Here is a 141,092-nt window from a genome sequence, read left to right as displayed (position 1 = left end):
GAATATTTTGGGGGATTTTTGTGACTTCCTTTTTGTTAAATTATTATTTTCCTATAATGGGCCGTATATTTTTGTGTGGGCAAGCTACTTCTTTACTCAAAAGCCCTTTGCACTTTTGATTATACATCAAATCTAACCGAAGGCAGTGGTCGCAATTTTTACCCAACTGCATGCAGGCAAACAGCTAAAAACATTTAAAACAACACTTAAGGTGTGCTCGCACTTCAAGCGACTAAAGCGCCATCACATTAGCTCTCGGGATGTTCTTCGTCATGCGTGGCAGCACCACAGCTGGAACAGCGACATGTCTGGGCAAACTGTCTCACCGTGCGCTCTGTAGTTATGCAAGACCTCGCATGGGAGCAACACTGATGGCAAATGCTTCTGTAAATGTGCAATCTATTATTTTTATGTCCATCCGCGAACCAAACAAATACACCATGCTTTGTTTTCGGGAAAGGGCGTCTCACGCTGTCACGTTGTGCGCTCACACAAACCCGCAGGCTCCGAGAGATTACGCAACACCCTTCCGTCTGCTGATTAAAAAAAAGAGTGCAGGCTGTTTATGGGGCAGTGGTACAAAGAAATGCGTGCCATCATGGATGCGGTGCACAGGCGGTTCATTTGAATTCGCAGAATCAGCGGTGCAGAAAATGTAGGTCAGCTGTTTCCATTTGAGGGTGTGTCTCTATGTGCTGTGTAATCAGCTGCGAGGTTTGTGCCTTATCACAGCAAGCTTACCTTCCTTGTGTCCTCTTGATCTTTATTTTACAAAGGGTCCTGGGTGGAGCTGGAGCTAAATGGGAATACAGGGGCCCAGGGGAGGCAGACCAACCTGCTAACACCACCTGCTGCAGACCAAATAAACGCAAATACTGGTATGAGTCAAACTCTGCAGACCTTGGAAGTGGTGCCTGAAAGTGATGAGACCCTAATTGGAGGACTAGAGCATGTGCCATCGTCCTCCTCTATCCACAACGGGGACATGGAAAAGATCCTCCTGGATGCACAACACGAATCCAGCCCAAGTAACTCCTCCTGCGATAGGTAGGAAGAAAAGTCATTTTTTTGGTCTTCAAGGCCTTATATGTGTGTTTGTTATTGAGAAGTTTTTTTTCTTACTCCAAACATGTTGATTAAGCCCTCACAGGCCACCAAGTCCAGAGCAGGATGAGGGTCAGATTACATTTGATGTGGAAATGTCCAGCCCAAGAGGTAGTCAGGTAAAGCTATGTATTCAGCTCTAAAGTTTAAGACCCTTTAAAGTCTTTTTCATTGATCTAATCGCTTCATCTTTTATATTTGCAGTCAGAGGAAGATTGTGCAGAGAAGGACAGAGAGGAAGACATTTTGATGAACAAAGAAGTAGACTGGGTTGCTGACTGGTCGAGCAGACCTGAAAACATTCCACCAAAGTAACCAGGCTTTCAGAGCTACTTACTGATATGTCAGGAGACTGTCTTTAGCTGTGTTTTTCTTCTTTTCTTTTTTTTAATAACCTGTCATTTAATTTTTCCTATCAGAGAGTTCCACTTTAGGCACCCCCGACGTTCCGTTTCTCTAAGTATGAGAAAGAGTGGAGTCATGAAGAAAGGCGGCATCTTCTCTGCCGAGTTTCTCAAAGTCTTTATCCCTTCCTTACTCATCTCACACATCCTGGCTCTTGGGCTTGGGTAAGTCAAAAGTCACGCATCTCTACCATTGCTGAGCTTTTTGTTACACCAGCTGGAGTTTTCTCAAGTTGCCCTAATTATATGTTTGTCTGCAACAATCATATCTAGAAGTTATAGCCGTTCAAAGAGACAGCTTCCATGTTATGTTTATAAAGTGTATACCTTAATTTTAATCTATCACTTGTTATAAATGAGCATCATCATTTATCTAGTACTGTTGCAAAATATTATTGTTCTTTTCCTTTTTTCCAAACTGACTCAGTTTTGTTCCTTTTTTTTCCTTTTTCCTCTTTCCCAGAGTGTACATTGGGAAGAGAATTGCAACAGCCGCCACCAGCTCCTACTGAGTAGAAAATGAAGCAGTGCCTAGATGTTCTCCCTTCTCCAAGTCACTCAGCCATCCTCGTGTGGTCAAGCTCTCTCTCTGCATCTGTTGTACACCCGCACTTCCCTTCCGATCACCATTAAAAATTATATTGCATCGTAGATGTAGTCGTACACATGATGTAACCGTGGTTGCGCTCCATCAGATTTTGACCGAGGACAACACTGTACACACAGTTGTCACAAATTTGCATATATGCAGTAGGTAACAAAGTCTGTTCCACCTGAAAAGTATTCGTCGTCTGTTCGACTAAAAAATACGAGACAAGAGGATTTCAGATGAAGTTGCTTCAGGGTTTTAGTTTCTTTACTTGCCTTGTTGTTAAGTTACAAGAAATTGGACTGCGTCTGTCCTCTGTTGCCTTCGTAATTAATATCTGCAAGAAACGAATTAATCGGCTCTGGGAACAAAAGGGACTTGAATCGCCTTAACTTATTGAGCTTAACATTAGAGGTGCAGTGAAAGCGTGGTTGTAGTAGGGGGACGGGGTACTGCACTGTGGGATCAGTTTTTAAATTCCACACATTTTTAATAATAGAAGTTATATCTTTTTGACCGCAGAGGGTTTAAAAGCTTTTTTGTTCTGAAGGTTGGAAAGCGTAAACATTTATCTTGTATGTAGCTCCAGAATTTTACAGAAATAGTTGGAATATGCTATAATAGTGGCAACCTAAAGGCTGGAACGCAGTATACCAGGCCATATGCTATTTTTATTTGTTTTGTTGCCTACATATCTTCTTCTTTAACACATAATATAGCATCAGTGGCAAAGTGCCAAATTTGTATGCTTCACCACTGCACATCGGTGATTTATCTTGAGACTTTTTTTTTTTTTTTTACATTTTCTTATATGTTTAGGTATTTAAAGATGTAGATGTGAAAAATTAATTTAAGCTGTGATCTGCCCCTTGTAATAGATACTTTCCGACATTGTATAATCTGTTTATACAGTGATACTAATGCGTATTATATCTCATGCATCGTGGCAGTGTAAGTAATGTGTTTTTGCTGTCGTTTAATTGAAGCTTCAGTGGCAGAAAGGATCGCCACGGAGGAGGAAGAAGGGGTTTCTAGGGGTTCTCGTTTAAAAGTGTTATCAGATTTTAATCTGGATTTCACTGTACAGTAATTTCATCTAGCGTACAGTGTCTGTGTACCTTTTAAAGAAATTATTTTCTGGAGAAAATGCATGCATTTCTGTATATTGATGCTGATATGCTGACTGGATTATTCTGTCAGTGTCTGTAAATGGATCAGACCATAACAATATGGAAAAATTGGCTATAACTTACAGTATTGGCTGTTGGCTGTGTTGGTTTGGAAGCACTCGTACTAATTCCTAAACTGTGCATGTGAAAACAGATTTATGTACAGTTGATAAGTGTGCAATACTTGGAATTTTTGGAATATAAAGTTTGTACTGTATACAGTGGCTGATGTGAAAAAAAAATACAAAGGAAGTAAATAGAGATCCATAGAATTGAATTCATTTTTCAAGTATAAAAGGCACATATCATCATAATGGGCTTTCTGCACAGCTGAATAGTGAGCAGTGTGTTAAAACTTGAATGGACTTTGTACTGAATACAGAGGCTGAAACAAATGCAGCTGCTGTCTTTGGAAGTCATTTACATTTCATCACCATTAAACAAAGCACTCAGCGTAATAAGGATGAAAGTGAATGTGTGTGAATCCAAAATAAAATGTCTGTTGCTTCCTCATTTGTTGTTAGTAGTTCATTTAAAGAGGTTTCAGATTATCTTCATGAATGTGGACGTTTTAATTTTTATAAAAGATAGGGTTATAGTTGTGCTTTTTATTAGCATTTCTACTCTTTAGTGCACTGTTAATAACAGCGGTGAAGAAACACACTGTCAGATAGTTTGGAAGATGTCATACAGTATAAGGTCTGTAGATTTACTGTAAAGATGATAATTATTTTAATCCTTCCTGAATTTGTAAGTTTGCTCACTTACATAGAAATGGAAGGAACAAGGTAGTCGTCCAAGACGGTATGGTACATGGCCCCAGTGGCCCTTCAATGAGATGAAGTAATCCTGTACTGTCAGCAGAAACACAGCCCCAAACCATAATGTTCCCACCCCTGTACTTGACTGTGGGGTTGGTGTTCATTGGATCATACTCTGCTTCCTCAACCATGCCAAAATGCTGAATTTTGGTTTCATCTGACCACAGCGCTTTCTCCCAAATTTTCGCTGACAAACTGGAGAACTTCAGACGAGTCTGTACATGAGCCATGGGACATAAGGAGGGGGACATAAAAATGAGATACTCTTCATATTTGTTGCAAGTAAACAAACTTACAAACATAGCAAGGGATCAAATAATTATTTCCCCCACTGTAGCTCTACTGGTTATAGTTATCAAAAGTTTATCCATACAACAATCAATGCATGGTATGTCACAAACTGTAAATCCAGTGCCAAAATGCTGTTGTGAGAAGAGTAGCCTTTCATATGAGCAGTTGTATAAACTGTTCAACTTCTAGATCAGGAGATTAATCTTTTTGTTAAAGTACTCCTTTTATCCCCTGACGTGTCCGTCTGATCTAACAGGTTGTGCAAAACATATTTCGCCTCCAAACTGCATGTATCACATCAGGACAGAAACATGGAGCTAAAGCAGAGCAGGGCGGGGCAGTGCGCATGCGCCGTTCCTCATTGTGGCCCTCCTCTCCTTCGAGCTCGTCTGGGTTTCAGGGACCCGTTATAGGAGTGAATCAAGGTCTACGAGTGCGAGACAGAGGTACAACTTGTCGTTTTAGGCTGCTGTTTTTAGGCCGCACGCTGCGAACTTGACTTCATATATAGAGACATTTTCAGACAGAGGCATTGTTCTCTCAGGGCGTCGACTGGCCAACAAGCGGAGCATCCATTCATCCTTTCATTGGTAGCTGAGGTTTTCCAGTCTCGCTAGCTAGCGTTAGCCAAGAGGCAGGGGGCACCCGTGTCGGAGAGAGCTTCAAAATGTCGGGGTACCAAGGAAAGAAGAACATCCCACGAATTACAGTGAGTTTTGTTTCATTTTATCATATCTGTCCTGCAGTGGAGGTGTATAAAGGGTGTATAAAGGGTACGGTGAGCTTCACAGTTTAGACCAAAAGCTAGCCAGCGCTTATCCATCCATTTACACTGACGCTGTCAACAGCAGCAGCAGCAGCCCAGCTCCACATACCGACAGCCTGGGATGGTAACCAGCTAGTGTGCAAGCCTTTTAACAATTCCTCATTTGAAATCTGGGTCTTACAATTTTTTCTCTGTAATGAATACTCAGATCAGGTCATTTAGCTGCCATTATTAGCCCTTATTCTCTCAGAGCATCCTCAGCCTGAAGGGTGTAGTTAACAGGTTTAGACACAGATTCCCTCACTGTGTCGTTTTTCATCTTCCACCTTCTATCCTCCAGCATCCACCATGCCTGCCCTCTTCAGTGGACTATGTGTTTTTTTGTTGTCTTTCTTTCTTGTTTATGGATTAAAAAAAATCCTGATTCATATTCAGTCAAATATTGCTACAGATCCTGATTTGCTAATATACATTAATTTTGCTTTGATTTATGGTGCAGCTCTTCACCCAGACCACACATAATCATTAGGGGGAATGCAGCAGGCTTGCTGTGATAGTTAAAAGAAGTAAAACCTCACTCGCAAAGTAGGTCATTGCACAGCTCCCATCCAAACCCTATGCTTTCATCATGCAGCAAGAGGGCTGATTCTGCAGCATATAGACTCAGCAGCTTTATGTTTGATCACTTAATCACATCAAAATCTTTTATGTACTGGCTGTGTTTCATACAGATGGTTGTCAGGTCCTTCGCAGGTCGATCCAGGGTCATAAACACACGAGTCTGACATCCCAGACACGCCATGCAGACAGCAGCAACTCTACAGCCAGCCTTTCCCAGGCTTTCACACTCAGTACAACACCACCTATTAGTCTGGAGTGAATGAACTAGATAGTTTCACTCTGCAAAGCTTTAAACAAAATGCCAAGGTTAGTCTGAAAAGCACTAGCTGAATTTGTTCAAAGCACACTAAAGCAGGAATAATAGCAGTCCTTTGAAGAATGTGCCTTAAGAGTTTCACAGCAACTTAACCTCTGCTAGCACCATATTGAGGTGCAGTTGTTTGTCGCACAGCTTGATTTTGATTGAGGCTGTGTGTTCTTTTATAGAGTTTGGCTCTTGTATAGGTCTTTTTTAATTTTTCTTTGTAATCTCTAACTGTGTCATATCCATCAATATCCAGAATTTGTCTGTTAATAGTTGATTCATGGTTATTACACAGTAATATTAAAAGAGACATGCCAACGGCTTTTGTCTTTAATTAAAAAACAAAACACAAAACTAAGATTAGGGTCAAACAAATGCTTTTTATTTAAAACAATGACTTAAAGTTATGGTATATCCTCTGATATAGTTTTCCTTTCAGACACACCAAGGTGAAACAGAGTACCCTTTTTGTGCATTTTAAGGATGCGTTGCCAGGAGGGAAGTTCCTTAGCGCCATCTGTTGGACAAACTATGCAAACAAATAATTGAAGGGTGTTTCTTTCATCTTCTCTTTGCTTTTTAACTTTAACATATCCGTGATTCTAAATGCTGAAACGATGGATCAGCAAATAGCTAATATTTCCGATAGTTTCGATTCTGGCTACCCAATATATTTGTGTGGTAATTGTCTGATAATTGATGCATAAAAGATGAAGATGTTGCTTTTTCTTATTTTGGAGTTTATGGTAATGATCAGCATCTGATATATGATTTAGATGTTGGCACATTCATTTTGGAAGTTGAGGACTACATTTGATATTGTATGTGTATACCGCAAGCTCAGTACACTAGCTGCTGACCACTCGGGCACAGAAAGGACACAGGTTAAATGACCCACTTATGTCAGCGCAGTGGTTTGTGAGATCATGTCAGCCATGCCCTGTACACTTAATGCTTCCTGCAGTCTGTAAAGCTGGACACACTGAGTGTTTCCTGCTGTGAGTTTTGCTGCAAAACGTTTTTTTATATCTTCGGAGACCCCAGAAAGCTTTTAGGAGAAGTAGGCCAGCCTGTTATGCTTTCCTTTCATCTCATTCAGGTGGAGGTAATTGTGTCACTCAAGAGCCTGCGCTAAGAATCTTTCCCTCTCTTCAAATGATGTGTCTGTTATGCATGAATAAGTCTACTAAATTAATCCTAGTCATCATGTAGACAGGTTGAGGATTGGTATGGATCAAGCCATGCTTTGCATGAGACTTTGAGCAATCTGGGAAATATTCACAGCTTTAGCTTCGGTCACTCTTCTTTTCTAAAACTGTGTTTGTGGGTAAAAGATTTTCTGTTGAGTCATGGATCAAACTGCTGGCTGCTGGAAGTTAAAATAAAATATTTATTGCTTGGTTTAGCTAATGCTGAGAAAATGCTGTCTCATCCTTTCAGAGTGACCGCCTTCTGATCAAAGGGGCGAAGATAGTGAACGATGATCAGTCGTTTTTGGCTGATATCTACATGGAAGATGGAGTCATCAAGTAAGTCCTTCTTTTTCTGCTTTTGCTTTTTGTAACTTCATTCACTTCTTTATGCCTGATTTTTTTCTTTTTGTTTGTCTCATTGAGGCAAATTGGAGACAACCTTATTGTTCCTGGTGGAGTTAAAATCATTGAGGCTCATGGAAGAATGGTGATGCCCGGGGGTATTGACGTGCACACCCGATTCCAGATGCCTGACCGAGGCATGGTGGCTGCGGATGATTTCTACCAGGGTACCAGGGCGGCCCTGGCTGGGGGGACAACCATGATCAGTATGTGACACATCAGACAGACTTGCTCGTGTATTTTCAGCCAGTTTACACATACAGCGATGTTGTTTTGGGGATTATGACATTGCAGATGTGAATGCCATCAAGCGTATGATTTAATTTAACAGTTTGCTTGTGCACATGAAATCAGACCTGCTTGTTTGTATTCTATAGTTGACCATGTGGTGCCGGAGCCTGGCGTCAGCCTGGTTGCTGCCTTCACACAGTGGAGAGAGTGGGCTGACAGCAAGTCTTGCTGTGACTATTCTCTGCATGTGGACATCACAGAGTGGAACAAAGGCAACCAGGAAGAGATGGAGACTTTAGTGAAGGACCATGGTATGTAGTCGGAGTTGTACTCAGCTCATGTCTCCCACGTACGGCTCAAAATCTTAGACTTATCTGACTTTTTACTGGGGTGGTGAAATGTTGCCATTTCCCTGTTGTAAAAAGTGGTTCTCTGACTGCGTAGGAAAGAAAATCAACCTGCAATAACCTAAAATTTTTGCTGTGCAATTTTTTTTTTATCCTTTTGGTTTTTTTACTTCCTCCCTTCGCTTTGGGTTTTTCCCTCTTTTGCTCTCTTTATTCCACCTTTTGGCTGTTTTCTCATAAGTTTTCTTCCTTCAGGTGTCAACTCTTTCCTGGTCTATTTGGCTTATAAGGATGTTTTCCAACTTTCTGACTCTCAGGTATGCTTGGCTGCTGGGATCTCTGCTGAGTCGTCTGTCACAGCACATGTTTTGTAGGCTTTTAGATGTCTTTGGTATAAATGACCCCCACCCCCCCCAATGAGCTCGACCACTTTTCTCCATGTTCTTGTAGATCTACGAGGTGTTCAGTGTCATCAGAGATCTCGGAGCCATCGCCCAGGTTCATGCTGAGAATGGAGACATCATTGCAGAGGTAACGTAGCCCCTTATAAAGTCAGTGATGTCAAACCAGATACTTCAGTATTTGATAATAATGTTTTTGTGGATGTTTTAGGAGCAGAGACGTATTCTAGAGCTGGGGATCACAGGACCTGAAGGTCACGTGCTCAGCCGCCCCGAGGAGGTAAGACTGATGATGTCTAAGAGTGACAAGCGACAGCCTGGATATAGTGTGGAACAGAAGAATCACCTGTGTCTCACCTCATTATCCGCAGGTAGAGGCCGAGGCGGTCAATCGTGCTGTCACCATCGCCAATCAGACCAACTGTCCCCTCTACATCACCAAGGTGATGAGCAAGAGTGCTGCTGATGTCATTGCTCTGGCTAGAAAAAGGGGTAAGAAGAGAAACTTATAAAAATACTTTCTCTTTTTTTACTCTGCTTGTATTCCTGACACGTAGCGTTGACATCATCCTGTCTGCTCCTGCAGGTGCTGTGGTTTACGGAGAGCCCATCTCTGCTAGCTTGGGCACAGATGGTACTCATTACTGGAGTAAGAACTGGGCCAAGGCAGCAGCCTTTGTCACTTCTCCACCACTTAGTCCTGATCCAACCACCCCCGACTACCTCAACTCCCTGCTGTCATGGTAGGTGCTTTAAGCTAGGACATAAACAGCTGTAACGCAGTGATTTGACAGATGTTACAGCTGTGTGCTGCATTTGAATTTTCAGCTGTATCTGTAATCACATTTATTATCGAACACCTGATGACAGCAGATAATCATAACATTTCCATGAGCAGCCTTAATAAAAATGTTACATTTCAAACATTTTCGGATGAATTAATCTAAAATGGCACATTACACATCACACACATGAAGGATATCTCGCTTTGTTTCTTATGTAGCGGGGACTTGCAGGTGACCGGAAGTGCTCACTGTACTTTCCAAACTTCTCAGCGTGCGGTAGGCAAAGATAACTTCTCCCTCATCCCAGAGGGAACCAACGGCACCGAGGAGAGGATGTCCCTAATCTGGGACAAATGTGTGGTGAGCTTAATGTGACCCACTTTTCACGCATTCCAGAAAATTTGGAACATAAAGCAAAATCCCCGGCAAACCTCGCCGCATGTTTACACTCACTGAAATTAAGCGATCTGTTGTCGTGTCACTAAAGGTGACCGGAAAGATGGATGAAAACCAGTTTGTGGCAGTGACCAGCACTAACGCGGCCAAGATCTTCAACCTGTACCCCCGCAAAGGCCGCATCGCCGTGGGGTCCGATGCCGACCTTGTGTTGTGGGACCCAGACGTCACTAAGATCATCTCAGCTAAGAGCCACAACCTGGTCAGATATTTACATAGCTTGTTACGACTCTTGATTCCCAATATATTTAGTCATTTGTGTGTCTTATACATAATGTGACCTAATTCTTAAGCTCAAATGCTCTTTGCATGCTGAGCCTGGTCTGTGTTAGCAAGTGAGGTACTAATATGGTATTAACAGGCAGGAGTGACAAAAGATAGAGAATAACAAGGAATCTGAGTGAAAAATAAGCTTCAAATATATCCTCTGTTTTATTATGCAAATTTTAAATTTAAAAAATGACTTGTTGCACTGTTCACTATACTAAATGGCATCTTGTTAACTGTTTACCCCTTGAAGCCAACTTGACTTAAAGCTCTCAGCTGAGGGGTTTCTGTCATATTTCAGTTGTGCTTATAGACTGGGTGTACATCAGAAGTAACTCTTGGAAAAACCCGGAAACCACATTTTTATTGATATATACTAAAACTGTGGCAAGGACTCCAGACCATTACAGACTACAGGACCACCAAACCCTCCCCCGCATCCTCTGATGTCTCCTTCCTCAACGAGCTCAACAACTTTTATGCTCGTTTTGAGCGAGGGAACCCCACAACCACAACCAAAGCAGACGTGACGCCAGACCACCAACCTCTGACTCTCTCCCCCACCGATGTAGGAGCGGTGCTGAGCAGGATCAATGTCCACAAGGCTGCAGGTCCCGATGGCATCCCCGGGCGTGTTCTCAGAGCGTGTTCTGAGGAGCTTGCAGGAGTGCTGACAGACATATTCAACCTCTCCTTGGCCCACGCTGTGGTACCGGCCTGCTTCAAATCCACCTCCATCGTCCCGATACCCAAAAACTCCAACCCATCTTGCCTCAATGACTACCGCCCAGTAGCACTCACCCCCATCATCACTAAGTGCTTAGAGCGACTGGTCCTAGCACACTTCAAATCCTGTCTCCCCCCCACCCTGGACCCCCACCAATTCGCATACCGCCAGAACAGGAGCACAGAGGATGCAGTCTCCATCGCACTGCACTCTGTCCTCTCACACCTGGACAACAACAACACCTACGCCAGAATGCTGTTTATAGACTTCAGTTCAGCATTCAATACAATCCACCCCTCACAACTCATCAGGAAACTGACAGACCTGGGTATCAGTTCCCTCATCTGCAAATGGTTACTGGACTTCCTGACCAACCGCCCCCAACATGTCCGGCTGGATAACCGCTGCTCATCTACCATCACAATGAACACCGGTGTACCACAAGGCTGTGTGATGAGCCCTTTCCTCTACTCCCTCTTCACCCACGACTGCAGACCTGCTGATGGTTCCAACACCATCATTAAGTTTGCAGATGACACCACGGTGATTGGCCTCATCAGTGACAACGAGGAGGCCGCCTACAGGGAGGAGGTGGATCGTCTGGCTGAGTGGTGCGACACAAACAACCTGCTGCTTAACACCGAGAAGACCAAGGAGCTCATCGTGGACTACAGGAGGAATGCTGACCCACATCCACCCATCCACATTAAGGGGACGGCTGTGGAGCGTGTGAGCAGCTTCAAGTTCCTGGGAGTCCACATCTCCGAGGATCTCACCTGGACGACCAACTGCTCCAAGCTGGTCAAGAAGGCTCACCAGCGCCTCTTCTTCTTGAGGACTCTGAGGAAGAACCACCTGTCCTCAGACATCCTGGTGAACTTCTATCGCTGCACCATCGAGAGCATCCTGACCAACTGTATAACAGTCTGGTACGGGAACTGCTCTGCCTCGGACCGGAAGGCGTTGCAGAGGGTCGTGAAAACTGCCCAGCGCATCGCCGGAGCACCACTTCCTGCCATAAAAGACATCTACAGGAAGCGGTGTCTGAAAAGGGCTGGGAAAATCATCAGAGACCCCAGTCACCCATCACATGGACTCTTCACCCTCCTGCCCTCTGGGAGGCGCTACAGGAGCCTCCGGACTAAGACCACCAGGTACCGGAACAGCTTCTTCCCCACAGCTGTCAGACTCCTGAACTCTGCCTCCTGACATCTGACCCACGTTAACTCATGGACTGAACATACACACACACACACAATGGACAACTGTACCCTCAAACACACAATAATAACATGGACTGAACCACCACTCACAACCACTAGCACTTTATATAGCCTCTGTAGAAATTATCCACACCCTCACTTACCTTAACTGCACTACTGTATAGCCCTGTGTAAACAATCATTCTGTACATACGATAATTTTTAACCCTACAACTGTTTACAACTTGCATAGTTCCCATTTCTGTATAGCTGTATATCTCAGATTCCTGTAAAGTTATTTATTTCATATTCTGTATAGTTTTTCATATTTATATCCTGTCCATATCCTGTACATAGCTTGTACTCACTACAGCCTGTACATACTTATAGTTATAGAATATTCACAACATACTTCATACCGTGTACATTATAACATAATAGACCCATTTCTGTAATATACTTACATATCTATATTATTGCTAATATATATTGTAATATATCTATATCACTAAGCACTTCTGGATGGATGCAAACTGCATTTCGTTGCCCTGTACCTGTGCATGTGCAATGACAATAAAGTTGAATTCTATTCTATTCTATTCTAACTCATCATTAAGGTACAGAGGAGGTCGTCAAATGGTCGCCTTTTTGAGGGAAAGGATTAAAGCAGGCAAAAAAAAAAAAAAATCGATATGATGCAATATAAGATATCAGGGAAATTTACTTTTGCTTCTGTACCTCAGATATTTATTTAGGACTTTTAAGAGATTTCTGCTAATCTTGTAAAACCATAAAACTTCTTCGTGTTCCAGGCTGTGGAGTACAACATCTTCGAGGGGACAGAAGTGCGTGGAGGTCCTCTGGTGGTGATCAGCCAGGGCAAGATTGTGTTGGAGGAGGGCAGCCTTCACACCACGGAGGGCTGTGGGCGCTACATCAGCCGTAAACCCTTCCCGGACCACGTTTACAAGAGGATAAAAGCTCGCAGCAGGGTGAGTCCTGTGCGTGTATCTAAGGAGCAGCCACAGCTGCGGAGACCTCATTCTTATAATACGAATGACCGTGTTATTATGTTTAGCTCACAGAGCTGCGAGGAGTCCCGAGGGGTCTGTACGACGGGCCAGTTTGTGAGGTGACTGTGACTCCCAAGGTGATGTCCACAGTTTCCTCGGTGAAGACTTCCCCTGCCAAGCAGCAGCAGCAACAACAGCAGTTTACTCACCAGCCTGTGCGCAACCTTCACCAGTCTGGCTTCAGTCTGTCTGGTGAGTCAGAACACCTGCCAGTTTGCCTTTTTTCACAGCTGGCCATTTAGATTGTCTAATATTTTATTCGAAAATATTTTTAGGCGCCCAAATTGATGACAACGTTCCTCGTCGCACCACTCAACGCATCGTGGCTCCTCCCGGTGGAAAAGCTAACATCACCAGCCTCGGCTAAGCACTTTTTCTCCACATAGCCAGGGAGGGGGGTCGCAGGGCCACACGGGACCAGAGGCTGCTCTTACAAATGTCACATCACGTCCCTTTGCTGATCACCTCCGACTCCCCTATGCAGCCCACACCATTTATTAATATTCACACATACCACCACGTCACCTCATGCAAAGAAAAAAGAAAGCACTATTCCATTTCGCTTCACCGTCTCGAGATAGTTAAATACCGAGGAAGGATCAAGTGAATTGAAGCAGCTCTTTTTTTAATGCTGTTTTCACGGCCAGTTTGATTATTGATGAAATTAATTTGTTTCCATTTTTTTGTATATTTTCAGCTGCATGTGATTGTTTATTTGCCCTCTTGGCTCAATAAGCTGACCCAAAAGTCACCCCAAGGAATATTTTAGCAACAGGAACCTTTGGCGGTTGTTCTTCTTGCGCTGTTCGTTTTCCACGTATTAGAATGTTTTGGTGGTTCTCAGACATCAGCCATCTTTAGCTGAAAGCAGAGCCTCTGTTGCCACCGTTAACAATGCTGTTTCTACTGTTATGAGACTGTTTGTTCAGAAATGAGAAATTAGATAGTAGAATATTGTTTTTCAATAACACCTCAAGTCTGCAGTATTTGAATTTATGCTTGGTTTTAAGTTTAAGCCATGTATTGAGCTGAGCAATTCACCTATGTCTTCCTTTAGTGATATAGTTGCACTCTGTTTCCATTTTTTTTTTAAATATTGTCTTTTTGATGTTTTATGTTTTAACATTTTTAAGTCATTTTGGAAAACGCTGACTGCACTGAAAGGAAAAGAAAAGGGTATTTTTAGGGTTAAACCACTCATTTAGCTTCACCCCGGGGGAGAAATTGCTAGTGTTCTGCCTGAGAAACACACTCTTCCCTCATTTCTTCCTCGCGTTTTTTCCCCTCATGTTGGTTGATAGGTTGTCTGGGCGAAAAGCTTCCAATAATAGCAACACTGGATGTGGTTAAGGATATAGTCAGTCGAAGAAGCTCGATTGGAAGGTTCGCCCACAACCTCTCTGCACCTGGTGCTATAAATATATATATAAAAATATATATGACCATTGCTGTATATGTGCAGATGATGTCACAGCAGTCGTGTAAGCTTTGTAATAACAGCAGCCGGAGTCGAGTCACCAGTTACCCAGTTTTAACAGAACACGTTTTGCACCTGTAACAATCCAAATGGTTGAAACTGTATGTGAGCTTGCAACTTTTTATTTGTAACAGATTTGTCTGTATGTTTTAGGATATGTGTTGAAATACTTGCCTGCCTGTTCTGTAAAGATATTGATAGCACACTGTATCTATGAAGGCTCTTTAAAGATGTGAAACGATGAGTTGTTTTTTGAGACCTGATGAAAAAAAGAAATGCTTCTGTATGTACATGAAACCCCCCACACAGTGTGCTGATGATGTGTCCACTGTTCTCGGTGTTAGTGTTGTGAATGAATTACCGGGTATATCGTTTTCCTTTCTCTCTATCTATCTGCCTGACGTTGTCAACACCAGATTCACTCAAGCTAGTAACCGTATCGGTCACACAGCGTTGTGCAGCCATACTGTAAACACTGGATTTTTCCCCCCTCCTCATTGCCTTGTCAAAGTGTAGGTTTTGTATGCCAAGCTATAATGTGAAGTGATTTACATTTGGGAAACTTTCTTGATAATGGTCATTGGGTTGTAATGTTGAGCACTGTTGTTTGCCCTTCTCCACCTAGTGTGATACTACTGCTCATGTATGTTTTGTAGGATACCAGAGTTTGGGAGGAAATCATCGATCCTGTCAGCATTTGGTTGTGTTGACTTCAGTGGATTAAAATAATAAAAATAAAACCTGTGGTACTGACTTCTTTCTTTTTTCTAATAAATAAAAGATGTTTTGACACCAGGAAAATACAAAACACACTGTTGTGTAGACCAAGTCCTTGGGACCCTCATGGTTCAAAAAGTGTTTTGATCATAGTTACAGTCTTGGATAATTATCCAAGAATTATTTGAGATTCTTGAGTTCAGACATTTAATTCCACTCTCCCAGTGATTTAAAGAATATGAGCTTTCAATATTCATTCAGATGTTTTCTAGAATGGGGTTAATTTTCTTCTGTCATTAGACAGTTTTTCTTATGTACATTTTCAACATGTTCAGCTAGTTTGTTCTTCTGTGTGAATTTCAGTTCTGCACTTTGGCTGTCAGTGTCATGCGCCGTGGTGCGCGGGCACGAAAGGATCCAGGCGCAGACTCCGAGCTAACAAAAAGACACTTTATTAAAACAACGAAAGGCGACCCGGGGAAAGTAGAGAGCAAAACAGAAACTAAAAATCCGGGGAAACAATGACACGAGGAAGCCGGGATCGGGACGGCGGGGGGCTGCAATAGAAAGGGGAGATGATTACTAGGGAGCCAGGAAGCGGGGAGAACATATCAGGACTGAGTTAGAGTAGGGGCTTACGATAGAACGGAACCGTGGGAGCTCGGGAGGGAAGTGTGGCAGTCCGTGGGGGCAGGAAGTCCGTGGAATGGCGAGTGGGCCAGGTGAGCGCCGCGAGATCCAGTTGAGCCGGAGGACAGGCAGGTAGCAGACGCCGAGTAGAAATCTGGACAGAAGTAGGCAGGTTAAACAAAGTTCCAAGCAGAAGAGAATGCACACTTTTCGTGGAAGTCTGGTTACCACTGTGGGGATGACTACGGACTGGCGTGGAGCATCCGTCAGCGCCGGATTAAGTGGATCTCCGTGTAATCACCGGGATGGAGAGCAGGTGTGCTAGTGATGGCCCAGCCCGGGGGTGTGGCTACCCGAGCATCACGCATTCCACAGACCATGACAGTCAGGTGAATGACTCGGTGTATTTCACATCATTAAACATTGTTTTCCAAAGATTCAGCAATTATAAAAATTCAGCTCAAACCATTCAGCTATTAGCATTTACACTGCATTTTCTACAGGAAATGCATTCTCTAGTGTTATTTACCAGTTTCACTTACTGTTGTTGACATGTTAAGAGTTAAGTTGAAATTCTATTATAAATATTAACATCAGTATGTTATGTTAACAACACTTGTGAAGGTATTTAGAGAACCGTAAGAGACTCTTATAAACATCTGAAAGAAAATCATCTTTAATCATAGATGGAGACTTGTGCAAAAAATATTATTTTTAATTAATTATATTTTTTAATTTGATTTCAGTTTCTCTGTCAGTCAGTTTCTTTCGGTCTGACACAGCAACTGCACAGAATTTTTAATTTTTGGAAGAAGCCTTTTTTTGTCTTCTGTTTGATTTTAAGGTCTTCAGACTCCTCTGTCTCAGCTGTCTCAGACATGGATGCAGTTTCAGCAGAAAGTTCCTCACAGGGAACATTAGGCACTGGCAAACTTTCAGAAAGGAGTTCCTCACTGGGAAGAACATTCAACACTGGCACATTTTCAGAGGGAAGTTTATCAACTGGTGGAACATCGGGCGTTGAAGGACTGTCTGAAGGAGGTTCTTCATTTGGAAGACCATCAAACATTGGAAGACTTGAAGGGGGCTTAAAGATATTGGATACGTGATTCTTTGCTACACCAGCAATCGTCTTGAGCAGCACTGGTGCAAAGTTTGCAATGTTGTTAAGTAGAACTTCCTGGTTCTTGTCTTTAAGAATTTAAACGGAATCGTTCATCATGCTGAGGAGTTTAAGTGTTCTGTAGAATAAGGCTATTTAAATATCTTTTAAACATATTTAAAGCACCACAGAAATATTTCAAGACTGTAGCTGGACTGTTAATTGTATGTCAGATGTGACCCACTGAAATTAAGGAGGTATAGCCTCTGGAAATTTAAGGAGCATCCGGGCTATGTCCCTTATTTTATTAATATTGTTCACTGCCCATACCTGAAACAGAAAACACATTTACAGTGCAGTTTTGTTCAGAGGTTATGTAAAAAAAGAAATCTCCAAATTACTTGTGAGTGTTCTAGACTTACCAGTTTCAGAAGAGGTTTGGCGTCGTCTCCTTCAAAGTCTTTTAATTCAAACTCCCAAAGCCTTCAAAAGAAAACAAAAAAGAGGTTTTCTGTCAGCATTTACGCTTCATCGCAAACAGACTTTCAGGTTTCACAGTAACTTAATCTCCTGTTTTAATTTTTATGTTTTTTCCCGACTATAAAATTACACCATGTGTTTAAAAAAAAAGCATAAATAAAACCTGGCTGCTCGTTTGATCACCGAGGACTCCAGCTGTGTGGCTCAAGTACACTCAAAAAAATGAAACGTTGACTTTAATTAAAATTATTTTGTCAACAGGTTCCACGAAATTGAATTATGTTAGTTTAAAGCAAAAATCTTTAGTTCATCTAATTTAAAAAAACTACTTAAGATTAACAAGACATATTTAAGACTAACTAAATCAAGTTATGTTGTATGAACATAGATGATATATTTTCAGGTTAGATAGTTTAGATTAGTTACTTCAACACATTTCTTATTTGTGGCAGTAAAATGTTAAATTTAAGTTAGATTAATTCAAATATTATATTTTCAGCCACCTTGTGCTTTATTAATTAGTTTTACATAAATCTATTTTGTCAACAGGTTCCACACAAATGAATTAAGTACATCCAACTTATTTTTTAAAATTTATTTTATTGCCAACACATTCAGTGAGCATTTGTGTAAACCCAGTCCAAAATAAAACACAACAGCTCATTAGGGTTAGTAATTAACAGTATGTAGACAGATGCAACATCAAGACTTTAAATTAAATGTCTGTATCTACCAGAAATAGAAGAAAAAAAAAAAACGCATTGAAGATCACATAACACATTGATAAGATGACACTTGAGTTATGCACATGTGATGCTAGTAAGGTCTGTGAGTGTTTTTTTCTTTTAGTGTCTAAAATGGATAGCAAAGTTGCTATTTGCAATGATTGCTTAGGGTCAGTCCAGTAACACAATGCCAATGAAGTGCTTTCCTTTAACAATGCAAAGTGAAGTGTCCACCTCAACAGCCACAATTTAAAAAAAAAAAAAAAAAAAAAGTAACAACAACAACAACAACAACAACAATAATAATAATAATAATAATAATAATAAATAGTCCACTGATATTAGCAATCAAAGAAAATTACATCACCATCCCAAATAAAACTTTAACAAAACATGCCAACATTATGGTCTAACAATAAAACAGCTTGTCAGCGTTCAGTTTTTTTGCAACAGCACAGCAGTAACCATTTAACACTCGCCACTGTCAACATTTATTTTACCAGTGTTTGGGCAAAAAACTTCAGATGTAAACATTTTAACATGGAAACAATTGTTCGTCTTTAAAAGTCCACAAAATATACATTCATCCTGCATTCCCAACTTGGATGATCTGATATCCTCGTGTTGGTGTTGTTCCCAGACCATCATGAAAATGTTGTTCCAGGTTCAACATTGCAAGTGACCAATCACATTGTTGTGACGTTATTCTATTCCAAGCCATTCGTGCATTTATGAAATTCCAATGTTGCAAGGACAATATCAATTCTGCTTACTGTTTATTAAAGGGTTACGGTTAGGGTTAGGGTCAGTTGATCGGCGGACAGAGGCGGTTTCACGCAGCTTAAGTACAGTTTTTTGTTTTACGCCGGTTTTTCCCGAAGTCGCAAAAGTATGACGTCACAACATTCTGATTGGTCACTTGCAATGTTGAACCTGGAACAACATTTAGTATGATGATCTGGGAACAACACCAACACGAGGATATCAGATCAACCTCCTAACTTACCCTTAATTTTAGTATGTATTGCAATTACCTTTACAATGCACACAATGTAACACAAACTGAATATGAACATATTTCCACCTCATAACAATATGCCTTGAACGCTAATATACACACCACCCTTCAACATTTCTGGTGCAGTATCATCTCTCAATTAAATCCTTTAAATCTCAATACTTTTGATTGTCTCTTAGCTTTCAGTCTTGAGGTTAACTGAGATTCAGTGCATATATCCCACCCATTAAGAGTGCACATGCAGAGGCCAGGTCTTCCAGGTCATGCAGGACACAGTAGATGGTTATACCCACTGTAGGGTAATTTCCAATAAACCAAGTTCAAAAAAGAAGAGTCTATGGCTGACGCGTGTTCCTGGTTTCCAAAAGAAATGCTTCCAGTTGCATTATGATTTGAAGACTGTTTATTTATTACAAACGGAAGATGTAACAATGAACTCCTTCCTAAAAAGCATGAAAGTTCCAAAAAATAGCAGTTATCCAGAACTAGCTGTGCACACAGTCAGAAAACCGTGAGACTCCTAACCTCTCTGTCCATGCTCCTCCCCTTCCCTCTCACACAGGGTTTCATGCTACTATTGCACTTACATAATTAAAGTGAGAGGTACCCCCTTTTAGGTTCCAATCCCAAAACAGTGACTTAAAATTACTTTATGTAAACACATATATTTTCACATTTATTAATCCTGAAAAGATGACTTATGTAATGAATCTATGAATTATAAAACAAACATGAACTCAATCGTAAATAAAAATATAAAGCAGACGTCTGGCGCTTACACCCACATCGGCTGGAGGAGTGCTGGCATCAGCTCTTTCGATGGTAAAGATAGCAAGGGTAATTTGTTCCAGCTCCCTCTGAACAGCTGTAGCTTAGACACAAAAACATAGAAAAATGGCATCCAGTTTTAAAAAAAGAAAGAAAAAGGGCCAAAGCTACCCTTTAATGACGTAAACACAATATTAGGAACATGCACCCCAGTGCGCCACTATTTTAGACTACAGATTCAACGATAAATATAAATAGTTTGGGTATACAAGAAGATTTCCCAAAACATTTAAACAGGTTCCATGCAAATTACAACAACAACAACATTACAACATGCAACAACATTAGTTATTCAAAATTTGGTTTAATACAGATAAAAAACTAAACTAAAATTACCAACCAATTATTCTTTGAAGAGGATGCTTGGGTCTTCATTCAGGTAAAAAGGTAGTGCCCTGAGGACACACTCCCTCCCCTTTTCAATGGTTTCCTTCTGTAGAGAGTGGCAGAGATACAGGAAGAGAAAACAGATATACTTTAGGATGACAGAAACTCACATTATACGCAAAATGAATGACATATCCACTGCACAGATAGACATGTACACAAGACCAACTAATCATCACATGGACATGAATAGTTAACCTGTTGGGCAGGGTTTCCACCACATTAGATATGTCCATAATGGAGGTAAAGACAAACTAATACATCATCTTTTTTGCATTCAAAACATAACATAAAAACATTCACTTCTGGTTTAACCTAAATCAAGGGATCAGATTTTACATATGTTTAGGTAATTTAAATTTTCCAACGTTTTGAGTACCAAACTTTGTCTTGCTTAATATAAATGTAAGTGCACTGTGCAGCTACCATACACTAGCTGTTTAAATTTGAAAATGATCTTATTAGCCATAATATTTTGCTACCAACAGAATAACGCACCTGTGTGGCTGGGGCCAAAGTTTGTCTAATTTTCTTCCCTGCAACGCCTCCTTTTTTCTTGAAGACTTTTATGAGCTGGTCAGTGTATTGGTCAAGTTGTGTAAAAAGCCTTGGAACATGTGCAGCAGTAGTAATCCTCACATATTCTGCTTCCACCTGAAAATATGTCAACAAACACAACATACTGTACTGTAAATATACATACTATATGTACACATATACAAACTAAAACTAATGTAGTAAGACCTCATTAAAGCTATAATTTTAACACAAACATTTACACAAAATGCTAATGGAGCCATTACAGCTTTTATTGTTATTTATCAAGTTCCAAAAAATATTGATCACAGCTGATCTGAAAAGAATTTCATGCCTCAGGCCCTTGAACTGCAACCTTTACCATGGTTCAGATGTGGAGAAGAAATAACAGGGGCATGGGATGGGTCACAAAAGAAAACTTAACTTATAAAACAGTTTTGTTTTTAAAAGTATAACAGTTCACATACCACATACAAGCTCAGCAATACCACATACACCACATCAGTATAGGAGGGAGCAGGTAAAGGCAGGATCTGAGATTTATAAAGAAAAAAAAAATTAATTCCTTAATTTCAAGAAGCAAATTATTGTTTGAATTACAACTAAATAAAATACTACTCAGAAGAAAAGCAAGAGATTGACACTGCCAGGTGCTAACTTTCTATAGAAGCAATTATCACCAGGTCTGTCGACCTCCATTGTCTGTCCACTCATATGTCTTGAATAATTTTATTAAAAAAATTAAGTGTGTACTTTCACAAACTGTAATTTATAACTACATTGATATGTATAACTCCGCTAGGAAACATGCTGTATTTACAGACCATTTTTACATAATACAGATTACTGATAGAGCAGAACAATGGTGTCACAGTGGCTTTCGCCCTTGACTTTTTGGATTTTAAATGTCACTTTATGCTATCCTTGCTATCCTATTCGATATTTCCGACTCTCGGATTACAGAAAAGGAATCCCAAGAAAGCAAATGGAAAAATAACCCCTTGAAAGAATAACCCCATGAACCCCTGTAGCTAATCCCTTAATAAAACAAAAAACAATAAAAATGTTTCTTACACAGTCCACAAAATAAGCATGTCCAGGACCCAGTAAAACTAATGTAAAACAAGCACACGCAAACGATATAACATGTCTTGTAAGACAAACGCAAAATATAACCATGCTGGACATATAGATACTACACAACATAGTCAAAGAAAAAAGTGGTCTTACCTCTCAAAGAAACAGCAGCTTGGCGCCAAAACAGCCTTTTTCAGTTAAATTTGAAGTCTTGCGCATGAGCAGGCACAAGCCGTGAAACCTTCTTGTTCTGCGCGGTTTCATTACAACTGTTTTTGCATTACTGCCACCTTGTGGATATACAAGGTATATCGATCCTAATTGACTTAACTTAAATGTTATGCGATCAAGTAACACATTAGTATTATGTACGTTGAATAATAGACACAATTACGTAGACTTGATTAGAAAAACATATGTTAACTTAACAAAAACATATATTTTAAGTAAAATGAAAATAAATAATTAATATACACTGAACAATCCACCTCATTCATTTTTTTGAGTGTAGTGTTTATCTTTTGGGAAAATCAGGCCGGTGTAATTTAGGTGACTTTCACAACGTCTCACACACTCATCTGTGTTTTCCAGCCATCTTTGTCATAGTTTAACAGCATAATCAGATATGATGTTATATGGTAATAAAATAGCTCATGCAGTGAATAAGGGGTAACACCCTGATAAGCAATGCTTCACTTACTCTTAGTTAGGGTGTCGTTGATTCGAAAGCTGCACAGCACTTTGTCAACATTTCGGGCGGGAAGGAATCCACTTCCTCTCACCACCACTTGGAAGGACTCTGACAAGGCGAAGAGAAACACATTATGTCACCTCATCTATAAAATATTATTGAAAATAAATGAAGTTATTTCATCTTCTTTGGTCCAAAGTAATCCCAAGCAGCAGTTTACATACACTCGTGTTGAGCATGAATGTCGTGGCAATTTGGAGCTTTTAATAATTTCTTTCAACAGTTCTTTTTCCAGGGGAAATTAGTTTAAAACAAGAACTGGGTGTGCAAGTTGGATTTTCTCTAATCCACACAGGGTCAAGTGTGGATTCCCCTCAGATGAGAGGAAAATGGCGTTCAGGAAAATCCAACAGTTCCATGAACTAGAAACCACACGACAAAAATTCCCTTCACTGTCCCAGTAAAGGGAATTTCACATCGCTTATTATTATTTAAGATGTAATGAAAACATTGCGTCACTTACCCATTTTCCCTGGGTGATGACATCATAAAAAATGATGTCATCCCCCATTTGTCCAATGCTATTCGGCCTCTCTGCATGTCCAGACTTCTCAACCTGAGTTGTCCCTCTGAGATATTCTGTCTAATCTCGACCATCCTGGTTGCTCTGACTTTGCCTCATGTCTTTTTGTCAGTGTTACCATCTCCAATCCATACATCACTACCATCTTGTAAACCTTTCCTTTCACTCTTTCTGCTATCCTTCTGTCACAAATCTTCTGTAGTGCTCTTTCTCAGCGTGAAGCCATGCTGCTGCTCGCTAATTGTCACATTTTTCCCATATCTCCACAGTACGGCTCATCAGCTTTATCCCTCTGTAGTTACTACAGCTCTGTGGAATCCAATCCACCCACCACAATAATACTAAACACCCCCAACAGTTTATCCATGCCTCAAGTATCCTGTGTTGATCTTGAAATTGTTAATTAATGACTTGCTACACTAAGAATTCTGTACATGTGTTATAATTCATCCAACTACAGCAGCCTGTATTATAACAAAATGTATTTTCATTGTTTTCATTGTCTTACATATTTGTATATATTATACAAATTATATAATATTATATTTTCCTTAAGCCTAGTAAAGACCATTTAATTTAAATACTAATGATTATAGAGCACACTATAGTTATGGGAAAACATTTGCACTGTTGCAAACAAATAGTTGCTTTGCAATTTGACAGAAAAACTGATTAAATAATAAACTCTGATTAGACTTAGCACTCAAGCTGAGGCCAAAAAACAGTGCGTGCAACGGTTCACCTGTCTCTGCTGCAGGAAATTAGATTATGAGTCACCGCTGGGTTCTGACTGACGCTATTTCGTTGTGTGGGGAATAATCGATTGAGTATTTCACATGCAAAGATGGCTGCAACTGCCTTCCTTTGCAGACGAACAGCAGGGGTCCCAACTGTGTGAGTGTCAATAAAGACTTCTAATAAAGTCAAACAGCTGGATGCAACAAAAACACCTCAGGGTAACATTTTGTCAAACTAGGATTAGGCTACAGTCACTGGTGAGTCTCATTAAACAGCCTTTCGCAGGCAGGGCTGTGCCAGCACTGGCAAATCAGGCGTCTTTAATTTAATTAATTACATTTAATTAAAAATAATTTTTTAGTTTAGTTGAGTTTTTTTTTATTATCTGGTGTCTATTGTGTCTGATGCTAAGACTAAAATATGCCTTTTGACCCAAACATTAATTCATTATGGACTGGCTTTAATCATTTATTAATATTATTTTTATTTATTTATTTATTTAACTCAGTGTGAGATTTATTTCAGCAGTGTAAGAAGACAAAAGATTGTGACACGGAGAGAGTTGGCAAACCTGCCTTACATTTGGTGTGAAAATAAACACTATCCATCTTCTGTTCATATGAATATTATTAGAATGTGACTTTGAGGGCTCTTTAATAACAGGGGTGAAATTTTCTAGATAATTAATTAATATTAATAACAATGATTTGTAATTAACGTGAATATTTCTCACTCTATTATAATTAAAAATGGTTTTTCCTTCAGCTTGTTTTTATCTTGTATACTTTTACTTAAGTAAATCTCCTGATTAAAATATCCTGAAATAAATTAACTGTAATTGATTCACTGGGACTAGTGCTTTTATATATTGTACCATCGTTTCCGGGGACTTTTTTAAGGATGTGCAACTCTGTAACAATCCTTTGCAAAAGGATCTATGTGGACGTGCATGCAGAGAGGCAGTGAGACACTAGGTGGAGCCACAGGGTTGTGGTTCTCACTCTCCTTTTATGTTCCAGCTCCTCAGTCGCTTCTTCCCACAGGGATGCTTCCAGCAAAAATGAACCGAACATGACATCTCCGTCACACTGAATGCTCACATCAGTTAAAAACTTCTGTGATCATGTAGAGTGAAGCCCCTGGCTGTTTGACAGTTGTCCAATTAGGACTTAGCATGATGAGCGCACTGATTAAACCGGAGAGGGGAATCCTTTTATGTCAACATCTTCACCCACTGATGAAAGCTTTAGAAAGGAAGAAGAAGAAGAAAAAAACACATCAGGGAGTTTACAAAGCTAAACCCTCTTGGGGAAGTGCAACCATGAGTCATCAGCAGCACTTGCTTTGCTGTCAATCCAGTGAAACAGACAGTGCTATTATAAGACCACAATCCCTCCCAGAATTGATTTGTCATGACCACAACATCATCCACAAGTAAGTGAAGGCAGTAAGCCTTACATTTATTCCCTCTTCAGGTTCAGTGATTGTAGTGATTGTCTGCACTTTTTTTCAGTTTATCAGAGCAAACGCACAATAAAGAATAGCGAAGATGGCATACCCTGGAATTTAACCCTAAATACACGGTGTTAGGCTGCTGGATAAAAACAGTGGGTGTTTCTGGTGAAACAGAGGAGAATCGCTCTTGATCTGCTCCACTCTGCGTCTGACTCCCACAACCCCTAAGTTCTAATTATAGTATTCATTGCAGCTATTGCATTTGGAAGATGGTATAACTTTATAAAGCGCTGCACACAGGTATTTTGCTGGTTGAGATTTTTCTTTATAATCCCAGGGCTCTATGGAGAGATAACAGAGGGAGATGTGAATTAGGTCGTCTGTACCATCTGTACGTTATTGCTGGAGCTGGCAGCTCTACTCCTAATGGCATCTGCGCAGGGACGCGTGATTTACAGGTTCACAGTCAATGACAGCTCGGACACAGATGAGCACTCCGGCTGCACTGCCGGGTCCCTCCCCTGGGGTTGAAAGCTGTCGACTCCCCTTTTACGACTGAACTCCAGCGTACAGAGAGGAAGACTGGCTTAAAGATGCCGAGCGCATCTCTTCCTCCTCGCACCCACAAAGAGAGTACACCATGGTGCTACAGAGTGAGCAGCAGGAGAAAACAAATCGATAGCGCTGGCAGAGGTTGTCCTTTGCCCTTTGATGCCTCTGCGTAAACAAAGACACTTTGCAGTCTGGAACTCCCACTGAACACTCACATAAGAAGAAGTACACTAGACAGCGCACACCGAAGACCTGACGAAGGCCAAAGCAAAGATCTTCTTTCTGTGTGAAATGTGGCTAAAAAAAACCCCAACAAAAACCAAAAAAAAGGACAGAAACACAAAGAGTAGAGACTGAGAGAAGAAAGCCTGAGACTGTGTGTGACTTATCATGACATCGCTAAATCTGGTAAATTTTTCTAAGAGGCTTGGAGTCGGTCAGGATTGAGGCCAGCAACCACAAGGTCAGTTAAAATTCCACTCAAGTATATTAAGACATCCATCTGGCACAGCTCAGAGGTACATGTAATTGTGGGAATGTGAATAGATGAACTAGAAATGCTGAGGGGCTATATATTAGGCAAATAAAACCCAGTTTGACAGAAAAAAGAACATTTTAAAAAGAAAAAGAAAACAAAGAGAATAAATAACACAAAGGTCCAAAAATGTCCTCATGAATCCCTTGCTAGGAGTATGTCTTACAAATTTATTGTATGTGACACAGAAGTATGTGAGGTCTCTCGGTTTCCACTGTGTACAGAGCAGTACACAAGCAACAATTTCACCACAGGAGCAGGAAGCAAAATCTGGAGACAACAGGAGCACCACTGATCAGCATTTCAGAAATTATTGTCGAACTCATGCAATATATAAGAGCCCCCCTCGTCACAGCTTTAGACATTTCAACTGCTTTTCTTGAATATAAAATGTGTAAACATATAGAAAATCTTTTGCTCTTTTTGGTTTTTCTTCATACGAGCACTTCCCAGATTTGATCGTTTCCCTTATTAGCTGTATCTTGCAGTGCAAAGCTAAAAATCTGCTTTCTTGTGATAACATCAAGATTAAAAAAAAACCACAGAAAGCTTTCAAAGCTGAGATGAAATTTGAAATTGAAATGTAAAAGCAGCCATTATTTCACCACCAGCTCATTCCATTGTGATGTTAACGGAGGAAAAGGGCATTTATTCTCATGTGCGACCTTGAAAGGCTACTCATAACAAATGGATGAAGCGATACAGTGGCTATACTGGCTCTCCTTTTTCCGATAGGGACAGCTGATGGATTTTAATGGTGGGAAGGTTTCTGGTGGAGGTGGGGTGGGCGCAGCCGGACTCCCGCGTGGGAGTCCTGGCCCTGAGGATGCAGCAGCAGGTCCGATGTAAGCTTTTATTGCAGAGTTTGGCCACTTTCGCTCTGCTCGTTTCAGCTGGTCCAGAATCGCCCGCGGGGGCTCCGGAAAAGACCTTCCATTCCCGGCTGTCCCTGGAGGAAGGAGTTCTCGAGAGGGCCATGGAGGAGGAGGGGCTGAGCCGAGAAGGAGGCCCCCTGCTGTCGAGGCCCAGGGTGAGGGGCTGGCCGTGACCCTGCATCTGACTCTGATGATGGTGGTGTGGTCTGGGAGTCGTCCTCAAACAGTGAACTCCAAGTAAACTCTGGAAAGCTTTTTTAAACTCCTGGTTGGAGCATGGGTAGATGATGGGGTTGATGCAGCTGTTGAAGTAACCGAGCCAGAAGGTGATCTTGAAGACGGTGTCTGAAGGTCTGTATGCAGGGAAGATTGAACCTGCAGGGACATCAGACACACATCAGAGACATAATAAAAGATAGAGATGACTGGGAGCTCTCGGGGATGATGTGGCCCTCAGGTATATAAATCTGTGGGAGCATTCTGTCGCACAATGTTTGTTTCGCACACCTAAACAGAATCTGCCATTCAAGACATTTTACTAGTCACCTTTCTCGGGACAAATCACTAGCGCTCATCCTCCGGATATGCAATTCATAACAGTTCATCCAGTAGTTATTGAGCTGCTTCAGTCTGGATTGAAGTGGTTAACTGACCAACGCTGCCTCGAGCTGTGCTGTTACTGTGGCTAAACCAAATTTGAGCCAGTTTTCAGAGCTCCAATTACATGCTGTGCTCTATTTGTGTTTTTTATAAAGAACACATGATCCCTGAGCAAAAATCTGTTCCAGATCTTCCCTTACACACTTCTCTATATTCTTCAGACACTAAGACATTAAAAAAAATACAAGGAACCCTTTCTTGAAAAATACAATTATAATTTGGCATGCAGCTCATAAATATGTGGGCGATCCTCCATCGCTTTCGCAATTTACCCCTATTTGGGGAAATGAAAAGTTCACGCCTGGTAAAAGTGATGGAGGATTTAAAATATGGAAAAATAAAGGCATTAAAAAAAATTAAAGACCTATATGCAGATGGCATGCTGCTCACATTTGATCAGTTGTGTAAAAAATATTTAATACCCCCAAAGCACTTTTTTAAATATTTACAATTGAAAAACTATTTGTCATCAAAACTGCAAAGGATTGCTGAACTTCCACCACTGACAAAAATAGAGGAGGTATGCATTAAGAATACAAAAGGGAAAGGTTTTCTCTCTATATATTATAATTTACTGATGCTTTCCTCCAAAGACTCAGCAGCAGATAAACTGGATGCTTGGAGAAGGGAGATGAAAATGACTGCAACCAGGCTTGCTTAAAAGCACAAAAAAAAAAAAAAAAAAAAAAAAAAAAAAAAAATGACAAAGGATGAACTGAAGCTCTGCCATCACGTAATGTCGCATACTGCTGTTTCTGATGTCATTTAAAAAAAAAAAAAAAAAAAAAAAAAAAAAAAAGCACAAAAACAAACAATAAACACACGCTTTAAACTACTGCAATATAAATGGCTCATGAGAACCTATATAACACCTGTCAAGCTTCATCATATGTCCAATGATATTCCGGCCATCTGTACTAAATGTTTAGTTGAAAAAGGAACTCTTCTTCATTGTCTATGGGAGTGTCCTAAAATCCAGGACTTTTGGAAAGATGTTATCAAATATCTGTCCGAAGTGTTTAAGGTAAAAATCCCTTTAAAAGGAAAACTCTGTGTACTTGGAATATATCCAAGGGAATTTAAGCAATCGGGGAAAAAAACTAAATTACTGGACTATGGACTACTTCAAGCCAGAAGAGCCATTGCGCTATGTTGGAGGAGTATGGATGCTCCCTCCATGGGACTCTGGAAGAAGGAAATTGCAGTTTCTCTAGGCCTGGAAAGACTGACATATATTGCCAAGGGCAAACAATGGGACTTTGTGAATATGTGGAAGCCATATATGGAAATTTTAGGGAGTGGAGGTGAAGGACATTTATGAAAAAGAAGGAAAAGAAGAAGGGAAGGAAGGGAAAATCTTGTCTATCCTAACCCATTGTATTTTTGTATTACTGTGAGAACTATGCTCATTTCTACATTTGAATGTGATGTAGGCAGGTCTGATGTATGGATGGATGTGTGAATGTGAGGTTGTTCAACATTTGTTTGTATTGTACTATAAAAAATTTCAATAAAAATATATGGAAAAAAAAAAAGAACACATGATCCCAAGCTGTTGGAAATCACACCACTTCACCCGTCTACGTGTCACACTTTATTTCTAATTGTTTTATCCAAGTTCCACTTGATAGAAGCTTCCTCTTTGCCGCCAAGGTTAAGGATTTTATTAAAATTGATCCCGGATACTGTGCTGCTTTTGATTAGAGCGAGCGGGGAATGTGAGTGGGATCTTTAATGAAGTGGCAAAGGTAATGGCTTAATGGACGCATTACATGCAGGCCTAGTCCTCATTGTATTCAGTGGCTGGCAGTGAAACATTAAAATAATGAAACGGCTGACTTCATGTGTGGCTGCACTATATCTGTCTATCTGCCATCTATTTTCAGAGGCAGGAGAGAAGCTGCCTTGTGAAATGTTTTATTGGCCAAGCTCCTGAGAGGGTTAAGCCTCGGGAGAAAAAAAAATGTGATTGTGATATAGAGATGGATAGAAAGAAGAGGCGGAGAGAGTTGGAGAGCAAATTATTTTGTGCCTGGCTATGCAGCTAATGCATTTTATCCCCAGCTGTGCCAAAACCCCCCAATTCTATTATTGCCCGTACCCCTTGATAGATTCATTGTTGGAATAAAAATAGAAGAGGAGTGCAACTGTTGGGTGAATGTGTTGACGCACTCAATGATGCAGCGGTGTCTGCTGCTGAATGCACACATTTTTGTTTTTTGTTTTTCTGCTGATTGAATTCATTCAGATTGAAAATTTCCAGCCAGCTGCTTGCATGGGATGTGATATTAATCCGGTTTAGCGTCTGCATCCACTGACACTTTTAATCTGAACAGTGCGACATATGTAAGAGTGATGAATATGATCACATGATCAGCGCTCCCTGAATGTGGATATACAGCACGCTGTGTGTTCAGAGCTCTAGATGTCGTGTTTTTGTTGTTCTTAATTTCTCAAAGAGTTTTAAGACTGCATTAAAGTATATCAAGAACTATAGAGAAGACGGGACCAGCATGGAAGCTGCCATCATTGGAAAGAAAATAAGCAAATGTCCCCATATATTTACATCAAGGGCCAAAAAAATAAAAATAAAATCTTCCATAAATCTCTGAAACTGTAACATTTCCAAATTTTTAATCTAATTTAGGTGCTTATGTATTATGTTTATTGTTATTTTGTTTAACCCATTTGTTTCCTGTTTTTCAAACTGATTTTAATCATATTTAAGCTCAATTTAAATATAATCAGTGCCTGTATAACTCTTATTCGTGCTATGTTGCCTTCAGCTGCAATAAGGAAACAAAGGTTGTCTATTTGTTGCTCATTTTGACAGTACTATCTGTATTAAGACTATTACTTCCATACACTCGTGGCCACTTCATTAGATACACCTGTTCAACTGCTTGTTAATGCAAAAAAAAAAAAAAGTCAACCAATCACATGGCAGCAACACAATGAATTTAGATATATATGCATGGTCGAGATGACAGGCTGAAGTTGACTTTTTCAGATTTTCTCTGAAAAAGGGAAAATAGAGAAGACAAGAAGAATCCTGTGCTGTAACAATCAGACAGTAGGGTTAGATTTTGACATGAACAACATGAAAGCACTGATCAGTGCTTTCATGTATCAACGTTTCAGGCTGTTTCTGCTGGTGGTGTAATGATGTAGGGGATATTGGGGCCCCTTATTACCAAATGAGCATCGTTTAAACACCACTGCATATCTGAGTATTGTCACTGACTGAGTAATGTGGTCATATAGGGATGGACATCATCCCTTTATGACCATAGTGTGCCAATGTTCTGGTGACTACTTCCAGCAGGATAACGCACCATGTCACAAAGCGCACATCATCTCAAACTGGTTTCTTGAACATGACAATGAGTTCACTGGACTCTAATGGGCTCCACAGTCATAAGATCTCAATCCAATAGAGCACCTCTGGGATGTGGCCGAACAGGAGATTCACATCTCATCTCCAGCACCTCGTTGAATCTTTGCAATGAAGAATTAAAGCAGTTGTAAAGAAAAAAGGGGACCAAGGCAATGCAGCAAGGTGTACTGAAGAAAGTGGCCAGTGAGTCTATATTATGGAATGCTTTCAGTCTTAAAATATGCTAGAAAATTGTTTAGTAAAATTCATTTAAAGGTAGTAAGGCTTGATTGCTTGGTCACTTGGTCAAGTACCAGTCTGAGATATTATAGTTTTATTTAAATCCTTTTCATTCATTTTCTTATCATCTTCAGTTTTAGTATCATTTTTGGAATTATTGTATTCACTACAATGGTTATATTTACTTGTATAGTATTTCAGTTTTATATTCTTTTTATTATTAATATTATGTAGCACTCTGTGTGCCCTTAACTTGAAAAACTGGAAAAAAAAATAAATGAATGCTGCAGATGACCTTTAAATGAAATATGAATGGATTGCCATGGTATATAATTAAACAGATTTTCTATCAGTCTTTGTGCTAGCTATTTTTCTTTTGCTTTTCCCTTTTATTTATGTTGTTTTCTCAGCAGTGAGGTTTTTAAGGTTTGAGTTTAACTTGAAGCAAACCAAACTGAGCACAGAGTTCTGACACTAGGCCTCTAGCAAGGTTGGGTGAAGTGTAGGCAGGTGACTGGCTTCGGTCTCACAAGAAATTTCAGGCATTTTCCTCGTTGCTGTCTGGTTGCTGAGTGTGTTGCTCCTGGCAAGCATGTCTTATTTCTCCTAGCGGGCTAGGCTAGCAAGCCAGATGGCCTCTGCATACCCAATCACCTAACGCTGCCTATTACGCAACCTTGATAAGTCTGTACCCCTTCCTGCTGTTAATTGTCTGCAGAGGCTAAATTCATAAACAGCTTCTCTCACACAGGTTTGAAGATTTCTTTGTCCCCTGCAGCCGTTACCTTACTCTCACTCTTTTAGCTCGTACCCCGCAGCCAATCACATTACAGCCAAAACCACTTCACGTGTGATTAAAAAGCTCCATGACATCTCCCCTGCAGGGTCATCTCCATTTGTAACTCTGGACTGGTTCCTGTGCAAATGTTATTTTTTTCCATCTCTCCCTAGAAGTCCAGTTCAGACCACCTTAACTTAACCATCCGTGATACATGCTGGAGCTGAGCAGGCTGTAGGGAAAGATTGTGCTTGTGTTGCCACAACTCCTGTGTTTTAAATGTACTGTGTGCACACTGAGAGTAGACTTTTAACTTTCTGTGACTTTGTGAACAATGTGTTGGCTATTTTGCAGATTACATCATCTCCATTTTAAATTTGAGTACATATTTGAGTATGATGTATGGACAAAAAGGCCATAGCTCTTAAACTTTGAATTCATGTGTTTTCAGTCCTGTTGCCACAGATTTATCCATGCAGTCTACCTGTAAAACTACTGAAAGAATTAATGTTTTAAAGAGCATGGTGCTGTAACAGATGGTAGTATTGTAACGAGTCAGTCTGTGAAATTTCTTTCATCCTAGATATATCACAGCCACTTTCATGTGATTTTGTGCAAAGTGGAAACATTTAGGAGGCACAGCAACTCGGTCACGAAGTGGCAGACCACGTGAAGTTACGTAGCGGGGTCACCAAGTGCGTAAAAGTATCTGACGCTCTTCTGACTTCATGACTGCAGAGCTCCAAACCTCCTCTGGCATCAACATTAGCATAAAAACTGTGCGCCGTGAGCGTTGTGGCATGGTCTTCCATGGTCAAGCAGCTCCTGTAGGTGTAATGTGTAGGTGGGCCAGTACTTTTGTCCATATGCTTCAGTAATATTTTAGTGTTCAGAGTGGGCGTGTTGGTAAAAGTTCCATATTTGCAGTAAATTACAGACATTTGCTAAAATACTATCCTTGCTCTGTCACAGTTAAATTGTGCAGCTTCTGTTTTATTTACCTTCATGTTAGAAAAGCAAATCTGCGACACCACAAGTTGGTAGCTGGGTTATTAACTATCGCGCTGGTGGTCATAATCTGCTTATCTGCTTTAATCTGCTAAAAAGGGAAAGTTAATTTCAGGCTGTTTGGCTGATGTTTTTTGTACATGTTTCATTTAAGATGAGAGTAATGAATGATGACTGTATTCAACTAACATTTTTTTTCAGTTTTTAATTTGAGAATTTAAAGTTAAATTACATGTGCTTGTCCAAAGTAAAAGAGCCCCAACAATAAACTTCTCTTTTTATAACTAAAATAATAAAAAAATAAAGACCCAACACTAAGTTAATTAAGCTGAGAATATTTTGGCTGGATTAATAGGTGTGTTTATTTCACTGCAATCAAATGGAACATGTAGAATATAATCAAAATATTTTAATTAGGGAAATATTTTAACTTCAAACTGCAGGATGCATGTTTTTCCTAAAGCCTCATTTTTATCATTCTTTCACTTTTATCAGACTTCAGTCCACTGAAGTCTTTTTCTGATTTAAGTTAAGTATAGAACATGAATGGGTTGTCTACTAACCGGAAAATTTAATCAGCAGCTCCTCCAGGCTGCATGCTGAAGTGTCCCCGGGGGAAGTTACCGAACCCCAAATAGCCTCCAGTGCAACCATCAGTGTATGTGTGATAGATGAATAAAATAAGAACCACCTAACACATAGATATTTGACCCATTGTTCATTTAAAAATGTTTATCAGCATGTGTCTACAGGGCTGTGTGTAATTCCCTGCTCTTTCTCCCAAAGTTCCTGTCTTTCTTCTCAATACATCCAAAAATAACTCTTAGGGGGGGAAAAAAGGTTCATCATCTCTAGTTTAAAAAGACACTCGACACCCACTGACACTCTGAGTCAGAGGTTTTTAAGAATAAAGACTCCTGGCTGGGGCTGGAGACAGGAAACATTTCAGTTCATCTTCAGTTTCTTAACATATCACGATAACACGAGGACACCCTGTGAAGCTGTTCTTTATGTCAGCGAGGGCATGCTTCACGCTACGGTGACACTGTCGCCTCTCAGCCACCTGTTTCCTTCCAAAGAGATTGTTGTTAGCTTAACTGTTGATGCCAAATTGGCCTTGGGTGTGGTAGTGAGTGAGTGATTGTCTGTCTCTCTGTGTTATCCCCATGATGGACTGGGTACCTGTTTAGCGTGTCCTCTGCCTCTCATCCATTGTCAGCTGAGATTGGCTCTAGCCCCCACCACCTGACCCTGAACTGGCTAAATGGTAAAGAAAATAAACTGATTGATGCTTTGCACGTGTTGTAGTTCCAAAGAAGGACTCGGTACATATCAAGGACAATCCACAGATAGATACAGAGCCTTTTAACACCCATTTAAATTACTTCCATAATTAAAGTCTTGTAATTATTACATTGGATCTGCTTCCACTTCCCCCTAACCCTAGCATCCTCTTCTGTCACACTGACCCTCTGCATGCCTGGCTTCACTTCACATCTTCTCTTTGGTCTTCCTCTTTTCCTCCTGCCTGTCAGCTCCATCCTCAACATTCTTTATCCAGTGTATCCACTATCACTTCTCTGCACATGTCCAGACTATCTCAGTCTTGCCTCTCAGCCCACAGTTATTATGGATATTAATTTAAATAATATCTACTCCATAATCGAAATGATGCAATCAAGACTTATCCAGCTGTACACGTCAGAACTACACCAGTGCTTTGTGATTCATTGCTGAATCTATCATTGTCCACAGACTTATGTGGCAGCGGTATGCACTGTGACGCCAGTATTAGTAAGGGAGCATTCGTGAGCCAAGGCTTTGCCTCATTTCCCAGTCAGGAGCTACTCAGCCAAATGGTGGCAGCTATATTTACAAGCATGAGAGCATGGAATAAATACAAACCCTGCAGGATTTGTTAGGATTTTGCCGTATCTCATATCTACTTGGTTCAGATTTCCTTTTTGCATGATTGACAACAGCACTTGCAGCGCACAGGTCTACAAGTCGTTTGATTATTTCCCTTTGAGCTCATCTTCATTGAACCCGGCGCACTTGAAGACTTAAAGACCATCATATGAAGTCTGGCCTCAGTCCGAAAGGCTTTATCTGTCACTAAAGATCTGCCCCCATGATGAAGGGAGTCACAAACACGAGGGAGAAAAATGGCTCGACATGCCATTCAAGGGTCTGGTTTGAAATATATCTTGGTCTCAATTTTAGTCCTTTTGTTTACAGACGGGGAGCAGTGGAGGATGACAGTGATCTGAAAGATTTATAGAGCCTATTTATTGAACGACTACCTGGCCGAGTCGAAAGCATTTACTACAGCGCTCCAGAGGCCACAAGCTCGTCTGAATGCGAGTAACCTCAATGTCATCCCACAAAGGAGGCATTCACTTAACATCATCTAACTATGAAATTAGCCAGCACTTAAAAACATGACCGTAGAATAAATTGATCAATGAGTATGTAATGGGAATAAATTCAGATGTTGAATTGCTTCCTGAAAGTGGTCTGACTCATGCGTAGGAGTAGGTAATCACATATATGGACCTATTTTTAATTTGTGAAACGTTATTGATTAAATGGTTGCAGAGGGTATCATCGACTGTCTGTGCTCCAGTGACATTTCTAAGAAATATGCTTTTTTTCCCCCATTGATACTGAGAGTTAGATGAAATGAGAGTATTTGTCCATTCAATGGGAAACCAGAGGCAGGAGTTAAGGCAGGTGACAACACCAGATCCAATGAAACCGTAATTTCCCATTTTTACACCCGGGTTCTCAAATCCATTAAACAAAAACGTTTAAAGAGTCAGTTCATAAGCTTGGAAGAGCGCTTGGCTAGCTGTCCACTTTTTTCAGTCTGTCTATATTATTCATTCATATTTGCCCCCGAGTGGTGTCAGGATTCAAATTTCACTCCTTGAAAAGACTTCATTTGATCCAAAATGCTGCAGAGAGAGAACTGACAGGGACTAGAAAGTGAGAGCACATTTTTCCCTAACTGGCTTTTCCCCCCTGGCTTCCTGTTAAATCCAGAATCAATCCTTCTCCTCACATACAAGGTTTTTTAATAATCAGGCCCCATCTTATCTTAAAGACCTCATAGTGCCGTATCACCCCAATGGAGCTCTTCACTCTCTGACTGCGGGCTTACTTGTTGTCCTAGAGTATTTAAAAGTAGAACGGTAGGCAGCGCCTTCAGCTTTTACGCCTCTCTTCTGTGAAACCAGCTCCCAGTTTGGATTGAGACAGACACCCTCTCTACTTTTAGCATTAGACTTAAAACTTTCCTTTTTGATAGAGCTGGATCAGGTGACCCTGAACCCTGACCTTAGTTACGCTGCAATAGACCTCAGCTGCTGAGTGTTTCTTCTTCACTCTCTTCTTTGCAATACCTGTGTGCTTATATAGCACTCTGCATTTAATCATTAGTTATTAATTATCTCTGTCTCTCTTCCAAAGTGTGTCTTTTGCCTGGCCTTCCTCCCATCTCCCCCCAACCATTTGCAGCAGTAGTTGTCCCTCCCTGAGCCTGGTTTTGCTAGTTTTTCCTTCCCACTGTCGCCAAAGTGCTTGCTCATAGGAATTGTCTGATTGTTGGGGTTTTTTCTGTACTACTGTAGGGTCATTACCTTGTTCTATAAAGTGCCTTGAGGTGACTGTCATTGTGATTTGGTGCTATATAAATAAAATAAAATTGCACTGAAGTAAAGTAACCTTCCTTTCCAAACTGTTGAGGTATTCCCTTTCAGTCTTGTAAGTAATATATTTTCTGCTCTGGTTAAAATTTGATTTGCCCTGAGAAATCTGGCTCTTGACATTAGGAATTACATGCAAGATGAACATGATAATACTCACCAATGGGTAGCACCAGGAAGAAGGGGAGCCAGCACAACACGAAGCAGCCAACCACAATGCCCAAGGTCTTGGCAGCCTTCTTCTCACGAGAGAATTTCAGCAGCTTCAGAGCAAAATGTGTGCGATTGCGAAGGGCCTCGTCATCTGAGACAGTTGCATTGCCTCGGTGTATCCTGAGAATCACCTGCTCTGAATCGGACTTCTCTGTCTTGTGGCCCTCTTTCAGGCCCTGGCTCTCTCTGTGAGCTACCACATAGACCCGACAGTACATTACCAGTATGATGGTCAGAGGAAGGTAGAAGGAGCCCACTGCAGAGAAGATCGCGTAGCCCGGCTCCTCTGTGATCTTACAAATGGACTCGTCCTCGGGCGGCGCCTCTTTCCAGCCAAACAAAGGTCCAATAGATATGATGACAGACAGCACCCAGAGCAGCATCAGTGCCAAGAAAGCCCTGCGTTTTGTAACGATTGATGGGTAACGCAGGGGGTAGCTTACTCCAATGTAGCGGTCCACAGATATTACACAGAGGCTCATGATAGAAGCCGTGCAGCAGAGCACATCCACAGCTGCCCAAACATTACAAAAAACCCGTCCAAATACCCATCGATCCAGGATTTCCAAAATGGCAGAGAACGGCAGTACGGTGGAGCTCAGCAGCAAATCTGCCACTGCCAGATTAACTATGAAATAATGCGTGACTGTCCGCAAGTTTCGATGGCAAACCACCGAGAGGATCACCAGAATGTTTCCCACGACTCCAAACCCAATGAAGAGACCAAGCACCAGACCCAAAACCACAGCCTTGACCACATTGAGCTCTGGGACTAAAACGTGGCTGCAGTTGGAACAGTTCTGTGTCAGGGGAGCTGGGGTCATATTGTCCAGCACAGGAATCATTAGTTCCAGTACAATGCTGGTACTCAACAACTGGCCTGTGCAGAAGTGGTAGACTGAAGCGCACACCTATTTAAGTTCACTACTAGAGAGAGTAGACATCAGGCCATTCTCATAAAAGCCATTAGAGTAATGATCACATTAAGTCTGTCTTGTCAAAACATAATTTGAATGATGATGCCTCGAGCAAATGAGCCATTACGTTGGCAATGCATCAAGGAAAATAAAAGGACAAGTTGCATGCAGAACCACTGAAAGAGAAATATAATATATGCAAACGAAAACTACTGAGCTAAAATCGAGTAATCCATCTTGAAAATGTTAATGATGTTAAAACTGACTGTTTTTATGCAGCTGGTACAAACCACTGTTAAAAATGCATTACAAATACAAGAGACAGATTGGAGGTGAGCGATTTAGGAAGTCTTTGAATGTTCTCTGAACCAAAAAAATACATGAAAAAAATCACTGTTTGGACTGAAAATTAAAGTCTGTTGAAACCAGTTTTCCTGGGAGCAGCAGGTGAGAAATCAACATCCAGGCTTGTGTGTTGAACGCAGCTTCAGCTTCAGTAACGTCCAGCGCCTTTGAAAAGAGAAACAGAAGAAGACACGTCCGTCACATACAGTGAAACATGAAAGCATTCATCCTTGTTCAGCTCATTGTTTTTTTTGTATACCGCTGCTCAGCTCTATCAAGAAGGTGGGCGGGAGACAATGTCTGAGCCACAGCTGTTGTCAAATCAATGTCACCACTGTCTCGTCTTGATAATGGGATCAACCCAAAGTGAGGCTAACAAACTGAGAAACTAACAGTTCTGTGAAAACTTTTCACAGGACTATACAGGCTGGTGAAAAACACCCCATTCATTAGCTTGTGGAGCTGCTTTTAGCAGCAGTAACTAGAATAAAGTTTTTTTCTGTTCAACTTCATCCGTTTCTCACATTTTTATCAAAGACCTTTGGCCCACTCTGTTTGCGTGCATTCATTTATGTGTGCAGACAGCTCTCTTTAAGGTTCCCCCACAGCACCAGATTGGAGGAGTCTGGACTTTGACTGAATTATTGCAACAGCTTTTGCCACCATTGTGCTGTTTGGGTCACACATTTGACTCTAAAATACTTTTGCATACAGTAGTGTTCATTGCTCAATGATTACAAGGTGCCTAAGTCCTGTGTCTGCAGAACAAGCCCCAATCATCAGCCCTCCACACCGTGCTGACAGTTCTATGAGGTGTTGATAAGCTGTGTTTGGTTTTCATCAAATGTGGTCCTGTGGATTCTGGCCAAGCAGCTGCACTTTGGTCTCTTCTATCCAAAGCACATTGTTCAAGTGGTTTGTTCATATGCTACTTTGCAAACCTGAGCTATTTTCTCCTGGTAACACTTCACAACAAGCCATTCTTGTTCATTCTTTGTCTAATTGTACTGTCATGAACTTAAGTGTTGAACATGCTAACTTAGGGCCTGTAAAGGCTGAGTTGTAGCTCTTGTTTTTGTTTTTTGTTTTTCAATTTCTCCGAGCATCTGATCATCTGAGAACTTGTGGAGAATTTTTCTTGGATGTTCCGAGAGGATTGTGGCATTTTGTTAGTACACACCTGACTGCTCTTGGCCAGGAAACTGCCAAAAATATTTACTTTTATAGAGTTTCTCGTGCTTCCTGATCATGTAGTGCAGGGGTGTCCAATTCCAGGCCTCAAGGGCCAGTGTCCTGCATATTTTAGATGTCACCCTTCAAGACATGTTGAAGAGGTAATTTAGCCATTTAAATCAGCTGTGTTGGATCAAGGACACATCTAAAACCTGCAGGACACCAGCCCGTAAGGCCTGGAATTGGACACCCCTGATGTAGTGCATTGATTACCATAACCAAGATGCTACTTACCCTCACAATTTGGATAGAAGCAGTAAGGGTGTACTTAGTTTTTCACAGGACTGCACAGATACCTGTGAAAACTTTCTTTTTCCCAGTATGTGGAATACCACTTCATCATTACAATACACAGTGAGCCAAAACCACAATAGCTGAAGTTTCAACAATGCAGCAATCAGAAGGCTCGGTGTGTATTATATGTTCTTCAAGTGACCTATAATACATCAGGATATGCTTGACTTTGCTCTTGATCCCTCCTTTAAATCAATATCATACCACGACCTTTATACAGACACAGGTCAAAACAACCCACGTTATTACAGCTCCACCATTTGTTAAGGGTTGTCACAGTCTGTGCTCCTTATGTTTGTAAAGAACACATTAGTTTGACATCTTGGGAAAATATGCCAAGCTAGATCAAAATATTGATACCACTGTCATAACATGGCAGAGTCCCAAGAAAAATAAATCTGCCTACCAGGAAGTTATCAGTCCAGCACAGCTTCATCATATAATCTTATATAGCACTTTTCTACTATAGCTGAGCACTCAAAAGAGCTTTACATAACATGCCTAATTCACCCATTTATACAAGCACCTTTTACCACACCTGGTAAATATCATATCAAACAAACATGGAGTTTCAGACTCAAACATCCTAAATGTTGAGCATTGTCTGTTAGCACTAGCTCCACATGCAAGAAAAATATAACAGATGTATTTAACAAAATGAAGCACAATTTCCCGAATCGACCCCTCTGCTTTATGGGAGCTCATAACATTTGCAGTTATTTTTGGTGATTTTATCTCGCGATAAGGGCATAACTTATCCCATTATTCTGAGATAAAACAGTGCTTGTTTTGTCATGATAGGAAGTTCATTTTCTTTAGAAATCACACAAAAACAAAAGCTTGTTTTCTTGTCATTTATCGGGGATTAGGAGTGCAGTTCCAGCCCGGTCAAACTACAGGGGAGCTAGGGGGAATGTTAGTAGGGCAGGGGAGCCCCCCGAAAAGAAAAAAAAAAGCTTTTCAAAATTTATGAGGGAAGCCGAGGTCCCAAAAATATTGACAATATGCTATTTTCCCTATGCATTTCTATTTCTTTTTCATTTCATAATCACCCGTCATGCATAAAATTAGTATATTCCTAATGCGTGATTCATGCATGAGGGTGATTCATCACTAACTTTAATAACGACACCAGCGTAGGTTCTATTCTTGTCGAGCTTGGCTTCCCTTCCCACCTTTGTAAAGCAGAAAATAAATTGAACCGTAACACTCAGGAAAGCCAAGGCGCACTTAATTTCACACAGGAAGGTAGATTGGTAAACGCTCCCCCTCTCTCTTTATCAGCAATAAAGTAAACTTATTACTGAAATGAACGGCTTCTTTCTCCTCGCCGCTCTCCACGCGGCGGCTATTTTTAGATGCTTTGGTCAGTCGTTATTATTCTTATTCACAGAATGATAAATAAAGCTAAGCAAAGTGGTTTATAAATTGTTTAAGGCTATGAAGAAAAAACAAAGTTAACTCTCCTGAAGCTAATATCTCCTCAACATGGTGGATCAACACTATTAAAAACACATCACACTGTACTTCAATCAGCGTCTAACATGGCAGTAGATTCAAATAACGTTCAAATGGGTCCTTATTTAAGGAGAAGACTAGACCATCTATAACTCCACAGTTGAGCACACTTCCTCCTCAGTAATCAGATGAGGGGATCGGTCATCTCCAAGGCTGCCAAGTTACTTTGTGATTGAGAAAACAAAGTCAGGTTTGTATGATATATATTGAGAGTATAAAAGAAGCAATCTGTTATCAGAAGAGAGCAAGTTTATATAAATAATTCATAATCTTGAGATAACGGCTTAAACAAAGTAATTCCCAGAAGAGCCATTTTTTGGCTTCTGCATATTTTTGGTCAGGAAAGGTAATTACAATCTCTTTTCCCCCCCATTGTGGCAATGTGTTTGTATAAGATAAGAAAAAAGAGGAATTTAGTTGCAAAGTTAAATTTACACGGATTGTTATTTGGAATTTATCCTCACACAGTTCAAATTTAAACTGCTCCCTCTGACTTTGATGCACTGGATTAATTAGGATTTGTGGGCTTTAGCACTGCAGTGCGAAAGCCCACTTGAATCTTGATAGATCATTCATCTTCTTTTTCTTCTCTTTGTTTCAAATTCATCTCATTTTTAAGGGGGGTAGTTCTCAAAAAACTTGTGAATATTGTAAAACATATGCATCAGAACTGGGGAAGCAGTCTCTGCTGAACACAGTCTGGGCGTTTCTCAGTCAAGGAGGCCTTTTCTTCACTGTTAGACCACAGTCTCTGTTGTTTCTGATCCTGCAGTAGTTGAGACCAAGCAGCAACATCCTGGGCTGAAGATGAAGGCAACACTGAAGTGCCAAAAAATACACTTCCTGATGTGTCCACTTGAAGCTAACTCCCTGAGAAAACTCAGTTCCTATAGACTTGCATGTAAAAATGAGCAGCTTTTTAGTAGAAATAAGCCTTTTTAGAGAAATCTTCACACAGACACACTGATCAGTAAGCATTTTGAACCAGTTTTACTTCCTGACTCCAAATCTGAAACTGTTTTTGTCTCGCAGATGTGTTTATTTATTTATTTGTCTTAGTTATGATGTTCCAAGTATTTTACAACTAGGATGACCGAACAGAAATCTGAAGCGTTTCAGGATTTAAGACCTAATTTGGATCTCAAGAAAAGGAAAATCTAAATTAAGGAAGGTGTTTTTGTCCTGAAGTCCGTGAACTGATGCTTGACGATGAGTGCAAAAGGAAACTGAAGCCAGCTCAATCAGCAAAATGGGAATCACTGGTACGGGTTATCAAGAAATTTCTTGGAAATCACGGAGCAGAGAATTATGCTGAGGTTGTGGAAACATGCTGAAAGCATATCAGCTCCTGAGTGCTAGAATATCACTGAAGATGCACTTTTTACATTCTCATGTCAACTGTTTTCCCACCAAACCTGCACAATGTCAGTGAGAAGTATGGGGAAAGATTTCACTGAGATATAGAACTGACGGAAAACCAATATCAGGGAAAATTTCTCCAGAGCATTATGGGGGACTACTGTTGGTTCGTGCAAAGAGAGATGTGCACATTTTGACCTGCTTTAATTTGAGCTAAATTGACAGAAATACACTTTCATGCATCTCTGGCATTGTTTTCTGGTTTGGTTTCAGATTAAATACATTATTGTTGGGAAATAGCTAGAATTCCAGACGTTGCATCATTACATCAGTGACGTCACTGATGTAATGATGCAACCTTAAATCAAATTTTATGTCTGAGAACAGAGTAAAAAATAGATACAGAGCTGGTTGTAAGTTCCCAGTTCAAACTAAAAATATTTTGTGATCTGGTATCTCTATCTGTCTCATGCACAAATAATCTGTGGAAACATTTTGCTAATAACTTAGCACCTGGACCTCTTATCTACATATAGTCATTTGATAGCAGTGGATATAAAGCTAAACCTAAGGCTTCAGGTCAGGACTACACAATGCTGTACTACTGCCACTGGTCCTGAACACAGCTTATAGTGGTGAAGAATATTTTGCTTTAAGTTTCATCCGAATGTATAGAATCCATGTGGATATGATACATGTGGATGAAAACTTTTACAATCCATTCCCTAAACCCAACAGGAAGTTGGATATTTTGAATTTATTGTCAAATTGTTTATTTATTACTCAACTACTTTGGTATAGTATGAATGGGTATGGACTATGTCTTTATCAGCAGGAAAAGTGGTAAAACTTATAGTGGTAAAAATACAGTTAAGTCCAAAAATGTATGCCCTCCTTGAATCTGGGCCATCCAGAGACTGAGATAGGAGTCTTTGCTGGGCCGATTCTGACCCCCGAGCCTTATGTTTGACACTGCTGGAATAAAGGAAGCCAGCCACATGAGACAATAAAGTTCAATGACTCCACTACAGCATGCCCAACGTGCATGGAGGTACGAGGGCCTGATTGATGCGTGCACAACTTAATTTGGAATGTTTGAATGTCTTCTGACTTTTAAACAATGTCTTAGTGCCGCATGAACTCCTCCACTTTGACAGATGTGAAATTAATCTCGTCAGTGCAGATTATATAAATGTAGATTAGATAAGACTAGTAAAAGTAGAGTGGCCATGTTGACGAATTTTGGATTTTGTTAAGCTGCTTTATTTCAAACCAAATTAAAAGTTCATCTGAGTTGTCCTCTTTTCCACTGACATTGTCTCTATCTATCTATCTATCTATCTATCTATCTATCTATCTATCTATCTATCTATCTATCTATCTATCTATCTATCTATCTATCTATCTATCTATCTATCTATCTATCTATCTATCTATCTATCTGTGCCCCACAGGTTTCAAAACAATGCGAACAGTCAGTCAGTGGCTGGCCTTGTCCTCTGGGCCCCACAACCAACTGATCCACACTGCATGTTCAAATGTTTATTATGTTTGTCTTAAAGTTTTATATCTCAGCTGAGCTCTGATGCTGGCATGATGCAGTACGCCATTACAGCGTCATGCGGCAGCACCTGAGAGCTTCTCCCTCCCATGTGGGAAATAATGCTAATACAGTAATTATGAATAAAAGGCCTACATGTGTATTCATAGGAGAGATGCGGGAGCTCATTACACCATCATCATTTCGCACTGTAGAAAAGATTAAGTTACCTCGGCTTAAAATATTAACCGCTGCATTAATACTGTCACTGTATTATAAATATGCTGTGTTACAATTGAGAGAACAAGTTGAATGATTTACTGTGTCACACCTTCAGCTATATATATCCACTCTGTCAGGATCTGCTCCTTCTATCCGTTTATGTTCTCAACATTGACTCCCAGTTTAATCCAGTATCAAATTCTAAATTCTCTGCCTCACACACAAAGTCTTGAATAATCAGAACCATTTAAAAGAACTTAAAGTACCATATAACCTCAATAGATCACTTTGCTCTCAGAGTTGTTGTTCCTTGAGTATTTAAATAAAGAATGGGAGGCAGAGCCTTCAGACCCCTCTTCTGTGGAACCAGCTCCCAGTTTGGATTCAGGGGACAGTGTGTTTTTTAACACTTCTCTGCATTTAGTTAATTCATTATCATTAATCGCTGCCTGTCTTATAGAGTGTGTCTTTTGTCCTATCTCACTCCTCTCACCGCCAACTGATCGTGGCAGATAGTTGCCCCTCCCTGCGCCTGGTTCTGCTGGAAGTTTCTTTCTGTCAGAAGGTAGTTTTTCCTTCCCACAGTCGCCAAATGCTTACTCTATACTATATAAATAAAACAGATGTATCGGTATCTGCTCAGTGTGTCTCACATTAAGGATTTAGAGGCTACCAATCACTGTGCATTTATATCAAAGAAAATCTGTTCCAACGAGAAGAAAAACCTTTTTCTTGACAGCTGACCAAATTGCATGGAAAGGATTGCCAAACTCCCTAACAAACCTAATTTGATTAATCCACCCGGCTCGTACATTACAATCACAAGACTTAAACTCATGATTAAAACTCCTTCTAAGATAAATTAAAAGTGACATGCTTACTTCTAGATTCTGTTAAAAAGACCTGTTGATTTCACTACGCCATGGGATTTCGTTTGGCTCTGTAGACCCAGCAGAGAGGTTTTCTTCCAGCACTGATTGGTTTAATATTCATTATAATGCCTCTGTACGGAGGGAGTTGCAAAGTGAAAGAGGACATATGCTGCAGGGTGGCTGAAAACAGTGTGCAGCTCCATACTGAAGTAGCTGGAAGTTACCTGTCTTGCTCGGTTACATTTTGTTAGCTGCCTTTTTCAGAAGGTCCCTCCTGATACAAGCATCTTTCTCCTCTGCAGAATAGGCTCCAAATATAGGCTTTGTCTTCTTGGCGTCCATAGAACAATGGCTGATGTGCAGCTGCTTCTGAGGTATCCGCAATATTGTTGAGGAAAGCTTGAGCAACCCTGGCTTCTCTGTGTCTGCTGTTACTTTAATTGGCCAGGAGTAAACAGCGATTGTGACTCAGATGCAATCTCAACCTCTTCACCGGTGTGCGGAGTAATTCCCAGCTCTATAAGATGAGGCCACTGTGCAGGACTACACCTGACATAAAGTCACATCCACCTCAGTAAACTGACAGAGACATGCCTGAGACGCATGGGAGCTGGCTGGCTTTTTCTTCCGAAACCTTATAGCTACATTTAAAACAGTTCTTCATATTCAAATGATCTGTTCGCAGTTTTCCTTCAGATTTGAGGTTTTAAAAAACGGGAGGGTGTAAAAACAACAAAAAACAGCATTACATAAATCAAGCATAACAGCGCGATCGTGCCTTATGGCTGTTCGGAGGGATACAGTTGTCTTAAATCATGTGTATTTTAACCACTTCACCAGTTTGCTCCAGACATTTAGCCCCATTAAACACAAAGAATAAATCAACGCTATTTGGCTACTTATGCACACTTATGCATCAGCGCTTTCAGCAAATTCAATTAAGAAAAAATAGTTTTTTATCAATAAAATAAACTATCAATTCAAAAATGCTTCTGTTAAATACTTCAAATGAATTGTTCTGGGACTCACCCAACTTTGATTTTTCACATCCCGATGCTTGGACAGAGCCACATTTGGGCACGGCAGTGATTGCCGAGACGCGCTAGGAGGCGGCGAAGGGAGAGCCAAGTGCGCTCGCCGTGGAGAGCCCTCATATCTGCCGGAGCAGACACCCGAAGCTTCAGGTGCTCCAAGTCTCTTCAGATGATGACGAGTAGCCAACCAAATCTCTCACTGCTTTCTTTTCGAAACCACTGTCGCCCGTATCTACCCCCCCTCAACCCAACCCTCCCAGCCCCACCCCCTCCTTACCACCACCCAGCCATCCATCCTCACATCACCTCACTATGGCTCAGCATCACTCTTTATGCGTCATCACAACCGGTCTGTGTCATTCAGAAATCTTTCATTAACCGGTGTCACCCACCTTTCCAGCTGTTAAAATGTACGAGAATACAGTGTGTGTGGAAATGCTCAAAGACTTTTACTATTTACTATTTTTGTAAGGTTATGTAAGTGTACTTTCAGTCTTCAGGAGTCCGTACCAAACTTTTACTCCCCCCCCAGTGAAGGAATGTTCGTGTGTTGCAGATGTTTAAAGTGTTTTTGATCCCAGAGATAAAAGTAAAGGTGATGTCTAGTTTTATTTAAAAATCTGTGTAACACTTTTGATTACAGCCAAGAAATAACTCTATAGCCTAAAATACACATGTTCATGTTTCTGACCAGAAACAGTTGTGTTCTTAATGAAAAGGCGTCTTCTTTTACACATCTCCACATCTCCAAGACTTGCACCATCATAAATGAGTTTTTTTTACACACATTTTAAACACACTTGTATCAAGCTCCTTCTTAAACTCACATTTGTTATTATCACATCTGGAATGACACTCTCTTTTTAAGTCCAACTTCCTTTTATATTTATTTGTAATTTGATATAACCAAACATACATTCTCTTATGACTCCATCCATCCATACATTCGCTTCTGCTTATCCAGTTTAGGGTTGCGGGGAACCTCGGGCTATTATAGGGCACAAGGGTACACCCTGGACAGGTCACCAGTCTCTTGCAGAGCATGATTTAAAATATAAATTACATTTTATGGGTGGTAAACAAGGTACACAATTATTCACGGGCTTTGCCTGATAACACTTTGTTCCCCATCAGCAAAATGAAAGCAGCTGCCTTCTATATTTAAAAACTTTGGTGCAGGAATCACACCCTAACATCCAGTAACAGTACATCTGCAGCAATAACACAGTAGCCTGTAGTTACTAAGTAAGTACTTTATTTACACTGTGAGTTATTTCTAAATATCTGCTATTACCCACCCTGCTCCAGCTTTCTTTTTTCTTCTTCTTTGCTGCTCATTAACTACACACTAATTTTACGGATACCCCCTAAAAAATAATTAGACTGTAATTGCTCCAAGCTGTGGCTTCAAATATTAACACCATTACCACTAACAGGACTAATCCTCCTTAAACACAACACACTGCATTATGAAAGCGTGATGAGCAACAAACGCACCTATAGCTGACATTTGCGGCATACAGTATAGTCTATAAGACCCTCGGTCCATCTGTTGCACACTCAGTCGATACTCATTTGTTAATGTCTGAGCAGCGAGAGATGATTGTAATTTATAAAGCATTGCCATTTCAGCAGGGATTGTGATTATTCAGTGGCTGTGCATTTTTCCCTTTTTTCAATTAAGCTATGAGGAAGAGATGAGACAGAAACAAGCACACACATACACACATTTAGCTACACATGGATAAACACGGTACATTGATTTTTTTGTTGGGGTGGGGGATTGATTCTTTTCTTCCCACTGTGGACAAATCCAGGTTTAGCCAGTTGGAGTATTTGTTGTTTTTCAAACTGGTTTCAGATATGAAGGCTTTACCCGAGGCTGCTGCCTGTTTTAAGTGAGAGATTTTAAGCCGAAGTAAACATTTGGGCAGTTAAAGTCAGCTTGTGTGTTCAATCAATGATGAGACTTTCAGCTCACAATGCCTCATCTTTTCTTTTTCCTTTTTTTTTTTACCTGCCGGTATATCCGGCGAGCACGTCTACTTCATCTTGCCAAAAGCAAAAATCGCAACCAGACCTCTGAACTCCCCAAGAGTGCATTCAAATCAGCGAAAGGTACGGCGTGACATAAATAGGCATATCTATTTTGCTTGCACAATAAATTGAAAAGCAAAGGTCACAGATGGATTTTCTTTAAAATTGAAAAACAATTTTCACCGCAATTTTAGCAAAAATCACAACATTTAGGCAGATTATGTGTCATTACTGCGTATGCATGACTGTCTGGCGCTGACAAACCACTTTGTAATAAGCATTTAACGCAACAATAGCTTTGTAATTATGTTATGCATTAAATAGCCTGCAAGACACCCGTGCTGTTGATTTGTGTGTATTTGCATCCTGTTAGGCCCTATCGTGCTATCTGCTGGAAAAGTAATTACCTGTCTGTGCCGCCCATGCAGTGAGGTGGGCTGCTGAGTTTGAAAGAAACTGAAATCAATATCTCTGCACTGGAAGACACATTTCCTGTCATGGAGGCAAGAAACCTGACTCTAGCATTCATACTAATGTTGGCATTTACAGTGACATTCGCCTTAATTGCATATCAAGAGATTTTCTCTCCTGTGCTTATGACTTTGACAAAACCAGCTCCAGGATTTCAATCATCGAAGCTGTTAAATGCACACTGCTGACATTACTCTGTGACTAATGTGAAATGCTTGGCATGCAAAGCAGGCAAATTTGAAGATCGAAGCCGCTACTTTGCGTGTCGTGTGTCATGTTCTCGAGGCAACTGTTCTTTTTTTTGTTATAAGCTGAAGGGGGGAAAAAGGGGAGATGGCAATGTGAAATAAAGGTGATAGATTCTGTCATCAGGCTGATGAAGCTCCTTATACCAAGTGTGCTGCAGTAGTCTGCTGTCCTCCCACGCACACAACTAACCTCAGGCTCACACCTGAAATGCAGATTGAAGAGCAAAAAAGGAGGAAAAAAACCCATCAGTGGCTGTGGTCAGAAATACAAGAGTCATCACTGCGTCCTCCTGCAACCATCCTGTGTGACATACAGCACCTGCGATGATGTGAGCAAGGAAGCATCATCTTCATTACCGCTTGGCATAAATTTTACATGAGCTCCTAGTGTTCAGCGCCAAGTGACAATTCTGTGATTCACTCAAAGCTGACAGATCCTTTTGTATTTAATTGTGCCCAATCAGTTCCATGAAACCGATACAGTAATGCATTCACAGCCGTCAGAATAAGGCAGTATCTTTCCTCGGTGACGCACAAAAGAAAGTCATTAAAAAGTGATTTTTTAGTGTTATTCTAATTAGGACGATGAAGTGTGGCTGCAGGAATTTTAAATGACTTCGGGGTGTCTGTTTAAAGAAGGCTTTTACTCAATCCACACAAGGAGCATTAAAAAAAGACAGGTTTAAAGCCATGCCTGCTGTTCACTATACTTTGATTGAAATGCTGAAGCTGTCTAGCAGAAGCAAGCCGCTATAGGCACTGCAATGTTAAGTTCAATATTTAACATAGTCACCACCTTCATGACTTGCTTTGTTGTTGTGACAGGTCTTAGAAGTTAACCACATCATTGGGCAAACTCTTAAAAAGTTCAGGAGTTACTAAAGTTTGTACAGTTTATGGCTTTTCAGTAACGTCGTGGTGGCACTGAAGGAAAAGTCAAGGGCTCACAAGAGGCGTTCCTCTTCTCGAGAGATTCCTCCAGATAAGTGAAAACTGCAACCTGGTGGAGGGAAAAAAGGAGAATCAGGGCAAAAACAGCTGGATTAAAGAGATGGGGGTGGGGGTGGGGGGCAATGAATGTTTCTATGGTAATCCAGCTCCTATTTGCTCAAATATTTCAGCCTGGACCAAAAACGGCCCAGACAGTATCATCCTTTAGCCGTACTTTAATGTGATACATATTTCTTTTCATCCAATGTTCAATATTTGAGCAGGCACACACACACACACACGCACACACACACACACACACTCACTCTCACACAAAAGAACAAACCCACAGATCAAAAACATGGAAAGTATATTACATGTTGCAGAACTTATTTTAAATTTTGAAAAGCTTGTTGCTCAGCAGCACCTGTGCACCACCTACATGGCGCATTTGATCATTTCTGAAACCCGGTGGGTTTAAAAGTAATAAGGCAAAGCCACAGGCAGATTGCATGATGCTCAAGTGGTATAATGGTCGAGGCTTTTATTGGGCTCCATTCGTGGTTCTATCTGCAATTGCTGTAATGAAGACAGACCTAATTATCTCAGCAGACAGAACTCCACTATGAACAGGACTCTAATTATGGCCTAAATGCTGTTCTCTTATACTGTTCAGAGTCGTACTCGGGGGGTTATAAGAGAGTTGGCTGTGGCCGTCTTCACACACACACACACACACACACACACACACACACACACACACACACACACACACACACACACACCTTGGGGGCTCAGTGTGCTCAGCTGTTCTGATGTGCTTCTGTGCAGGCATCATGGTGTAGTGGCAGGGATTATCTAACATGACAACGCACTCTCTTCCCGTCTTTGACTGGTGACAGCTTACCCAGTCATCTGATTAATTAATTACAACTCCACGTGTCATTAGACCAGAATTCTTATTTATGGTCTCAAACACTTTGGTAAATGGTAAATGGCCTGTATTTATATAGCGCTTTACTAGTCCCTAAGGACCCCAAAGCGCTTTACATATCCAGTCATCCACCCATTCACGCACACATTCACACACTGGTGATGGCAAGCTACATTGTAGCCACAGCCACCAATAGTTTACAAGAAGATCCTATTGAAATTCTAAACCCCCATGGGATGAAAAAAAAAGACAATAGATGAAGTAATGTCTGAACACAAATGTTAGGGGCAGCAGAGTTACTTACAGATAGATTATTCCATCAGTGGTACCATTTGGAGCCCATTTATTTTGAATTTATGAATGTAAAATAACTGCAGATTTATCTGGTCTTGTAGATTGTCTCAAGGCTGCAGAGCAGATAAATTGAATGCCGTGTTTCTAAATTCACACTGAGGGGGAGGCTAAGCGGCTTGTGCAGTGACCTTGATTGTAGCTATTGAACCTCCAAATAAGGAGACCGAACAGATAAGAGCGGCGTTATTTGGCACACAAAGGAAGACAATCCAGTGACGCAGCCGTGGCGTCAGCTGATGAGCAGAGTCAACATGCAATCACAGAGCCCAGTGAGGTATGAGTTAGGAAACTGGAATGAGTGATAAAGCAAAGGGCAAAGTTTGCCCTCAGTAACAGGTATAGTAAAGAACGTCTGCACAATCTGTTATTTCCGAAGGCCGCTTATATGACTCTGCATTCGCCCACTGCAATTTGGAATAGTAATGCAATTTTAAAGTGGTTTCCAGAGGACAGAATACATTTTGCTAAATCCCACTAAAACGAAGATGAAATGCAGGCGGGGTGGATTTGAAAAGATCATTTCTCGCTGAAACTCTGAGAAATCTGTAAATATCAATGACAAACTTAAGACAAGAGAACGCACTGTGCTCTGTGATGTAGAAGAATTTGTGTTGTGTGCAATGGAAAGAAAAGGAAAAAATCCAAATGATTTTAGGGCTTCAATCACCCCCAGAGATCAACATTATGGCCTTAACGATGAGACAGTCAAGGTCACTCAGCATACTAATGATCACCAGAAACTCATCCTCTGCCAAAGTGTAGGCTTACTTTAAAGAGTATTACTGATGCTGCGAGCGATAAGAATATGCATTTGATTTACTGCTCATGATAAAAGAGCTTTATTTATTTATTTATTTGTCATCCTGCAGACATTTAATAACTGACTGTAGAGCCCATGACTCTAGCAAGACCTCCGATGAGTCAGGTAGCATCTCAGTTCCGCCTAAATCTGCATGGCACTTCCGTCTCATACAAGGAGCTAGTATGAAAAACACAAATTAAAATAAAAATACAGTACACAACCACAGAAGCTTTAATTAGTCATTTCAGATGGATTGAGGGTTTTTGCTTATTACATGGTCAGTCACTCACAGACTGGATTATTGATGTGCGTAACCAGGGAGGTGGCAATAAACTGGCAGAGGTGACTTTGTATACAAACACCTGGAGTTCATCCACATCTGAAGCAGACAAAAATGTGCCAATTATCACTTCAGGATTAAGAGACTCGTTAATGTGTCCTTTTTGAAGAGAAGCTGTTGATCTGGTTAATTGTTTTTAGACATCATGTAACTGTCAATTTATTTCCTGTTTTAATGTACATTTATGAAAATAAATACAGGAGATTGTATTTCAGTGATTAAAACGGCCTTCAGAGGGAGTGGGTTAGTCTTAGCTTCTTCTGTTACGTGAAATGGTATCAAAATCTGCAGTCTCGCCAGAAACGTTATCTTCTGTAAGCACAGTGTGATTACAAAGACAGAACAGAACATCCCAGGAAATGAACATCCGCACAAAGAGATGAATCTCGACACCGCAGGGTCATGTCTGTGACTCGCAGTGACCCGGTCATTTTAATAAGACTCAACAGCGCCCTCTGGTGGCAGACATGGCGTGGTGCAAATCTTCCTTTTTATTGTAAAACAGTTAATTGCGCTAAAGCACATCTGAAAACTTTTCTTTTTTGTGATTTAGCTTAACGTTATTTTTTCATCTCGCACAGCACATGCAACGTTTAAGTTAAAATTACGCGTTAAATCGAAGTTTCTGGAAGTTAATAATGACGCTTCAGATTGCGCAGGCGCAGAGTGTATACGTACTGAAAACACGGAAGGTCCAACACCATATTCCCAAACAGAGGCTTCTACGCTGTAAACTCTTTATAAAACGTCGTCGGAGCGGCCCTAGAATAAGCCAAGTGCGGTATTGTTTTATTTTGGCAGTTGCGGTTTAAGAGTGATGCCTGTCGAGTAGTTGGGCCTTTTCTGCTTTTCTGCTTCATCTGAAAGCAAACCGCTGAAGAAGATGCCCGCTCGTAATGTTGTGTCCAACGGGATCCCTAACAGCAAAGTTAGGTATTCCAGGTTAGCCACTGACGACGACGGCTACATTGATTTACAGGTAAAACAGAAGGTGTAACGCTAGGATACGTTACCATTGCTTTTATTTTTAGATAATAGACTAAAGTTGGTGCACTGGTTTCGACCACTACAGTATGAATATAAAGGGGTACTGCAGCAATAGATGGCCGCTGTCATTTCCGAGCTAAGGTAGCCCTGTTGACGTCATTGGGGTTGTTGGGGGGGGGGGTCCTGTGATATTAATTCTTATAACCTCTTGATGTTCTCATCAAAGTTTGGTGAATGTTCACAAGAAGTACTGCATAACCAACACTTTTAAAGGACTGTGCAAATGTCTTGAGCCACCCTACTTTGAAGGAGTCAGACTTGGCATTTTTTAAGTGGTCCTAAGCAATACATAGACTGAAACAAAAAGACTGCTGGCTTATTTGCTTTTGCTGTTTAGAAGTAGAATGGGAGGCAGAGCCTTGCAGTTTCAGGCCCCTCTTCTATGGAACAAGCTCCCAGTTTGGAAGTATTTCTTGTTCTCTCACCTGTGTTACGACCCCCTCTTTTCACTCAGTATGTGTTTAGTACACCACTCTATTCAATCGTGAATTATTATTAATGTCCGGATCTCTTCCACAGTTTATTGTATCTTTTGTCCTGGCTTCCTCCCCTCAATCCCAACCAGTCATAGGAGATGGCTACCCCTCCCTGACCCTGATTCTTTCAACGTTTCTTCCTGTTAATAGGGAGATTTTCCTTCCCATTTTTGCCAAGTGCTTGCTCATAGGGGATCGTTTAATTGTTGGGGTATTCTCTGTATTATTCTAGGGTCTTTACCTTAAAATATAAAGCCCCTTGAGGCGTCTGTTGCTTTAATTTGACACTATAAGAATTTCACTCTCAGAAAGTTGAGTTGAATCAAACAGTAGTTCTCCAGGCTTTCTGAAGGTCTTTCAAAACCATTCTTTGGAAACTGGCTGCGTTTTTACTCATTTAAGGTCCAGTCCTTGTACCGGAACATTTTGTGAGAAATGTCTTTTTGTTTTTTCAGCTACTTTCAGCTGTGAATAAAGGAAGCATTAAAAATGGCACCTAACTCAGTGTTGTGTCTACACATAACAGGCAACTTAGCATATTTTAAATCTTGTATTTGGGTACTTTGTTATGAGCAGGCTGTCACAAAAAGCACCTAACTTTATGTGTCTTTAGTTGGATCTGTGAAAATGCCAAAGATAACACAGTTTGACAGACACTAAATAGTTTTTTAGGGCCTGCATTTCAGCCAATGGTGTTTGGAATCTTGTCACAATTAAATCATGAACACAGAAAAGTATGATCAGATTTTGATCCACCGTGCGATGCCCTCTAGTAGGGGTAGGTGACAGCTTCAAAATTACCAGCACAATATTGCAAGAACATTTACTGTAATGTAAATGCATGCTTTTGCTACACTAGTGATATTGCATTTTGACATTTTTATATCATGTAAAAAATTATAGACGTATTATTGCAGACAACACGATATGGTACAGCCCTACCTTCTGGAAATCGTTGGCAACAGCTTCATTTTTCAGTCGGGCAGAGATCCCAAACACACTGCCAGTGCAGTCAAAGCATACCTGGATAAAAAACACACACAATAGAACATTGTCAGTCATGGATTGGCCTCCTCAGAGAAGGAAAATAAACATTATTGAAGCAGTGTGGGATATACTGTATTTCCATGTGTTTTTGAATCTGTCAATAAATTGCTGCACCTATTTGCCATTTTCCTAGCAAAATACTAAAAGAAAAATTAGGGTTAGCTTGAGATGTTTGCACAGTACTATACATCCATGTTTTTATGAGAATAGGGCAATTTATTTAAAGCTGATTCGATGGAAAACATCTCTCTAGTCTGATGATTTTGACACAGAAGAGGAAAAACGGACACTTCCAAGAAACCTTGTGTTTCACAGAAATGTTTTTGAAATGAAATATTTCCCCTCTACAGTTCAAGAAGAGCCCACCCAAGGTCCCATATAAAGCCATCGCACTAGCCACGATCCTTTTCCTAATCGGCTCGCTGTTGATCATCATCGGTGCTCTTCTCTTGGCTGGCTACTTTGGCGTCACTGTAAGTAATTTTCTAGGTCACACTTTTTCTTGTTACATCCTTTTACTGGCCATACAATGTCATCATGTTAAGAGAATAAATGTTTTCTTTCTTTTAGCACACAGACCGGACCGTGCCTGTCCTCATCATCGGGATCCTTGTCTTCCTGCCTGGATTTTACCACCTACGGATAGCTTACTATGCATCAAAGGGCTACCCGGGGTACTCTTATGATGACATCCCAGACTTTGATGACTGACAATTGCTAAAGCCCCAGTCCTGCTGTGCTTACATGTAGTGAATTTAAGGTCGTGATATATTTAAAGAAAATGAGATCCCTTTTTTTGTTTTTCATAATTGTTTTTAAATTACAATATTGTTCCTATAGATTTTTCTACCTAGGTTCTTAATGCCAGGTTGCTAATAGCAACTGTTTTTTTTAATCTTTGTATTTGTTTTATAGCTTGATAAATGAATAAAAAAGATTTGTATTATTTCTTTTGATTTATATAAAACCATTTCAGTTTGTTTATAGAATATTTTACCTTATGTAGTACAACCAATGTGGCCACATATAGTGAGTCTTTTAACTGCTTCACTACAACCAGTTTTTATTTTGTGTATTCTTTAGGTAGATCCATCAGTTCAGTGGCAGAGAGAATAAATAATTTAAAACTAAAGTAGCTGCAACCAACATAACAAATACCTGGTATACCTATTATATACACAATATCACCTCTGTGGCATAATAATGATATTTAATAAAAGGCTAGCGTTGTGTCTTCACATCCCGTGTAGTGAAGATTGCCTCGCCCTAATTAATGCTTCCTCACTGCTCTGAGTTGTTCTTTCCCCGAGGATTTTGTGTGATTAATTCCAATCCTTCGATCTCCATATGGTGCACCTGGCCTGTGAGAGTAAACACTGTCAAACAGTACACAAGCAATTAAGGCCTGACATTCTGCTGACATTTGCCCCTCTAATCTGCGCCATCAACTCATCACTCTCAGCATAATTTGAAAGTGTGCTGGTGAAAGCCAAGACTGCCACCTCGATTCCTCCACCCCCCCCCCCTCCCCCCAGATAATGTCATATGTAAAACACATTGCTAGTAAAGGTTGGACGTCTATATAATCCTTTCAGAAGCCTAGTAACCCGCTGTTTGCCAAAGGGATAATTCGAGGGTAGCTGCTTGTGTTCTCGTTGTTTCTCTTTCCTTGCTATCGAATGAGCCCACCCAACTGTACACTGATCACAAACTGCCGGGCCTTAGATCAGATTATGCACTTTAAATCAGCTCAGATTCTTTGTTTTTTAAGTGCTTCCTGTGGTTCCAGGAGGCATTCGCACACAAAACGTCTTACAGAGGACTGAGATTTACTGTGTTTGTCCCGGAAACAAACATTTTTTATACTCTCAATGCTTTCTATCATATTGTTTTTTATGCTCTCTGAGGTGAGTCTTTTAAAATTACTGCTTTTACATGAAACCCGTCAAACCTAGTATGGTGATATCATAAGTTGAGCGTTACGAGACAATAGAGTTGTTGAGCAGACACATAATAACAGACACAAAGTAAGTGTACAGTAATATTGCAGGGATATTCAGTAATTTTAACTGTTTATATGGACAGATGAGTCCGTGTTACTCTTGAGTCTTGTCAAAGCAACATCACTGCAAAATAGTAATAAAAAGCTAAGTTTTCTCAACTATATTGGCTTGTTGATTTTTACTCAGAATCATTACACAAGTGTTTAACTGGGTCAGGTGTACTGTCTGGCCCAGCTGATCCACTGTTGCATCACCCAAAAACAAGGACCTGGCATTAACCTTTATTACTGAAAGGTGATTTCAGTGACTTTAAGTTTAACATGGTTGTTAATGCCAGACAGCCTTGTCTGAGTATTTCAGAAGCTGCTGATCGGCTAGGAATTTTCCCACACAGCCATCTCTAAGGTTTATAGAGGATAATCATAAAAAGATCAATTATTTAGTGAGCAGCAGTTCTCTGTGTGAAAATCCCTTGTTGATGCCAGGAGGCAGAGATGAATGGCCAGACACTAGCTCAATCAACTGCTCTTTACAAGCATGTGATACAGAAGAGCACATCTGAATACTTTACACAGTGAACCTAGAAGCAATTGGGCTGTAGAAAAGACCACAACAGGAGTCACTCCTGTCAGGGTAGAACAGGAAGCTGGGCTACAATTCCTGGCACACTTTGGGGCCCTTAGTACAAACTCAGCATTATTTAAATGCCACAGCCTAACTTAGTATTGCTGCTGATCATGTCTATCCCTTTTTGAGCGCAGTGTATTGTCTGATGGCTGCTTGCAGCAGAATAACGTACCACGTCATAAAGCTCAGATCATCCCAAACTGGTTTCTTGGACATGACAATGAGTTCATTGTACACAAATGACCTCCACAGTCAGCAGTTCTCAATCCATTAGGGCTCCTTTGGGATATGGTAGAACAGGACTTTCGCATCATGAGTGCAGTCGTCTGCAGGAATTGTGTGACGTTATCATGTTAATGTGGACCAAAATCTCTGAGGAACCGTTTTGAATGTTGAATCTATTCCTTCAAGAATTAAGACAGTACTGAAAGTAGCCAAAAGTGATTTCCAATGTTCCTATGTGTTTTTTAATGTCTAAAACGTTTACTTATATTATTTAAAAATGTAGTGAACAGAATTTATGAAGGGGTTTTATATAAAATAAGGAAATGACCTGTTTTGCAGGCATCTTTTGCGTTTTTTTCTGCTTTACATCTCTGCCTTCTGGCATCATTTATTGCAATTTCTTCTCTCCTTTTAGTCTGATCTCTTATAAAAATAATATTAATGACAATCAGAGTTTTTCATTCATAAAAATGACATATAACGATTATAATCCAACAAGTCATTTTTAGCAGTTTAAATTCCTGCAATCATATTTTGGCAGACAATGGTACTAAAATGGTGTGCCTAATAAAGTGACTGGTGAGTGGATGAACCCAGGAACAGTACAGAAGTGATTTTGGTAAATTAGATAAGCTCGTCCGTCTGACCAAACTGATCCACTGTAGCATTACTATTAACCAAGGACACACTAAATACTATACTATAAACTATACATATATAATACATGAACGTACATGCAGTAGATTCTATATTTGGACACAATCATAAACCTTAGACGGTTAATACAGCCATCCGGTGACACCACGTGATCTGGCACTGGATTGGCTATTTTAAAAAGTAATATAAAGCATACCCAATAATCTTTAACCAGCTGCAGTCACTGTCAGTCACACAGCAGGTTTGAGTATTCGGCTCATTTTAGGAGGCAGGATCACAGGAAGCGTTTTTGAGGTAAGATAATTTGGCAGGAAACTTACTCAAAGCCTTCACTCGAAACTTAAAAGAAGTAACAGTCGTCTCATACTTAAATAGAAACGTTTTAGCCTTTTCTTTTAGCAAGAAAAATCAAAATAAATAGTTTTAAGAACACTAAATGACTTTGTGGTTCATTAGCCGGACTAAAGCGCAGCAAACTGTTTAGCTAATGCTAAGTTGGTTTAACTGTAGATACAGATCTTGTTCCCTGCTAATACACCTTTTATTTTATTTTACACACTGTAGTTTTGAGGGTTTTTTTTAGTGTGTTGCCTTTTAGGAAAATTAATGTGAGATTTATGGTGAAAATAATAACTGGTTCTTGCTACTATGACGTTTAGCGGAAAGCTAATTCGTGTTCTTTATTGGAGGTTAAATTAGCATTTTTAAAAAAGAAATGTATGTTTATCGATTTCTAAAACATAGTTTTTACTGGCATTCAGATTATCAAACGATTGCAGCTTTTTTTTTAAAATCCCACTGTTAAGAAATTTCTTTCTGGTAAAAAAAAAAAAAAAAGTCAGCAGGCTTGTAACAAGCTATTATAAGATGGCTATAAATTATGTGTAACACTGATAAATTTTAGGTGATCTTACTAAAAAGGTTAGGTTAGTGTGCTTGTATTATAAAGAAATCACAGCTAATCCCGAACATGAAATGGTGAATATTGTTACAAACATGTCCGTTTAGGTTAGTTTTGCAGATAGTTGGAGCTACTTCCTCGCAGCATGTTTTTTTTAATGTTAAGTGATTTAACAGCCGACTAAAATGTGTCTTTAAGGTTTGCGTTTGCCTTTTGTTAAGACCATCACCCGTTTTTCCCACGGAAAGGCGCTTTTGTCTGGGGCGCTAAAGGACCAATTTCATAAACTAACACAGACACAGGCAGTAAAGTGACGGAAGTGTATTATTTCACCTTCAAAATTAAAGATACGTTAAGCGATAGCCTCCTAAACTGGAGTTAAACACTTCTATTATTACTTGATCCGGTATGCCTTTGTAGGAACTGTTTAGTGCTGGCATTATTGTTGTTGTTGTTATTTATAGATTTGTAATTGATTGTAGCTGTGAATAGTAGGTCAAAACTGCTAATACCTTATGAATCATGTTCAATGTTTTTCACGCATTCATTGAGCTGGCTTGTTAAATGCTAGATTTGTTATAAGTGTAAACATAAACAGTATAAAATACTGTTTTACAGACGCTGAGTGTGACAGGGAAACACATGCACAGTAGTGCTTGGATGCTGAAAAGAAAGAAACTCAATGGACTTAAGCATTTTGGCATTTACACAGTGACATTAGCAAGTTGACATCTTTTATCTTTAAATTCCTGTTCTGATTGTTTTTTTTCGTTATCAATTAAAAAAAAAAATTAAAACGTAAAAGATTTAATTTGAAAGTTCTACCAGGAAGCTTCATCGTTGTGCTCTGTGTGAGTTGACAGCCGTTCAAACGTCGCTGTGGTGGGAGGAGGAGGGAACGATAATAACGGGAGGAGGGCCACCGCGGGGAGAGTATCAACAGCAGGGCTCAAACTAAACGTGTAGTATGCTCTCTTTCTGATGGATCTTGCACCTGTTTGAGGATCAATGTGCTCCAAATCGACCGAGAGCCTTTCAACTTCTTTCTGAACTCTGTTATAAACTCTCCCGCACGATTAAAGGCACTTTGAGGGAGTTTGGACTGAGAAGATTGCGCACATTTAAAAAGAAAAAGAAAGCCAGTGCTTGGAGTGTTTAAATGGACTTTAAATGGACTGATGTCGGAGTCATGAGGGTGGCATGGGTTAATGGATTTTATTGAAGCTGCGAAGAGTTTTTTTTAGAAAGTCTGAGCACCATGGATGTCGAGGAATAACAAGACTTTCTTTTGATCCACGCTCGGACTGAAAGAGGGAAAAAAAATGTGACCACCTGCCTTCTTCTCCCAGCACCTTCTTATTTTTCTTTTAAGTCGTGTATGTGGTGTTTGATCTCTCTGAAGAGAAAGGAATAGACGGATAAACTGGGTCTGTAGTAGGAGTCTAAAAGAAGAGCATCAATGGACTGAAACACTGCACTTTCTGCTTCAAGTGAAAAGTGCCTCAAGCAAAGGTAAGGAGCTGGGCGGGCAGAGCTAAAACATCCTCCGCAGGCTAGTCAACACCAAACATCCTGTAGAAGTTTCTTTGTACTAAATCAGCACAGCTTGAATAAGAATATCTGTGAGATTTCTGTCGTCTTAAGGCCATATAACAGGAGCCTTTTGGTTGGTGTTTAAAGTACTCCATTTGGTTCCTTTTGTTATGATTATTGTAAATTTTTTTTAAACTAGTAATTTTGCCATGGTTAATGCCTAGTTTCCAGTTAAAAAATACTTTTGCGATAACACTGTGCACAGAGTCATCTTTGTGCAGGATTTGTTTATGTTTTGGGTAGCACATGCAGCACTTGTAATCCCTGAATGAGTGTTTCCTTCATGTTAAAGCATTATGAATAGGTTTCACACGTTGTAATGACCCTTAAATCAGCACTGTTCCAGTCAAAATACGTTTTTTTGGTTTGTTCTTTATTTAGGCCCCCTCGTCTTAGGTGGCATCGGCTCTTCTGAGTCAAACAAAAGGTGTACCTGTTTTGTTTCATATAGCAAGATGGGTGTTGACATAAAGGGCTGTGCATCAAAATTTACTGTAGGGTGCAGCAGTACAGTGGCTTATGGCTTGGTGTTTGCCGTTTTATTTTTGGACTAGTTTATCAGGGTGATGCATGTTATGGGACAGAACCTAGTAGTTCTGTCTAAAGAACCTCGTCGTTTTGTGCTAAAGAGTGCAGCAGCCCTGTGCTTTATACATAATATACAGTGTGTGCTTTGTTGTTTCCCTTCCTTTGTTTTTGTTGTGCTTGCTGATTGGTAAAAAGGGAGGTGCATAGGGGTACAGATCACTACTGATGCCTTGTAGTCCCCTCTGTTAGAAAATCACTTTAAAGATTATGCTTGCTTTCAAATTGGAAAGAAATATATGTGCTATTTCCCCCCAAAAAGCACACTACTCTACACTACTCTGCTATTTTCACATGCACTAGTGTTTGCAACAGCGAGGTTTTTTTTGTTTTGTTTTTAAATTGCTTTTGCATTATTTACACTGAGGGAGCACTAAAAGCAGTTTTGCATTTTACTGCTAGAATCCTTAAAGTCTATGTTCAGCAGTCTCAGCTTAACAAAGTCTGTGTGTGTCAGATCCCAGCCCGGGTGTCATTTTACACACGGATATCCCCCCATAATTCAGCAAGCCTTGACATTTTACTGGAATATTGCATTGTTCAAAACACTATGTGGCAAACTGTCCCCTGTAGGCAGATTGTCAGGCTGCAGGAAATTGATTGCACCGAGGAGCAAATTATTCATGAGTCGAAAGTGGTTACTGAAAATGATTCTGTTATTGTGTGTAAGATGGAGCGTCTGCTCCTCCATGGTGAATTTAAGCCTGTGACAGTACTGAGGGATATACAGGAAAGTACATGTAGTAAAGCATAAAGATTAAAGAGAGGGTCTAATAAACTATTTCAAGCTTTGCAGTGTTTCATATTTGGATGCTGTTGCATGTAATAGATCTCAATTTTGACAGCTTTTCCTCTAAGCAGAGAAATGAGCAGCATGCCATTAACATACTGAAAAAGGCCAGTTCTGTGGACGTCCTTTGAGTCTCATTGATCTCCAAGTTAGGCGTGTGCTTCATGGCTGGACCCCAGAGTTTGTGACCTTTGCTTTTAGACCATTGGTTTCTTTCACTGTCTTGTTTTGAAAGAAACTTTATGGGACTGACCTGGTCATGAAAGTTTGTTGGGGGGCAGGGAGACTTACAAGAGTGATGTTAGATGCCTTGCTTTACTCAGCACTTACCGTTCCCCTGGAATGTCTGAGTGAGTATTATCCTAGGATAAAACAAAACATGAAATTAAACCACTCATGCATGAAGCAGTAATCTGCAGCAGTATTTGGCTGCTGAAAAAGTGCAGAGTAAAGGTAATACTGTTTTGATGTGCGACTGAAAACGTTCAACCACGGCAAGCAAAGTTTTTCCTGGCTCGGAACGGACCTTTGGGAGAAGAGTAAGCATGTAAGCACGAACGAGCTTGTGTTACCTTATTTGACAGAAATCTAAGAATTTTCTTGGTATTTTCCAGCGTTTGATAAACACAGATGTCCTGTTTAGCAAAGGAAACCCTTATTTAAACAAAGTAGTGAAAAAAAATATTACAGTGTTGGGAGTGGGGGTTTCCTTTGGATTTGGATAAAACTTGTGGATAAAAACAACAAAAAGCTCCCTGTGCAGGAAAAACCCTGGTTCAGTTATCAGTGTTGTTGTGCTAGGTGTTAGGTTACTAACGATTACTATGTTAATCCATATAAACTAGGCTTTCCCCGAGAGCACAGGACTCTACTCTCGTGCCCAATGTGTGCTAAGCTCATTTCCTTTAGTTAAAGTTAATGTCAATACCATTTCTGAGCTTGGTTACAGTGCCAGGGACAAAATCCATGAATCGATCGCTACGCCGTGCGTGCTTGTCCAACCAGTCTGCTTTGGATTACTGATTTTTCAAACCCATTCCTGCGTTAATGATGGTTCACATCTTTGTTCTGGATGGCTGCGTGTTATTTTTACATCTGTATCAGAGTCTTGTGCGTACCTGTTAAAGTTTCTCCTTGAGCAACACTTGTAGTTCCTGCTACAGGCTGGTTTGTGCTGATGCCACGACCTGTCAGGATTAACAAGGATTACTAAGAGAGTAATGCTGCTGCTTATCAGGCCTGTATCTGTCACTGGCATCACTGATGGATCTGCTTAGGTACCGGTGGATAACGCTCTCACACCCATTAGGTCAGGAGTTCACTTTTTGTGACAAGTTTTAACACGAGCGTCACAGAAAACATCAGAGAATATGATAATTTACTCGTCATTTATAGGCCGAAAAAAGACAGCTGAAAAGATCACTTCATTACTCATGGTTACTCCTGCGTGTTTAAAAGTGCACCTTTCTTTTTGTGCATTATTAAGCTCATGTCTGAATAACATAATAGTGTGACACAGATGACAGCCATTGGAAGAGCTCACGCCCACCAGCTGTTACAGTTGACAGGTTGACATCAGCTTGCATTTACTGTTGATGTCATGTCAGATTTCAGACATGTTCGTTCATCCGTGAGAAATGGCACCCTTTTAATGCTTCTTATATTATTAAATATGAATTTGGAGGGTGTGAGGGTCTTTGATTTTACTTTTTGAGTCAAGTACCGGCGCTGTAGTTGTTACTACAGGTTTTGCAAAATTTTGAAAGTTAGTGGAGATCAGAAAGACCTTGAGCAAAACCCCTTAAATAAACCCCAGGTTACCCGGGTTTGTCAAAGCATCACGCGCCTACTTTTTCTCCACCAGAAGAAATTATAGAATCCCAGACGGCAGACTTGTGTGACTTGGCTTACCAGTGATTGATCACTGAACAGCTAGATGACAGACTGTCCTTGATTTGCCTCACGAATTTGATCTCTAATTCAATTACACTATTAACACTCAAAGCAGCAGGGCGGGATTAGACTAGGTGTTACAAATGGCCTGTCCAGAAGGCTAAGTCATGACTAGATCCAAAGCAATCTGTGTCAGTGAAATCCAGCATACACGCATACACGTTACAGAGCCGACAGTTTTATGCTGAAGCTTGGTTTTTTTATTTTTATTCTTGTTTTGTCTTCTCTGTTTTCTTTTTCTAAACACACAAAGGTTGTATTTTTCTTTAGTCAAGCTGGCTTTTCATCCCCCGAGAGGTCACTACTCTCATGATGAGTTAGCGTGTAAGACGTTTTACATGCAAGTATACTAATGTCTGTGCTTTTACTGTAGAACAGGAGCTGTTTTCTTCACACGTTAGTTATATACGTGAATCATGGTTGCTTAAAGGTAGTAATTGGCTTAGTCCAATGAGATAAATAGAAAAAGTTCCTGTGGTTAAATGTTTAGTGGCTTGTTTCAGTTTAAGTGTACTCATTTTAACATCTGGGCTCCCTTTGAAGCCCTCTCTGTTCACATGCCAATTAAATGGCCTTCCTCTGCTCCACTGCCTGAGGAAATAATCTGGTGTCCTCCTGCACCTGCAGACAAAGCCCCCACCCATCTGCCCCACAGGCTTCCCCTGTATGTGGTTGTTTCCACATGAAAGTCCTATATCCCGGTCTAGGAGCACATGCAAGTTAGGACGTATTTATTAGTTTTTTATTTTGTCAAAGTAACTGTGGAGCTGGTAGATAAGACAGTCGAGTGGTGCACAAACACTTCCCACATTTGTTGGCTGTCAGAAGTGACACAAAAAGAACAAAATCAGTGTCTTTATTTCTTTAATCCATTGTAAGAGTGCTGTTTATCCGTCACCCCTACTGACCAGCATTATTCCCACAGTCAGAGTAATCCGCCCTTATTTTTAGTGCACTGAAATTATTTTGTCATCCAAAAACTAATGACTATTTCCCAGACTTGCCCCTGACCACCCTCCTCTTCTTTGCTTGTGCAACCACATTCTTGCCTCTCTGTTTGCTTTAGAAAGGTGCAGCATAAAAGTTATTACTACTACCGCATCTCTCCCCCGGCTCAGCAGAAACGTTGTTGGTGTTGGTCAAGTGCGAGGAGATAAAAGCATCTTTGTGCTGTTCTATTCTGGGCTGTTTGTTTGCTCATGTGCCGCCAAGAGACTAAAGGTCTCAGTCAAATGAGTCAGACGCCCTGTGTTTCTGCAGTGAATCTCTGGTTGTAGCAGCGGCCAATATCCAACACCTCGCTGCTTTCTAAAAATACTCTCCGCCTTATATTACCTAAATGAACTTAAAGTAATAAGCTGGTATTAGGAGTACTGAATGACTTAAGGGAAGTGTGCGAAGGCTTCCGTTATGTTTGAAGGTCAGCAACTTAAACTTGTGCCTGCAATCCAATTTGAAGTAGAGGGCCTTGTGGTTCGCTCCAGCTGTTCTCTTTGTTCACTGGGAAGGAGGTCGGCAAGTCGTGAAAAAGTCCGGTCTGTGAGGCTTGTGAAAATGAAACAGTGTTAACAATATAACATCTGGAGCTGGGCGGTGCACCTTTCAATATTGCTCGTCTAACCTGTCAATTGCTGTTGGCCTATTTAGCATTTGACGAGACCTTCTGGATGAGCTGGACCAATCACAAGGACCAGGTTAATCTGTACGTACACCTAGAGTCTTGTAAAGTCCTTCTCTGTGGCCACACATAAACACACACATACACACACTTTGGCCTGTGCAATAAAACATCTACAAGATTCAGACTCCAAGCAATTGCCCTGTCTATTTGTAGCACTTGTTGAAGTAGCTTATTTACCTTAATCCAACCACAGCGCACACGTACAATTTTCCCCAGGACGATGTGTTTTGAAAGAATATGGTTATTTATAAACCAAGAAGCATCTGGAATGCAGTGCAGTTGTTGGCTAATGAGTTGATGTTAACTCGAGGGGTGGGGGGATTACATTTATCTGAGGGGGGATGTGAGGGATGTACTTGTGCAGCGGGGGGATCTGTGAACAGTACAGCAGTATTCTGATGAGGAGTAATCGGTATGTGTGGTCTTCCTTTTCAGGTTGGGAGATGTGTGAAGGAGTGTGACGGACGGCCATGGGACTGGAGAGACAGTGGCTTCAGGCTGTCACCACTGCTGTAGCCATTTGTCTGCTAAGTAAGTATGCCAATGCAAATACTGAGCCATTGCATATATTAACAGTGCATTTGTGTATTTTATTTCTCCTTGTTGAGCTTTCAGAGATTTTTTGCCTTTGGATTTCTTAGAATAACCCCCCAATACACCTGAACTGTCGTGTCATGAATTGAGCAATTTTTCAGCACACACACAGGAAAAGCAAACAATTGTAGATCTTTTTTCTGCTAACGTGATAAAACTGATTCCAAAATATGAGGCCCGATTATGCAACAATGACATTGAAACATTATTTAACATGTCCACATAGGGCTTATGTAGTATTACTGTACAGATTAACAGTGATAACAGTCTTCTTTATTGGATCACGCTTCTTCATCGTGCTTCACCGTTTTGCTCCTTATCGCCAATCTTTAGCGACTGAAATCTCTTTCACGACACTCTTAATAACACTTTTACCTTCAACTTTAAATTTCAGCTTCAATTTTAATTTGTTGAAAGTGGTAAAATGTTTGAATATTTACTCTGTGGCAGGGCAATGGAAATAACAGCTGGTTGTCAGAGAAAATGAGATTGGAGAGGTGATCATAAGATGTTTAAATATGCATATGCTGCACATTGCTTTGGACAGTTGTGTCCTGTCTTGGAACAAATGTAACTTTTCCTAACATTTGCTAATGTGAAGCTTAGTTTGATAATACATTTTCAGTCAATACTGCCTCCTTTGTTAAAAAATAGGCCACTTTATGTTAACTTCTTCATTCAGACCCACCCACAACACTGATGGATTGAGTCTTGGCATGTGCACGTACAGGGCTTGTTGCACACGAGGTACTGAAGTGAAGTGTTGCCACACTTTTGTCTTGTAGTAAGAGGAGTGCATGTCTGTGTGTGGTTCACAATACTACAGCAAGTAGTAGCTATCACTGCCCTTTGCTCTCAGGCTCAGAGAGAGAGCTTGTATGTATTTATTGAATGTATTTATTGAAGTGTAGACCATTTACCAAACACTTTTTTTGCGAGCTGAGTAATGGACAGAAGCGATATGCAAAGGCATAATCTTGATGCTGAAAGTGATACTTAAATGTTACTCAGTCTGATCTTGTGAGATTGCTGCTGTGGCTTATATGGGAAGCGACCAGGGTGCACACTCAAACATAAAGCTGATACATTCATATGCCAGCAGATTAATGGAAAGGAGTGCTTGTCTGAAAGGGGATTAAGCCAACCAGTTGTTTTGCTCCATTTTGCAGTTTGTTTACATATTTTCACCAAAGTTGTTGCCAAATCTTTTACCTGCACTAACAAAGCTTGGATGCTTTGCAAAGCAGCTGGCATATGCTAATGTTTTGTTTCTGCACGCAGTTTGAATGACACCATGATGACTATGGCACTGATCCAATTCCCTTGTGCTAGAGAGAGTGAAGAGGAGGGGTTACAGCTCAGACATGAGTGGACGAGAGAGGATGGGGACAAAATCCAACTTAAATAATATCTCTGGGTGTGGATTTAGATCAATCCTGGATTTATGCTACCCCCCAACCCTCAGCACGCTTCTGTGTGTGCGTGCTTGTGTTTGCAAGGGGGAGTGATGGTGGTGGGATTGATTGTGCTGGCCCATAGACCATGTGTGGACCCCAGGGGGTAGTGGGAGGTCGACTGGAGCGGCCACAGAGCGTCCTGCTGCCCTGCATCAGAGTATCGCCACCAACCCCCACCCTCTGAGATTAAAGTAATCACCAGGCCAGATGAGTAGCAGAGCAAACACTGGCACCCAGTCGCTCACACACCCACATGAGCACATGGCAGCAAAGGGAGATGGGATAGAGACAGGAGAGACTGCTCCAGGTGTCACTAATGGGATTGCTTTGTGTTTGCAGGCTTTGCAGCAATACGATCTTGTCACCAAATGGCACATGGATGTTTTACATGCCCTCAGATGGCCCGGCTTTTAACAGTCTGGGAAAGTCATATGCAATGTCCACTTCAGAAGAGCATTCATGACACTGTTATGACTCTTTCCACCAGGTTTTCTCTGTCAGGGCCTCTCGCTGCCTGTGTGGTCACAAACTCTTGTCTTCTCGTCCCTCAAGTTCCCCTCAACTTCTTATCATAGCAAACAATTTTCACAGAAACCAATGACCAGAAGATTTCAAGGAATGTTAATTTAGCTACTTTGGTAGCCATTACTCACTTCAACAGGCCTTGAGCTGCATGATTTATGTGTTTACTCAGATGTGCGCTGTTTTATGGACTTTGCACTGTCAGAAAATGTCTGCAGGGAAACGAGTGCTTTATCCCGCTGATATGCTGTTGTCTTTACAGGTGTGTCTCAAGGTGCAGCATCGTTGGTTCGTGCCCGAGAGGGGAGCTCCGCAGAGTTAAGCTGTAGCCTTGCTCCTACATCCAGTGAAGCCACCACCCCAAGCCTCTTTCCACTACATGTGGTGGAGTGGGTGCGCCTTGGTTACAGCGTTCCTGTCCTCATCAAATTTGGAGTGTATGCTCCTCGTGTTCATCCCAACTACAAGGGTAAGCTTTATTCGGATCTGCTCAGTCATGCACTCCTTTCAGGAAACTGATGAAAGACTTATTACTTGGTTGACAGCGCAACCCCCTGAAGTAGAGGTAGATTCCCTTGAAGACCTCACGTCGTGTAAATCTTTCTTCGCCTGCTTTTTGTGGTTCCACTCCCATAAGTGAGCTTTAAAAGCAAGTAGGAAATAGAGAAAAAGCCAACAACGTAAAAGTCTCTGATCAGCGGACAGATTGCTCAGGTCGTGTTTCAGAAGACTTTTTTTGTGAGGGGAGGGGGTAAAACTTCCTTAGCTCATTTGTCTTGTGTGGGCAAAGATAGACATAAGGAGGTTACAGTGGTATTTTTGAACTACTGGGGAGGGGAAGTTTGGATCAAACAATACCCTAAAAAGATAATCCGTCCAGAGCACGGTCCCTGTAATTACAGCTGGTGTTCAGTCTGTGTGTTTCCAGAGTGCAGTTATACTGCAGAGGAAAGGGGAAGGATGAGAATGGATGTGTTTTAGTGGAGGCAGTAAAGGGTGGGGGGGTGGGGCAGCTGAGCAATAACAAGGGGGGTACCAGTAACGCTGCTCACAAGGGGATTAGGAGTGTAGGTGGGGGCTTGGTGGTCTGATGACAGTGTTTTATTAGTATGCTGAGAGGTGACCCAGTAAGGGGAGATTGTTGTGCTGGAAGGAGGATGGATGAAGCAATCGGAATAATGGGAGTTTTCTTGCTGGAGCCCTATAATCCTGTCATTGTCTACCAGGGGACAAAAGACAAAAAAGGGGTATCACAACCTCCCATTGCTTTGCCAAAGCCAACAGGACTAGTAGGACACCCCAAATCCCATGCAGTCCCAACTAGGTCACAGAAATGTACAGAGAACCTCGCTGGATTTGTTATGTGAGGACATACAGGAGGTGCTCAGAGAATCAAGCTGCTGATTTAGAAACATGTTTTCAGCTTTGGACGACTCTAGAACCCCACTGAACATTTACAGCGGTCGAAGCACAAATCATGCTCCCACCCCCCAACCCCCAAAACATGCAATTGGACTAAATATGTTTAGCGGTCTTGTAGGCCGTTAACCATATTATTGTTTAGGAGCAGCCATCTGATACACATGCAGCCATAATGAAGTAAAGAATGCAGCAGAGACGTAGCTCAGAGTTCAAGAATGTTTAGGGGGTGTCTCCGTGTTTCTGGCAAATTCACCCGTTGCGTGTACTTGTCTGGTGCGGGCTTTTCCCCAGTCTGCATTAGATCCTCATACCTCCCCTCCCACTGAAGGCAGATGGCAGCATGTGAAGCGTGTCAGTGTTGTGGGTCTAATGTATTCTACTCTCAAATTAAAAATGTTGTGGGATTTCAGCTTTAACCACAAGACGGTGAAGTCGGCCACCATTTCCTGGTCTTTGTCTTGGCTTGTTTGAGGACAGGAACAGGAGAATGAGGATGATTTAATTTTAAGGCTTAAGATCAAGAAACGGTTAAGAGATCAAGATAATGAATTATGGGGAAAGAATTACATTGTTGTTCAGTATTTGCAGCATAATGGCCACTTCCATTAGAGCTAAGTAAGGTATCAGACTTGAATTTGTAATACTAAATAAGTATTTAGTGAAGAAAAAGCACTACCAATGGGCTGTCTGCCCTTTGTCTGCTGCTTTGTGTCAAGCTCACTGAGGCTATTAACAATTTTAATCTGGGCAAGTTGTATCTCCATTTCCTTTTTCATCTCATTAAACCACCATCTTTTTGATAATGATATCAGGTGTCTCTAAGATTGCACTCTGCATTTGAGGAGTGTCCCAACTAGACACCAGCCTGTCCAGGTCTCAGAGACCATCTCTCGTGTCCTCTCGAGAGAATATCCAGTTCGTGCCGCTCACTCCTCTGCCTCTCTGTTTCACACACAGCATGCCATGGAGATCTGAACATTAGTCAGCTCAGAACAAAGAGCAAACAGCCAAATAAACTCTGACTGACACGCTGCTGTTATATTTGTTGAGACAATATGTTGGAGTCTTGCGGTGTCAGGATGGTTTACCGTTGCAAGTCTAGATCAAATACGTCCTGTGTGCTGAAGTAAATGAGTGGCGATTGTGAGCGTGGGGGGGGACTCTGACCTGAGGTTAGAAGGATAATAGGCAAACCCCGAGATCTCAGCAGGCCTCCATCACACTCTCAGTGTGACCTCGAACAGTGGAGAAGTTCAAGCCTGCATTTGTCACACACACACACGAGACAAGTTTTTATACCCGAGTATGCACAGACAGTCTTTCCCCTGATAAACTTATATGGAATTTCATATTAACTCACTGAGCTTTAGCAAACAACGCTCTGTTTGAGAACTCCAAAAGCAGAAAATAGATCACTGAAATGTGAAACTGAGGGCTCCATGATCTTCAACCAGTTTTTCTGCTATAACTAGACCAGCGTGATGAACAGCAAACAATGACACAATAGAAGAAGAATACATAGCTGCAACTTGGGGATTTCATGTTCACGAGCTTAGAGCAGCAGGCCACCACAGAGGCCCTGTTACCTCATACCTTAGGTTAGGCAGCTAGGCACATATTAAATCTGTGAGATACAGTCCAAGGGCTTCAAACAGCTTCCATAAAGACTTGTCGGGGAATAGCTCAAGTAACCAATGCTCACTATAAGGAAAAACTTCAGCAAAATCTGGTTTTCTACCTGCAACTTTGCCTACAACAAGTTTGATATTCACAAATTATGGCATGTCTAACTGAACAACTTTAAAATTTAACAACTGGCAATTATTAACATCAGCGTTATCTCTTCCTGAACCGAAAACAGCTCAAGATCAACTTCTGCACTGGAAAACAGCCCAAATACATCTCACAGCACCGACCTACGGATTTTAATTTCAGAGATTTTAATATTAAAACTAATACTTTTTCTTTGCGATCATGTGTAAGAGCTAATGCCTGTGATAAGTTGAGTTCCCATTGTAGTGAAATTCAGCACGTGAGCCGTGTGTGCTCGCTCGGCCAGAGTTGGGCAGAACAAGAGGGACAGAGTTAACTGTAATCTATCTCACGACAAAGAGCTATTCATAAGAGGGTTTAACTGATTAGGGGGACAGGAGGATTGAAGAGAGAAATTTGGGGGAACGGGAGGGGTGAGCTGTCAGAGGCAGGGGGTCGGTCTCAGACTTATGATTGTATTCAAATCAAAACACGTCCCACAATGCACTTCTGCCCGGCTCTCTTATGCACATACGAGTAGACAAAGAAAAGCAGCGCTGGTGCTTCTCCAAACAGAATAATCTTTCTTCCTCACTCGCTATTGTCTGGCATAAAATTCACAGTACTCCATGCATTACTTTGTCAGTAACTTCCAGTGGGAACTCAAAAGGCTAAAAATCACATGTTGGTTCATTCTGCCGGAACAATTAAAACCTTGTGCCGAGGCTACGGTAGTCACAACAATAGGCAAAGAAAGTGCTGTGCATCATAAATGTAAGTGTGAAATATGATGTGTTGCACTGCAGAGGTTTCACTTGCAGAAAAAGATGCATTAATCTAAACAGGAGATCAGATCAGTGAGGTGAAGCCAGCTACCGGCCAGTGGCATGGCTATAAAAGAACAGTTGCGCCTAACCTGCCACCCACTAGGCGAGAACCTGACAGGCTAATATGAGCAGGGTGCGTTTCGGAGCTTCAAACAGCGCTGCTGGATTAGCGTTTCCATTTTCTTCCCATTGGCTGCACTGCAGAGCAGCTCAACCTGTTGGAAACAAGTGCTCATTTTAAGATAGACTGTAGCTGTCATGCGATTGCTGCTGGAGCAAAAACAGTGAGGAGGAAGAGGAAGAGGAGGAGGAGGGTTGAGATGAGATGGAGGAGCAGTTATGGTTTCAGCAATCCTCTCCCTGAGTGCCATAGAGCCTAATCATGTTTGTCTCTCGAGGACTCGCGGACATTGCGCTGATGTAGGACCAGGGAGAGTGATGAATGGCGTCTGTTGGAGCACAGAGGTCAGGAAGGTCAACCTCTCATTGGTTGCCTGTGGATTATTGATGAACCAAATTCGACTAACCTCTCTGTAACCTCTTGCTCAGTTCCTCTGGATTTAATAACAGGAAGTGTTTTTCACTGGTGTGGTTTATAATTTTCCCAGGTTTTGTATTCAGCTGTTGCAGAATATGTGCATTGTGTCTGAGAGAGAAAATCAGCCTTTCAGTGAACATCCTTAGGGTAGAGCACCTGCCGAGTGCCATCTGAGATTTCAGTTCACGTCCGAAGATGCAACATTCATATTTAAATAAAGCAACATTTGTCACGCAGCCTCCGTGTGTGCTCGGCCTCTTTTTGTGCTTCTCATTCATTTCTCTCACTCTTCCTTCTGCTCTTGGATGTGACACAAGATCCCCCGCCCCCTTCCAATTGTAATTTCTCAAATCTGTGACAGTACAATCCCCCCTCCCTCCGCTCGCATGATCGACCCGTGTTTGGCCGTGGCGTGTTTCTGCAGCAACTGAATTCAAATCTAAACCTACAGCCCGTGCTTTTCTTGGTCTAGTCTCTATGGTAACCTGAGAGAATGGGGGGGGGGCTTCCATGTCTTTGTGGTGACGGATAAGAGGGAGGCTACGGGAAAGGGTTAAGTGTTCAGCAGTGAAACCCAAATTTCCCTGTGTAGACTCAGGGGGCAGGGCACTCAGATTTTGAAAATCAACATGTGTACACACCCACGTGTTTCTGCAAGATCAGTGCCCGGGGCAGACGGACACGTTATAGCACCAAATCAGATGGATTTTTTTAAGTATCCCATAAGGTGGAAGTCAAAAAGAGGATGATGCTGCGCCTTCTCTTGTCCTGCAGTTGCTGATTAATTGCAGGTCTAATTAGAAAAAGTGGAAAAGGAAACAAGAAGCTCGGGAGAGGATCCTAAGGATCAGGATAGGAGAAAAAATACCCAAAGTTATCCTGTAGCTGTTATCATCTAGCCCTGCCCAGTTGTTTGAAAGATGCTGAGCTGAAATCAGAGGTATTCATTTTATGGAGCCTCTAAGTAACACTTGCCTGTCTTCCGGGAGGTCAGTCAATCATTAAACCTAGCTATTTAGCACAGCAACTGCCCCAGTCAGGAATGCAGGGTTAATTGTTAGCCATTGTTGCCTGTCTTTACTCTCAGTGTGTGTTTCACCCAGTCTTTAGGCCATATACAGAGTTAAATGACTTTCATAGCTGCCAGGCTCTCTCCAGACGCTGCTGTCTGGAGAGAGCTGGTGTGAATAGTGACGATATTGTATTTCTTGCGATATTGTTGCTTCAGGGTTGCAGGGCATTCAACGATTCTGTCCTGTTGAGCTGGAGAAGATGATATCTATGCTGGCTGCTACTTTTCTTTTTTTTTTGCAATGCTTTACTATTATTACTTTGCAGAGATGATTGATTATGACACTTTATCTAAGCAACGTGTTAGGAGCAAGCAAGAATTACAGGACGCTGGACACTGATGGGTCACTGTTTACTTTCAAACTGCTTTGGCAGGGCCTGGTATGAGCAACGTGTGTGTTTCCTTCCTGCACGCATCCTCCTGTCTTTTAAAACTCTGTGATTGAAGGGCAAGAAAAGAGTTCATTGAGAGACTGAATAAAAGGAGGGGGTGTACCCTGAAACCAGGCTGCAGTCACCAGGCAACCAGCAGATCAAGTTTCAAAGCCTGACAAGGAGTTGTAAGAAGTACAGAGAAGAGGAGAGGGAGCAGAGCAGGGGCTGTGTGTGACAGGAAAATGTGTGTGCGTGCTTGTGCGTGGATCCATCTGCCTTTTAATGGCGTTCACACACGAGTTCAGAGCGTGCATCTGCCAGGCCCTTACATTGTTTACTACTGTCCATTGCCCCCGCCTAACAAAAAACGGCTTATTTTTATCACACACTGCGGTGGGTTTCTCCTTTAAGCTTAAACTGCATTCAAGTATTCCTGGCATACTCATCTTAGCTCTCCACTTCACCAACCAAACCCTAAATGACAGGACAAAATCTGTCATCTTGCACATCGTTATAATCATCACTGTAGTGATTAGTGTCTTTCAACTCTGTCTCAGGGCCACTGACTTCTCATCACTTGAGCTGCAAATTTTCTTAATTATTGGTTTTGTTACTCGCTGCAAACATTCGAGCTACAGTTGCTCTTCGCACTGTTCGTGGGTGTGTCTGTGACTTTGATCGTGCCCATTGTGACACTGGGTCCTGAGCATGATAAGCCCTTTCCTGCATATGCTGACTCTGCCTGTCTGCTTGCGTGTATGTGCTGACTCTTTCTCTGTCCCCCTCACCCCTCCTCTCACAGGCCGTGTGTCTCTGACCCGGGGCGCCTCTCTGCTGATAGAACGGCTGACCCTGGAGGACGAAGGCTGGTTCGAATGCCGCATCCTGCTCCTGGAGAGCAAAACCGACGACTTTCGAAATGGCACATGGACCTTCCTCTCCATCACAGGTGCAGCACCGCAGGGTTTTGGGGACTCGAGAGCTGCTCCTTTCGTTGCTCATCACTGGCACTGTCCTTATTTAGAACAGCTACAGCATGGGGCCTGGCTTGGACTCTGAAGGCCCTGGCAAGCTGAATAGTGTTATTCCAGTGTATGAAGAGGTTCTAAGTGACATAACTTGCACCCAGTAATCACATCATGTCTGTCTGTGCCTAGCCTGCTGTGAAGTAAGGCTGGCTTTTAGAATGGCACTGTATCCTTGGTTTGTGTTTTACATGCAAAAAGCTTTTAACCCACGTACATCTCCGGCTCTCTCACCTGCACTGGTTATGTTGTGGAATACTTAGAAGTTAAAATGAAAGTGTGACGTGAGTATTAGATATGATTGTAAGCCTACATCAGGATCGACGTCAAGGCTTATTTTTGGAACACAACAGTGTTGCATTGTGCATAAATTGGAATCTGTTTAGAGTATTAGACACTGACAGTGATGATATTTTTAATGCAGAGATTGCATATATTTTTCAGCATGGCAGTGTTGTGTAGACATATGTGCCTCTGTCTGCCAGTTGGGCGCTTACTAGTTATTGTGCTACAATTACAACGTGTCTAGCTAAATATATTCACAGTAACTTATGAAAATCTCTCCTTGTCGCCACTTCATATCCATGCCTGTCTCCACACACTTGTCAGAGCCTGAAATGACTTACCACTGAGTTCTAATGTAGTTTTAGAGGAGCCACAGGTGGTACTTCTAAACCACAGCAAATCATATCTGTTCCTTTGGATTAGCTGTTGGAGTAGTTCTCCATTTTAAAGTTCCTTTATGTGTCCTTTATGAGTATGTGGATGAAAATAAGTGGTCTATTTGATCTGTCTTTGTTTCAGCTCCACCCGTGTTTATTAAGACACCGCCAACTTTTGTGGAGGTTCTGCTCGGTGACTCGCTGACTCTCAGCTGTGGAGCCCATGGCAACCCTCGACCAACTGTCGTCTGGCATAAAGACGAGAGCCTAATTGAGAAACATGAGAAAATAAAAGTGAGGGGGATTAACAGATGGCATTTTCAGTATTCTAATTAAATACTTAATAATTAGCATTTTCTGCAGGAGTTGCAGCTTTGATTTTTCTTTGAAGCAACCTGCTTTGTTGTTCTCTTCATCTCTGCCTCATAGTCTTCCTCTCCCGTTCCATCTTTGTCTTTGATCGTCTTTACCTTGGCCTCTTTTCAGGTGCTCAATGGTAGCTTGTCTTTGGCCTCTGTCACACGAAATATTTCTGGAGTTTATAAATGTCACGTGTCCAACTCAGAGGGGAACCTCACCCACTACACGCAGCTGCAGGTCAAAGGTCAGTGTTTAACTATAAGTCATTGTAGACAGGTGTAATCTCTGCCTACCTCATGATAAGCAACAGCACAAATCATGTTTAGTGAAATTGTCAATGTATATTTTTTTACAACACTTAAACATGCTGCTTAAACCATGGTTAAATATAATAGTGTATAGTGCCACCTACAGTCTTTTCCTTGCATTGCAGCAATTTAACAATTAAAAAAAAAAGTTCTCCCGCCATCATCAGTTGTCCATTAATTCTGGTCATTCTCGTCTGTCTTGTGCTTTGTACAGGCCCTCCAATCATCCTCATTTCCCCAGAGGACACCACTCTCAACATGTCCCAGGATGCAGTTCTGCAGTGTCAGGCTGATGCCTACCCATCAAACCTGACATATGAATGGTTGAAGCAAGGACAGAATGTTTACCATATTGAGTGAGTCCATCATTTCAAAATATCCATTAATATTTTTAAAACAGCCCTCGGACAGATTGGCGACCTGTCTACGGTGTTCCCCGCCTCTCGCCCTATGGCAGCTGGATAGGCGCCATCCCCCTGTGACCCTAAATTGGTTAAGCAGAAGAAAACGGATGGATGGGTCTCAATGCAGAACCTTTTAAAATTAATAATATTTTAGTTGCTTCAGCAAAGTGTTTTTGTGTCAGTTATTTTGAACGCCTCTTCAAATGTTTATCTTTTTGGTTTCAGATCACTTAAGTCTCGAGTGAAGGTTTTGGTGGATGGAACACTTCTTATCCCTAATCTCATCCCGGAAGATGCTGGAAACTACACCTGTATCCCAACAAATGGGATACTGAGCCCACCCTCAGCCTCTGCCCATCTGAAAGTTAAACGTTAGTCTCTTATCCTGCTGGCATTTTTGTGGTTGCACTTACCAGCGTTCCCTGTGAAATGAGCACTGTAGTAATTTTTTGTGAGTGATTTTTCTTCTGTCATTTTAGATCCTGCGCGTGTAGGCCGAATGCTGCGGGAAACATATTTGCCCGTAGGCATGGAGGGGGTCATTGTCTGTCCTGTCCAAGCCGATCCCCCTGTGCTGTACGTCAACTGGACCAAAGACGGGAACGTTTTAAATCCTGATAATGTAAGTCATGCGCCATGAAATTGAAATGTTTCACTGAGTAGAGATTTTCACCAAAGGGAGTTTGGAATCAATCTTTGTACCTATCCAGTACCCAGGTTGGATGGTGAACTCAGAGGGCTCAGTATTTATAGCGACAGCCAATGACAATGCTGTGGGTATGTACACCTGTACGCCTTATAACAGCTATGGCACCATGGGGCAGTCTGAACCCACCCGTGTCATCTTAAAGGTAAGGCTGTTGTTCTCAACTCAAGTCTTTAGTATCAGGAAGATGATGCACACTAATTAACGGGCAAAAGTAAAAAGGCTCTTTCCGTCCTCCAGGACCCACCATCGTTCCGCGTGCCTCCTCGACCTGAGTATTTCCAGGAGGTGGGCCGGGAGTTGATCATCCCCTGTGAAGCCAGTGGAGACCCTGCTCCAAACGTGACATGGAGCAAGGTACGGGAAATTCTCACGGATGCAGCAACGCGTACGTATTAATTCCTTATTTTAACTAATCTGTGTCCTCCCTCACAGATTGGCCCTACGCCTCGCTCCCCATACACTGTGTTGGCTAACGGCTCCCTCCTGCTGCAGCCAGTTAGTAAAGATCACCACGGGGGTTGGGAGTGCCTGGCCACTAATCGTGTAGCCACTGTCAGTGCAGGCACAGTGGTCATGGTGCTGGGTGAGTGATCAACCGCATCTCTGCAATAAATATGTGACTCCTGCATTCACTGAATTCAAGTGTACTGCCAGCAGTTCAAAGTGACGTTCTCCTCCTCAGGCACCAGCCCTCACGCTGTGTCCTCAGTGTTTGTCACCACAGAGGTGAACCAGGCAAACGTGTCCTGGGTGCCAGGCTTTGATGGTGGATTCACCCAGAAATTCACTGTCTGGTCAGTGACATAAAATACATAAAATATCACACAATAGTTAGATCCATTTTTTTTTTGACTGTTTTGTTTTTCTTCCAGGGTCAAGCAGGCATCCAGGGGGAAACATGAATGGGCGTCTTTGCCAGTGCCAACATCTAAAAACTACCTGCTGGTGACTGGGCTACTTGCCGCCACTGGCTATCAGTTCAGCGTCCTACCTCAGAATAAGCTCGGCTCTGGACCTTTCAGCGAAATTATAACTGTGCGAACTCAAGGTTTGTACAACTGAACTTATGCTTTGGGTTTGATTACCTCTTACACTTTTTACTACGAGTATTTATAAGTATTAACTTATACTTTGCTTTCTTACCAGCTGTGCCAACAGAAGCTCCTACAGCTGTCACCACTCTCCCAATTCTGGATCCTCCCATATTCCTGTCAGCCAACCGGACCGAGCAAGGCGTTCTGCTGCGATGGTTTCCTCCCGAAGCTCCATTTTCTCCACTGACAGGTTATGTACTGCAGGCCCGCAGGGATCAGGGGCAGTGGGTCATCCTCACCAGCAACATCAGCGCCAATCAGAGTGACCTGCTTGTTCAGGGACTGCTGAGGGTAAGTTCTTATACTTAATTGTTTTATATGAAATTAAAGTTATACTGATTTTTTATGAAAAGCCACTCTTTAAATGAGTGCTAGTTTATGTCTATAATAAAAATCCTGATCCGTCTCTCTCAGGACTCGAATTATGATCTGAGGCTTATGTCTCGCTGCAATAAAGTGCTCAGTGAGCCCAGCGAGTCTGTCAATGTATCCACCATCGGTATGTGGCTTTGTACAAATTACTAAAAGCATTACACCCCTCAAGTTGATAACTGCTGGAATTAGTGGCCTCTGACTGGTCTGATTACAGGGATGGAGGTTTACCCCCTGCGCCCAAGTCTCTTGGAGGTTATCCCTGAGCCGCTGTTGGCTGGTGTGTTAGCTGGAGTGTGCTTCCTGTTTGTGGCCATCGTTCTGTCTTTGGTGACAGCATGCTACATGAGTCAGAGGAGACAGCGCCGGCGCAGGAAGAGAAGACAAGGTAAAGTGTGATTTAATCATACAAACACAAGTTTTAAATTTGAAAGTTTGAGCACGTATACTTTTCCCAAGTTTAAGTTAATTATATGATTTGAGAGTTTCATCCGTGCTGGTGTCTGATATTTTTTCCTTTCCTTACATTTTGGCAGATCTGCCATCTGCACTTCAGAAGAGCACATCTCAAGAGTAAGTGTAGGAATCCCCCTATTTATATTGTATTTGAAATAGACCACATGCAGTAATATTTATTTATGGTGCTGTTGTAAAGCTTATTTTCTAATTGATATATGATTATTATGTGCATGTGATAAAACGGTAAAGGCAGCTATTTTTATTCTCTGTTACCACGGAAGAAGCTGAGCACAATCTTCAGCTTTAATCAACTTTAACAGCAATTTATTTCCTGTCTGACTTTCTCAGAGTTCGCTCACCCCCTCGCAGTCCAGACAGTGTCCTGAAGCTGAAGCTGTGTCCACCACTTCCTTTCTTTCCCAACTCGTCCTGCTCACAGTCCGATCGATCCTCGTTTGACAGGGGAAGTCACGGCGAATACCACGACCAACGGAAGCAACTCTTGTCCAATTCTTCTCCGCCACCTCATTACACACTCTTTGAGAGTCACCTGGGGTCTCAGGCGCCCTCACCAAGTGCTCTGGAGTCCATTTCCAGAGGTCCGGATGGACGCTTCATTGTCCAGCCACTGCCAGAGGGTTCTAGTCCCTCGAATAGAAAACATTTAAAGAAGACTGTCCTACAAAGTAATGGTGGAGCTGGTGGGGCAAGTGGCTCAGGAAGCAGCAGGACATCCTTTAGGGACTCTGCAAAGTCGAGCATTTTAAGCTCAGAGAAAGATGAGAGGAAGGATTCTCCTCTCACGGTGGATGTCCCGGAGCTGAGCAGGCCTCCTTCCTCCCCTGGAAGAGTACGGGCCATGGCCAGAAACTTCTCCCGTCATGGCTGCTTTTATTCTGATGACGAGCAAAGCTCAGAGGCTCTTTTAGAAAGAGCCAGCTTTTATTCAGACAACAGTGAGAAGAAATCCAGTGATCCTCTGAGGAGGTATCGCATGACAGGACACACAGAAGACCTGCTGCCCTCCTTTGGAAGGAGGACAAAGCTTCTGGATAGAGACACAGACAGGCCGCAGCCTTCAAGCTATGAGCCTATGGAGAGTCAGTTGACTAATAACAGCACCTTAGTCTCACAACTTGACAGTGAGCTGGAGAGGGATAACATTAACAAGTGTGTCCAGCTGGCAAAAGAGAGGGAAGAAATGGAGAGAGAGCTAAAGAGCTATACAGCTGAGCAAAGAAGTCGAAATCGTGGGAGAGATGAACATCAGACTAATAAAACAGAAAGTCCTCAGAGGGATGAGCCTGAGTCAGAAGAAGAACCTGTATGGAAACCACAAGATGTTAGTATCAGACAGAAACATAGGCCTTTGGGTCAAACAAGTCGCGTGTCTGACTATAGGAGAGCGTGCTACTTTGGCAACACAAGCAGTCCCATGGACCGGCTCCCCATGTCTCGCATTCAGTGGGACATTAGCCCTGTAACATCTGTGACCAGCCTTATTCCTGTACAGACTCCTCAGGAGACCGCATCGCCCAGGCCACGGCGTCCTCGCCTCTGTAGAGAAACCACCGAGGACTCGCTTGCTGTTGATTCATCACGGTCTCCGGTCACCCAGAACACCTCTCTCCCCACAATCTCCCCTGATGTTACCAGTGAACCCCCTTCTATGTGTGTCGACGAACCAGATCGAGCGCGGTCACTGAGTCCTCAGGGAAATCCTGATATATACATGAAGTCCATCAATGAGCAGGACATAATGGAAAAGACACAGCATGAAGATATTGCAGGACGGAGGTCAAGGCATTCGTATGCTTATGGAGGCACTCATCTCTGGGAGACAGCTGCCAAAAGTCCTTCATTAATGAGTGAGAGGCCTGAAAGTTCAGCTTCTTCACCTTGTAATCAGCCTGAGAGACCTGCAGACACAGACTACACATCCACAAGGGATCCCAGTGCCTCCAGTTACTCTACTTTGCCTTATGAGCATCACAAAGTGGGGCCAAAGGCTAAAGGGAGAGAGACTCCAGTCCAGGATGACCGACGAAGTCCAGGATTTTACTCTGACTTAGAGAAAGAAGGAATCCGAGCACGCTCCCGGAGGAGCGACAGATGCCTTTTCTCTGACAGCCCTAGCCCCATATCATCCTTAACTCTCGTGGAAGAAGCCGAGAGCGACCAGTCTCAATTTTCTGTCCCCAGAATGTCAGACTCCTTCAAGGCCAAGCCCACAGCTCAATCTCCCAAAATGTCCCCACTCCAGACAAGTGCAATTCTCGAGTATCTGAGCCTTCCTGGTTTTATTGAAATGAGTGTGGATGAGCCTGTGGAAGAAGTCACAGACAGCAAAGGGGAAAACTCAGAACTAAAGCCAGAAAAATCAGTGGTGGCTAAACCTGATGTAGTTCCTAAAAACTGGGAGGTTCATGTTCAGGAAAACCGTGAAACTGGCTCAAACCAAGAAGCGGTTTGCTTTAAACAAACTCATTCTGCAGGCGCTGCTGAGGCCAGCTTTGACACTAGTAAAAAACAAGATTATGGACGTTCCCGCCATGGGGAAGCTAGAGTAAGATTTCCTGATGACCCAAAACCATTCTCACCCGGCCCAGAAAAAACTAGCAAGCAGCTCTATGATGAGAAAACAAAGATTCATGTTGGAAATAAGAGCACATACAGGCCCGAATCCAGACTTGGGTCCAGGTCAGCTCACACCTTGTACAGTGCAGCTAAAGGCATGGCGGATATAGTGTCAAAACACTCGCAGAGTTTTGTAGACAGTAGTGAGTCTTTATCAGAGCAATCCCAAAGACAAGCTTCTCAGGGCAGCAGGACTAATAACATTGTATCGCGTATAAATCAAGCCCCTGTGCCATTTCTAAAGAAATCCTTAAGCATAGGTCCCTGCAGGACTCTTTCAGGTATGGGACAGCCTCGTCCTTTTCTAAAGAAATCTATCAGCCTGGGCCCACAGAGGTGGGAGCACTTTGAGAGCCCAAGGACTTATATTTCTGAGAGATGCTACTGGGATGAATTCCCAAACCCAGACGTCAGGGTGAAGTCCTATAGTTTGGGTCGCACACCGCCTTCCCTCCCCAGGCCAGGCCCCTCCTGGAGGGAGTATGTCCCGTTCAGGCGCCCCAGCATGGGCAGCTTAGAGAGGCCTCATCACGCACAAAGATCTTTAGCTAGTCCTTCCTACCTCACGCCTGCTGCGTATCTACCCAGACAAACCTCAGTCTCCCCACTGATGGAACCCTCCGATCCACGACGGCAAGCTACCGTTTTCCCAGAATCCTCCAGATGGTCCCCCACTTATCCTGAAGCTCTGAGGTCTGTCCAACATAAATATGTCCCCATGCCCTCCTCTATCCCCATCCCCCACTACCAGCACCAGCACTGGGCAGGATCCAGAGGGGATGGCCTGAAACCCATGGACTCAAGGAGAGGTCCTCCGAGGTCCTACCTGCCCAGGGGCATTAGCTGGCCCTCACCTTACTACGCCCCTTTCCCACCACGAGAGGGAGAGATCTACAGGCATCCTGACAGGATGATGGGGAGGGGAGGGGAGACCGAGATCCGGGAAGGCAGAGAAATCAGGGAGGGGGGCAGGGCCAGTTATGCCAGTCAGAGCAGTGGTAGAGGGAGTGCTGGACTCTTCCGGCAGTCCCTGTCCATCACTCCCACGCTGCTCAGCTCCCCAGAAACCACAGAGGAAAATGAGCGTCACAGAGCTGACATGGATTTGCCTGAGAGGAGAGCGAAAAGGTGAAACACCGTCACACCTGAAAAAGCAAAACAAACTGGAGCGTCCTCACGGCTGAAGGACTTCTTTCTGTTGCCAAAATAACATTAATATTGTCATTTTACTTGTTGGTAATTGCTTTTATTCTTACCACCTTGTTTTGTGTGTCTAGAAGGAACACATCAGTAGATGAGAGTTATGAGTGGGACTCTGCTGATGCCTGTGTGGACTCTGAGGTCCTGGAGGCCACAAAGTTTGATCAGTCACAAACAGGTTTACAGAGAGGCAGTCGGGATCAAGCCGGTGGCCTCCAGGATCAGCGGTTCAAAGGTGACTATTTCTGTTACTTTTCTTCTTTATGTTGCATGTTTCCTTATGAGTGAAATGCTTAGGCAGGATTCACACGGATGTGTTTCATGCTTCGGTGCTCTCACTTTTCATGCACTTTGATATTACCCCGACTAATTTGCTAGTTACATTAAATCTGGTGACATCACATGTTGCCAAACTAATTATGGATCCATTGCTTTGCTTTTGAAATGCCAGTGCAGGCGTCACATCACATTTATTCCGATTTTCCAGAAATCGTGTTAGGAAAATATCCTGAGAGAGCGATGTGCCCGTTTGTGCAGTTCATCGTCAACAAAAAGAAGAAGTCCATCATTGTATTGAATAATTAACCTCACCTGCAACCACTTGTGGCAGATGACTCAGCCAGGTGGAGGTTTCTTCCTGTTAAAAGGGAGTTTTTCTTTCCCACTGTCACCAAGTAGTTTTTCACAGGGGTCATGAGATTTTTGGGGTTTCTCTCTATTATTATAGTGTTTTTATCTTACAATATAAAACGTCTTAAGGCGATTATTGTTGTGAATTGGCACTATCTAAATAAAAGTGAATAGAACAAAGTTTATAAGAGCCAGCTGGGAAACAACCACCGTCAAGCACTGAAGCAGCATATCCATGTGAATCCTGCCTTACAGTGATGGCTGCATGTGTTCATCCTGTGCCCTCGTGCTGTGATTATTGTGAGCTTGTCCCATGACATGCCCATCCATGCATTTCCTGTGCCTCACCTCACCCACCCCCCCAGGCCCGTCTCCCTCAGTCAGCCCGCCAGTTTTCAATCCACCTCGATGCCAGTTCAGCCGCTCTCTAAGTGAAGCACGTTTCAACGCTCTCCGCCTGGAGTACGAAGAGTACAGGCGTGCTCAGGAATCCATCTGTTCCCGTGAGCCCTGCGTCACCCCTGGCCACGATTCAGACTCTGACTCCAGCTCAGCACTGCTCTAGCAGCTTAACTCGGTCCGTTATTCTGCCTGCCCTCTCGCCTTCTTCCTCCTTTCTCCACCTCTCACTGGTCGCCTTGCTTGCACCATCTTCTTGCCTGCTTTCATATCATTGATGTGCAGTGAAGTTGTGCTTGATTAAAACGTTCTGATTATATTTAAATTCCTTTAACCTGGCCCTTCAAGGTTCGTGTAATGCTAAACTCCTGTGTTTTTGTCTTTCACAGGTACCTCTAAGGGAGATATCAAATAGCAGTTTTAATGAATTAACGACAGCGCTGTGGTCACCACACAGTCACACCTCACTGGAGCTTTGTTATGTGAATCCTCTTTTAAAATGGACATTGCTCATCAAATGTAAGACAGCAACTCTTCGGTTGTTTTTGGATTGCGTATTCTTTTTCTTGTCTTGTTGTTCCATTGTGCTTTGCATAATGAAGCTGAAAAGGAATTATTTATTTTTCTTACAAAGTGCGTGCAGCTGTGTTTGAGGTTTTATTTTGTAATCTTGACAATCAGGCCCAAAGGAATGAAAAGTTTAGGGAGGCTTAAAATTTTTTTTACAGTCCACAGCTCAGAAAGACCTGCTTTATAAAAGCAACAGCCTGCTACGTATTTGGACTGTTTAAGACGCTCCTTTAGTAAAAAAAAAAAAAGGGGGAAGTTTGAGCAGTGTCTGTGTCTCTAATGTCGCCTGTGATACCAATCAAACAGCACTAAAAACAGTTTCTTCCCACTCCCACTTAATGAGACTAAGTACTTAAACAATAATAATAGTACTTGCAGTTTAAATAATGCTAAGGCTTCCTGCAATTTGTGTTACTGATCCTTTACAAGAATTTGCTCACTTCCTGCTATGACTCGCCCTTTGGTTGCCTAAAATTATGTGTCCCACATATTATCTGTCCCAGTAACATCCTCCCATTGAGCTCTTATTAATCAGTTCACCTAAAATCTTGCCCCTGTATTTGTTAAAAATGTATAAATGTTTATATATAGTTTATTGTGAATGATTGAATGTTGTATTGTGTACAGTCCTCTTCAAAGAAAAACGCTTCTTTACTCCACCTGAGTCAGTCAGACTTTACCTCTGCGATTTATGAATAACAGATACTGTAAGACTTGATAAGATACACAGGGAAATTTATTTTTGCCTTATTTTATTCACATCACCCTGAATGACAGTGGAGAGGTTTCGAGTGGCGGGATGTATTCAAACAAAAACCGGAGGATTCACACTGATCGAACACCTTCTCCTCACACAATGAGTATTTGTGTATATTTATTGAAGCGACTTACGATATGCAACGATGTTTACAATTCACATCCTCGATGTGAAGGCAGCACTGTGAATATTTCATCGACTTCTGATTCTGTATTTGAAGTCTGTTATGAATTTTGTGCCCGTTTTTTTGTTTGTTTTGGGTTTTTTTTTTTACCGAACAGAAGACGCTTTTGTACATCACCTGACAAACAGAGATCTAAAGAATATCTTTGTAGCTATAGTTTGGGATTTGTACTATATTTACTTTCCTAACCCAGATGAAAATGCATTTCTGACGATGGCTTTGGAAGCTCTGTATAAACTGGAAATTTTTATATCTTACCACCTGGCTGTTTTTTGTCATTTTTATATGTTTGTAATGAATAAATTGTTTTATTCAGAATGCATCAGACTGAAAGAGTGTTGACTGATTTTCTTTTCTAAACACTTAACACCTATCACTGTTAACACAATAGTCCCTCTCATTAAAGCTTGGGTAACCCTCTAAAATAAGGCTTCTAAAGAGTCTAATTCCCCTGTAATTAAATTGAATTTCTTTATTATTATTATTATTTTGTAATTATATTTATCTACAAGTAGTTGAAGGTAGGTACACTACGAGCTCTTTTTTTTTTTACAGAAAAATTAGAAATAATTATAATCTAAGTAGATTTTAGATTTATATAGCAATAACAATTTTATTGATATAGCACATTACATGTGTAAAATCAATGTGCTTAATAAGACAACAGCATTAAAACCCTGTGTAGGTTTACAATGCCTTAAAGACAGTGAAAACAGCAAAAACAAAACAAATCAACAGGACCTATTCAGTGTAAACCCGGGTTAATAAAAAGGTTTGGAGTCTGTTTTTGAATATGTGCAGAGTTGTAGATCAGCAGGAAGTTGTTGTAAAAAACAGACTACAATAACGGAAAACACCTTCAGCAAAGAGAAAATGATTATATTGTAAGTGAATTTAAATAGTGCACAAGTGATCTAAAAGGTGTATCTAAAATTTTGGATATTTGACAGGAAAAGAGGCACAAGTTGTATTGTAAGTCATTTTAAGTACTGTGTACAAGTTTTTGGCAATTTTGCAGAAAAACTATATTTCCTCATCTATATTATAAGTACACTAGTAAAATAAGTACACAAGTAAAATAAATTCATATTCTGTTTAAATGCGGAGGAATTACACCTTTAGTCATGGGCCATGTTATAAAGTGTTACCAAAGCTTGTTTATAGCAAACCTGTAGGTATGAGGCTGCCATTGCTTTCAAAATGACACAAAGTCAAGTCAGCTTTATCTTTCATATTAAAAGTATTTCAGAGGCTCTGTTAGATTCTACTTACTTGCAGCTTGCAGAACCATCTTAAGCAGCAATGGCATGAAGTAATTGTTTTCTGCATGACTTTGTGGAGGTCTTACAGAAAGTGCCCAGGTCCTGTGGCCAAATCATTATCGCTTCCCCACCGTGCCTGACAGACGGTGTGAGGTGTTTGTGCTGATGTCTGTTTTTTTCTTTAACAAACATGGCCAGGCATCTCCACTACTTGTTCAGTTTTTTTCTAATTATACTGTTATAAGCTTTAACATTAACGACTGACTAAGATCAGCTAACTGAGGTCTCTAGAGTCTGATGTAGCTGTTGGGTTTTTCCCAGTTTTTCTCAGCATTGCGTGGTCTGACCTTGGGGTGAATTTGCTGGGATGTCACTCCTGGGAACACTGTGGGATTATTTTAACACACACTCGAATACTCCAAACCAGCAAACTGACAAAATGTCTGCATTTACAGAGAAGCTCACACTTGCTGATCAGTTAACTAAGTGCTTTGATTGACAGACACTAACTGCCACTTACCTTTGTTCCCAGTTTTTCCCAAGATTACTTTTCTTTACATGACTAACTATTGTGAGTGCAGGCAGTGTTCTGCAGAAAGCTGAATCACAGTTTGATTTAAGGACTTAAAATGTCGGGGTATTTGTGCAATATTAGACTTTGTCTACACTTTTTGGGATTAAAACCATTAAATATTTTCTCCATGTGATGTTTATCTGTTAAGTTGGTGGAAGTAGCTGTGATGGTGCTTTCTCATGCTCCCAAATCAGCAGTTAAGAGCACAAATGTACCAAAAGAGGACACTTGCTATTAAAACTCTGACTTGTTATTTTGAGGAAGCGCAGTGGATTTCTCAGTCGCTGTCTTTAACCCCATCCTTAGCTCTCATATTGACCAAACAAGATTACACAACACACAGCATTTGCCGTTTTACTAAACTATTTTTTTTATTGTTTCAGGTAAGAATTCATCACAGTACACAGGTGTATATTTTGCAGTAGCACTATTTCTTCTCCAGATGTCACCTCACTTGGTTGACATGCGCATGACATGCTTTACCATATTTCCAATACCATCAAATATATAGTGATAGTGATAATCAGTCTCCCACATGAAGGATGGAGTGCTAACCACTTTGTTCTTCTCATCCACATAGGCTTCGTAAAGGAAAGGGTTAAGGTCAAATCAGAGGTTATTTCAGGATAATGACAAAGAGAATATTTTTCACTGATATTAATACTGAACAGAAACCTTGGAAAGGATATATATGGCTCACGGACGTTGTGGCGAGCACCCATGCCCTTCACAGCCTGCACCATGTTTGTGTTTGGCCAGTTTCCCCAGCGGGTGTTGTCGTCTCGCTCGTAACCCATGGTTACCTCAATGCTCGGCAGCACACGGCAGGCCAGCACAGGAGCCATGCTGGCGAGTCTGAAACAGGAGCAGGAGAGGACAGTTGTCTGAGGTCGGAGACTTACCGGTGTAAGCCAGACAGGTGGGACTGAGTCCTGAGAAAAGAAAGTCTCTCCCAGAGCAGCACTGATTTGGTGTGACACCACAAAACTGGTGGCTAGATTAGGATTAATATGATCATTTAACAGCAAATTAAATCCCCCCAAAAACAAAGTTTTAATTTGGAAAAAGGGAATAGAAGCTCAGTGGACGTTTGCCATCACTTAATCTGCAATTTATACCCATACTCTTAATCGATGACAGGCAGCTGTACCTTGTGATACTACAAATGTTGACATCCATCCGATGCCAGGAAAATACAAGGCCAGCATTGCAGACAGCAGTACTGATACTGAGAACTTATAAAGACAGCTTATGTTTGGGAGAGCAGTGTGTCATGATTTATGAGATAAAACATCATCAGTTTGCAAATTCTAAACACAGTCACAGTCATTTTTACTTTCTACAATTATTAGTCAAGACAAAAAAACTCATGTATTTTGAAACTGGGTTTGTTTCAGAGCTGGGATGTAAATGTGCCTGTCTTCGGATCAGCTTCAGTTGTTTAAATGTGCTAAAGGCTATAAATAAAATAACCATGACAACCAAAAGTTTTTTATTTTGTGTAGATTTTTTATAAACCTTTCTTTAATTTAATATATGTTTTCATTAATAATGCATCAATCCAATTCATTGGGCTACATACTAAACTTAGAGGGCAGAAATAAAGTATCGTTCCTATTACCAGACTCAATCTGATTCCAATACCAGCATTGGTATCAATACTATCGATACTTCGATTGATCCACCCACCTCTAACAGACAGGATACGTCATGCTCTATTCTACCCACATTTTTAAATACTGTTAACAAAGCTAAATACAGACATGCATGAAGCACTGTTCAGTTATTTCTCAGGAGAAATGAGAGCAGTTTCTAATGCACTGCACAGGTATTTGAGTTTTAAGAGTGCTGCCTGCGAGCCGCAGTCTTCACAGACATTGAACATTTCCTCGCCCCTCTTTGCACCTTTTGATCTGCCTGTCAGACATCGTGGCACTGAAAAGCTAAGGTTTTTTTTTTTTCTGCATGAAGCTGCAGCTGGAGGGTTTGTGCCATGGATGGAGATGCGCATTGCAGAGTACTCATTATGCCCCCCAGGCACTAAATTCTCGGTTTAAGAAAGGTGGCGTGATTCTAAATATAGGTTTGCTTGTTTTGTTGGCAGATCGTTTTCAGATTTAAAGACTCAATTACAGCTCTGACAAAACAGAACAATGGAGGGGGTGTTATATGGAGGCAGCAGGGCTCCCGTCTGCAATAGAAACATGTCATCACTTTGACAGTGATACTCACTCCCAAATTACACAGCTTGCAAAACATTTGAAGGCCTTTGCTCTTGATGGTAGAATGGCTACAAATGATGGCTGTTTTAGTCTTTAAATAATCTGTAATGGCTCCGACTCCTCTGTACGCATTAATGGCAGTAGGAAAGGATTAGTCCTCTTTGGGTTGCGGTCAAGAGCACTTTTTAACCCTACTCAGCCTCCAACTCCACTCTTTAATTCCTGTAATCCCGCATCTCCTTTGACCTTTGACCAGGCCTTCTGCACCCTGTTCCCTGTCTGCGCAGCCACTGCTCATCACCTCATCAGTGCCCTTGTGCCAACGCAGTCACCAAGGCCAAACCGGTCAGAAGCAGTCTGAACGGATGTTTTCAAAAGACAAAAAGGCATTCTGTAATCAGATTACATTACGTAATCTAGCCTCGTTCAAAACTTTTTAGTGCGATTGGGTTACTGATCCAAAAAAGAAAAAAAAAAAATCTGGATTATCCTAATCCCAACAGAAGAGTGAATTTAGGGGGATTTTGTGAAGAAAATGTAATAAAAGTTTAAAATTGATCAAATAAACCAACAGTTGGAGAGATCATGTAGATGAGGTAAACATTAGGCTATGTATAGACGTTTTACTGCAGTAAAGTGGGAAAAAAGGTTTCTCTAACCAGAAAATCAGCCCTGTCATACATCAGGACTGCCTGCAATGACACAATCATCTGAGGTGCTGCAGTCAAAAAAAGTGTAAGTACACATTCATGTAGGAAAGCCAGCTTTAAAAATCTGTTCTCTCCATAAATGAGGCTCATTATGATCTTATGATTTAAAACGTGGGTTCAGAATACCCAGAAGCCACAGCCAGCACCCTGCACTGTCATAATGTATGTAGTCCCATTTAGAACAGGCGCAATCGGGATTTGGTCGTCTCATACAGTTTGAATCCGGATCAGGATGAAGTTAATCCAATGCTAATTTAAAAAATTAGCATTGGATTAAGTGAAAAAAAGCACTAAAGTAAGAGGGGTTACATGAACCTGGAGATTTTCATAGATTATTGTGATCCTGATTTTTTTTTTCTTTCTTTTTCCTTTTTTAAAAAAAAACAAACAAACAATTTTTGAACAACACCGGAGTGTCAGTACCAAGACTGTCCTGTCTGCTTTGAACTGTAGGATTTGTGTGGTCTGCCTGCCCTCGTGTTCCTCGATGTCAGCTTAGGACTCTGCTTGTCCTGCTGTCTGCTCTGATCAGTGAGAGCCAATAAGGAAACTTTTAGCACACGATTTGTAAATCTTCTCAATCACTTATTTAATTATATGCAGCTTTTCTTCTCGACTGGGTTTGTTATTTTAACACACTGACTATTCTCAGTAGTTTCACTGTTCCACAGTAGAAGTCAGATTTCCATGTGCAAATCTTTACTCGCAGGAAATGAAATGACTAACAAATTTTAAGGATGCGATGTGATCATTTTTACCTAATAACATCATATTAGTAACTACTAACAGAATCACACTATAAATATGAAGTCTCTCAGTCAGCAGCTCAGCATTCACTGCCTGACTGTTTTCCTTTTTACAGCCTCTCCATTGTCCCAATTCCATTACGGGGATTGTTTAAATCTTTAAATAGTTTAAAGTAATCTAACATAATCTGATTTAAAGCGTGCCAGAACTCACTGGCGGTCTTTAAAGTGGCCTCATGATTTATCAAATTCTCCATCAGTACTGCAGTAGTGATCATACGCACCCGATAGGCTTGCGTGAACGATGGAAATCCTTAAGCACCCTTTCCACGTCGCCGTGCAGCTTGCAGTCTTTGCCGTCCTTCATAAAAGATGATCTGAAGAGTAAAAACTAATAATTAGTGGTTCATTTTTAATGTAATACAAACTTGTGTTGTATCTAATCCTAACTCTGTTTTACACCAGCCGGTCTCAGAGTGATTTCTTCACATGTCAGCACTCCTCACAGATTCTTGATGATTCCATGGCCTCCTGGAAAGATGACGGCATCGAAGCTGTTGACGTCCAGCTTGGACAGGTCCTGCATTTGTGTCATTCCCTGTCCGTGACTGAAGCGGGCTGCCTCCATCATCATGTTCCTGCGGGGATGGACAGAATTCATCACAAAGTGCACCCACGTAACCATAGACAAAGTCAAAACGCCCACTGCGCCCATCTTCGAGGCCCACCGGTTCTCTCCAGAGGCAGGTTGCTTTTTCATGTGGTCAATCACGTGCATCTGCTGTTGATTTGGAGCAAACATCTGGAAGCGGGCGCCGTTACGGCTCAGGTGGTACATGGTGCTGAAGACGAGAGGGGTGCATTACCATCTGCCTGTGTTAATTCAGTCATGTGCATTTCCTGACCTCAGCAGGAGTGATACTCACTAAACCCCTTCATGGACATCAGTACCGTCCCACCATCCACATCCTGAGAAAACCTGAAACACATGGACTCACCAAATCACAACTACACCCACACTGGATCTGCTCCTTTCTCCCAGACTGATCTGCATCACTTACCACTGCAACGTTAGTATTTCCCCAGTTGCCGTAGTCACCCTGGTGCACAAAGCAGGCAGGCTGGCGAGAAAGAACAGCCAGCGTTTGTTTTGACAGCAAAGTCCTGGTTGCCAGCATGATTTAGCTTCAATCTCACTGTTGTAGAAGAAAAATAAAAAAGACTTCACAGTTTTACCACCGAGCCACGTAGAGACTTTTAATGGTCGTGGTGTTGATGTCAACGAGGTTGTCCGTATATATACCTGTAGAGTGGGGCTAAGTGACGTTGCCACGTAAGCTCTGTCTTCTGAGAAGAGTCGTCTCTTGTTCGCCTTGACTGACTTACTCTCCTCCTCACGAACACTCTTTCCTATTAATACCTTGTTTATTTGTCTGATTAAGTCATTTGGCCACAGAGTGACACTTCAGCTTTGAAGAGCAATGTAAACATGTAGTGCTTCAACCCAAACGGTATCTTGACCTTTTAATAGTTTAACTCTTGGTGACAGATGCAGACGAGCGAACTTGCAGAACAGACGCTAAAAATGTTAGAGTAGCTAACATATACTTTGGCAGAACAGTCACAGTGTCTTTTATATAAGGCAACAATCGAAGTGATGCCTGAGTGAGCCCTTTTTTCCTGCTTTCTATAGTTACTCCTTTGTCCCAATTCAATTACAGGGATTGTTTAAATCTTTTGCGTTTAGCTAGTTCAAAGTAATCTAAGGTAATCTGATTTATGAAGTGTGGCAGAACTTGACAGTCTGTAATTTAACCTCATGACATACGTTATTCTACACTAGCTCATTATTTAAAGACTGTTTATTGATCACATTGTGCATCCAGGAAAAGCCTTGCAGTCTTTGCCAGTAAGACTTTTTTTCTTTTTGCAGCAAAAAGATCCTGGGTTCAAGTCCCCCGGTCGGATTGGGCTTTTCTATGGGGTTTCTCTGTTCTTGGTAGGGTGAATGGTGATTCAGAATCACTCATTTGTGTGAATGTGATTGGCTTTCTGTCTTTTTGTGTTAGCCCTACAACAGACTTGCGACACGTCTTAGACGTACCCTGCCTCTCTCTGCTAGGCTCCAGTCTCACTGCGACCCTCAAATGGATAAGTGGTTAAGAAAACGGATGGATCAAGCTTTTAAACTGCTTCATACTTCTGAACTCTTCACAGTAAAAGGCGTACCATACGCCCTCTAAAGTCCATTAGACCTTAAGACTCTTACTCTCTTTAATGCCATGTTGTGTCTACAGTGTCTAGACTACGAGACCAGAAATACCCCAGGCAGACGTGAACGTTAAAGTCACAACACTGTTAGATCAATGCAGATCCTTCAGACTGCATTTGCTGAAATCCCATTAAAACAATGTTAATTCACAGATGACGAGCGAGAGGCAAAAGTATGAGGTTTCCTTTATTATGATCACTTCTTTTTTAAATGTATAAATGATCATTATTTACAAATTGAGGAAGGGAGGGGGGTTATAGTGACAGTTTGAGGGACAAATGCAGAAAATTATGGAATCAACAGAACAATACACAACCAACAAGAATCACAACATCAGTCACAAGTCCAAGCCTCTGTCTGTGGGAGATGTTCTTGTTGAGATTGTGACTCAAAGTTTAAAGTCTTCACACAAATGAACTCATGCACTGGAAATGCATACTGAAACGGTCACATGTGGGAATCACAAAGTGCAAATAATTTTTTTTTTTTTTTTCAAAAGCAAACACAAGAAATATAATGAACAACTTCTGATGCTGTGAGGTGTTTTTTAAACTAAATGTCACCCTTACTGTGAAATAATACAAACATGTTTCTCACTTTCTCTCAATTGCCACACACACTCACTCACTCTCTCTTACACGCGGCGCGAAGACACACACACACACACACACACACACACACACACACACACACACACACACACACACACACACACACACACACACACACCATGATTCGTTTTAAAACACCAAAGACCTGGCTCACAATTTCTGACAGTTTTCTTATGTCAAGTACAGAAGGGAACAACGAAGACTTAACTAGTGAAAAGAAGAACAAAGCAAAAACTACAAAAAGACAGCACAGACAATAAATGAGGTCCAATTTGATATCTTATATAAAATAAAGATGTTCAAAGAATCTCGTCAGTGTATTTCTGCATCTGTAAGGTGTCGGTAAAATGAAATTCACACAAATGGCAAGCACGTCAAACTAAAACCATAACGCAAACAAAGCTCCACTCACATCCGGTCAAAAGCAAAACAACTGCCGACAGCGCTCATTCAACTAAATCCTACAAAAACAATCCAGCTCTGGTTGTTCCATCAATTAATTGTCATGAGCCGTGTTGAGCACTTCCAGCAAGTTTAGTTTTCTTTACATGTAAGAACCAAATCCCTAAAAGCCATTTACATGCAATTCACCAACAACTCCAGTGGTGAAAGTAAGAATTAGCTTCTACATTTCTGTCACCACTAAAGAAAGCTTTCATGCACCCAAGCACCGTCATTCAAGGAACCTGCGCACTGACACGCTGTGTTCACTCAGTATTTTTGCAAAGATATCCATTTGATAAAGAACGGGGCTTTGCCCATCAAGCTAAGTAGCTGTGCTGAGAGAGAAAGGTGTTAGCAAGGCGAGTCTGGTGGCATTAGGGTGTGTATGCGGGTGGCGGTTGAAATTGATTGGCAATGTCATAATCGGCAGGAAATGTTTCACTGCTGTCCTCCATCTCCGAGAGCAGCTCTAAAGCCTGCTCTTCCTCCTCAGTGGGGTAGTGACGAAGGAGATTTGCAGCTGTGGCGAGGATGGATGCTCCGCCCGCGCCCGCCACCAGGTAGAAGCTGATAGCAAAAGTGACGTATATGAGAGAGCCGTGGTACTTTTTGTGCTGCTGCTGTAGGGACAAGATCAGCTCTGAGGCCCAGTAGCAAAAACCTATGACTGTGGCACACTGCAGCACTGGTGGGAGACAGAAAGAAACGGTTACAAACCATTGAATTTACACATTGTCTGTCTTTTTCTAGAAAGCATGAGGGGAAAAAAGATTATTACCTGTGAGAATATGTGCAAAAGCATATCTGCGGGTTATTTTCAGGGCAGGGTGCTTGGGACCAAACACATCCAAGAGAAAAGCAGTCAGACTGCAGAGGATTCCCAGGAAACAAAAGCCAGCGATTACTCTCAGCAGCAAGATGGTCTGCGGGTTCACGCAGTAATCTGATGGGAACAGACGGCCACATCACAGAACATTACACGTGAGCTCTGGGATTAATTGCTACTGTGGGTTTTTAACGAAGCTTGTGTGTGGGCCTCACCATCCAGAAGCTTGGGGTCGATGTATCCCAGGACATCTGACACCCCCAGCTCTTGTCTCGGACAGGTTCCTCCGTGGACGCGGAGCCAAGCCGGCTCAGCCAGAGCTGTACAAAGCGCTGTAATGGACAGAGCTCCGGGAAGAGCCGACACAAGGCTCCGCTCCGGCTGCTTGGGCAACGAGGTGCCCCCTCTCCTCCTTCGGCCTCCAGGGACAGTAGAACCCGGCGGGGCATACATCCTAATCCGATTTCCTCGTCCTCTGTTGTATAGTGTTGCTTTCCCTTTATTGTCAGTGTACCTGACAGCACTGCGCTAGTAACGAGCAAGTAAGCCACAAAACCGACAACCGGTAAAGCTAATTCTGGACTGATGACAGCGGCTCGGCTCCTTTGTTCACTCAGTTTCCAAATTAAAATAGACCATAAAACTAGCTGTTTAATCAAAAGCAGTGCAGGTGTCTGACTGACGGCAACACAATGGACAGATGGCGTTCAGGCCTGCTAGCTCTGTTGTTAGCCTGAAAAGCTAACTTCTCGTAAACGTAAAATTTCGTCAAGTTTTTCTTTGTTACAAAAAATAACTTTAACAGCGACCGACACGACAGTCATACGTCTATAAAGTAATATAGCTAACAACACTAATAAATTAACGATCGATTTGGTACACAAAAAACAAAGACAAAACAAAAGGAAACGTCCGCTGGCTTCCTCGAAAACACTTGACTTCCTTGTTCATACCATTCTTCTTCTTCGCGGTCTCGATAGCTGTGAAAGTCAGTACTCCCACCTACTGGCGACTCCTTCTATGGGAGTGAAAGTCATCATACAATAACAAAATTCTCGTCTTTATTTTATTAAACTCACTCATTGTACATTAACAAAATAAACGTGCTCGCGTGAATAGTTCATAGGAAATCATAAAAAGAGATGACAAAAAATGTATAGCACAATTAAAAGAAACAAGTCTGACCAAAGTGCTTTGCAAGCTAGGTAAGAACAAACAAGATAAAACCTCAGATCAATAGAATACATACAATAAAATACAACATAAAATAAAGCACCGTAAATTTCACGTAATTGTTTTTTACGTGAAATTTGCCGACGGTAAAAAAAAAAAAATAAAAAAAAAGACCACGAAACTGCAACCCACAATGCAGCGCGGGGACTATATAAGCAAAGATGGCGCCATTTTGGTCACCGCTGATGTTGTGAACTTATGCACTTTGTTGTTTGGTGCTAGTTACAGGCTGTGTTTAGCGCAGATACGGCAATTCTTTGTATCCGTGCCCTGGGTGTTGACTGTGGTTTAGGGTTTACGTAGTGCTGCTGCTGCTCTCTGTCTGCTTTTGGTGTTTCGGGCCATTTCCTGTCTCGTTTCTCGGCTAAGTGTCAGTGACAACGACTCGGAAGTATTTCCCCAATTCGACCATGAAGGAGGCTCTGTCCCTGGTTCAGAGGTTGAGCGCACACCCGGACTCCCGCTGCTGGTTCGTCAGCTGGAGCCCCAACGGGACGCTTCTGGCCTCATGTGGGGGCGACAAGACCATCCGGATATGGGGGAAAGAAGGTGAGCTCTCCGTGAACTGAACCACAGACACCCCCAGCCTCAGTCGCATAAGCATTATAGTACAGTAGTTGACATCCTTCACCCCTCTACCTGGCTCTCATTTTTCAGGTGACTCCTGGATATGTAAGAACGTGTTGCAGGATGGACACCAGCGCACTGTGAGGAAAGTGGCTTGGTCTCCATGTGGGAATTATCTGGCCTCTGCCAGCTTTGATGCTACCATTTGCATCTGGAAAAAGAAGAACGATGACTTTGAGGTCAGATGACAGGTCTCCTGTTCAGTGTGTTAAATGGCATGCCTTAGAAATGCTGCATCTCTGCAGATTGTTACCCACGCTTTGTCTCCTAGAGTTTGACTGTGCTGGAAGGACACGAAAACGAGGCCAAGTGCGTGGCGTGGGCCCCTTCAGGGAATCTTCTAGCCACATGTAGCCGAGACAAGAGCGTCTGGGTTTGGGAAGGTTTGTGTTAAAGAGCGCCTAAATTGCACATACTGATCTGCACCATTGCCTGTTTCTAAACTTGACCATGTCTCTTCCTGCTCTGCAGTGGATGAAGAAGACGAGTATGAATGTGTTACAGTTGTGAACTCTCACACGCAAGATGTCAAGCACGTTGTCTGGCACCCGACCAAGGAGGTAGGTCTCATTCGGATCTGTCCACATGAATGTTTTTTTTTCCATCTCCTGTTGTAACACCACGTGACCCTGCACTCACCGTGTGATTGTACAGCTCCTGGCCTCAGCCAGCTATGACAACAACATTTGCCTTTACAAAGAAGAGGATGATGACTGGGAGTGCCGGGCCACCTTACAGGGACACACGTCCACAGTGTGGAGTTTGTGTTTTGATGCAGATGGTCAGAGGCTGGCTTCGTGCAGCGATGACCGCACTGTGAAGATCTGGAGAGAGTATCCAGCTGAAAGTGGACAGGGTGAGTCAGCATTAGTTTTATCATAAATCAATGTGGTAATAAAAATATCGACAGTAATGTTTTTTCTGGTCTCCTGTTTAAGATTTGTCGTGGAAGTGTGTTTGCACTCTGTCTGGGTACCATGGACGAGCGGTGTATGATGTCTCCTGGTAAGACAAATTTGTAATAGACTCTTGTAGGAATGCTTCAGTCAATCATTAAAGGTGCAATCAGTCATTGTTTGAAGTCATTTAATGGAAAAAAAATCCCCATTGTGCTGATAAATATACATTTATTAGTGTGTAATTACATCTTCCAACGAATTGATGCATTCTCATAAACTTCTAAACTAGATATATAGTATGCTAAAGGACGGGGCATTCATGTGGTGTGGAGGCAATTTGTGTTTTCACCTTCAGACTAAAGATATAAAGGATCATACATGTTTTATAACCTTTCACAAACGCGGGCTACCAGCAGATGGGTGCAATAAGACAAAAATTAGCACACATCTCACCTGACAATCAGCAGCATACCCAGATAAGAAAAAGACTTGGATGGATCCAACTTTTGCTATCTGTGTACAGTAGCTACAGATTAATGGCAGTTTTTGAGGCAAAAACTGTAGTTAGGATTATGCACTTGAATTGGTGGGTGTAAGAAAACAGAATTCAGCTGAATGTGTTCTTGAATTTACTGACCTTTAGTCTGGTCGTCACATTTAAGATCAACTTGCAATAGCAACGGGGTAATTGTTCCACAACTTGTAATTTCTCCATAACAATGCAGTATGGTTACATTTGAGGAATATATGTTGCTCTGTGTCCAGAAATTATGCGCAAACATAAAGTGGAGGTTAATTGATCACCAGAAATCCCAAAGATGTGGTCTCCATGTGCATTTGTCATTGTTAGACGTCACAGTGAACCCAAATCTTTCTGCAGGTGTCGGCTGACTGGCGCTTTAGCAACTGCCTCTGGTGATGACGCAGTGCGAGTTTTCAAGGAGGATGAGACGGCCAAACCCGAGGAGCCGGTATTCTCACTGGCTGCTCAGGTGGCCAGAGCTCACAACCAAGATGTTAACTGTGTGTCCTGGAACCCAAAGGAGGCGGGATTCCTGGCTTCGTGCAGCGATGACGGAGACATCGCCATTTGGAAGTTCCAAGAAGAGGAATGAACATCCCTGGAGTGCATAGTTGTGTGTTAAATTGGGAACTTTCTGCGGCATTCACCACAGATCATTATTTTATAGCTCATCAGGATTCTGCTTGACATCAGCGCTCATCTGTGTCCATGCTGAGAATACTGCTTCATGTGCTTTGAGTAGCAGCGCCACTGAGAATTAATAGAAATAACATGTTTAACTATAAAATAAAGTGAAAAATGTTTCCTCTCCTTTTTATTGCAAAAGCATTTCAGACAGCACATCATAGTAAAACACTTCAACCAGTCCAAGGATTAAATTTCATAATAAAATGATTTCAATCCAAAATATAACCGGACAGTTGTTTTTAAACACCCTACCTGGTTTAAGGATGCACCATCCCCAGGATTTATGTGTTTCTTTAATCCACAATGGCCAATTAAATTTTTGTCAGATCCCAAAACTGACACAAAAGTACAAAGTGTTAAACTTCTTATACTGAAAACAGACTGGGGCTTGGGTAGCCATGTATCTGTACTACATGTGGACAAACAGATCCTGTACACTATATTCTTGGACTGGCATCATTTAGAGGACTTAACTAAGAAGCAACTGAAAACAAACATTATTTTCACAAGAGCAGAGATGGTAATGGCAGAGTCAAAGTAAAGAAATGTCAATCAGGTTGGATATCTACAGCAAAAAAAGAAAACTACTGATCCCAATCTATCAGAACCGCTGAAGAAAATAATCAAGTCTGATTAGTCCGAGTCGCTGTCTCCATCACTGTCAGCCTCCTTTACATCTATGCTGAACTTGTACTCCTGGTCACAGCCCATATATGCGTCACTCATGAAGTACAAGGTGTAGTTGTGGATGCCCATCGCTGGGGCAACAAAGTCCAGCTTGACCTGCGGTGGAGGGACATAAACTAAGTGAGGCCTCTGGTGGTTAAAACATAATTTCTGGCTATTACAAGATGACTCACTGACCTTTGCTTTCTGCTGAAGAGTCAGCCTCTTGATAGAGATCAGGCTGTTAGACTTGGGGTCTCCGATCACCACCCACCAGCCCTCCTCACGTTTCTATAACAATGACAAGTATTTCCACAAGAGTTGGTCATTAAGGTGAAAATTAAAGAAATATATACGTCATGAAGATGTTTGAAAAGTACTAACCTGGGGAAAGAGCGGTGCAATGACTGGACCCGTTACCTCCTCCTCTCTCTCCAGCTGAACCTGAACCAGAACTGGACTGCCACTGTGAATAAATATGGAAAGAGATCAATTTCCCACCCATCTGTGCAATTTTGTAATGTAATTTTTCATTTCCAGGAAACGCAGCGAAAAGTGCTGCTGCCAGACTGTACACGTACCTCTTGACACTGTCCTTCTCTGCCACTTCGTACGACAGCTCGATGTTGGGGTAGCGGTTACAGAAGCGAGCCACGTCGGCCATCTGGGCATCCGAGAGCTGCAGCAACGCGCTTCTGTCTTCATCCTCCATTTCCATTATGTCAAAGATGCTCTCCACTCCCTTATGAGCAAAGGAAACGGAAGCACGTTCAATCAGCATGAGATTCATCTACACTAAAGTGAGAGTCAGACTTTCCTAGGATCATTTTACCTTTTCTGTGCAGCGCTTGATGTGCTCCGAGGTGAAGAATGGCAGCTGTTTGAGGTACGAGTCCTTGGACCACATGGCCTGAGTGACCATCTGAGCCAGCTCCATAGCAGCCAGTGCAGGACTCAGCCAACCGTTGCTGGACAGCACATCAACGCACGCCTGAATCAGTCGGACAGCCTACAAAAAAGACAACACACACACACATATTCTTTAAGTGTACAAATATACCTTCCAATATAAAGCATCTTGAGGCGACTGCTGTTGTGATTTGGCGTTTATGTAAGTAAAATTGAAATGAATTAAAACTGAATTTCACTCACGGCACTCACTTTGGGAATCACTGATTTACAGTGATCTCATGATCTAACCCACTCCCTATGGGATCATTCTAAAGTCTTTTTGGGCCTTTGTCATATATTTCAGTCAAATCCAAAATTAACAAATTTACCTGTCTAATTTTTAAATGCTTTCTAAAATCTATTACAGCAATGTTTTGGTGTAAGCCCTTGAAATGTGAATCTGAACAGGGTACAAGCCGTCTTTTGTTCATGTGATAAGAAGGCTCATCCTACAGTAAGAGGACTCCTCACCTCCATCACATGTACAGTGGATTTAGGACATCATGTATGTTTTACAACTGTTTTACTAAAACATCAGCCTAACTGTTTTTTGAAACCTGGCAGCAATTTCTTTCCTATGTATCAAATATGGAAGCGTGCTCATTTCCTTGTTTGTTTGTTGTCTTTTTGGATGTGTGTAACTGGTCTGGCGATTTTGTTCATTCTTTTTAAGACACATTTTGTTTATATGTGTGCTTTTTGTGCAAGTAATAGCTTGTTCAAAAACATATAGATGGATAAAAATCCAGAAACATAACTGTTAGGCTTTACAGAGAAAAAACTGGACCTTGCTGAGGATCTCCTCGGTGTCTGACTGGAGCTCAGCGCTCAGCTGCATCCTGGAGAGATGGGCTTGCAGCAGCAGGTTAGTCTTCACGTGGGGGTCATTGAACTTCGGGTTGTTCAGCTTGTGGGGCACTTTCTGTGCAAGCTGAAATGCAAAGAGCACATAAAAGTGTGTTATTTCATCTTGGTGTCTTTTTGCAGATGTGTTAATGCTGCTCTCTTTGAGTCTCGTCACTTTCTTTACCTGTCGGAGAAGTGCATCCTCGTGGTGTCTGATGGGAATGTTCTTATACTCGGCAGCATTGGAGATGATCTCAATTAAGCCGCGGATCTTTGTCTTGGCGTTCAGTGACATGCTGAAGAGCTCTGTACGACACAAGAGCAAAGCACCACAGTTAGGCTTGAGTTGAACACATACGTGAAGGAATGATGACACAAATACAAAAAAATCCAGGAAGTGCAAGCACAAACCGATGGTGGTGTAGTTGATGTAATAGTAGGCAGCAATCATGCCCAAATTGAGTGGTGCTACATCCAGCTCATCCTCGATGCTGATGCACTTGGACTGCTCCAGGTCGTGTAATGTGTTCTCCACCAGCTCAGACAGGTGGTCAGACAGGTGGCGATGTGACATGCCTGTCAGGAGGACAGAAGCCACAGCTCAACATGGTCCCAACATCCGAAGTATAAGTCGGTTATTCCCTTTGAAGGACGGGACTCACCTTGCAGGTTGTAGTAGTTGGGGTTCTGGGTCATACGGCGGTAAAGGAATGTCCATGTCAGGTAGTCGACAGCATCCTGCTTGTTCTCTATTGTCTTGGTGACGATCTCAGCATTGAAATGGTCGTGGAGACAATGATCCAAGTGAGACTCCACCGGCAGCGGCTCGTACAGGAACTTCTTGAAGAAATCCTATCAAGAAAAAACAAAGTGGTTTGTTCTGTTGTACAGTCATTGTTTCAAAGCCAGAAGTGACTGAGGTCTGTCTACCTTCTTAGAGCCTTGACACATGATTACACAGCGCCCCTCATCATCCAGCATTGGCCTGTTTGCCTTGCCCACCATCTGGAGGACATCATATATGGGATAATCCACATATCTGATAGAAGAAAGCAAAAAGTCAATATCACCAGCAGAGTACATACTAACCTTCATTAAATATGTTTCATATAACAAAAAAAAAAGCCAGTATAAACAGAAGATGCCTTACGCGTGAATTTTGCCATTGTAGTACTGGGTGTCCATGACGATGACAAGGTGTGCTGAGATGTTGATGCCCCAGCACAGTGAACGAGAGGACACGACGACCTGAACAGCACCTGTCAAAGCAGAAGAAGAGAAGGAAAAAATGAATAAAAAATTAGTCTCAATTTTGTTTTTTCCCCTTTTCTAAAAACCACCTACCTGTCCAGCACAAAGTGCAGCAGAAGTGAGTCATACCTGAGTTGAAGAGCTGCTCCACTATTCTGCGTTCAGTTGCAGAGAGGCCCTCGTGCAAGTATCCCACGCCGTTGGCCAGAGTCTCTTTCAGAGTAGAATCATTTATTTTCTCCAGGAATGGAGCCAGGTCTTTCTCAGCACAATGCAGGAACCTGCAGAGACAGACATTTACTCTTTGACCACAGTGTGAAGATGTGATGCTGGCATCATTTCCATGAATTTGTCTAAGGTGAAAATCTTGACGTGCTGACTGACCTCTGAGGAACCACATCAGCAGCACAGAAAGTGAGAATGTCAATCGCTGTGAGGCGAGTCTGCCTGCGGGATGGGACGAAAACCACGGCTGGCTTCGAGGGAGAGTGCTTCATGATGGCGTGATAGACCGGCTTCGCCATGGACAGCAGGCGAGTCTGAGTATGACTCACATTGAAACCCTAGAAAAACAGTAAAAGATTGACAGCCAATCAGAAACCTGACAGGTACTTTCTTGGCTGTGAGCACTGATCAATTTAAGAAATACATTTCTCTTTTTGTTGACTAACATGCTGTTTACAGACCTGGATGTGCAGCTCCAGAGGCACGGGTCTGACATTGGGATGGAAGTTGAATGTGGCTGTGGTGCTGCAGCCCAGCCAGTGGGCCACATCTTTGGCGTTGGACAAAGATGAGCTGAGGGCCACGATACGGATGGGACGCTCAATCTGGGAAGAGATGTATCTCATCCTGGAGCAGATGACCTCCAACACAGGCTGATGACAAGAAACAAAATCCATTAACACAACACACACACACACACACACACACACACACACACACACACACACACACACACACACACACGCGCGCGCAGCAGCAAGTAGTATTCTGTTCTTACTCCATTTTCGCCTCCGATAAGGTGCGTCTCATCCACAATGAAAAGGCTGACGTTCTGGACGTTCTTCCTCTGCTTCCAACGACGAGACAGGATGTCCCATTTATCAGGGGTACTGATAATAATGTCACCTTTTCCCAGGAGCTTCAGATCAGTACTAGTCTCTCCTGTCAGCAACACAACTTTCTTGTCCAGGATGTCCTGGAACTTCTGGTGCCAGTCAATAAACACCTGAGACAAGGATAACCACACTCATGTCAGTTTTAGATCTAACAGAATCAAGCTGGAAGAAAAACAGTTTGCCAGTTTTCATAGGTGCGCTCCAAAATCTAATTTAATTCAGACCTGTTCAGCCAGTGCTTCCATTGGGGTGATGTAGACACAGCGACCTTCTGCATTGTGCAGCAGCATTCTCAGAATGGCAAACTCTGCACAGATGGTCTTTCCACTGCCGGTGGGAGCTCCCACAAACACGTTATCATCACTGTTGTACACAGCATTGAAGACTGCGGGAGTAAAAGTAAAAAAAATGAGTGAAGAAAATTTTGTGAAAACAGACCACTGTTCCTAACGGGGAAGCAACTTTTAAATGACGATGAAATTGGATTAAGGAGAACAGCATGTAGTCTCTACCTTGTGTCTGAATGGGGTTGAAGAAGGGGAACTTGTTCTGGTAGAGCGCCTCAAAGGCAGAGTTCCTGAGGGCAGTGACAGGAAGAGGCTGCAGGTCCAGCAGCTCAGTGGGTGGGGGGTACTTCTCTGGTAGGATAAGGTGACGGAAAGATACTGGGAGTTGAGTCTCGCAGGCTTGGGGAAAAACAAAAGAAACAAACATGAATTAAAATGCTGACATGATTGTGATGTGAAGCTATGACACTTTTTAATCAAAGCACTTACACAGCCAGCGGTCTGAGACCACACGGATGAAGTACTGCGGTGGAAGAGGCTCGAACACCGGGACAAAGAAAGTCACAAGATGCTCGTCCTGGGCGTACTTGGCTTTGAGGAGGAAATACTCATGGTGGAGGATGACCTCACTGTCCACGTCCTCAACAAGGATCCAGAAAGCCTCAGACGACCCGTGAATCTAAACAGGAAAACGAAAGTAAGTCAGGAGTATAGAAAAAAGAGAGTTCAGTGTGTTCTCTGGGCTGATCATTTTTTTCAGGGATTAAGGGTGCAGTCAACATACTGGGACCAATACCCTGATTTTGCCCCCCCCCCTGGAGTACAACAGTATTGGAAAAACTGTCTGATTAGCATCCCATTATAGATCTAAGTCCTGACCTTGTCATCCCACTGGAAGTCGGGTGTGACTGTAAGCTCCACTTTGAGTGTGGAGCGAGTGATGGGCTGCACATGAACGGCCAAGTCCAGCTTGGGGAACTGGTGGACATATTTGTGAATAGTCTTCCCCATCTTTGGCATTCGGATCAGTTCACCTAGAAACCAAACATCCAGGAGGTTTTTAATTACTCTCCAGGCTGAGGAAAAAATTCAGAAACCGTAACACAGAGGAAGGAAACTCACCAATCTCGTTGTGGTTCAGGTCGTAGAGTCGCTCAAATGGGAAGTTTTTCTTCTCAATCTTCTTGATCACTTCCTCTGGCAGCTTCTTGAACTGACGCAGAGGAGACATGGACTGCCACCTGCACAGAGGACAGAGTATCAGATGCCTGTAGCTTTGACCAAGCAAAGGCAGTGTTAATCTAGGAGTGAAGAAAGAGCTTACATTCTCTTATCGATCATCTTGCAGAGATTCAAGGTCTTGTCTGTGAGCTGAGCCCAGCCTCTGCTTAGCACAATCTCAAATATGGCCCGCATCAATCGCCCAGCACTCTGCAGGAAGAATATACAAGGAAATTTCTATGAATTATATCAAGCCTGGGACTTTTCCTTCAAGCTAAAATGAAATAAAAATTTTAAATAAGCATATAGGGAAACATGGAAAAGTAAATCAATAACGGAAGTACGCCGTTTCTGTACCTGTGTTACATACACCATATCAGCCATGAGAGCAAAGCCTTCGAGCTTCAGCTGAGAGATGTATGCCTGGAGCAGCACGTTGATCTGAAATGAGAACACAAAGCACACGAAATATTATTTACTGCAATTTGCAAACCACTCCAAATGTTAAGTAATGTTTCTCTTTATAAAAGCACAGTGTGCATTTTCTGGAAACCAAGCAGATCATATTTTGCGTTTCATAAACACCATCACTGGTTGTCTTTACCTTCGCACTGGGCTCCTCAATGCTTTCCTTCACAGGGATAGGAACTCTTTCCAGTAACTTTTGAAGCTCCAGTTTTTCTTCCTACAAGATAAAGCTGTATGTTGCTTTTCTTCATTTTAGATCTAATATTTAAACCATCGTTGCTGTGTGGGGGGTCAGCATACCTCTCTCACTGTGATGTTCCTGAACTCTGAGGACAGTGAGAACACTCGGAAGAGTTCGATCTCGCTGAGCGTCGGTTTCAGCAGCTGGTTGTAGGTTTGGATTGAGTCGTGGGTGATGTAGAAGTGACTGGCAATGCGGCCCAGGTCTGTAACCTTTGGGTGAAGAGACAAAAAAGTGAAGCTTCTAATCAGTATATCTACAACCAAGAATAAAACGACCAACACTCAGCTGAGATGTGCATACCTGGAAGCTGCCGGTCCTCTTGTCATATTTGATGAGACTGTTCTTGTCCAGGATGTTGGCTGCTGTGTGCACCAAGTCCATCCTGCGCCTCTCCAGCAGGGGGTCTGTACTCCGGTCGTCGTGAGAAACACCATACAGGGTGGGGTTGCGAAGCATGCGCACATAGAGATACGTGTAGCCAAGCCAGTTCACAGCATCCTAATAACAAATTTGAGAAATTGAAACTTAAAGCAATGAGGAAAATTAGATCCTTCTGTCTTAAATAGCTACATGTACATTTCAGGACACTCACCTTTACATTCTGCACATTTCCCAGTACTATCTCTGCATTGAGCATGTCAGCCAGCTTGCCCACCATCTGACTCTCAATGGGCAGCTGCTGGTTCAGCAGGGACAGATAATACTGCAGCTCTCCGTGAGACGTGATCAGGATTCCCTCTCCTTTGGTGTCATACTGAGGACGGCCAGCTCGACCAAGCATCTGGAATCAAACACATTTTCGATAAATAGAGTTAGTGAAGCTGCAAACTAAAGCAGCCGTTACTATGTTTGATAACAAGAAAGGATGGGCTGACCTGTAAAATGTCCAGGGCACCCAGTTCAGTCCATCTGCCTTTCTCTGGGCTGTACACTTGGGTCCCTTTGATGATGACAGTATGTGCAGGCAGATTGACACCCCAAGCCAAAGTAGCTGTAGACACCAGAACCTGGATATGTCGATCGGCAAACAAATCCTCCACCAGCGTACGGTCGACTCTGGTCATACCAGCGTGGTGGATTGCAAAGCCGTATGGGAGCAAATCCTTCAGCTCTAGGTTCTGCATAAGAAGGTTAAATTTAGCACTCAGTTCTGGTATTAAAAGCATTTACCACACAAGAGTTTTAAAAAAAAAAACGTTTCCAGTTAATGACATTTGCTCACCTTGCACTGCTCCGCCTCAGTTCTCAACACTTCAGTAGATGCAGAACCCTCTCGGAGGAAAAGACCCAGAGTGTCCTTCTCCAGGCACATGTCCCTTATGGCCCTGGCAGTTTTCCCTGTCTCCTTCCTGGAATGGACAAACACTAGAACCTGATGGGAGGAAAAAAGTAAGGCTTTCAGATTTGGTAACGCAGTGCTGTAGATTTTTTAGAGAAACAACACTGAAGTAAGAAGTTGCATTCAAAACCTGTGAGTTCCCTGTGTGTAAACACACAAGAGCACCTACACACTGGAAAGGTCTGTGTGGACACAGGGCTGAAAGGAGGCCCGGGTTTAGAGGGACCTCGACCCTCCACCTCTGGGAGCCAGAGAGGAGAGTTACAGAGAGTAGTAACCTGCAGGTTTATCTATGGAAATCTACTTCCTCTTGATATTTTGTTGGGCTTCACCTCTTTCCTTTATCTTGATATACTGATCACTTAACAGTGAGTGAACTGTCGCTTTTTAGGGCAGATGTAAAATGCATGGATATGGAAACATGAGTGTGGGATCAATTTATAACATAAGCCACATAGTAACAACAATGAAAGCAGCACAATGTCAAATGTCTTGTTTTTCACTGGAGGGCAAAAATGATAAAAAACAAAAACAGGAGTTGTGGTTTTCTTGCAGAAGAGGTTTATACGATAGAGGCGAAGTGCAGACTGTGACTGAGAAGACAGTGTTAGGAGTCCCCGGTTTCAAAAATCTAAGTTTGTGCTTATCCAGCAAAAATAAATAAATGAATAGGAAAAAAATAAAGAGGTGTCTAATTAAAATGAGGTCAGTAGCATTTACAAAGCTCAGTTGGCAGTAAAACATATTTTAGCAGACACATCTGAGATGACGCTTGGCTAATTCAGGTCACCGAATTATATCACTTTGGAAGAACAAGTCAAACAGGACTCACTTGGTTCTTTCCAGCATGCTCCATTATCTTTTCATAGACAATCTCATTCATGATCTGGAAACGCTTGATGGCCTTCTTCTCGGTGATACCAACATAAGTCTGCTCCAGGGGCACGGGACGGAAACTACAGAGAAAAGCGGTACAGTAATAAGCAATAAGGAAGAGAAAACAAACAGCTGTTCATAGAAATCATCATAAAAACTTTTTTTTTGCTTAAGCACCACACCTGTTGTCAAAGTAGAAGAGCCCTTTGGCAGGATCGACACGCAGGCAGGTAGCCACGTCTTCATAGTTTGGCAGTGTGGCGCTGAGGCCCAGCAGACGCACATCCTCCTGGGTCAGCTCCACGTTGCGGATGGTCCTCGCCACCAAAGATTCCAGCACAGGTCCACGGTCATCGTGCAGCAGATGGATTTCATCCTGAACACCCACATTAAATTGTTCATCATTAAAAGTCAAGTCAACTAGCACATTTGCTCTTTTTAGTGACAAAACTGTTCACTTACTATGATAATGAGGCGCACTAGCTGGGTGTAGGTACGTTCACCACCTTTACGAGTGATGATGTCCCATTTCTCTGGAGTGCAGACAATGATCTGAGTGGCATTAATCTCCTCTTTACAGAGCTGGTGGTCTCCCGTCAGCTCGGACACTATGATGCCATAACTTGCCAAACGCTGGGAAAAGGATGGAAAAGGTTTTCAGATTTGTGCTCCCTGATGATGGTCAAGTATGCAAAGAAAGCCGCGCAGGACAGACAAGGCTCACCTTACTAAAACTTCCCACCATCTCCTGTACTAGAGAGCGCATGGGGGCTATGTAGATGATTTTGAAGTCATCCACATTAATTGTTCCATCAATGTTGATGTGCTTTCCAATTTCTCTCAGCATTGCCATCAGGGCGACATTGGTCTTACCGGCTCCCTGTGTGCACAACACAAACTCATTAGACAAAATCCAGCTGGGGCAAAGTACTGACACACTTTTGGCTTTAACAAAGCGTGCTCACCGTTGGAGCACAGACTAGCAGGTTCTCATCTGTCTCCATGGTGGTCTTGAACAGCTTGCTCTGAATGCGATTCAGGGTTTTAAAGCCTTCAAATCCAGCCTGGGCATACTTGGGCAACTTCTCAATGGGAACAAGTACCTGATGACACAAAAACAGTGCTGACTGTAGGATCCTAACACAGTTATATGCTACTTATTACTATTATTTTTCCTCAGCTGCTGCTCAGTTGGACAATTAAAATGCTCCCATGAAGAAACATAACTGACAAACCTCATCTTCAGCAAAGGGTTTAGGTTTGAGGGCAGGTACGTGGACTTCTTCATAGCCCTTGCGCTGTTTACGAAAAGAGCCATCTGGCAGCTGGCAACGCTTGTTGGCCATGAAATGGCTCCCCTGACTGAAAGTCAGGTCGTCAAGGTCTAGCAGCTGTCGAGGGGCCACTGACTGTAGGACAGAAAGGACAATTTTCCTATGCCGTTTAGAAATGTCTAAAAGAAAACTGACAACAAGTAATGTTCCTGACAGGATGATTTGTACTTAATATACTGAAAGTGTTATATACCTCTCCATGGTCTATGTCCATTGCTTCCAAGTCATCAACACGGGACTTCCTCACTCTCTCTCTGCGAGACCGCTCTTCCTAAAGGACACAAAAATAAATAATGTGACAAACTGAGACTCACAAAGAGTTCACATAATCTCACAATCAAGCCTCCTTACTCGAATAATATCCTCCTTCTCCGTCTCTTGCAGCTGGTAGAGAATCTTTGACAGCTCCTGATCAGACTCCATCTTTCCTATGATGCGCTCCTTTTCTGCCTCACTCTGAGCACTTGCCAGCATGGTACAGTACTGGACTGTGTGTCAAGGGGGAAGAGAAAGAAATCAGTACATTTTCAAAGACATTAGCTCTGTAACAGTTTCACTCAACAAAGCAGACTTACTCATGCGACGATGCTGACGCAGGATTTTAATGAAATCAAAGGTGTTGAAGCCGAGCAGCAACACCAGCTGGTTTTCACATTCTCTGTCGTCACTGGCGGTCTGTAAAATAAGAGACGAAAGAATGATGTTGACAAATACAAACTTACCTGCTCTAAACAAACAAAAGCACAGGGAACGTCACAAACCTACCTTGAGGATTTCTAAGACCTCATCTGCCTTTTTTTGTGAGACAATGGCGTCATCGTAGAACCGGCTGAGCTGACGCTGGAGCCAAAAGGCGTCGATGTCTCGAGGATGTAAATCTTTCTTCTTCACTGTCATCACGTCACCCGCACCACCGAGCTAAGTGAAAGGTAATTTATTAGTTACTGTGCAGCATAGTTGCAATATCTCACAAAGACTAAATACAAACATGGGCTTAATACAGTAATGCCATTAATGGAAACTTACATTAGCTGAGAGAGTGGAATCCACAGCTGCCTCCACTCCTTCACTGTCTTCATCTGAGTGTTCATCTCGTACCTCGCCATACTGGTCTTCATCAACTTCCTGTATGTTAAGACAGGAAAAGTCAGTGACACAAACTCATCAATGTGCTCAGCTGTAAATCTTAAGAGCCGCAAGCCTCACCTCCTCATCAGATTCAAACTGAACATTGACACCATATGTCTCGTCAATGTTGTCATCTGTGGATAGAAAATACCGCACATAATGAATATTTTTAGGGAAAACTGATGGATCTTGTACAGTTTTCATTTCACAGTTACTTTGAACGTGCTTACCCATATTCTGCAAGTCTTTGTCCCCCCCGTAGTCTGTGATCTTTTTGCCCAGATTGACTAAGACGTGGTAGCGCGTGTCATCAGCAGGTCCGAGAAGCTGCTCTACTTCCCGTCGCCTCTCTTTGTCCCTCATTTTGTCATTCTTGAGCACAGCCAGAACTTCATCAGCTGCTCCACAGAGAATATCACGCGGCTGTAAAAATGTAATGAGATAGTGAGTAAAACACGCAAGATGTAACAGAAACAGAATATTTCAAGAAAGCAGTTGTGGCGTTCGCTGACCTGATCTCCCAAAGCAGCATGGATGAAGCTCAGTAACACTTCATATGTTTCTCTGGTCTCTTTGGTTTTTGGTTTGTACACAATGCCCACCATCTCATCAATGCCTTCAGATAGAAGGGTAAAGCCCTTCATTTTGTTAATGTCGTGTCTGTCTTCATCTCTTTTTCTTCTCCTGGATAAAAATAATAATAATTTAAAAAAAAGATTAACAAAAAAAAAAAAAAAGATCATATGTTAACAGCAGAGCCATGTTTGGCCATTTGAGTGGCAAACATCTTCCAAGGCATGTCACATATGTTCACTTTTTCTCTTTTTTCTTGAGAATGGCCTTGAAGACACATCAAACTTGACAGCTATTCTTCCCCATGCTTTTATTTTCAGTTTTTCAAAATTAAGTTGTCACGTGGAACTAATGAAGTGATTTTTAATACCGGATTGTTTTGTTTTGTTTTAAATCAACCAGTTTTGCCTTCAAACTATAGATTCAACAAGTTAAAGCCAATATTTCTCAGAGAGTTGGGGCCACACTGACATGACAGCATCGCACAGTAGCTGCAGATTGGACAACTATACATCATCCATAATGCAAATCTCCTGTTCCTCCACATCCCAGAGGTGCTCTATTGGACTGACATGTTTAAGAAACCAGTTTAAGACTATTTGAGCTTTGTGACATAGTGCGTTATCCTGCTATAAACAGCTGTCAGATTAAGGTACACTGCAATTATAATGGGATACTTAAACAAAAAGATTCCCTACACTATTAGACCATCAGCAGTCTTGCTTTCATGTTGTTTATCCCAAATAATACCATCCATATATGTTGTGCATTCAGAGATGCTTTTCTGCATACTCAGACATGTTCAAAGTCACCCCACCTTTCTTCTTCATTCTGATATGCAGGTTGACTATGCCTTATTGCTTAAATGCTGGCATGTAATTAGCTATTGCACATTTGCATTAATGACAATGGGAAAAGGAACTTCAAAGTGGCCGGTAGTGTATATAAATTATGTATTGCTTTAACTTCACATGAACAATATATGTAGCTGTATGCACTGACTTTTCTCGTCTCTCCTCCAGCCTCTGAGGTTTGGTCCTCTGGGCCTTGTCACCCATCTTGGTCCCCTCCAGCTTCCCGACCAAGGACAGCACCTCACCGGTGGGCTCATCTCTCCGGGTGCGGTCGATCAGAGAGCGATCGGCTTGAAGCACCAAGTTAGAGTTCTAAGAGTTCGGCATAAAAACAGTGTGATTATGAGACACATCAGTCTGCGCTGCAACAGGCTAAAGTAAGTGCTAGTTAGCACTACGGCTAGCTAAACAAGGAGAAATATCAATTAAAAACAGTACAATCCAAACACCTTTCCTGATAACTTTACAGAATATCGACCGCTGCCTCTGATTTTGTTTTTATTTTTTTGTCTCACTCTAAATACACTCACCGCTTTGTACTCGTACTGCAAGCTTCGAGCAGTAACATCCGCCATGGTGCTGGTTTTCCCTCAGGTTTTAGCGCACTTTGTGAAACGGCTAACTGACTGTTATTATCCACAGAGTCGACCTCACTCTGCCTGCTTAAAGAGACGCTGTGAACATGAGTGCACTGATTAAACTTGTAGCATTAGCCAGTTTTTGAAAAGTCCGAGTTTCATACAACAAAATGCGTTTCCCATACGTTACAATAGCACCGCTAACACGAGCGCACAACAAGCCGCGCTCTTCCTCTTCCGCTGTCAAAGGTCAGCGCAGGATCAGCGAGGCAAAGGAGCAGCGCCCCCTGCAGGCTAAGTTTATTTCGTTTCGATGTCCTATTGTTTGGTGTATTCATAGGTATATAAACTTATGTAAACTTGCCAAATCTCCTCTGCTAACAGCTTTTTTCTTTCTTTCTTTCTTTCTTTCTTTCTTTAGCTTTTTTAGCTTTAGCATCTGGTACCCCAGAATCAGGTGTTGACAGTCAGACGCTGATTAGCACCACCTGTGAGCATGGACCCTGTTACAGCAGTCAGTTTCAGTTGGTGTCTGCTCCAAGCATGGCACATTTGACTGATCTGGATAGGGCCTGTGCCATAGGGCAACTTTAAGCTGGTGTCCTAGTTGTAGCATTATCTGGAGTGAGTTCTTGTACCATCTCCAAATTGAAGGCCAAGTTCCATATAATGGAGGATGTCAGAAACAGGCAAAGAAGTGGGCATCTGAAGAAGACGACGGCACAAGACAATTTTGTTGTAGCACTTAGGAACTGTTGGCGCTATTCTTTAGATTTGCCGTCATGGTTTGCAGGAGAATATGGCCGACAGCACTTTACTCAGAAAATCAGAAGACAGGCAATCTCTGGTCTCATAGTGCTGCCGGGAGGATCCCATGACTGCCCTTCACCATTAGGCCTGTTTGCGCTGATGTCAGCGACACGTGCAGGAATGTTCTGTTCAGCGATGAGTCCAGATTCTGCCAGTGCCACTTCATAGATTTAAAGTGACTGCTATGCTCATTTCTGCAGGATAGCGTAACAGACCTATCATCATAAAGGCAATCATCATAGAGATATTAAGATGAGATTACGTAACCAGTATATCTCCACAGTCTGGGATCAAACTCCAAGATGACAACCCTTGCCATTATCAGAGATTGCCTCGAGAATTTGGGAGTGGAAAGGATGGAATGGCCTGCCTGCAGTCCTGAGATCAGCCCCATTGAACACTTGTGGGATCAGCTTTGGGTGCTCTCTTCATGCCAAAATGACCAACACAACCACAAATGCCTAACTTGCAACAAATGCTGGTTGAAGAATGAGACACCATCCCACAACAGAGTACATTGTTTGGCACTGGCGGAGATGATTTGGCAAGTTTTTCATGGGTGGAACCCACATGCTCAACTCTGATCCTCAACCCACAAATACATTTTCCTTGCAAATGTGACACCATTTAAGGAGAAATAAACAGGCCTTCTATTGATATAAGACTTATTGCTAAGACTCATTTTAACAACAAAGAGACAAACACACTTTTTGCGCTAACTTCATTATATTGTCTATCATGCTTACATCCTGTAAAACTGGAATCATTTCATAAGAGTCATGTAGTGTTAATACTACTAAAATAATGTCCTTCTCACTATCACTACTAAAACTACTAGTAATTATTATTATTATTACTGCTATTGTGTATCAGATACTGATTTACCATAGTAGACATCTGTACCACCACTTGCACAGTATAGTACTACTTAATGTGATAGCCCATTGATAAATACCATACTACTGTACAGGGAGTGCAGAATTATTAGGCAAATGAGTATTTTGTCTACATCATCCTCTTCATGCATGTTGTCTTACTCCAAGCTGTATTGGCTCAAAAGCCTACTACCAATTAAGCATATTAGGTGATGTGCATCTCTGTAATGAGAAGGGGTGTGGTCTAATGACATCAACACCCTATATCAGGTGTGCATAATTATTAGGCAACATCCTTTCCTTTGGCAAAATGGGTCAAAAGAAGGACTTGACAGGCTCAGAAAAGTCAAAAATAGTGAGATATCTTGCAGAGGGATGCAGCAGTCTCAAAATTGCAAAGCTTCTGAAGCGTGATCATCGAACAATCAAGCGTTTCATTCAAAATAGTCAACAGGGTCGCAAGAAGCGTGTGGAAAAACCAAGGCGCAAAATAACTGCCCATGAACTGAGAAAAGTCAAGCGTGCAGCTGCCAAGATGCCACTTGCCACCAGTTTGGCTATATTTCAGAGCTGCAACATCACTGGAGTGCCCAAAAGCACAAGGTGTGCAATACTCAGAGACATGGCCAAGGTAAGAAAGGCTGAAAGACGACCACCACTGAACAAGACACACAAGCTGAAACGTCAAGCCTGGGCCAAGAAATATCTCAAGACTGGTTTTTCTAAGGTTTTATGGACTGATGAAATGAGAGTGAGTCTTGATGGGCCAGATGGATGGGCCCGTGGCTGGATTGGTAAAGGGCAGAGAGCTCCAGTCCGACTCAGACGCCAGCAAGTGGAGGTGGAGTACTGGTTTGGGCTGGTATCATCAAAGATGAGCTTGTGGGGCCTTTTCGGGTTGAGGATGGAGTCAAGCTCAACTCCCAGTCCTACTGCCAGTTCCTGGAAGACACCTTCTTCAAGCAGTGGTACAGGAAGAAGTCTGCATCCTTCAAGAAAAACATGATTTTCATGCAGGACAATGCTCCATCACACGCGTCCAAGTACTCCACAGCGTGGCTGGCAAGAAAGGGTATAAAAGAAGAAAAACTAATGACATGGCCACCTTGTTCACCTGATCTGGACCCCATTGAGAACCTGTGGTCCATCATCAAATGTGAGATTTACAAGGAGGGAAAACAGTACACCTCTCTGAACAGTGTCTGGGAGGCTGTGGTTGCTGCTGCACGCAATGTTGATGGTGAACAGATCCAAACACTGACAGAATCCATGGATGGCAGGCTTTTGAGTGTCCTTGCAAAGAAAGGTGGCTATATTGGTCGCTGATTTGTTTTTGTTTTGTTTTTGAATGTCAGAAATGTATATTTGTGAATGTGGAGATGTTATATTGGTTTCACTGGTAAAAATAAATAATTGAAATGGGTATATATTTGTTTTTTGTTAAGTTGCCTAATAATTATGCACAGTAATAGTCACCTGCACACACAGATATCCCCCTAAAATAGCTAAAACTAAAAACTATTTCCAAAAACATTCAGCTTTGATATTACTAAGTTTTTTGGGTTCATTGAGAACATGGTTGTTGTTCAATAATAACATTATTCCTCAAAAATACAACTTGCCTAATAATTCTGCACTCCCTTTTCATGCTGAATCTCTGCATAAAGTTATCTGTGGAATCACTATACCAGCCAAACTTAGCTGTAGACCAATCTGCAGATGAGACACTTTCCTGTGGCACTGGCTGATGTTTATTTGTTTGGTCACATCAGTTTGGCAGTGGCTAAGTGTTCAGTGACAGCGTGACAAGGAACCGACAGACTTTTAAATAGACCAGGCAGTTTTATTAAATGAAAACTTCTTTGTATCCCTGGCACAAAATAGGGAAAAAGAAATTATTAAAAAATGTGATTCATATCAGTCTTTGCTTTCACTAAAATGTTTCTTTAAACATTATAGATTACATACATTATAGATCCAGGATTGGGACATCTCTAGTCCTGTGTGTTAGCGGGTAGCTCCACAAATAGGGGGCAGGTGAGGGTGGCTGTGGTTCAGGAATTAGAGCAGGTCAACTGCAGGATCGATTCCCTGGCTCCTCCAGTCTGCATGTCAAAGCATCCTTGGGCAAGATACTGAACCCTGACTTGCCCCTTATGCATCCATCAGAGAGCAAGTTTGTGAACAATTTCACAATGGATAAGTCCATGTTTGATTTGGGATTTGTGTCTATACTTCTCATCTAAAAAAATTGAAAACGGAGCTACAATAAAAATTAGAGACTGTTCATATGAGCAAACTTACAATTTCAAGTGAGGATCAAATAATTATTTCCCCCATGTACATTATCTTCTAAGCTGCATGACGAGCTGATGCAAGATAAAGCTTTGAGCCCCACACAGGAGAGTCCACTGTAAAGAGTGGAGTTAAAGTGTGGATGTCCTTTCGGTTCACTCCACTCTAAAGAGTAATTGTTCAGCACCTTCAACAGTGTGAGGTCAAGATCCAAAACGTTTTCTTGGTGTAAATAAACGTCAGATTTATGAAGTGCAAAAAGAAGCATGTACAAGAACTGATCTTCAGGAACTCATCTGTTAGTCTTTGACTGTCATTTTGATCTAAATTAAAATTGCTAAATGAGAAAGATGAGCCTCATTGTGGACAATATAATTACAAGTACAGCTGCACTGTGAACTCTATGATTAGCGGCGTGGGCCACAGTCTGTGAGCTACAATATCCAAAATGTAATATTTCAAAATATAAAAAAATTACAATTCTGTGTAGGTATGACAATGATTAATGAAGAGCTGTCCAGGTTGGATTTTCAGGTACCTCTGAGGTTGTTATCATCCCACATAACATTTCTTTCCATCAACCACCAATATTCTTCTAAAATGACATACATACATTTTAACTGTACAGCCACATATTTGTAAAGCTTTTAGTGCCCTAATACAATTTTTTTAAACACACTGTTGAGTTTTTGATGAAAAGATATGCTGGTTTTCAAAAGATTCCCTCTCTCTCTTTTTTTGCTTATTTCACTACTTTTCCCTGAAGCACTTGACTCATTTGCCGATAAAGGCATTTATTCAACTGTTATGTACATGTTAGTCATAAACATGTGTTTTGGTATGATGTAATGATGCTGTGTGATTCATATTGGATACACAAGTGCTTTGAAAATGTGTGGTAAGTGGGTTGCACTTATACAGCTCTCACATCCAGGTGGCAGCACTGAGAGCAGTTGTCTTTCTCCGGGACACTGACTTGTCAGACAACTCTATCATAGTCCCCTCAAACTCCTAAGTTCCCAATATATGTATATCATTTTGCTGTGGATGGATGTAAAACGGATAGTGAGTGCATGTTTAATGTAGGTTATCTTGACCCAACTATGAGCTGCAAGAATCAGTCAGGATTTAATGTAGAAAGTGTGTGAAAAGAAAAGGAATAAGATGAACTTAACCTAAGTTTCACTGTTGTTTTTTTTCCCGGAAAGTACTTTGGTCAACCATGTTGTTTTTAAAGTGCTCTATAAGGTTGGATTGTTGTCTTTAAAGAGGAGAGTACTGTATGTTCCTGTTTGTGGCCCCATATAACTTCCATCGCCTTTGCACATCTGGCTACAGCATCTGTCACTTTCCACTAGTCGGAGTCTCTGAGGCCACCGAGGCCTCGGTCACACCCAATGACAGACAAATAGGGAGAGGATGACACAGATAAGGTTCTGCATCCATCAGTGAAACAAATTATAGGTTAAGTCTGTGTGATAGTGGAAAGAGACCGTTAGCAATGTAGTGTGATTCCACTGCATCAGTTACATGGTGTACTCACTCTTCTGTCATATCGGGTTCAGAAGATGTGGTCAGTGATTAATAATGCTTTGTCACTGGCATAAGATTCAGGTTGGAAATCCATCGCATTTTAGCTGTGTGTCCAGACAATGTGATCTTTGTGGTCCTCTGTCACAGCAACACCACATGAGGACACCTCAGCTGTCTGAGCAGCTGCTCCCGTTAACGCCATCTGCGAACTGCCTTCGCCCTGGGGCTCCAAACAGGAGTGTGAGAAGTGTCCCTGAAACACGCTCATAAGCATCCTACCTACACGGTGTTCCGCAATCTGGGGATTAATACTTCCTGTGTGACCCAGACCTCGGCCTGAGGTCAGGTTAGCCTGGTTTAGGAATTAATGACGGGGGAAATGGTGCTCCTACTCTAGTCTTGTCCTGACTGAAAATAATCCAGCCACGTTCAGTCAAGTTGTCCTGTGCACAGTCATCCAAAACCTGCTTGTTTTGGCCACATTTTCTATCTTAACGTTTAATCAAACCGGCAATAAAAAAAACCCCCCAAAAACAATAAGCAAAATGGGACACTGAATCAGCACACACTCAGCCTTTTGTAATGTCTCTCTGTACAGTTTTATTTACATGATACTATTCTGTTGTAATGCTGGATAGCAAGATTATATGTAATACATAAATATCAACACAGTTTTGTTTTTTCTTTTTTGTACAAATTTGCATATAACTAAGAATCAGAAAGGAAAAACTCAAACGGATACATACAGTTAACTTTAAATGAAAAAACAAAACAAAAAACACATCCATACGGGGGAGAAACAAGTCACAAACATACATCGGTTTCAATGTGTCAGGCAGCCATGAAAACACACTGTCGCACAGGTATGTGCACGTGCACTCACACAAAAACACACGCACACTTTTTTCCCCTCCCTTTTTTCCCCCTTACAGTGCTCTATAGCAGAGACACAGAGACCAATAGCTGTTAGACAGATGAGAAGTTACATCTAATCTTGGTATCTATTATTTTTCATAAATCTAGCTCTGGCATGCTCCTGTAGTTCTGTAAACATGTGCTGATAAACTGGGTAGCTCTACAGTCAAAAGGGATAAGGAAGAGGTGAGGACAGAACACATGCACACAGCCCAACACACACACACACACACACACACACACTGTGCTCACACGAATGTTTTGTTAGCGCATTTAAAAAAAAGAAATCATGGTTCACATACCCTAACTCCATCAATGCACTGAATACATGTGCTAACATCAGTACAATGGAAGAGAAAAATAAGCTAATAAAACATAACAGATAATTGTCTTTCAGCAAATAAAACATCTGAAACCCTAAGTTGAATGATATTTGTGAAACACTAAACACAGATGAAGAGTGACTCATGCATTTATCCCATTCATTCATGCCCCTACAATATTGACGCCTACATTGACCCTACCAGACCCATGGGGGAAGGGTGCCATCCTTCCCCTCAGGCCACACGTCGGCTCACACACACATACACACAAACACACACACACACAGTCCGGCAACAGTTGGTGGAACTCCTTCAGCGAGTAATTTGTGTGTCCCCGTCTAGCATGATACCTCCAAACAGCCTCAATCAAAACCCATCAAAGTGAAAGCAAGGTGTGCCGATTGGAGGGGTTAGGGGAATTCACCGACGCCGACTGTCACGATGATCAACTGCTCTGATGGGGTCGAAGCTGACGAAAAAAGTAAAAGGGAAGACAACGTAGCTTAACGCGGCAGCCGTGAGGTAGGTAAAGCTAGGAAAAGACATCGCAACAAATCCCCCCCTCCTCGTGCGAGGCAGGAGACGCTGACCGACTCCAGCGCCGACGGAGCACAGAGCGAGAAGTTCAAAGGTTGAGGGACACAACTTGTATGGACTGTTTCTGTGTAGTCTGAATGCTTTTGAGAGACCAGCCAGTGTCTTGACACGTGGCGGCGCGTGTTAAATGGCCGTCTACGGTTTGGCACAATAATGGCGCCTGGTATGGGTGAGAGGAGCACAGCTTATCCTGGACATGTAGCCTGGTCTGCTCTTAGTAAGACAATACATATTCTTAGAAAAAACAAAACAAAACGTCGGACTGAACGGCGGCAAAAAACGAGAAAAACAAAACAAAAAACCACACCACAGAAAACAGGATAAAAACTAATGAGTTAATCAAAAAAAAAAAAAAAAGAGGGAGAAAAGTGATCATTCATGCATCTTCCTCAGACAGGATCTTTTACGTTTTTCTTTTTTTCCTCTCCATGATCTTCTTGAGGTTGTAATTTTGTAAATCAAGTCTGTTCCATTCTCATTTATGCTCATTTCAAAGGTTCGCACTCATACTCCAGTCTTTTGTCAATGGTGTTTCATTGTTGCTGCCACTGCTGCTCTGTCTCATCTATTATATTCTCTGGATCTTGTCAGCCACCACCACGGGGTTCTCTTTGCGGATCTTGGCGGCAGCCTCGGCCTTGTAATCATAGGGACAGTTGTGCTTGTCAGAGTACCGGTGGATGCCGCAGAACAGGTTGCCACAGCGACAGTCGAAACCTGGAGGCGCAAAAATCAAGGGTTAAAAGCTGGAATGGGAGCGTTTCACAAGTGCACTGACAGAAATTCATGCTGAACTGCGACCTGCTCACTCACCTGTGAGGCCCACTCTCTTGCGGCACATGAAGCACCTGTTCTTCTTAGGTTTGGGGGTGTCACTCTTACTTTCCTCACTGCTAGAAGAGGCTACAGGAGTAGGGCTAGAAGCAGCAGGCTGGCTTACAACTACGCAGAAAGAAAGACAACGGGAGGGAAAAAAAAAAAAAAGTCATAAGTCACGGAAGCCTTTAATGTGTCATTATCCCTTTAATTCCCAGAGCAGCAAACAAGGCTGTTTGTCATACTTTTACAAGACAATGAAAGCCAGTGGCCTCTAAAATGTTGCATTGTTGTCCAAGATAATAGTAATTAGTATTTTCCTTATCTCTAAATTGCCCCTCTTGTTCTTGGCAGCAAAGAATACACTATTCTGAGCAAGCCTCTGGCAGGCAACGTTAAATCTGAGTGTCCTGAGAGTGGAGGTATTTTTAAACAGGTTTATTTTTAGACACCCTCTCTTTCTTGGAGGCTGTAAGTGAAAACCAACAGCGGAGCTTAAGGTATGCAGCGAAGCATCAAAAATAAAACTGAGGCTACAGAAAGAACTATGTAGCAGTGTTTGCCTCGAGAAGTGTGTTTTTTAGCTGTCAACTAGGTATGTGTAAAATGCCTGCAATGTTGCCAGCAACCAATAGGAATGAAAGCATGTTTTTACCAGGCTCTAGGGGTTCAGGTTTGTCCTCTCTGGAGATGCTCATCTCGGTCATTTGCTGAGTCACAGGAAGAGATCCTTGAATGGTTCTGCAGGTTTAACCAGCGGGGAGCGAGGTGAGTCAGTCATCACATTGCTCATTCAATTTCAAGAAAAGTAACCAGCAAACATCACGAGAGCTAATGGCAGCGGATACTGACCTAGACATGTCTGGTGAAGGGGCAGGGGAGGCATCAACCTTTGCTAGACTGGCTTCTAGTCTCTGGATGGCAGAAGCCTCTGAGGTAGGACTAGCAGTTGAGCCTGTATGATGACAATGATAATAAATTTAAAAATCCAAATAAATATAATCCAAGTGATGTGGGTTTGCATGCCAACAAGTGAGCTGAATAATAGAAACTGTTTTCAGCAGTTTCAGGCCTATCTAAAAATGTATTCAACGTCACTTCTCTTTTGGGACATATTCTCCCTTGTTCCTTGTTTCAAAGTACTGATAGTGTTTTGCATCGTGAAAAACTTTAATGTTGGATCACAGAAGTGCTTAAAGGAGCACCCCATCACCCTGACCCTGTCTGTTATTATCCACAGTGGAGTAAAAGCTTTAAATATACTGATTAAAGTTCATGTATTTGTTTACATAGAAACTGATGTAATCAGTCTGAGCTGCAGTCACTCTGAAGGAGAAGACAAATCAAATTTGTGTGTGCGGTCTTACCCATTGGGCCGAGGGGGCTCATGCGGTCGCTGCTCTGCTGCCGTGTCAGGTGTTCCTTGTAGCATACGGAGCACATACCATTGGTTCTTGGGTTGCCATAGAAACCGCAACCTGTGGCACAAAGCATGGGCACTGGACTCTGGTTCGTCTCTTGAGCCATTGCTGAAAGAACGAGGGAGACAGAGTGAGAATGCTTCTTAGACCGACGTGCAGTTTGCAACACCAACACCTCGATCTGACACGTGCATGGAAGAAAGAAAAAAAAAAAAAAAGAACTGAAATGTTTTCCTGGACGCATTTCCACCCCTACCGCTCTTCCTGTTAGTCTGGTTCCAGAGAAACTGGTTGCAGTATCAACATAGCTGACTGATAACACGGCTGTCATTTTATGTAAATTCAGCTTTCTGTTTTGACTTGCCCTTTAGCCTGAATACAGTAATGAATGTGTCTCCGCAGGAATCCCACAGAACAAACAACACTCACTGTTCTCTGTTCAACACCTTTGGCAAAGGCTCGTATGTGCTCTGTTCTACAGCTTTGTTCACTGCAGTGTCACCTCTTCCCTCCTGCCGGCTCTTTTGGTGGTTCTGAGAAAAACTGAGAGGTATTCCCATTATCCCCCCCCATCCTCTGCTTTTTGTAGGCTTTAGTGTCAGCTGTTCTTCTTCCTCATACCAAATTCAGGCCCTTACTTCCTCCATCTAATTAAAAACAAAAGCTCTGACTCACTCGCGGTATCATGATCGCAAAAGAACACACGAAACACTTCAGATTAAATAAGATTCTGTTTTTGCTAAATGGCACAAGGCTATAAGCGATAAACAAAGTAGGTCAGCTGTTTCACAAAGTGTTCCCCTCCCTACCCTTGGCTCTTGCCTTACAAGGCATTTCAAAACCTCCCTAGTCATTTCTCACCACGCATACGCCCAGAAAATGAGCGTGCATGTGCGTAACTTGGCAAAACAAGTAGTCCTGTGACGTTTGCTACCCGTCTTTGTGCAACAGCGCAGGAAGTTGTGTAATGGGAGACGGTGACTTTGAGGTGATTGATCAAAAACAGCCACATGAAAGGACAGATACACATGGAAGGCCTGGATTAGATAGGAAAGAAGAGCTGTGCCTGCCAGCCCTGTCCGGGCCATTTTACAACTCAGCCGATCACCTATGATTCTTCTCCCCGCCCCCCACACACAGAAAATAAATAAAAATAAAATATAAAATCCACACACAGCAACGGGCTCATATTTCCTCTGTGGACAACCTTTGCCCTGTTCTGGTGCAACACAGCAGCTGCTTGCATTGGTGTGAAGCTCGTCTATATTCTGGTCACGGACACAAACAGGGCAGGCGAGCTCAATGTTCTGGCAGTTGGTTTAGAACGTCCTGTCAGTCCACCCGAGGTGTCCTAAATAACAAGCACCATTAGCTATCAGACCCCCACCCAAACCTGTCTTCCTACCACTTCCTCGTTTCTCTTCACCTGGATGTTTTCACCAGTATGTCAATAAAGGGTCTCCTTGGAAAAGCCCACAAAGACCTTTTTTTCCCTTTCATTTGTGTCACGTGTCCAACTGCTGACTGCTGAAAAATACCAGACAGGGGGACTCAGCTAAAAGCTAGTAACTAATGCGTAGCTCAAAATGCTTTTCATTTCAACCCCCTTTATATGGATCATCAGTAATTTCCTTTTAAAGCTGACTGACTTATCAGTTTATCGTGTTGACTAGATATAGACTAGACGATTTTAGCTCCACGTTACGTAGAAACACTTCAATAAAAGAAAAGGTATTGATTTAAATCACATCTGACGATGCAAAAACATATTACAAAAGAGGCCCATAGCAGTTAACACATTAACTTTATGACACAAAGGAACAATGGGTCCAGGTGTTTGATAAACAGCAGGCATGGTAACCTAATATTTACCAAGACCTTATAAGCACAGCGATAAGGTAAAAAAGACATGGCCACGCTGAATACTTCAAAAGACTTGCATGTTTTTCGAAACAAAGGGGGATCTTCCAGAGATACATAAAGCATACTGAGGGTCATTACACATTCACCTCAATCAGTCCCTACCTATAACAAAACATGCACTTGTGAATTATTCCAGACAATCCTATGAAACACTACAGATGTGAAATTGTAAAATACCCCAAACAAAAGGAAGTCGGGGGCTTTCCAGCACAGAGCAGATCATCAGTCACGACCAATAAACCCAACTTCCTTTCACAAAGGATCCAAACCCTTCACTATAACCAAATGTGAAAACTGGTCTGACTAGAAACTATGCCATTTGATTTCTGCGGACAACAAAAACTACTGCGGAAACAAAAAACGTACGTGTGATAATCTCCAGCAAACAAAAGGGGGAAACTGTGCTTCTTTATCAGGCGCAAGCCAAGCTCATATTTCAGGCCCTGCTGGGCTTAAAAAGTCCTGAGTCACACTGAAGGGCAGGGGAGAGAAGAAAAAAAACAAAACATTTGGGCTTGTCACATGCTGTAAAATTTGCTCTTTAAAAATGGACAGTGTTGAAAACAAACCACGAGAAGCCTACGGGAAGATAACGGCACTAATGTTTTCTGAAAACCCACTGTCTAGACAGTGAGGTATCGGCTCCCTTTGTTTCTTCTTTCTTCCTTTGTCTGCAATCTCCCTGCTTCCTGTTTAGACATCGTTTTGTAGTTCGCTTTAATCACTTTATTTGTACTGAAATGCGGTGTTCTGCGTGATTTAAGCGAAGCTATGCGGACAACCACGGTTATATAATCACACTAAGGCACTTAGAAAGAGACTTGGTGATGCCACATAGTTCTACACATCGAGCAAAGCTCGTCTGAGCCAAAGCTGAAACTACTTCCTCCATCGGCCGAAGCCGTGCGAGAACTTATATTCAAGAAAATGTTCTGTAGCAATTTCGAAAGCAACTCTCTCGCCCTGCTTGCCTATTCAGCTTATGAATTTTCTATTTCTAGACAGGAATTAGCTGGCTTTGGTGCCCCATCCCCCAGCTCTCGGGACAAACAGAAAAATAGGCACAGCAACCAACTAGCTCGCTCCCTCCCTTGTTATTTTCACCTCCTTGAAAGAGACGGAATCACGTTCGAGGGCTTTTGACATTTCTACTCAGGAGGAGGAGATGGTGGTGATGGCAACTTTAACAAGCTAAAGAAATGGGGGGTGGAAAAAGCTTGTTTATCACACTCAGCCATCACGCAACGCACCGCCTGACCTTTCAATCCACCGTTAAAGGTCGCCATCACCGACCGCCACCTCTGCAAACACCCATCGTTTGGCTGATTACCTCGATAAGCCGAGCTCACTTCCAAAATCATCCATATTCAGAAAAAAATCCCAAAAAACAATAATCCAAGATCATCACCTGCTAAAAATCGATGAAGTTTCTCGCGAGACGACGGGGAAAAGTGGCCGTTAGTGTGGGCAGCTGGAAAATGTCGATTGATTTCAGGTCCCGGTGAGGTCCTTTTCTCTTTCTTGCTTCGGTTATGTGCCGTCGTCCTCGGTGCCAGACAGGTTTAGAGGGGTTTTAAGTCTCCCTTCCTCGGCCTCCTACCTTCCTTCCTCTCTCTCTTCCTCTCCCGTTCCTTCTGTATGGATGTTTGTTTCCCTCTTTAGTCAGAGGAGTGGCGGTGATGTCACGGGTAAAACAACGTGTCCCCATTGGCTACCCGCGGAGCCCTCGAGCTCTGTGTACAGCTCTGCCAGAAAGGGAGGGCGCTGAAACTCAGTCTGCGCTTGCGCCACTTCGTGATTGCGTTATTACACATCTATTCGTCATCCTCCTACAAGGACGACCATATTGAGTAATCCACCTAAATGATAGGATGAATGAATAATGGTGCTGACAATGAGTGAATTAAAACAAGAAGAATGCAGGTCCGTGATCCGTGATGCCTCTTTGTAGAAGATTCTACACACTTATCTGTGAGATGGCACTATTAATGTGACAGCCTCGCCCCTCCTGCTACTCACATGGCCTATGATTATTTCTGTCAGAAGAACAAAGCAAGTACAGGTTGTAAACATGTTTTCCAGGAGACAAGCCAAGCGGACTCATTTCACAACATTTGGCTACAAACTGCTAATGTCCCAGTTACTGATACTAAATAGTGACCTTGACATTATCAATACTGTTAGGCCCAGTGAGGGCCCAGTCAGTCGTTAGGCCCTGATTTTAACCCTATTTCAAATCAAAACTGCTAACATCAAACAGCTCTTACAAATTGTGGATGAAGTTAAAAATGTTCAGACATTGTAACTATTTTGTCGAGTCAAAGTAGTCTTCACAAAGATAGCTGTATAAGAGAAAAACACCCGAGCACCTGTGTTGATGTTGGGGAAGTTTTCAAGAAAAACACGTGAGCAGCACCATAAGATTGGAATTTTTTTAAAGGTGTACATCTGTTAGAATAATGCCTTGAGGAAATAATAAAGGCTGGCGCTAGTTACTGGACTGTGACCACTGAAAGAGCTTAGTGGGATTTCTGGGAATTTATAAAAGAAACTGAAAAGAGATTTTAGTCACAAAACATTACTCAAAGTGAGCTTTTAGAACAGCAAAATATCTTATTCTGCACAAATACAAGTAGTAGTCCAAATTGTGCCATTATGGGTAAGGCTATATTACCAAAGTAGCTGTGTTAAATATTCCAGTTAAATTAATTTACTAAAAGTAGAAAACATCTTATAAATTATTTTTGGTGGCTTGTCAAATGTCAAATTGGCAGCAAAGGCACTTTGGCCCTCAGTATTTCTAAAATAAAGTCTTTCCTTGTGGTAAAAAATGTTTATAGTGAAACAAAATAGTTGACACAAAGTTTGAGGGGTCGCTTTAATTGACTTAACCCATTGTTTTTACATCAACAGCCACCAGAGCATTACATCCACTGGATTTGTTTTTATGATACAAAATACACCTGTACTCTCCACTCACTTGCAAATGCGTCATACTACATAATTAAGTACATACATAGGGTACTGTGCCTTAAGGTCTAACAAGTCTCTACATATCCCCTCCCACCTTGTCAGCATAACATCACACAAATCCCCAGGCACTACAGGTCAGAGCTGAAAAAAACAAAAAAGTGTTGAAGTCGGGTGGTGTGAGCTTGTGTTTGGGGCGGGGGGATGTTGTCATCTCTCTGTGTGTCGATTCGTGGAAATCTAGAAGCTTACAGAAGTCTGGAAATCACTGAGATTTCTCAGTGTGTTTGATCCGGTTCAAACTAGCTTTATATGGAAACTGAAAAATGGTGGTAGCTAAGTGAAAGCAAAAGTGACTGCTGATCTTCAGCTGACTTTTTCAAGGGGAAGTCCTTCTCTTTCCTTCTTATACACACACACACACACACACACATGCGGAAACATTGCTGCTAAAACTGGTTTCATCATACACAGATGAACAGAGGACAGCTTGTGGTCTGACCTACTTGTCTTTTATTAGCTTCTTGTGCTGTGTCCATTTGGACAGGTTTACTTGATTGCATATTTACTCGTTATTTTTATGGTATATTTTAAGAGTAAAGTATTTTAAAAGAAGAAAGGTAAAAATCATGAAACGACTGAAATGCTTTGTGTTTGACTGGGTGATTTGGAGAGTTAATAAAGCAACTGATCTCCAATAAGCAACATAACTAAAGGAACATAGTGCATGCATGCCAACAAACCCTAAGGAAGACTCCTTACATTATCATAAAACAGCGTGTTTTTTGTACAAGTTAATATCACGTGGCATCACAGTTTTATTATCTTTTGAGATTTTCAGAAAGACAAGCTTTGATGACCATGACTTCTTTTATATAGCCTTTATAACCCGGTCTTTCTTCTCTAATCAAACCTCAGTAAAAAGATTCCAGTTATAGTTTAACTCACAGCTCACATATTACAACACAGGCTCAAAACAGTGCTTGTGGCAACCCACCACGCTGCAGTTTCATGCTAATGGTCTTCTGTGTGTACATACATGCGTGTAGCACTATCCCTCTGTTGACATTAGCCCGAAAGCTTTTCATATGTGAATGAAGAAGGGTGGATGGAAGACTGGGATTACACTGAGGTCTTTGTGCGCATGTGTTGTGTTAATACACAGCCCTGCAGGGAGCAGACGAGAAGGAGCATGTGTTGAAACGTATATCTGTTCAGTATGTGAAGGTTCACGGTTTTCAGTGAGAGGAGGGGGCAGCCGAGGAGAGAGTGGGAGGTGTTGAGTATCGTTACCCATCCCCCTCGCTGTCATAGCTAGGCTTTTGTATCTGTTTGTTGAAGCAGTATGTCCCTTTTTTATACATTAACATGTCATACACGTGAGGGGCTGAGTAACAATGCTGCCGTGGCAACAGATGCCTACAATTTCTTTTGTTTTCTTTTGTTGTGTGTTTTCTTGTGCGTGTGTGTGTTTGTGTAAGGGTGTGAGGATTACTTATGTGAATCTGGAGCAGTCTGTCTGTAGTTACTAGGCAGATATTGGTCGACCCAACACAAAAACACACACACACATGCATGTGCAAACACACACAGAGGCACAGCTTGCCTGTGTCTGGCGTCGGTGTGGTGAGACACTGTCGATAAAGGGGCTAGTGGTGGAGATGGCAGCTTATCCATTTACATAAGCTGTGTGTGGGGCTTGATAAGCTCTGACTAAAACCATCGGTTCTAAACTTGATCTCCCTACCCTGCTCTGTCTACGCTCGGCTTCATGCGCAGCCCCCATAAAGAAGGGGGTGGTACTGTTTGTGTGTAGATGTTTGTGTGGTCTACAGTAAAAAAAAGAGAAGCATTTTTCATGAACAGACTGTGTCTATCTGATGTGGTGGGAGATCAGGGAGAGATTTGCTGAAAATGTTCAGGAAACATTCAGTGAAGCACTTTGGAATTAGAGAATGCTTCCAAGAGATAGGCAGACAGAAAATTAAAGAGACTCAAACCATTAAAGGGGAAGAATGAGCAGCACAACAGGCTCAAATTAAGGACCACTGAGTCTGTTGCTTGTTCTGGTACTGCACACCTCCCCTGAACCTCTCGTGAATGTGCTTCTTGTTATTTGTGAGCAGGGAGGAGTTCCCCAAAAGTTTCCCACCACAGTCTCTATCTAAAGTCCCTCCTCCTCCTTCTTTCCTCTTCACACACAGGCCTCACTGTACACGGGTATCTGGGTAATTGTTGGATTAATATGGAGTGTGTGTATAGACTTGTGCACACATGGTTCATGTAAAAGGCCAATGAAGAGGTGATGCATATGCATTTAAAAAAAAAATCAGTTTCCATTTACAGGCTCTGTGTGGGTTTGCCCTTCACAGCTGATATAAGACACTCTATGTATGACCTGACCACATGTCTGCATGTGGTGATCAAATGTGAACCCCTGCATGTGTGTGTGTGTGTGTGTTGGTGTGCAGCAGATGTCCTGTGGCCCAGACTGGCTGGTCTTTGTTGCTGCTCCCTCGTGCAGACGGGCCTAGCCACGTGCTCCTCTGACTGCAAGGGCAAGCCACGCCTCCACCACTGTAATCTGTCAATTGCAGCAGCCAAGTCCCACCCATAAAAACACCCACAGTCTGCCAAGGCCTGCTTGCCTGCTCGATGACGCTGCTTTACTCACGCATACTTACCATGCTCTCTGTTTGTCTCTCGCTCACACCTACACACATCTGTTGCTGGCCCGTGAACATGGTGTGCAAATTTGAGCAGCTCACTTTCTCTTCATCCATGTAAACCGTTTATTTTCCCCTTTCCCCCTCTGCCTGCTTTTGATATATTGCAGTGTGAAGGTATTTTTTTAAGCATTTATTTCCGTGTTGGAGAAATAGTCAAATCCCCTCCTCAGAAACACCCAGAAACAGGAAGAAGGAATTTCTTGAGGGAAAAAAACACAAGACAGGGAAACATCTAGATGGGCAAGTAGTAAAGACTTGCTATTAATCCTGGCAAAATGCCAACAGCAACACTTAAAGACGCCTGTTTTTCTACAGTCTGTACTATTGATAAATGGGTCTAATCTTTGCTCAGGTGCAGTCACTCATCCCAGATAGTCTTTGGGGTAAATAATCTATTGAAAGTGCACATCAAACATTGTGCCTTAGACATCCTTATATGCCAGGTCTCTGTTTACAATGATTACGTCATTTTTAGTCCCCCCTGGCAAATGTCTATAGTCTGAGTCACACCTGGATTAGCTTGCACTGTCCTCTCAGCTCTCTTCTTTCTCCCTGACAAAAACAGCCAAGTTTTACCCTTAGGGCCAAAACCTCCTGCTGCTTTACATTTAGTGTCAACAGTCGTGCAACTCAGGCAAAATAAATGCTATACAAAGTTCACTGGTAGATTGTTGTTATCAGGGAAACACAGGCAGGCTTTCTGCAGAAAGTGTTTACGAATTTGTGTTTATTACCCAGTACAGCTGGAAAAGAACTGGTTTTGGTGATGCTTCTCTAAAGTAGACCCCCCCCCCCCCACACACACACACACACACACACACACACGCACAAACACAAAAACTCCACATATTTATTTTGGCATAGTACAGTACAGTGCCTGTAACCCTCACTAGACATCCTTCCTCTAAGTCTATGCTGCTTTTCTCTGGCCTGCATTAGGGGACAGGGGGCTTGGCTACAGACATATTCTGTTACAGAAATGCTATTTGACTCATACAGTACATGCAGGCAGTTTGCAGGTCTCAGTAGTCTTTTATCAAATGATGAATCACTGTCTAACGCCTGCACACTGATATCTACATTGGCTGTTTAACTAAAGAGCAACAGAAATGCACAGATAAACTCTGCGTTGCATGCACTTCAACATGCTCCTATCATTTCATGCTCACTCGCTCAGTCTCTTAGACATGTATGAGTTTATGTATATTTCTGTATAATTTCTATTATTATTATTATTCCCAGTAAATACGCCTCTTTTGGGTTTTGTTTTGTATACTTTTACAAATATTTTTTATATATATAATATTTTCCAGCAACCAATCAAGGCAATATTTTTTTTATTCTTAAATGTCATCTATACTATATTTTAGACAGTGTGAAGCTAAAAAAAGATGAAAGGTGGGCTTGTTTGTACAGGCTTCTGAACCGTTAAGGCTTGTTGCTCCCACATGCTAAGAAAGCATGGTGGTGCAGCGGTAAACAATGCCAACTCATAGCAAGAAAGGCGTGGGTTGTCTGAGGAATTTGCAGTAGTGCTGAGGACGAAAAGTGTGCTTTCACCTTTCCCCCAAACAAAGTGGGCATGTTTTTCTGTTTTTCCGAGTCTTTTTTCTTTTTCATCGACCTGAAACATTTCATCTTTTATTTTTAACAAAATCTTAACTGCATTTGGCCATTTGGCAAAATTGTCTTTTAAGCAGCTTCTCAAGTTTTGCTGGATGAGTAAAATCTAAGAGAAAATGACCGGTCATCAGCTCACTTGTGTCTTACAAATTCCAAGTTTTTAATAAGTTTCATTTTGGTCTCTATTGGTTGCATTCAGTAGCAACTGCTGCTCTCAGAGTCCTTTAAATTGTTTAAATTTTGTTTCACAATCATTTTTGTACTGGAATAAATGTGAATGTGTTGCTTTTGAATATGCTTTAAATCTACAAGTAATGAGTAACAAGCAGTTTCATAGCAAGGTAACTTTATTCCCTGATTATTCCATAGCAAACTTTGCAGTCAGTGATTCCCAGTGAGTGTTGAACTTGCATTTGGGAGCAAGTTCAATTCTTGGAATGCTCATATGAGGCTCAAAGAGATGTTGACGCAAATGATGGAATCTGTATTTAGACTGAGTAATCCAAACGAATATACAGCAAAATTTTAGGACACAAGTAAGATCAGTTAGACCAAAAGTCCTGGAAGAAAAAGGAAGACAACTAAAGTGAATGATTGCCAAATTCGTTCTTTAAGAAAACCACTTTACAATATCCAACAAGTTGAGGACAGTCTCATTGAACTATTATTGTCAAAGTCTACAATGAAGAGAGACCTTCATTAATTGAAATACAAGTTTATAGAATATTTGGTTTACAACAAGGTCCAAACCAATGGTTGAATTCAAGTACAGAAAGACCAGATTAGACTTTGCCAGAACAAATCTAAACGAAGCTGCACTGGTTCTTCTTTGGACAGAAGAAAGATTAACCACATTATCAAACATGTTTTAGGAAGCGTTACAGCATTGGTATGTGCGGCTGCCAGTAGAACAGGATCTCAGGTATTTACTATTTTTATGTGACTGCTAATAGAAATAGAAAGATACAATTCTGAAGTGTACAGGGTTATACTCTCTGCTCAGATTTAGCTAAATGCTCCAAAAACTGATTAGCTAACACTTCACTGGGCAAATCAATAATGAGCCAAAGCAAACTCCAAAAGCAACCGATGAGTTTCTCAAGGTAAAGAAATTGGATATTATTCAATGGTCAACACAGTCACCTGACTGCAACCCAACAGAGCATGCTTTGCAATTACTGAAGACAAAAATTAAAGGTGGGCGGTAGAGACCCACAAGCGAGCAGCAACTGATGGTTGCTGTAGTAAAGACCTAGCAGAACATATTTGGTGAAGTGCGCAGATTCTAGACTTCAGGCAGTCATTGACCGAGTATTAAAAGCAATCCTCATATCTGAAAATTGAATCCACTGTGGTTACAAAATTGGAAAAATTGTGCCATTCTCCAAGTACTTACAACCTAATATGTATACCTGTATGTTGGCTGTGAGGTTCAGGCAGGGAAGTATCTCTAGAACAGCTTTTGTATCTGTCAGACAGGACTTTCTTGCTTACCGTATCACACCTTCGTAACTGAATCTCTGTCTTGTGATCTGTCATGTGCCTCTGGCTGTATGCATTGTGCTTCCTTTTGTGCAAAAAATAGATATTCCTAACAGGTATCTCCTACCTTTGTTATGCAGAAAATATTTAATTGCACACCTCAGACACGCCTCTGATGATCTGTATTAACTCTATATAAGATGATACATACTTTTCTTACACCTAAAAATTTTCAAGACATTGTTTTAAACGTGACGTAAACTACTATCTCTTTATCTTCTTTCATTAAACTTATCCTGCTTAATGTAGGTATCTCAACACACCAGGCTTTGAAGTTCAACAATCTTGTGAATTGCTTATTCCCTTATGTTTCTGCCAATTCAATTCAATTCAATTCAATTCAATTCAATTCAATTTTATTTATATAGCGCCAAATCACAACATAAGTCGCCTCAAGGCGCTTCATAGATACAGAGAAAAAAAACCAACAATCATATGACCCCCTATGAGCAAGCACTTTGGCAACAGTGGGAAGGAAAAACTCCCTTTTAACAGGAAGAAACCTCCGGCAGAACCAGGCTCAGGGAGGGGCGGCCATCTGCTGCGACCGGTTGGGGTGAGAGAAGGAAGACAGGATAAAAGACATGCTGTGGAAGAGAGACAGAGATTAATAACAGATATGATTCAATGCAGAGAGGTCTATTAACACATAGTGAGTGAGAAAGGTGACTGGAAAGGAAAAACTCAATGCATCATGGGAATCCCCCGGCAGCCTACGTCTATTGCAGCATAACTAAGGGAGGATTCACGGTCACCTGGTCCAGCCCTAACTATATGCTTTAGCAAAAAGGAAAGTTTTAAGCCTAATCTTAAAAGTAGAGATAGTGTCTGTCTCCTGAATCCAAACTGGAAGCTGGTTCCACAGAAGAGGGGCCTGAAAACTGAAGGCTCTCCCTCCCATTCTACTTTTAAATACTCTAGGAACAACAAGTAGGCCTGCAGAGCGAAGTGCTCTTTTTTTTTTTTTTTGCCTGTCCCGTTTGGCTCTTTTGCCATCAGAATTGTTGTCTAAAGGCAAACAAAGATGCCCAACGGATTTACTTTACCAAATTGACCATCCCAGCCTTGCCGTAATGGTCCATTTGATTCACCTTTTATTGTTTATTTTATTTTCACTTACTGAATACGGGACAGACTTGACTGGGGGAAAGAAGGGGAGAAAGAAAGAGGGAAAGAGAAACAGCTGAGAAGAGGGACGGGGGAGAAGGGCAAAAAACAAAAACCAACATGTGTGGGTGGTTGTGGTGGAGCGGGAAGAGGGAGGCAGCTGGAGATGGGGAGGGAAGGAAGGGAGGGGCAAGTGACCCCTCCCTGGGGCCAGCTCCCCCGCTGACCCCAGTAGGCACCCCCATACTCCGCGACCCGCCAGGGAAAGGGGGCCCAGGCCCATCCAGACCGGGGCCCAGTGCAGCAGCGCCTCCCGGCCCCACAGAGCCCGGGACAGTCCACCCAACCGCACCACAGAGAAAACTGCACCCACCCCACCATCCACTCATCTTCCAGACTACATAAGACAATAAACACCCAGGCTGAGATCTTCCTCCACCTCTCCTGTATCTCCCCCTCCTGCAGAGGGAGCTCCTGAGGAGAGGAAAGCTCCTGCAAGATGTGACAATCTCCCCCACCAGTTGAAGAGCCCCCCAGGTGGCTCGATGCACCGGCGGCACCCTGCTCCAGGGCTGGGCCCCCATGCACCCACCCGCCCACAACCCCGGCAACACACCAACCAGGACCCAAGCCCCCGAGGCCCGGTCCGGGTCCCAGCCCAGAGACGGAGCGCCCCCAGAACCTCACGCCCATCCCGGACCCACCCAGGGGCAGCCAGGCTACCAGGTCAGTAACCCACGTCCGTCAGCACAGACCCTCCCCTAGCCCCGCTGCACGCAGCTGCGAGGAAACAGTCACCTGAGAGCCAACAGAGCCCCTAACCGGACATGACCGCTACCCCGGGTTGAGCCCCCCAAGGAAGATGCCTCCGGGGAACCCCCCGACGCCCTAAGCCTGTCCCTACCCCCACACCAATCACAACAGTGAAGGCGGGACCAAACTATGACCCCCCCACCCCCACTAGGTGATGGAGCTGATCAAAGGAGCCCAGAGCAATTGATCTGATGTGGTGGCAGAGGCTGTATCAAGACTAATGTAATCTAATAGATAATTTCTATATTGGTTAGAATTAAGATTATTTTTATTTTTCCAGTTCATGAGGACTGTTTTCTTGGCTATGCATAGGGCAGTGAAAACCATATGGGCGATATTCTTTTCTGAAGTGACATTATCTAAGCTGCCCAACAAACACACTAAGGGGGAAGTTGGAATGTTACATTTCAGACACTTCGATAAGTCTTCACATATCTCGCGCCAAAACTTCTGAACTGGTGGACAGAACCAAAGAGCGTGGATATAATTGTCCGGTGAATTGGTTTGGCAGTGTGAGCAGTTGTTGGTAGACGTAAAGCCCATCTTGAACATCCGATGACCTGTATAGTGCACTCTATGTAATATTTTGTATTGAATTAATTGAAGACTGGGATTTCTAATTAGATGAAAGGGTTTTAAGCAAATCTGAGACCAGAAGTTTAGGTCTAAGTTAACTGATAAATCCGCTTCCCATTTTGCAATAGGAAGTGATATTGATTCATCTGTTTTAGAAAGCATTCTGTATATTTTGGATAGTAATTTGGGGGTTTTAAGAGTAAGAAATTGAACCACACTTGGTGGTGTTTGTAGTTCAACTTGACCCGGTTTAAATTTCTTTTTTACTATGGATTTAATTTGTTGATATTCTAAAAATCTTTTCTTGTTGATCCCATATTGTGTAACTAGTCCATCAAATGAAATAAATTCTGTTCCTTCAAGTATATGTTCTAAATATTTGATTCCTTTACCACTCCAATCTGAAAAGTTTATCATATTATTGTTTTGTAATATGTCAGGGTTGTTCCAGATAGGTGTACGTTTGCATGGGATTAATGAAGACGCCGTCAATTTTAGAAACTCCCACCATGCTGTCAGAGAAGAGCTGATGTTGATGCTTTTAAAGCATTCATGTCGTTGGATGTTTGAACTGATAAATGGTAGGTCTGAGCGAAGTGCTCTAATAGGGTGATATGGTACTACAAGGTCATTGAGATAAGATGGGGCCTGATTATTTAAGACCTTGTATGTGAGGAGCAGGATTTTGAATTCAATTCTGGATTTAACAGGAAGCCAATGAAGGGAAGCCAAAACAGGAGAAATCTGCTCTCTCTTTCTAGTCCCTGTCAGTACTCTTGCTGCAGCATTTTGGATTAGCTGAAGGCTTTTCAGTGAGTTTTTGGACATCCTGATAATAATGAATTACATTAGTCCAGCCTGGAAGTAATAAATGCATGAACTAGTTTTTCAGCGTCACTCTGAGACATGATATTTCTAATTTTAGAGATGTTGCACAAATGGAAGAACGCAGTCTTACATATTTGTTTAATATGTGCATTGAAGGACATATCCTGGTCAAAAATGACTCCAAGGTTCCTCACAGTGTTACTGGAGGCCAAGGTAATGCCATCCAGAGTAAGAATCTGGTTAGATACCATATTTCTAGGCTTTTCAGGGCCGAGTACAATAACCTCAGTTTTATCTGAATTAAGAAGCAGAAAGTTAGCGGCCATCCAGGTCTTTATGTCTTTAAGATTGCCAGGAAAGGGATATTGCTATATTCACACTCAGGTGAGATAACTTTGTTTTTATTGTATTGTTTAACCTATTCTTATACAGGCAATTCCATTGAGACTCAATGTCTCATTTACAATAGAGGCCTGTTTTAGACAAGTTTTACTCCAAATTTGCAATACCCTGTCCTCTGCCTTGGCAATGCTTTGTCCAAATTCTGCTGCCAAGCTTTTGGCCACATCATCCAAGAGGTCTCATGTAACACAGGTTTAGACTGTCGGTTCATTTGTTTGGAGCCTTGTGTGGCAAAAACCTCTGGCTACAAAGCAGCAGAATACAAATTTTGCTTTTTTTTTTTTTTAAAAAAAAAACGTCACTCTCTGCTCTAGTAGCCTTGTCAACCTTCCTCATCTTGCCACTTCACTGACACTCTCATAGCTGCATCTCACTTTAGCTTTAGAAAGCCGATACCCTTCCCATTTTTTTCTTGTACACATGCACACAAACATGGTGTCATGTCTCTGAAACTCTGGGCTTTCCTGCACAAGGTTACAGACAGTCATGCAGAAAACAAGTCACGTGACTATAAAACATAACTTTAAGAAGGTTGATGTGTCATCCTGTCTCTTCCTGTTGTTTGGAATCCACTTTGGACTCAGTGTAGAGCAACACCACCCTCTACAGGTTCTTTAACCTTGATTTCATCTCTCCGTATCTAAGAGTTACATTTTTATGAGCTATAAGTTCATCCAATTCTTTTAATCGTCTGAGTCTAATATCCATCATTTATTCTGTTGTTATTATATATTAATGTGATTTCTTTAACTGAAAAAAAAATCTTTCTACATCTGATTTAATGATCACATGGTTTGTTGTGTATGAGCCACTTTCTAAAATGTAAATATTTTCACCTTCTCTCTAAATCCAAAGAAGAAACTAAGGTCTAACTAACCAACCAACAAAAAAAAGGATATTTAAGCTCAAATGTAAGTTTTAAAAACATTCATACTTTTGTGTAGCCACAGAGCAGACTCAAAACAGACTTAATGGCTCTGAATTAGGCTCAAAACCAGACATACTGGAGTCAGACAAGACCACTTTTACAGTATGTTCTTCAACAGTTTGCATCAAAACACAATTAAATCCAAATTTATTTATTTCAAACACATACTACGTGGCACATATTACTATTTATTCAGAAATGACGGGGATATATGTTGAAGAAAGTGTGTGGGAAAACAGTTTCATTGAACTGCTGGGTATGTAAATAAAGAAAATCGGAACCCTTTACCCTCCTTGAATCAAGGGTCCAGTTTACTTCTCGGGTGGGCAAGGATCCGGAGCTGGTGCATGAGGTTGAGAAATAGTGGCTAAATATAACTGTCCTCACCTCAGTGTAAAGCTTGGGCTCTGGAACCAGTTTCCTGTAGAGGGGCTGAATTCTGTTCCACTCTGGAGTTGGTTTAGGTAGTGGCGGTAATCCCACAACCAGACTGCGGACATCGGAGGTGAAGGGAGCTGTCAGGCTTATTGGGCTTATTGAACCCCAGGGGCAGCTGACAGGTACTGGCACCACCAGTGGAGTGCACCTTTAGTCGTAGCTGGGGTGAAAATTCAGGTGCATGAGGAATTCAGTAAGACAAAGGAACAAGACTTGCAAGACAAGACTCACGTCTCTGCAACATTGCCTGATGAACTGAGGTGGTGATTCTGGATTGGGAGAATGGGGTGATTGTTGCCCTGGGGGACCAGAGTGGGACCCCCAAATATAGGGGGCTCACACTCATCATTTTTTCCAAGGAAGTCGATACCAAGGTACCCAAGGTACTGCAGGGGAGACTCAGGAGGAGCAATTCGGTTTGCGCCCTGGATGAGGAACACTGGACCAGGTCTTTATCGTCTTGAGGATATTTAAAGGTGCTTTGAAGTTTGCCCATCCAGTCTACAGTGACAGAAATTGAAATCACCAATTGAGTATGTCTGGGTATTGTCCATGAGTGAGGGGAGAGTGGAGCGTGAAAAGAGAGACATGCACTTCAAAGTGCTGCTAAAAGTGGTTGAAATTAGTTTCCTTCAATAGGTGGCTTGGTTCTTCTTTAGAGATAGAATTAGGAGCTCAGTTATCTGACAGGGACTTGGAGTAGAGAGTAGGTGGTTCAGGCATCTGGCTAGGATACCTCCTGGGCAAGGTTTTTTGTCGTACTGGGAAGATGTCCTGGGGCAGCCCTCGGACTCACTTGAGAAATTTTATCTCTCAGCTGGCTTGAGAATGACTCATCGTCCTCCCAGATGAGGTGAAAAAGGTGGCTGGGGTGAGGCAAGTCTGGGCTTCTCTGCTGAAGCTGCCTCCACGACATAAACACAGGTAAGTGGTAGAAAATGGATGGATGGATTGAATGCTTTCAGGACACTGATAGATATTGGTATTGGTAGTATTTTTAGGTATTTCAGGTATTGTAAGGTGAATGCAACTTTTTAAACGTCACTTTTCCATTTCTCACTGAACCCCAGCAACTCAATCACAATGAAATTACACAAAGCCATATGTCAAACAGTACTGACCTTCACTTTGGCTGGCTGCTCAATTAACCCCCTCTGCTTTGGTCTTTCCACCTGCATAGTTACAAGTACACACTCGCTCATAAACATTCACACACAGCCACATAAAGAAAGTCATAACTGTTTTGAATAATTGATTGCTAGTGAAATTGTGTGGCTCTAGGGTTTCCAGGCTATCAATGTCCCTGTTTCGGGTCAGTGGGTGGCGAGGAAAAAGTAAACTTCTCATGCG

The 141,092-nt window shown here is 42.0% G+C and overlaps 10 protein-coding genes and 1 long non-coding RNA gene across 12 annotated transcripts in view; 5 read left to right on the top strand and 6 right to left on the bottom strand.

The window, feature by feature from the left end:
* The window catches only part of bnip3la (BCL2 interacting protein 3 like a), a 4,151-nt gene extending 378 nt beyond the window's left edge, over window positions 1–3,773 (top strand). Inside the window, exons 2-6 of the mRNA XM_085368051.1 lie at window positions 777–1,047; window positions 1,142–1,223; window positions 1,309–1,415; window positions 1,524–1,673; window positions 1,972–3,773. Of these exons, the coding sequence (XP_085224177.1) occupies window positions 777–1,047; window positions 1,142–1,223; window positions 1,309–1,415; window positions 1,524–1,673; window positions 1,972–2,020 (659 nt within the window). The 3' untranslated portion in view covers window positions 2,021–3,773. The remainder of the gene's footprint in view (window positions 1–776; window positions 1,048–1,141; window positions 1,224–1,308; window positions 1,416–1,523; window positions 1,674–1,971) is intronic.
* A 1,064-nt stretch (window positions 3,774–4,837) lies between these two features.
* On the top strand, window positions 4,838–13,520 carry dpysl2a (dihydropyrimidinase like 2a). Its single transcript, XM_085368050.1, has 14 exons — window positions 4,838–5,087; window positions 7,510–7,598; window positions 7,686–7,870; window positions 8,042–8,206; window positions 8,498–8,559; window positions 8,693–8,773; window positions 8,855–8,923; window positions 9,015–9,135; window positions 9,230–9,386; window positions 9,647–9,788; window positions 9,916–10,086; window positions 12,893–13,072; window positions 13,159–13,345; window positions 13,429–13,520. Exons 1-14 carry the CDS (start codon window positions 5,046–5,048, stop codon window positions 13,518–13,520), a joined length of 1,743 nt encoding a protein of 580 aa, XP_085224176.1. The 5' UTR covers window positions 4,838–5,045.
* A 6,956-nt stretch (window positions 13,521–20,476) lies between these two features.
* LOC146621007 (uncharacterized) lies at window positions 20,477–22,477 on the bottom strand. Its single transcript, XR_014906644.1, has 4 exons — window positions 22,285–22,477; window positions 21,522–21,587; window positions 21,016–21,171; window positions 20,477–20,563 (listed from the first exon to the last, which is right to left on the bottom strand). It is a non-coding gene; the product is annotated as an uncharacterized LOC146621007 (long non-coding RNA).
* Window positions 22,478–27,321: 4,844 nt separating this feature from the next.
* adra1aa (adrenoceptor alpha 1Aa) lies at window positions 27,322–38,387 on the bottom strand. Its single transcript, XM_085367174.1, has 2 exons — window positions 37,490–38,387; window positions 27,322–27,935 (listed from the first exon to the last, which is right to left on the bottom strand). Exons 1-2 carry the CDS (start codon window positions 38,385–38,387, stop codon window positions 27,394–27,396), a joined length of 1,440 nt encoding a protein of 479 aa, XP_085223300.1. The 3' UTR covers window positions 27,322–27,393.
* A 15,287-nt stretch (window positions 38,388–53,674) lies between these two features.
* On the top strand, window positions 53,675–56,422 carry tmem230b (transmembrane protein 230b). Its single transcript, XM_085368049.1, has 3 exons — window positions 53,675–53,971; window positions 55,913–56,035; window positions 56,133–56,422. The coding sequence occupies exons 1-3, from the start codon at window positions 53,876–53,878 to the stop codon at window positions 56,271–56,273; spliced, it is 360 nt and encodes a 119-aa protein (XP_085224175.1). The 5' UTR covers window positions 53,675–53,875; the 3' UTR covers window positions 56,274–56,422.
* A 5,024-nt stretch (window positions 56,423–61,446) lies between these two features.
* igsf9b (immunoglobulin superfamily, member 9b) lies at window positions 61,447–85,830 on the top strand. The gene is made up of 23 exons (XM_085368048.1): window positions 61,447–61,487; window positions 67,013–67,108; window positions 69,413–69,619; window positions 75,938–76,084; window positions 76,965–77,116; window positions 77,309–77,426; window positions 77,705–77,846; window positions 78,120–78,265; window positions 78,374–78,516; window positions 78,605–78,745; window positions 78,841–78,957; window positions 79,036–79,186; window positions 79,286–79,397; window positions 79,476–79,651; window positions 79,750–79,988; window positions 80,112–80,196; window positions 80,287–80,457; window positions 80,606–80,642; window positions 80,877–82,325; window positions 82,383–84,293; window positions 84,443–84,600; window positions 85,361–85,572; window positions 85,784–85,830. Exons 2-22 carry the CDS (start codon window positions 67,048–67,050, stop codon window positions 85,558–85,560), a joined length of 6,063 nt encoding a protein of 2,020 aa, XP_085224174.1. The 5' UTR covers window positions 61,447–61,487; window positions 67,013–67,047; the 3' UTR covers window positions 85,561–85,572; window positions 85,784–85,830.
* A 3,361-nt stretch (window positions 85,831–89,191) lies between these two features.
* gatd3l (glutamine amidotransferase class 1 domain containing 3, like) lies at window positions 89,192–93,597 on the bottom strand. Its single transcript, XM_085368047.1, has 7 exons — window positions 93,481–93,597; window positions 93,346–93,398; window positions 93,148–93,261; window positions 92,926–93,057; window positions 92,704–92,796; window positions 89,431–89,596; window positions 89,192–89,326 (listed from the first exon to the last, which is right to left on the bottom strand). The coding sequence occupies exons 1-7, from the start codon at window positions 93,595–93,597 to the stop codon at window positions 89,192–89,194; spliced, it is 810 nt and encodes a 269-aa protein (XP_085224173.1).
* Window positions 93,598–95,395: 1,798 nt separating this feature from the next.
* Window positions 95,396–97,490, bottom strand: tmem127 (transmembrane protein 127). The gene is made up of 3 exons (XM_085368046.1): window positions 96,788–97,490; window positions 96,525–96,689; window positions 95,396–96,431 (listed from the first exon to the last, which is right to left on the bottom strand). The coding sequence occupies exons 1-3, from the start codon at window positions 97,023–97,025 to the stop codon at window positions 96,121–96,123; spliced, it is 714 nt and encodes a 237-aa protein (XP_085224172.1). The 5' UTR covers window positions 97,026–97,490; the 3' UTR covers window positions 95,396–96,120.
* A 481-nt stretch (window positions 97,491–97,971) lies between these two features.
* Window positions 97,972–100,650, top strand: ciao1 (cytosolic iron-sulfur assembly component 1). The gene is made up of 7 exons (XM_085367173.1): window positions 97,972–98,354; window positions 98,463–98,611; window positions 98,704–98,815; window positions 98,904–98,992; window positions 99,087–99,288; window positions 99,371–99,437; window positions 100,212–100,650. Exons 1-7 carry the CDS (start codon window positions 98,216–98,218, stop codon window positions 100,444–100,446), a joined length of 993 nt encoding a protein of 330 aa, XP_085223299.1. The 5' UTR covers window positions 97,972–98,215; the 3' UTR covers window positions 100,447–100,650.
* A 10-nt stretch (window positions 100,651–100,660) lies between these two features.
* snrnp200 (small nuclear ribonucleoprotein 200 (U5)) lies at window positions 100,661–114,486 on the bottom strand. The gene is made up of 44 exons (XM_085367172.1): window positions 114,231–114,486; window positions 113,849–114,012; window positions 112,786–112,957; window positions 112,504–112,696; window positions 112,352–112,407; window positions 112,172–112,270; window positions 111,911–112,063; window positions 111,721–111,820; window positions 111,497–111,633; window positions 111,339–111,416; window positions 111,047–111,220; window positions 110,777–110,914; window positions 110,536–110,691; window positions 110,274–110,444; window positions 109,994–110,187; window positions 109,768–109,891; window positions 108,819–108,968; window positions 108,472–108,714; window positions 108,189–108,377; window positions 107,897–108,094; window positions 107,653–107,805; window positions 107,489–107,569; window positions 107,242–107,325; window positions 106,988–107,094; window positions 106,786–106,904; window positions 106,543–106,697; window positions 106,153–106,342; window positions 105,889–106,062; window positions 105,601–105,761; window positions 105,259–105,486; window positions 104,942–105,133; window positions 104,640–104,818; window positions 104,385–104,536; window positions 104,155–104,263; window positions 103,935–104,043; window positions 103,667–103,856; window positions 103,416–103,580; window positions 103,189–103,310; window positions 102,946–103,089; window positions 102,040–102,216; window positions 101,789–101,949; window positions 101,592–101,673; window positions 101,406–101,498; window positions 100,661–101,324 (listed from the first exon to the last, which is right to left on the bottom strand). The coding sequence occupies exons 1-44, from the start codon at window positions 114,273–114,275 to the stop codon at window positions 101,175–101,177; spliced, it is 6,411 nt and encodes a 2,136-aa protein (XP_085223298.1). The 5' UTR covers window positions 114,276–114,486; the 3' UTR covers window positions 100,661–101,174.
* Window positions 114,487–120,371: 5,885 nt separating this feature from the next.
* zfand5a (zinc finger, AN1-type domain 5a) lies at window positions 120,372–127,453 on the bottom strand. Of its 2 annotated transcripts, none has more exons than XM_085367170.1 (6): window positions 127,117–127,453; window positions 123,810–123,971; window positions 123,295–123,397; window positions 123,098–123,183; window positions 122,440–122,568; window positions 120,372–122,343 (listed from the first exon to the last, which is right to left on the bottom strand). In XM_085367170.1, exons 1-6 carry the CDS (start codon window positions 127,145–127,147, stop codon window positions 122,195–122,197), a joined length of 660 nt encoding a protein of 219 aa, XP_085223296.1. In that variant the 5' UTR covers window positions 127,148–127,453; the 3' UTR covers window positions 120,372–122,194. The 2 variants fall into 2 exon arrangements, with proteins under 2 accessions (XP_085223296.1, XP_085223297.1); XM_085367171.1 differs by having other exon boundaries at window positions 127,195–127,448.
* Between the last annotated feature and the right edge of the window lie 13,639 nt (window positions 127,454–141,092).

The sequence above is a fragment of the Diplotaxodon limnothrissa genome, linkage group LG12, assembly GCF_057381915.1.
Source record: "Diplotaxodon limnothrissa isolate DT_005_m linkage group LG12, D_limnothrissa_male_GT1.1, whole genome shotgun sequence".
NCBI classification, from domain to species: domain Eukaryota; kingdom Metazoa; phylum Chordata; class Actinopteri; order Cichliformes; family Cichlidae; genus Diplotaxodon; species Diplotaxodon limnothrissa.
Note: the sequence above shows the minus strand (reverse complement) of the source record. Positions and strands in the feature narration are given on the sequence as shown.

Bases quoted from the DNA above. Each gene is read 5' to 3' on its own strand.
- zfand5a (XM_085367170.1), bottom strand. From the start codon at position 127,147: ATGATTTTGGAAGTGAGCTCGGCTTATCGAG. The intron at 123,398-123,809 runs GTAAGACCGCAC...GTCATCATACAG, and splicing joins GAGCCCCCTCGGCCCAATGG to GCTCAACTGCTAGTCCTACC. The intron at 123,184-123,294 runs GTCAGTATCCGC...TTAAACCTGCAG, and splicing joins CCTTCACCAGACATGTCTAG to AACCATTCAAGGATCTCTTC.
- snrnp200 (XM_085367172.1), bottom strand. From the start codon at position 114,275: ATGGCGGATGTTACTGCTCGAAGCTTGCAGTACGAGTACAAAGCG. The intron at 107,806-107,896 runs GTATGCACATCT...CTTCACCCAAAG, and splicing joins AGAGGACCGGCAGCTTCCAG to GTTACAGACCTGGGCCGCAT. The intron at 106,063-106,152 runs GTAAGTGCTTTG...TTTTTCCCCAAG, and splicing joins GGTCTCAGACCGCTGGCTGT to CCTGCGAGACTCAACTCCCA.
- ciao1 (XM_085367173.1), top strand. From the start codon at position 98,216: ATGAAGGAGGCTCTGTCCCTGGTTCAGAGGTTGAGCGCACACCCGGAC. The intron at 98,355-98,462 runs GTGAGCTCTCCG...CTCATTTTTCAG, and splicing joins CCGGATATGGGGGAAAGAAG to GTGACTCCTGGATATGTAAG. The intron at 98,612-98,703 runs GTCAGATGACAG...TTTGTCTCCTAG, and splicing joins AGAAGAACGATGACTTTGAG to AGTTTGACTGTGCTGGAAGG.
- gatd3l (XM_085368047.1), bottom strand. From the start codon at position 93,597: ATGCTGGCAACCAGGACTTTGCTGTCAAAACAAACGCTGGCTGTTCTT. The intron at 92,797-92,925 runs GTGAGGAGTGCT...TTTACTCTTCAG, and splicing joins CATGGAATCATCAAGAATCT to ATCATCTTTTATGAAGGACG. The intron at 89,327-89,430 runs ATATCCTTTCCA...CCTTTCCTTTAC, and splicing joins ACAACGTCCGTGAGCCATAT to GAAGCCTATGTGGATGAGAA.
- tmem230b (XM_085368049.1), top strand. From the start codon at position 53,876: ATGCCCGCTCGTAATGTTGTGTCCAACGGGATCCCTAACAGCAAAGTT. The intron at 53,972-55,912 runs GTAAAACAGAAG...TCCCCTCTACAG, and splicing joins ACGGCTACATTGATTTACAG to TTCAAGAAGAGCCCACCCAA. The intron at 56,036-56,132 runs GTAAGTAATTTT...TCTTTCTTTTAG, and splicing joins CTGGCTACTTTGGCGTCACT to CACACAGACCGGACCGTGCC.
- dpysl2a (XM_085368050.1), top strand. From the start codon at position 5,046: ATGTCGGGGTACCAAGGAAAGAAGAACATCCCACGAATTACA. The intron at 8,560-8,692 runs GTATGCTTGGCT...ATGTTCTTGTAG, and splicing joins TCCAACTTTCTGACTCTCAG to ATCTACGAGGTGTTCAGTGT. The intron at 9,136-9,229 runs GTAAGAAGAGAA...CTGCTCCTGCAG, and splicing joins TGCTCTGGCTAGAAAAAGGG to GTGCTGTGGTTTACGGAGAG.
- igsf9b (XM_085368048.1), top strand. From the start codon at position 67,048: ATGGGACTGGAGAGACAGTGGCTTCAGGCTGTCACCACTGCTGTAGCC. The intron at 79,652-79,749 runs GTTTGTACAACT...CTTTCTTACCAG, and splicing joins TATAACTGTGCGAACTCAAG to CTGTGCCAACAGAAGCTCCT. The intron at 80,643-80,876 runs GTAAGTGTAGGA...TGACTTTCTCAG, and splicing joins CAGAAGAGCACATCTCAAGA to AGTTCGCTCACCCCCTCGCA.
- adra1aa (XM_085367174.1), bottom strand. From the start codon at position 38,387: ATGATTCCTGTGCTGGACAATATGACCCCAGCTCCCCTGACACAGAAC. The intron at 27,936-37,489 runs GTGAGTATTATC...ATGTCCCTGCAG, and splicing joins CTTCCTGGTGCTACCCATTG to GTTCAATCTTCCCTGCATAC.
- tmem127 (XM_085368046.1), bottom strand. From the start codon at position 97,025: ATGTATGCCCCGCCGGGTTCTACTGTCCCTGGAGGCCGAAGGAGGAGA. The intron at 96,690-96,787 runs GTGAGGCCCACA...TGTTCCCATCAG, and splicing joins CGACCCCAAGCTTCTGGATG to ATTACTGCGTGAACCCGCAG. The intron at 96,432-96,524 runs GTAATAATCTTT...GTCTCCCACCAG, and splicing joins TTTTGCACATATTCTCACAG to TGCTGCAGTGTGCCACAGTC.